Source organism: Vulpes vulpes, chromosome 1, assembly GCF_048418805.1.
Source record: "Vulpes vulpes isolate BD-2025 chromosome 1, VulVul3, whole genome shotgun sequence".
Lineage (NCBI taxonomy): Eukaryota > Metazoa > Chordata > Mammalia > Carnivora > Canidae > Vulpes > Vulpes vulpes.
Genome location: NC_132780.1, coordinates 18846702 through 18970908, shown reverse-complemented (window position 1 = coordinate 18970908; position 124207 = coordinate 18846702). Strand labels below are relative to the sequence as shown.

General features: G+C 41.0%; 1 protein-coding gene and 3 pseudogenes across 1 annotated transcript; 3 read left to right on the top strand and 1 right to left on the bottom strand.

Annotated features, from left to right (window-relative positions):
- The first annotated feature begins 7286 nt into the window (after window positions 1–7286).
- LOC140599353 (NADH dehydrogenase [ubiquinone] 1 beta subcomplex subunit 1-like) lies at window positions 7287–7459 on the top strand (annotated as a pseudogene).
- A 10268-nt stretch (window positions 7460–17727) lies between these two features.
- Window positions 17728–86655, top strand: LOC112912649 (uncharacterized). The gene is given in 6 exon segments (XM_072761496.1): window positions 17728–18154; window positions 24388–24514; window positions 25617–25712; window positions 33023–35146; window positions 84213–85833; window positions 85835–86655. Coding segments are annotated over 6 exon segments (4209 nt in total). The 5' UTR covers window positions 17728–18085; the 3' UTR covers window positions 86007–86655.
- LOC112912594 (uncharacterized) lies at window positions 35311–115290 on the top strand (annotated as a pseudogene).
- On the bottom strand, window positions 87051–87337 carry LOC112912595 (small ubiquitin-related modifier 2 pseudogene; annotated as a pseudogene).
- Window positions 115291–124207: the final 8917 nt, after the last annotated feature.

Below are 124207 nucleotides of genomic sequence, written 5' to 3'. Positions count from 1 at the left end.
TTCTCTGTGTCTCTCGTGAATAAATAAATGAAATCTTTAAAAAAAATAAAAATAAAATAAGAACATTTGTATTTCACTTCAAAATTCCCTTTTTCTTCATATGAACTAACATTAGAAATTTCAACTCTGTGTTCTCTAATTCCTAAATGGTAAAAATAATATCTATTTACATCATATTTTTTACATCATATAATTGCTAAAATATTAACGTCATAGGGGAGCTTAGAACATTGTCCAAAATATAATAAAGCATACACTGTTACCGTATTTCTTCACAACTCTCATTTTATAATTTTGGCTTGTTTATATAAAGTTGCTGTATGTCTATGTCCCAGATGTTATCCTTCTGTGATTAGTTTCTGTGAAATTTGGTTGTGATTTTAGATTCTAAAGTACTCATATACCATGTACATGTGTTTTGTAAGATGTGATTTAGGTAGTCAAAACCCATATGTCTGGTGCACCTGGGTGGCTCAGATGTTTGGGCATCAGCCTTTGGCTCAGGTCATGATCTCAGGGTCCTGGAATTGGGTCCTCGGAGCCAGCCCCATGGCTCCTGGCTCAGCAGGGAGCTTGCTTCTCCCTCTCCCTCTGTGTCTCCCCCTGCTCATGCTCTCTCTCTCTGTATCTCTCTGTTTCCATTGAATAAATAAATCTTAAAAAAAAAAAAACCCGTATGTATTAAATTGTTTTCTTCACAAACATAAATTTACTTCAGTCAAAAAGTAATCATCAGGATTTTCATCTGCTTTCCTCAGAATGTATCTGAATTGTGGTATAATTAATGTTAACCCAAATGTATACTTATGTGTTAATAATCCTGAGATTAGTTTACAACATTCATGGTGTTTCTTTAGTAAGAAATGTTTTTGTGGTTGCTTCTAAAGCATGGATCACAGTCTTCGTATCCTGTGAAAAAGTGGAAATATTAATAACAACTTTCTCTAATGTCATTTATATGGTTATTCATAAAATTTTTATTAGAACATTTTATGATTGATGGTTAATTTTCTAAGCAATATAACACATGCTAGTGCTTCAAATGTTTGCTTTCCATGAGGAACAGTCCCATTTTAAAATTACAGTTATATACAAGAATCTTTTTTTGATAAAATACCTATAATTTATTCAGAAGTTTTGGGAGTTAAAATTTCTCTTATTCTTGTTTTATAATTCCATAACAATGCTTCCTTTTGTATGATAGTTTCTACAGCCTCAATGAATTGTGTTTTTGTTTTTGTTTTTGTTTTTCTGTTCTGTTTGGATAACAATTTTCAACTTAGTACATTTTAAGACTGTGTAGGGTTCAAGTAAGAATCAGCCATATGACAATTGCCAATAAAATTACATGGGTATTTGTTTGTATAAATATTACTCATACGTTGGTTCATGACTTTCCTTGTTTGTTTCTTTTTTTGGTTAGTGAGTGGTCAGCGGTTGTTTTATCCGTTCTTGGTGAATTGTTATAATAGAATTAAGGTCATTGTCTATTTAAAGGATGAACATATATTCCCTTTGTGAAAAAAATATCTCTTTGAATTAAAGGTGATGTTTTAAAACTCATGACATTGGGGATCTCTGGGTAGCTCAGCGTTTTAGCGCCTACCTTCGACCCAGGGCGTGGTTCTGGAGTCACCGGATAGAGTCCCACATTGGGCTCCCTGCATGGAACCTGCTTCTCCCTCTGCCTGTGTCTCTGCACCCCCCACCCCCCGTCTCTCATGAGTAAATAAATAAAATCTTAAAAAATAAAACTCATAACATTATATGAATTTTAGGTTTTTATTTTTGTTTTTTTTAATTTTAAGTTTTATAGTTTACTCTTAATTGTGGTGTAGACATATGCCATCACATTTACCATTTTAACCATTTTAAACTGCAGTGTGAAATATATTTATGTTGTAAAATCAACCTCTGAGATTTCTCATCTTGCAAAATAGAAGCTCAGTACCTGTTAAACAACCACTTCCATATGTATCTCTATTCTAAGCCCCAGCAACTACATTTTCCTCCTTTTTTTATTCCTACCTTCCTCACTCTCTCCTTTCCTTCCCTACTTCCTTCTCTTATACTACATTAGGTTCCTCACATAAGTGAAAGCAGTGTATCTGTCTCTGTGACTTGTTTACTTCACTTAGCATAATGTCACTGATGTGGGAAATAAAGGCAAAAGAAAAAAACTAATTTCTTTACTGTCTACAGCCCATTAAGAGGTCCTTGAAACAGGTAGAGTGACATTCTTCTGGGAGCTCAACTGCCTCAACGTTAATGCTTTGCTAAGAGCAAAAGGACAATCTTAGCTTAACAATATCCCCAATGTCCAGGATCCTGTAAGTCTACATTAACATATAAACATTCCTTTGGAAACTTCCATTATCTTTAACCCCCCAGTTAGCAATGTTAGCAATCATCTTCCAAGAATATGGCCACTGATACACATCTGAAAGTTCTCATGACCAAACTTTATTTATTTATTTATTTATTTATTTATTTATTTATTTATATTTTTAGAGAGAGTGAAAGTGAGAAGAGGGGTGAGGGGGAAAGAGAGAGAGAGAGAATCTTAAGCAGGCTCCACAATCAGCATAGAGCCCAGTGTGGAGCTTGATCTCTCGACCCTAAGATCATGACCTGAGCTAAAATCAAGAGTGGGATGTTTATCTGACTGAGCCACCCAGGCTCTGCATTACTAAGGTTCTATTAGTAATAAATGACATTTTTTTTACATTTATTTTTATTTAAGTTCAGTATGCCAACATATAGCCATCAAACTATGAAAGGCAAATAGTTTAACCATACAATTAATGTACCCAGCTCCCCACCCCAGGTGTTATTATGTAAATTTAACAATTTTTTCTTCTATTTTATTTTATTATAAATTTATTTTTTATTGGTGTTCAATTTGCCAACATATAGAATAACACCCAGTGCTCATTCCGTCAAGTGTCCCCCTCAGTGCCCATCACCCAGTCACCCCCACCCCCATAAATGACATTTTTGTAACTCCAGCTAGTTCCCTCAAGATTCTGGAAAACTTGTTTCCAAAATTCCTTAATGGCTTATGTTATCAAAGAAAAAAAAAAGAAAAAAAAAGACTTACTTTATCCCTAAGCCCCTCCCAACTTGTAAGTACATAATTGGTCACCTGTCACAATCCCAGTACAGCTGTTTCTCCCCAGGGTTCCTGTCCCTGTGCTTTAATAAAACCACCTTGTTGCATCGAAGATGTCTCAATAATTCTTTCCCAGCTGTCAGCTCCAAACCCCAGTATTTCCTACATCATTTGGCAACTTTGAAGGGATTCAGTCTTCTCATCTGGATACTTTTTTTTTTTTTTTTAATATTTTTTGTTTTTATTCATGAAAGATGCACAGAGAGAGAGGTGGAGACATAGGAGAGGGAGAAGCAGGCTCCCTTCAAGGAGCCCGATGTGAGACTCAATCCCAGGACCTGGGGATCATGCTCTGAGCCAAAGGCAGACGCTCAACCGCTGAGCCACCCAGGCATCCCTCTCATCTGGATTCTGGGCCTCAGTGTAATCTTGATGAGTACTTTCCTCTTCCTTTACTCTCATTTCAGGGGCCCTTCAAGGAGTACGGTCTTATTGGAACACTTTCATGTTGATTGCTCAGGCTGCAGTCCTCTAGCCCATGTCTACTTTACGAGAAGGAGAAACCCTGACTTTTAGGGGGAAGTTTGTATGATGGCTAGAATGGTATTAAGATCCAGAAACTTGTCTTCTCTTTATTCTTGTCTTTATACAAACTTGTCTTCCTTGGGCACAAGAAGAGCCCACCTAAGTGACTAGCATGGCTGCCAAACTTAAGAGTCCTGTGTTCGGTTTCCTTCTCGTTCATCAAATGTGATCCTTTTTGCATCTTTGGTCTAGCAACTTTTGGCTATAAGACCTCCACTCAAAACCAGCCAAGACCAGTACCTTATTGAATTAAAACCCAACCAGGACCATTTCCTCCAGAAGTTGGCTGTAAAGACTTCATGTATTGCAGGTCACTTAGATCATGATGGATTTCTATCTTTACTGTTTTCTCACAATGTCCTCTACTAACTACTTAAACTACAAAATTGTGTAATTCTCCCTTGTAAAACTTTCCTAGTATTTATCATGGATTAGAAATGGCAGATTCAGGCAGCCCAGGTGGCTCAGTGGTTTAGCGCAGCCTTCAGCCCAGGGTGTGATCCTGGAAACCTAGGATCAAGTCCCACGCTGGGGTCCCTGCATGAGCCTGCTTCTCCCTCTGCCTGAGTCTCTGCCTCTCTCTCCCTCTGTGTGTCTCTCATGAATAAATAAATAAAATCTTTAAGAAAGAAATGGCAGGTTCTTCATGGCACAGCACAGCCTTCATGAAAGGCAACCACACAGCCTTCATGGCATGGCATGGTATTTCAGTCTGTGAACCAGGCACCTATCTGTTTTGCTGTTCTTTTTCTTGTTTTCAAGTATATGAATAAATTTAAACAGATTTCAATAAAAATTCCTACCAGGCACCTATCTGTAGCCTAAGATGCAATGGGGAAATAGGGGAGGTGATGCCAACATCCCTGATAAATAGCCATTTTGTTCGAGGATGCCTCTGGTTGGTTTTGACACAGGGAACCTCTGATGTATCCTGTGTGGGACGCCACAGAGGAGTTAGGGGGGATTTTTGATATTGGACCTTCTCTCTTCTTCAGTTCTCAAGGACTCTCCCTTGGAACACCTTTTAACCCAGGAATAATTTGGATTGCAAAATTTAAGAAAGGACTGATCTCCTGTAAAACTCCATGGCCTCAGTAGTATCTGTCAGTTATATCTCTTCTACAGGAAAAAGAGTAAATGGATAAGGACCATAAGTCCAGGCCTTCAGGGCTTTAAATCAGCCACCTGGACCTAAGCCATCTTGTAGAACATGTTTGGTCACTTCACTTCACCAGACCGTAAACTCCATCCAGACATATTGGATAATAATCATCTAGGCAGCCTCCTGGTAGAACCCACGTTGCTGGAGGAGACACAGGCCATCCACAATAAAGACGACACTGGCTCTCTCACAGTTCCTCCTTCTAATACAGTTGGAGGCTTCTCCCTCATTTCCCAGGTTAATACTATTATTGGATTCAACTGTAGTTAGTCTACTTTGAGACAAGGACTTTATTATTTATTTATTCATTCATTCATTCATTCATTCATTCATTCATTCATTCATGAGAGACACAGAGAGAGGGAGAGGCAGAGACACAGGCAGAGGGAGAAGCAGGCTCCATGCAGGGAGCCTGATGTGGGACTCAATCCCCAGTCTCCAGAATCACACCCTGGGCTGCAGGCGGCGTTAAACTGCTGCGCCACCGGGGCTGCCCCGCGACAAGCACTTTAAGGAATATTTCCAAGTAGCTGCCCAAACTCTGTTTTGCGGAAGTTCCCTGTCTTCTCTGGCCTGAGACGGACTACATATTTCTACTTTGGTGGGAAAAAAACATGGCATCTACTCATCTGTCAGAGCTGACAAGGTTTAGAACAGGAACCCTCTTTCTCTGCCTTCTGGTGACACCCCACCTCTTGTGCCTCCCCTTCCTCTCCTCCTGTTTCTGCCCCACTTTGGGGCTGACCTGCATAAGTAGCTGTTATACCATCCTCTATGCCTCCAGAACATTGGCTCCTCCTCCTCTCTTTGCTGCCAAGGAGTGAAGAGCACTTCTTCCCTGGACTTACACCACCCACATCAGATTTCCTAACTGGTGATCCAGGTAAAAAGTGACAATGGGAAGCAAATTGATCAACTTTTAAAGTGGACCCAGGTGGAACTTAATTTTGATATTTAAATCTAATTTGTTGGGGATCCCTGGGTGGCTCAGTGGTTTGGCGCCTGCCCTCGGCCCAGGGCGTGATCCTGGAGTCCTGGGGTCGAGTACCACATCAGGCTCCCTGAATGGAGCCAGCTTCTCCCTCTGCCTGTGTCTCTGCCTCTCTCTCCCTCTGTGTATCTCATGAATAAATAAATACAATCTTTAAACATAAATAAATCTAATTTGTTTGTCGGTTTAATTAAAAGACATGTCTTTAGGGATGCCTCGGTGGTTCAGCAGTTGAGTGTCTGCCTTCGGCTCTGGTTGTGATCCTGGGGTCCTGGAATCAAGTCCTGCATCAGGTTCCTTGCAAGGAGCCTGCTTCTTCTTCTGCCTATGTCTCTGCCTCTCTCTGTGTGTCTCTCATGAATAAATAAATAAAAGCTTTTAAAAAAGAGAGACATGTCTTTAGAATTATCAGCATTAAATATAAAATTTTTATTCTACCAGGGATTACTGAAGGTCAAATAGGCTTATGTTATTTCTGTTGCAGTTTGTTAGCAAAAAGGTGACTTAAAAAGATGGTTAATTTTGTCTGACTCAGTTTTCATGGGTAATTGTTAAGATACCTTTCAAAGTCTTTGGTAACCTGAAACTTGGAGGTTTTGCTTGGATGATAGATTGGATTAAATTCGTTGGACATCTAGGTCTCTTCCAAAAAAGACAAAATACTAAAGTATTGATTACTGAAGGAGGTTTATCTGCTTTTGACTTTTTATTGCTAAGAAACTAAGGATATCTGGGTGGAAATCAGGTTTTGTGCTTAAATGTATTCATAAATTTGCCATCCAACGGATTCTGGTGTAATAGTTCATGGTTGAATACTACTTAGTTTCCACTGGAGATTAAGGTTTCTAATAGTTAAAATTCACTAAGTGGAATTAAGACTGATGGAAATAAGGGAAGCAACTCTGTATGTGTAAGAAGGACACAAGGAATGGGAATACAAGGTAATTTTGTCCTAAGTGAGACTGGCTGCTTGGAGAGAAATGGCTTCAGACAAAATGTGAATGCAAAAGAAAATTGCTGAAGGTTTGTGAAGGGAAATCTTTGGAAAGGAATTTTATGGGTGGTCATGATGGACTAAGGTTGAAATGAATGGATTTTATTTATTTCTATTTTTTAGAAGATTTTATTTGTTTATTCCTGAGAGACACAGAGAGAGATGCAGAGACATAGGCAGAGGGAGAAGCAGGCTCCATGCAGGGAGCCCAACACGGGACTCGATCCTCCCCCCCACCGCCACCCAGGATCACACCCTGGACTGAAGGCCGTGCTAAACCACTGAGCCACCCAGGCTGCCCCGAGTCCCTTTTTTTTTCCTTTTTTTTTTCTGACTCCCTATTTTGATAAAGGTTCCCCAGATGCTTTTGATGTGCAGTCAAGTTTGAGAATTCCAGCTGTAGATGATAGACTAAAACATTAACCAATGACTAAACTCATTCATGATGAACTTAATTCAGATTGTTTGTGACCACTGGGTACCTATACTTGTGCCTGTGGGATTTGTCCTTGGATGTTATCTAGACAGAATGATGAAAAACTAACTGCCTTCCAGAACAAAAGTTTGTTGTTTAAAAGGAAATTAAGATCCAATGAAGAAGTCACCTGGAAGTAAAGGCAGTGACTGAATTTTTTTTAAAGATTTTATTTATTTACTCATGAAAGACAGAGAGAGAGAGGCAGAGACATAGGCAGAGGGAGAAGCAGACTCCTGACAGGGAGCCCATGCAGGACTTGATCCTAGGACCCGGGATCATGCCCTGAGCTAAAGGCAGATGCTCAACTGCTGAGCCACCCAGGTGTCCCAAGGCTGTGACTGAATTATAGAATGTTCCATTTTAAAAATTAGGAGAGAAATAAAAACAAATTCATTATATTAAAGGAATACAAGTTTGATGAATTGTTGATCTGTTCTTGATAAGAAGATGTAAACGAAGTTATTTTCTCTTTTCTTTGCCCAGAAAAATCAGTTTCTATATTTTGCTTTTATCAGGTCTTTGATGATCTATAATCCTAGTTAGGCATATGCTTTAAAATTTTCTAAGGTAATAACAAACTTCCCCAATATTTTTTTTTTTAAGATTTTATTTACTCATCACACACACACACACACACACACACACACACACACACAGAGAGAGACACAGGCAGAGGGAGAAGCAGGCTCCATGCCGGGAGCCCGATGTGGGACTCAATCCTCGGTCTCCAGGATCAGGCCCTGGGCTGCAGGAGGCGCTAGACCGCTGCGCCACCGGGGCTGCCCACTTCCCCAAGATCATACGTGAAGTGAAATTAGATCATATGTGAAATTTCTTTGACTAATTAGACTTGTTTATTTGGTATATTACATTCTGGTATAAGGTCATCACTCGATATTCCGAGTATTGAAGTGTTATATGTCACAGAAATAACCAAATTTGGGCAGCCCAGGTGGCTCAGCGGTTTAGCGCCACCTGCAGTCCAGGGCGTGATCTTGGAGACCCAGGATGGAGTCCCAAGTGGGGCTCCCTGCGTGGAGTCCGCTTCTCCTTCTGCCTGTGTCTCTGCCTCTCTCTCTCCTCTCTGTGTTTCTCATGAATGAGTAAATAAGATCTTTTAAAAAAAATTAAGAAATAATCAAATTTGCTTGTCAAATGCATCATAATGACCTCTTATCAGATCCCTAACTATGTCCATTTCTGAGTTTTTGTCATTTATGATAGCACTTATTCTCATGTAAAGTGAGTTTAATCTTCAAGGAGATTCACTAAAAGGACTTTTCGTACAAATATAGGTATTTGATATCTTTAAGATCATAAAATTGAAATGGGCACAAATTTCCAGAACTAAAACTGCATTCAAACTGAAGAATTAGTAACATGGGACTAAATGAATTGGGAAAAATGATTATAGGTTTTATGACTCTTGCTTGAAATGTTGCTGATAATCTAATGTTTGCTCTTTCAGATTAAGAAAACTTTCTTTAAAAAAAAAGAAAAAAAACTTTCTTTTAAGATAGCTATGCCTTTCAGAAATGTGATAAAGTATTCATTTGTGAACAAATTGAAGCATTTAGCTTTTCTCTGTACTGGAACCCTCAGAAATTCAAAAAGCCTTAGTGAATGTTCTGTCATGGCAATCATAGTCGTTTGCATAAGTTCAATAAGAATCTGTTCTTGGGGGATCCCTGGGTGGCGCAGCGGTTTAGCGCCTGCCTTTGGCCCAGGGCGCGATCCTGGAGACCCTGGATCGAATCCCACGTCAGGCTCCCGGTGCATGGAGCCTGCTTCTCCCTCTGTCTATGTCTCTGCCTCTCTGTGTGACTATCATAAATAAATAAATAAATAAAAATTAAAAAAAAAAAAGAATCTGTTCTTGGTGACTCAGTTGGTTAAGCATATGACTCTTGGTTTCAACTTAGGTCATGATCTCAGGGTGGTGAGATCAAGCCCTGCACTGGACTCTGCTAGGCATGGAGCCTGCTTGGGATTCTCCCTTTTGTTCTCCCTCTACCCCTCCATACTCACACTCTCTCTCTCTCTAAAAAAAGAAAGAAAGAAAGAAAGAAAGAAAGAAAGAAAGAAAAAGGAAAAGAATCTGTTCTTCTTGTAACAGGATACTATTGAAAACATTGGTTATTTTACCAAGGAATATCATATTTGAGAAGAGACATGCATAGACTCAGATATGACCAAAGAGCTTTCAGGTATTAAGACTGACATTATGAAACATGTAACCAATGGAGCCCCTTGGACATGTTGGCCTAATACCTTGCTTACAGAGTTCTCAGCAGCAAGCCTTACCAGGAGAGGCAGGTGCAAGAACCTCAGGATACTTTGGGAACCTTGTACGGAGGAATGCACCTCAATCTACAGGTATTGCAGTCATGTCTGATGGCAAGTACTTGGCTTGGTTTCTGGCCTAGAGACGCTACTAAAAGTTCAATCTAAATTCCTTATAGGAAGTTCCACCAGGGACGCCTGGGTGGCTCAGTGGTTGAATGACTGCCTTGGGCTCAGGGCAAGATCTTGGGAGTTCTGGGTTGGAGTCCCACATCAGGCTCCCAGCAGGAAGCCTGCTTCTCTCTTTGCCTAAGTCTCTGCCTCTCTCCTTCTGTGCTCTCATGAATAAATAAGTAAAATCTTAAAAAAAAAAAAAAAAAAAAAAGTTCCAGCAAACCAGATTTTAAAAGATCTATATGACTGATCACTATTCTTGATGGACTTATGTAAATAATTAGGTGAAGTTTGTTAAAATTGAACTTATTTAAAAACCAATTAGTCTTCATTTGTCCGTTTCTGGAAATAAGGGTGATTTCAGAGAGAAAAATTCTTTCAATAACCCACCTTTGTAGATGTTAAACTCTAGTTTTGATTGTCTTTGAATGTTTGCTGTTTGCCTAAGCTAGACAACTTGAGGTAAATTTCAGAGAAATCGACACAAGAGCTCATGTATAGACAATCTTCATGCTTGCTATTCTATGGGAATAATGACAGATCTCATAGGTATATGATTTTGAACAGCTGGAAAATGGGATTGATTCCCCAATCATTGTATAACCCAAGTATCAACTTGACCAGTTCTGTGTAGCTGGGATAACAAAATTGTTCCTTAAAAGCCAGAGCACAGGGGTGCCTGGGTGATTCAGTCAGTTAAGTGTCTGTCTTTGGCTCAGGTCACGATCCCAGGGTCCTGGATTTGAGCCCCATGTCAAGCTCCCTGCTCAGTGGGGATCCTGCTTCTCCCTCTTCCTCTTCTCCTCTCCCTCCTTATGCTTTCTCACTCACTCACTCACTCTCTCAAATAAATAAATAAAATCTTAAAAGAAAAATCCAGAGCACCCCCGACTCCATGATGTTAACTATAGACTTGTGGAAATAATGGATGACCCCACACTCCTTACGATTGGGTTGGATGATGCACTTGGGGATGCCCTTATCTCCTGAGACAAGTCTTCTCTTACTTGCCAGTGATTCCTCATAACTAGGATATTGTTCAGTCTAGACATCTAACAGAGGGCTTCTTGATTTATTTTTAATATTTCTTTTTAAAAACTATTTGTTTATTTGACAGAGAGAGTGGGGGTGGGGCAGAGCACAAGCAGGAGGAGCAGCAGGCAGAGGGGTAAGCAGGCTCCCCTCGAGCAGGGAGCACAATGTGGGGCTCTATCTCGGGACCCTGAGATCATGACCTGAGCCGAAGGCAGGCACTCAACCACTGAGCCACCCAGGTGCCCCTCATGACTGAGTTTTAATAAATAGTAATAAATGACCTTTTCCTAACAATAGTCTTCTGAAGGTCCTGGAGGCCTTGTTTCCATAAAACCTTGGAGGCTGGTGTTGTCCCAAACCCCATCCCGACTTGAAAGCATATTCAGTCGCCTTTTCACAACCCCAGTGCAACTCCTTCTGCCCGTGAGACTTGTCCCCGTACTTTAATAGAACCACCTTTTTGCACCGAAGGTGTCTCAATAATTTTTCTTGGCCATCGTCTCTGAAGCCCAATATTTCTATGTCATCATCACATTTTAACCATGTTGTAGAATGTGACAAGATCTGTTTCTTTTTTCAAAACTGAGTATTATTGCAGCAATTTGGAGACAGTTTTTGAAATGTTCATCTGTTGCTTTCTCTGTGGTGGCCTCCCGAAGGTAAATTCCTTTCTTGTTTTGCTACCATTCATCTCTCCTTTAACCAGCGCACGGGAAAGGGTGCAAAAGCCTGTGGCTCCTGAAGTCCCAAACAGACCAGGTCTGGCCACTCCCACTGACAAAATCCAAAGGCAGAGAGACTCGTGGTGGTGAGACAAGAAAGGAAGTTACTTCCTTTCCTTTACTCCAACCTTCCTGTTGGAGGTCAACACCAGAAAGACAGCCAACCAATATCTCAAAGCCTGCTTCCAAAGTTCTGGAAATACTTCCAAGTTCATATAAGGAAAATGTGGAGCAAAAGTGAGGGCATTCCTCCAGGCAGGCAGCCAAGGTTAAATCTGTCATCGTCTAGGAGTCTATCAGGGATGGGGTCTTTCTGGTTCAGGGCAGTCCTAGTTGCTTGAGGGGTAGTTTCAGTTCCCCTCAAGAGACGCTTAGCCCTCATCTCTTCCTCCTGAGCCAAGAGACAAGCAGGAAGGAGTCCAGCTGGAAAGTCTGAGGTCAAAATTGAGGCACCCAAAGTCCTCTCTCTTGTTTATGGATTTTATTAGCCATGAGTGGCAGAACTAGGTTTGGGACCATTGGAGCCAGGTGCTCCTGGACCCTTGGGTCCTGATTACAAAATAATTACCACAGTCAACATAATAAACACCTTCCTTCACCTGCCATAGTTAGGGATTGTGTGTGTGTGTTGATGATGTGGAAATGTTGGGGTTCTCAAAGAGCGTCTCCAAATTGCTGGAATAATATTCGGCTTTGAAAAAAAGAAACAGATCTTGTCACATCCTACAAAATGGTTAAAATGTGATGATGATGTAGAAATGCTGGGGTTTGAAGCCAATGGCCAAGAAAAATTCTCGAGACGTCTTTTTTTTTTTAAGATTTTATTTATTTATTCATGAGAGAGACACACACACACACACACACACACACACACACACACACAGAGGCAGAGACATAGGCAGAGGGAGAAGCAGGTTCCATGCAGGGAGCCTGATGCAGGACTTGATCCCAGGTCCCCAGGATCACACCCTGGGCCAAAGGCAGGCGCTAAGCCGCTGAGCCACCCAGGGATCCCCTTGAGATGTCTTTGATGCAAAAAGGTGGTTTTATTAAAGCACAAGGATGGGACTCATGGGCAGGAAGAGGTGCACTGCGATTGTGAGGAGATATTGATTGGGAGGGCATTAGGGACAGTGGAAGTCTCTAAGGAATTAGGGAGCAAATTTCCAGGACCTTGAGGGGCTAGCTGAGGTTAGTTAAAGTTCATACATTACTGTCTAGTAAGACCCTATAGATGTATGTTTCAGTGGGCCATATGCTTGGGGGATGATTTCTAACATGTGTCTTGGGGGTGGGGAGTAGAGATACAGGAAGTTTCTAAAGTGACTTTTATACGTTTAAAGGAGACTTATGGGAGGTTGGGCTAATACCAAGCTAAGGTTGACTTCTGCCATTAGCAAAGTATTAACATCGAAGCAATGTTCTTTGGGGGAGCTCACTCTGCCTGTCTCAGGTAAACTGTCAATGAGTTGTAAGTTGTAAGCAAATGTTTTCTATTGTCTTTGTTCTCCACATCAGTGAGAACACTTAAGACGCTTTCTTCCAGGGGTACCTGCGTGGCTTAGTGGTTGAGCGTATGCCTTTGGCTCAGGTCACGATCCCGGGTCCTGGGATCAAGTCCCACATCAGGCTCCCTGAGGGAGTCTGCTTCTCCCTCTGCCTCTGTCTCTGCCTCTGTCTCTGTGTGTCTGTAATGAATGAATAAATAAAATCATTAAAAAAAATAAAAGAGGGATCCCTGGGTGGCGCAGCGGTTTGGCGCCTGCCTTTGGCCCAGGGCGCGATCCTGGAGACCCGGGATCGAATCCCACGTCGGGCTCCCGGTGCATGGAGCCTGCTTCTGCCTGTGTCTCTGCCTCTCTCTCTCTCTCTCTCTGTGACTATCACAAGTAAATAAAAATTAAAAAAAAAAAAGATTAAAAAAAAAAAAAGATGTTCTCTCCTAGCAAATTTCAAGTGTATAACACACTATTACCTGTAGTCACCATGCTGTACGTTAAACATTCAGTGGTCATACGTCTTGCATAAGTGAACCTTCTTATCATTTGATCAACATCTCAACATTCCCCCCCCCATCCTCAGCCCTTGGCAACCAAAATGCTTATCTTTTATACTTTGCCGTTTTTAAGATTCCGCATATATGTGATTTCATGCAACATATTTTTTTCTATGTGTGACTTATTTAACTTAACAAAATGTTAAGTTTTATTCTGTTTTTATTCTCTGCTTTTATTCTGTTGCTGCAAACAGAAGGCTTTCCTTTGCTGAAGCTGATATACATACCAAGAATAAAATAGATGAGAAGAGAGAGGATACCAGAGGTTAACTTTTTATTTTTTATTTTATTTATTTTTTTAACTTTTTATATCATAAAGAGTTGCCTACCTCCTGGCATGGCACAGTGGTTTGACAACATGCGCTCTTTCCTTTCTCCTGTGGATAACTTCCTTTTTGAAATTCAAAATCCCTATGCACTTCTCTAAGTCACAGTGGTTTGTTAGCATCAACTACCTGTCTTTGAGCCACATATCTTTGAAGTTCCCAAAACGATTTTTTCTCTTGTGAATCTGTCTTATGACAGCTTAATTATTAGACAAGCCAGAGAATTAAGAAAAGGCAAAAAGCTTGCCTCTCCTACACATTCCTCTTGTTGTCGAAAGCTGACCTCTGTGCTTCAGACTCAAAAAATATAGTGTAAAGACACAGTTTGAGGGAAAGAAAAATAGTGGCTTTATTGCTTTGCCAGAGGAGGAGGCTGCAGCAGGTCAGGGTCTTCAAAACTGCAAGCCCACCCAGAGGAAGGGGCTGGGCTTTTGTGGCAAATACAGGATGTAGCTGGTTTTGACTGGAATTGTGTCAGGGTGGAACCAGGTTCCTGAAACAAAGGGCTGAGAAGTTTGGAGGGAAGGTTTGCAGGGGAGAGGAAAGTGGCTACTTAGTTTGAGATGCCTGGGTGGCTCAGCAGTTTTGCTCAGCAGTTGAGCATCTGCCTTTGGCTCAGGGCATGATCCTGGAGCCCTGGAGAGAGTCCCACATGAGGCTCCCTGTGAGAAGCCTGCTTCTCCCTCCACCTAGGTCTCTGCCTCTCTGTGTGTCTCTCATGAATAAACAAATAAAATCTAAAGCAAACAAACAAAAGCAGGAATCACTACTGTGGCCCTGAGACCACTAGTGTTCAGATCTTCAGCTTCGTGATCATTGGGGTGTTTATCAAAAAGGACTGCTGGCTGCTGCCCCAGTTTCCGATTCATGGAGATGGGGCCCAAGGGTTTGCATTTCTAGTAGGTTCCTAATTTGATGCTACTGGCTTGATGGCCACACTTTGAGAACCCTGTGGAGTACTTGGGGCTGACTCAATGAAGACATTCATTCCTGTCTTCCTAAGTCCTCTGTTCCTTTCTGTCAAGAGGAAAAGCCATTCCTAACTGGCTCTCTGTCCTGGCTTAACTGAACTTTGGCAGCGGGCTTGGGTGACCGTAATAGGTTGCCCCAGTTTGCCTCCTGATTTTGAATAGGCAGAGTAGCAAAAGTGGTAAAATACTCATTCTGGATCTTTAAAGAATGGCAGTGCTTGGCCTGGTACCGTCCTTAATTCCCGTTGTCAAGCTTCTAATGCTGACTCAAAAACCCTGGAGGTTCAAACACTGGGAATTCACCTCAGTCATCTGACAGCTCATGTAGTATTTCCTGAATCCCTGGTAGTGCCCACCACAAAACACAATGCCGGAGTCCCTGCCCTGCTGGAGAGGCTGTGGGATGGGTGGCTGTCAGCTCTACTTGTAGAGTTCTCCTTTTTTTTTTTTTTTTTTGAGTTCTCTTTTTTTTTAAAAAAAATTTTTATTTTTAAAGATTTTATTTATTTATTCATGAGAGACACACACACAGAGAGAGAGAGAGAGAGAGAGAGAGAGGCAGAGACACAGACAGAGGGAGAAGCAGGCTCCATGGAGGGAGCCTGACGCAGGACTCGACCCTGGGTCTCTAGGACCACACCCCGGGGCGGAAGGCTTTTTTTTTTTTTTTTTACTTGTAGAGTTCTGATGGAGAAGTCTGCTGCCCAAACTCTGGAGCTGAAGCCTATGGTGGCCCAAGCTGCCCTGTACAACACTGACTCCAAGGGGGCGTGCAGGGCTTTGCCATCCCCAGGTCACGATGGTGCTGTAACGGCCTGTAGCACCTAGTGCGCACCATCCTTTGGAATACCCAACGGGAAAAGAAATTTTAATAATTGACCAGAGATTGGGAGACAGTGTGGTAGAGTACAAACAACACTGAATTGGGAGCTGAGATTTTTTTTTTTAAATTAATAACTCTTGCTGTTCTAGAGCTCATGTTCTTTTTTTTAAAAAAAGATTTTATTTATTCATGAGACACACACACAGAGACCCAGGCAGAGGGAGAAGCAGGCTCCACACAGGGAACCTGATGTGGGACTCGATCCCGGGACTCCCGGGACTCCAGGATCACGCCCTGGGCCAAAGGCAGGCGCTAAACTGCTCAGCCACCCAGGGATCCCAGGAGCTGATATTTTAATTCTAGTTCCATACTGTTCCTACCTGGCTGTGTGTGATCACATCTATCTGTGGAAGGGGTTAAGTGGGCAGGTACTGGCTGATCATCTCCAAGGTCTTTCTAACTCTGACATCTTGAATTCTATAAAAATGCAATAAAATCCAGTTCCCAATCAGGAAGTCAAGGGGACTGGGCCTGAGGCTCTGGGCTGGGGGTGCTGGGCTGAGGAAGGCCTACCTCCTTGCTGCCTGCTTTCCCACCCACAGAGGCAGCCCTGGCCCCAGGTGCCAGGGCCCCTCTGTCTCCAGGCTCACCCACTCACCTCTACACTCTCAGGCTGTAAGGCCAAAGGAACCGGCCTGGCCATGTGAAGAGCAGACACTGGGGCCCAGAAACCAGAAGAAATGCCTGGAGAGTCACACATTAGTGTGGGATGACGTCGACCCCCCCCCCCCCCCCCCCCCAGCCTCTGTCCTCACTCCTTCCTCCTTTAGGTCCTTCCTCCCTGCTTCACAGCTTATCTCTGACACATGGATAATAAATAAGGCATTTGCACATCAGGGGGACTAACAGCTCTCCCCCGCCCCTCCCCTTTCATATCAAAGCATTAAATGCAGCTTCCAAATAACATACAGGGGATCCCTGGGTGGCGCAGCGGTTTGGCGCCTGCCTTTGGCCCAGGGCGCGATCCTGGAGACTCAGGATCGAATCCCACGTCGGGCTCCCGGTGCATGGAGCCTGCTTCTCCCTCTGCCTGTGTCTCTGCCTCTCTCTCTCTCTCTCTCTGTGACTATCATAAATAAAAATTAAAAAAAAATAAAATAAAGACTTTAAAAAAAAAAAAAAAGCAAAATAACATACAAAGAGCAGAAAAGGCCTGACGTCGGGGCCACCTGTTCTCCACAGGAGGACGAACCTACACGTCCCACTGGGGGCTGCCTGGGAGATCGCGGGACCCCTTCCGGACCCCCTGGGGCCCGGCACTGCAGCGGGGAAGACACAGGCTGAGAATGGGTGGCAGGTCCACCGTGTACAAAAGGGGACAGGCGGGGACGGGCGTAGAACGCCAAAGGCCGCGGCCTCCAATGCCCTGGGCTCGGGACCGCGGGGACGAGACTTGGGCTGGGGGCGTAGACGGAGGTCTGCGGAGCGAGGCTGGGGGCGTAGACGGAGGTCTGCGGAGCGAGGCTGGGGGCGTAGACGGAGGTCTGCGGAGCGAGGCTGGGGGCGTACACGGAGGTCTGCGGAGCGAGGCTGGGGGCGTACACGGAGGTCTGCGGAGCGAGGCAGAGAAGCGCTCGTCCGTTTTACAAACTCGGCGTCCAGGCGGGCGGGCGGGAGGGGCCGCGGGCGCCGAGGCCCGGGAGCTCGGGAGCGGGGGAGCCGGGAGCCGGGAGCCGGGAGCCGGGAGCCGGGGAGCGGGGAGCCGGGAAGCGGGGAGCCCGGGAGCCGCTCCGCCCCCGCGTCCTGCAGGCTGGGCGCGCCCCGAGCCCCGCCCTCCGCGGGGGGCCTCCCCCGTAGTCCGGGTCTCCGAGCGGCTCCGACCCGCGGGCCCCGCCTGCAGGCGCCGAAGGCAGCAGGGAGCTGGGCCTCGGTCCGGGGCCCCGGCCGGCGCGGCCTTCCTGCCCCCCGCCGGCCGCCGAGGGCGGGGCTACCAGCCCCGGTGCTCACGCTCGTCGGGCGCGGCGCGGCGCGGGGGGGGCTGGGGCTCCGGCTCCGGGGGGCGCGCATCCCGCAGCGCGCCGGCCGCCCGGGGACCCCACCGCCCAATTCCTCGCTGGCCCCGACCTGGCCCGGACCTGGCCAGGGCGGGGCAGAGCGGGGCGTCCGGGCCCGGAGCCGGCCGAGCGCGCGGCGCGGCCGCCCCTCCCACCCGCGAGCGCCCCTCCCGCGGCGCGGCGCCCGCTCTGAGGTCCGCGGCGCGGGGCCGCGCGGCCGGAAGCCCCGGTGGCCGCGTCAGCGCGGCGCCGGCGCCACCTCCTCGAAGGCCTCCAGGATGGTCCGGCGCTGCTCGGGCCTGACGTGCACGGAGAAGGGATGCGCCTGCAGGACGAGCCGCCGGACGGTGCTGGCCCCCAGCGCGGCCCCGCACCCCGTGCCCACCAGGTACTCGCCCTGCCGGCGCGGCGGGTGGTGCCCGCGGCCGCTCGCCGCTGCGGGCCGGGGGGAAGGCCGGTGGCCCGGGCTCTGGGCCGATCCGAGGCTGGGGACAGCGGGGCTTCGCCTGGAAGGGACAAAGACGGCGCTGGAGCCGGGGAGGGCCGCCCGCGTCGGGCTCCCAGCCGCCCCCCCCCCCCCCCCGCCCCCGGCGCTCCGGTCGCGTCCTCCCAAGCCTCCGCGTGCGTCCCGCTCTCGGCCCCGCTTCTCCCGAGCACTCCTGGCCCCCGGCCCCGCCCCCACTCGGCCGGCCTGTTTGTTCGTAGAGATTTTATTTATTTGGGGGGAGGGGGAGAGCGCCAAGCCCCCTCCTCGCGGCTGGTGTCCATCCCGGGGCCCGAGCCCAGGACCCTGGCCGAGGGGAGCCGCCTAACGAGCAGAGCCACCCAGGTGCCCCAGTTGTTGACACTTTGAATTAAAGCCCCGCGGGTATTAGAAAGATTCCCGGAGTGACAGTCTAGAGAGGAAGGTGTTGACTTAAGATTCCTATTGCTGATGGGGCCTGGGCCTGGGTTCTCAGCGAAGGAAACCATTTCCTGTCCAGGCCGCATCTGGTAGCTTTATCAGCTCTCGGTAGGCCAGGATTAAGAACGACAGGGACACAGGAGGACCCTGAGGCCCAGAATAACTCTGAATGTTCTGGAAAGAAAGGACTAGACTCTTCAGAACGACAAGAAGATACTCTATTTAAAAGATATTAGATGTTACAGGACCTGGAACCTATGCGATCAGAGTTTCTATAAATCAGCTATACTCTTAAGATTCGATTTATATTCTGATATCCTGTTTGGATTCGAAGCTGCGAGCCAGGAAGGAATTCTCGAGACGTCTTTTGGTGCCAAGAGGTGGTTGTATTAAAGCACGGGCTCAGGACCTGTGGGCAGAAAGAGCTGCGCTGGAGTCCTAAGGAATGGCCTATTTTTTTTTTTTAATCTTTATTTATTTATGATAGTCACAGAGAGAGAAAGAGGCAGAGACACAGGCAGAGGGAGAAGCAGGCCCCATGCACCGGGAGCCCGACGTGGGATTCGATCCCGGGTCTCCAGGATCGCGCCCTGGGCCAAAGGCAGGCGCTAAACCGCTGCACCACCCAGGGATCCGGAATGGCCTATTATATAGTTTCAAGTTGGAAGAACATTAGGGAAAGTGTAAGTCTTTAAGGAATCTTGGAAGCGAGGTTTTTATGACCTTGAGGGGCTAGATATTGTTAGGAAAAGCTCACTTATTACTGTCTAATAAAACCTCAGTTGTGAGACCCTTGAAATCTATAACCATGGGTCATGTGCTTCGGGGATGATCGCCAACGGGTATCTTAAAGGAAGTTTCTGAAGGAATTTTTGTATGTTATAGGACACTTGCAGGATCCTGGGGGTAACCTTTTGCCCTTGGTGAAGTATCCAGGTCCAGGCAGTTGAATCCTTAGAGGAATGTCACTCTGCCTGTTTCAAGGACTTATCAGTGGGCTGTAGGTAGTGAGGAAATTTAATAATCTTTCTTCTGCCTTTGTTTCCCACATCATTAGGTGCTGATAGCAATTTCTGTCCTTACAGCTGATGTTACCTTCTTTTACTGGGCTTGGTGCCCTCTGCCAGATTCCTCCGCCATATTCATATTTTCCCGTTTATCATTTGTGAGGATCTTAGGTGGATTTACTGAGCGATGTGCAGAAACCACCACATTTATTTTTATTTTTTATTTTTTTTTAATTTATTTATTTATTTATTTATTTATGATAGTCATACAGAGAGAGAGAGAGAGAGGCAGAGACATAGGCAGAGGGAGAAGTAGGCTCCCTGTGGGGAGTCAATGTGGAACTCGATCCCAGGACCCTGGGATCACAGCCTGAGCCAAAGGGAGTTGCTCAACCACTGAGCCACCCAGAAACCAGATGGTCCCAGAAACCATCACATTTAAACTGGAAACTTCTGGGATCCCTGGGTGGCTCGGCAGTTTGGCGCCTGCCTTCCACCCAGGGCCTGATCCTGGAGACGTGGGTTCGAGTCCCACGTCGGGCTCCCTGCATGGAGCCTGCTTCCCCCTCTGCCTTGTCTCTGCGTCTCTCTCTCTGTCTCTCATGAATGAATAAATAAAATCTTTTTTTTATATTTAATAAATCTAAGGTACTTTTGGATTACTCCCCATTTATTTATTTATTTATTTACTTACTTACTTACTTATTTATGATAGTCACACAGAGAGAGAGAGAGAGAGAGGCAGAGACACAGGCAGAGGGAGAAGCAGACTCCATGCACTGGGAGCCCGACATGGGATTCGATCCCGGGTCTCCAGGATCGTGCCCTGGGCCAGAGGCAGGCGCCAAACCACTGCGCCACCCGCAGTGATTCAGGGATCCCCGAATAAATAAAATCTTAAAAAAAAAAATACTGGAAACTTTTATCTCCTGCAGTTCCATGTGCTTGTAGTTTCTGAAGAGGAGAACAAAAGCAAAAGAAATGTAGATAGAATGAAATTTCCTTCCTACTTGCAGCTGGAGGCAAAAAGCAACCTTAGCTTGACAATAGCCAGCCCTCCAGTATCTTGTAAGTCCTCCGAAGCATGAAAATCCGTTTACAAACTTCCTTCATCTCTACCCCCACTTACTTACCCACTAAGCATATAATCAGTGGCGCCTCAAATCACACCACAGCTCTTTATGCCCACAGCCCTGTCATCATTTTTACTAAACACGGGTTGTTGCAGGGCACCTGCATTGCTTTAGTGGCTCAGAGGGTTAAGGTTGACTCTTAATCTCAGTTTAGCTCTTGATCTCGGGGTGGTGAATTGAAGCTCCTCTACACTGGGATCCACCCTGGGCTTAGAGCCTACTTAACAACAGTCAGATCTTGCACCGAAAATGTCTTAAGAATTCTTTCTTGACCTCTGGCTCCTGGCCCACATCACACCAGTTTCCACTGGACAATGAAGACTCTCACTTCTGTGTACTAGAATAGTGACTTCTGGGAGTGGAGGTGCTCAGTCATTCAGCCCTCCATCCCATAGGTTTTTCTTTTACTCCACACTCCTGTCGCAAACATGCTCTTCCATTTACTTCTTTGTATTTTCAGAAAAAGAAAACAAGACTCAGATCATTAACATGTTGGAGTGTCTGAAAATCCTGAAATATAAAAGAGCACATGATGATTGAAACACAAGTTTTCAATGAAATACTACCTTTGTGGGGTTATTGAGCACAACAGTCAAGAAGGAATTCTTGAGACATTTAATGGCACGAGTTAGTGATTTTATTGAAATTACTATTTCAGTATTGACAGAAAGAGCTGCCCTTTGGCTGAATGGAGCTGCTGGTTCTTTGGTTAGTGTGCAAGGGAAGGGGTGTGCAGAGAGTACAAGATCATAAGTATGTCTTTAAACTTGTAAAACTACTCTTATAAGACTTCTCAGGCACTTACTCTGGTCCATATTAACATTCAGTGAGATGTAACAACCAGCTCTTATTTGATCCTTATAGAAGTATGCAGAGGATAGGCCAGCCTTCTGAGCTAACTGAACATTCTTTGCTTCTGGCCCTCATTATAATAGACTTAAAAATAAGAATTCTTTTCTTTCTTTCTTCCTTTCTCTTTCTTTCTTTCTTTCTTTCTTTCTTTCTTTCTTTCTTTCTTTCTTTCTTTCTTTCTTTCTTTCTTCTTTCTTCTTTCTTTCTTTTTTAAAGATTTTATTTATCTGACAGACAGAGAGCACAAATAGAGCAGCAGGCAGAGGGAGAGGAAAAGGGAGAAGCAGACTTCCCGCTGAGCAGGGAGCCCAACACAAGCTCTATCCCAGGACCCTGGGATCACAACCTGAGTGGAAGGCACATGCTTAACCTACTGAGCCACCCAGGCGCCCAGCTCTTTTATTTCTTTCATTCAATGTGTATGTATTGATACTGTGAATAAAAGACAGAAGCATCATCATCTACAAAGAGATTTTCATATCATTGAAAGTTTTTCTTAAATTAGTCACCATGACAATTTGCTGCTCTATCCCTTTTAATGTGTATATAACTACTTTCTAAATGTATAGATGGGTGCGTGAAATGTAAAACAGTAGATCACTTTTGTGTGGATCTCATCTCACTTCCATCATTCTTCTCAAGTCTCCATCATACTTCTCTGCTATGAATGCTGCTTTAGAGTCCTCTCTGTATATTGCCCTGTGTGTCATTTTAGATCAACTCTAGGACCAATAGATCAGGGTTAAAACCTGATCCCTTCAATGTGCTGGATATTCTGCATGTTTGACAAAAGATTCGCAAAAACAAAATAGAAGAATAATTTGTTTACTCTCTTAGATTATTATTGTTTTATATTAATTTATTTAAAACTGTTAGATGCCACCTACTAACTATGAAATGCTTAGAAAGGTTTGTTGTTGCCTTTCTTGCTATTCTAGTAGAACCTAGAACCAATTACTATAAAACCCATTCAGTTCCAAGTCCCCCAAGAATTCTTGCCTTGGAGTTCTACCTCTAATTCAAAAATGTATCCCTTGGCAAAACTAATGCCTTGTTTAAAATGTGGACTGCCATCCCACTTCAGTACTCCTGAACAGAATCTCCATTTTCACAAGATTTGCAATGCACTGTATTAAAATTCTAATTCATGGGATCCCTGGGTGGCTCAGAGGTTTAGCTCCTGCCTTCCCTCCAGGGCGTGATCCTGGAGTCCCAGGATCAAGTCCCACATCTGGCTCCCTGCGTGGAGCCTGCTTCTCCCTCTGCCTGTGTCTCTGCCCCACCCTATCCCGTCTCTCATGAATAAATAAAATCTTAAAAATAAAATTCTAATCTTAAAATAAAATTCTAATTCACATTGGACTTTGATAAGTACATTTGTAACCCACCAAAATTTTCCACCTTAGGAGTAAACACAACTATGTGTGCCTGGGTGGTGAAGTCATTTAATCTGCCTTCAGCTCAGGTCATGATCTCAGGGTCTTGGGATCCAGCCCTACATTGGGTTCCCTGCTTAACAAGGAATCTGCTTCTCCCTCTCCCAACCTGTTTGCTCTCTCTCTCTCTCTCAAAAAAATAAATAAAATCTTGAAAAAAAAATGGATACAACCTATAACACATGATATAAATTACAGTACTCAGGAATTTGTTATGCCTCTGTTGACACATTTATTTATTTATTTATTTATTTATTTATTTATTTATTTATTTAAAAGATTTTATCTATTTATTCATGAGAGACACACAGAGAGAGAGGCAGAGACACAGGCAGAGGGAGAAGCAGGCTCCATGCAGGGAGCCCCACGTGGGACTCGATCCCGGGACCCTGGGATCATGCCTGGGCCCAAGGCAGATGCTCAACTGCCCAGCCACCCAGGTGTCCCAACACCTTTATTTTATAAATTATCTTGGATAAACATACAGTATTCATAATGGTTTTCTGAATCATATGCCATCCTCTTATGTCAAAGTTGGACAATACATTAGAGCATATTACTGTGTTAAACATCATCTTAGTGCGTAAGCAGGAAGCTGACCTAGCCAGAACCAGTTCTAGTAGAACTTCGCTAAAAGGAGTTCACTCCTTGGGGAATCACAGATAGAAACTACACCAGGTCGAGTTGTCACACAAAGGAAACTTGACTTGCAGCAAATACGGAGATCACAGAGAGTAACTTCCCAACAAGAGACTCCCAGAGCCAGAGGGAATGATTTCCTTTTATTTAGGGTTAGGGTAGATACTTAGAAATTGGAGCCTTGTCATCTTATGTAGAGCTAAGTAGAAGGTGGCATATGAAGCTGAGGATAACAGTTCTCTATGTACTTTGTTATATAAATGAGGTTTGTGCTTCTCCTTGAGTGGAGATTTTAGTATTATAATGAGTTCAAAGCAACTGTTGGTCATTCCATGGGTCACTCCTTGGTCCAACTGCATAATTGTGAGTCAGGGGTTAAGCTAAAATTGGCCCGGGCCAACCTTTTTCACAGGGGAGTTATCCTCTTTTGCTGGGTAGTTTCTGTTTCCATCACAGGAGTCTATGCCTGAAGTAAAAGATTAAGGGAGAAAGAAGAGGCTAAGAAAAATATGGGACAAAGAGGGTACAAGCCCATGAGCAGTAAGGGTCAGATCATGGGATCTAGCTGGTGACATTTAACTCCCTCTTTCGTCTTAGGTACCTTGTGAACTCTGCCTGTGGCCACTTGGTAACTGTGGTATTTATTGCAGGGACTGCTGACATTCAGGGATGTGGCCATAGAATTCTCTCAGGAGGAGTGGGGATGCCTGAACCACACTCAGCGGGAACTGTACAGGGATGTGATGTTAGAGAACTATGGAAACCTTCTCTTCTTGGGTGAGGATGACTCCTTCCAGGTTTCCCAGACCACACTCTGGGTTTTCTTCCTTCCTTTGAAGACTGACTCTTAGAAGATTCCTCTGCATGACTGGAATTCGGATCCATGCAAAAAGGGAAATAAATGGGGATTTGTAGATGTGGAGAAAAATCTTCATATTTCCTTTTCAGCTCTAGCTTCAGCTTCCTTTTTTTTAAAAAAATTTTTAAAAACATGTTATTTATTTATTTATGAGAGACAATACAGAGAGAGGCAGAGACATAGGCAGAGAGAAGCAGGCTCCATGCCGGGACCCTGATGTGGGACTTGATCCCGGAATCACAGGACAATGCCCTGAGCCAAAGGCAGAGGCTCAACCGCTGAGCCACCCAGGCATCCCTAGCTTCGCATTCCTTTTTTTTTTTTTAAGATTTTATTTATTTATTCATGAGAGGCACAGAGAGAGAGAGAGAGAGAGAGAGAGAGGGGCAGAGACACAGGCAGAGGGAAAAGCAGGCTCCATGCAGGGAGCCCCACGTGGGACTTGATCCCGGGACTCCAGGATCACGCCCTGGGCTGAAGGCAGGCACTAAACTGCTGAGCCACCAGGGGTTCCCCCCTAATTCTCCTTCCTTAAGGAGCATCATCATTTCTGTTGATGAATGTCAGTACTAAACATTGACAGGCATGAAATGGTACCGCCCAATTTTAAACTCCAGTTTTTATTTATTATTATTGTATCTAGTACTTGGAAGTAGAAGCCATGATTTGAATATTTGAAACTCCTTCTGCTTGTTCTTTTTTTTTTTTTAATATTTTATTTATTGATGAGAGACACAGAGAGAGAGAGGCAGCGACACAGGCAGCGGGAGAAGCAGGCTCCATACAGGGAACCCGATGTGGGACTCAATCCTGGGTCTCCAGAATCACACCCTGGGCTGAAGGTGGCGTAAACCACTGAGTCACCCGGTGTGCCCACCTACTGGTTCTAAAGGGGCTGTTGGTCAGTAGCATTTGGGAAGGTATTTTCTATAATTTTACACTCTCCTGTGGTCTCTACTGAGCATGATACTTGATTGAAAATCTCCAGCAATACCCATTTTCCTTTTTCCTAATAACCAGGCCTCACTGTATCAAAGCCAGACCTGGTCTCCTTTTTGGAGCAGAAGAAGGAGCCTTGGAGTGTGAAGAGAAAGAAGAGAGTAACCATCCATCCAGGTAAGTGGAAATGGATGAGGCAGATGACAGAGGTGCGGTCCACATGTGAAGGAGGAAGAGAGACCTTAAACTGTGGTGGGAGTAGTTCTCCTTGAAAGGATACACTCTTGAGAAACCTAGTTTATATTTTTCTCCCTGTCACAGAGGGACATGTGCTATCCACCATTATCAAGCTCTTAGCTTCTCTAAGGATTCTCCTTCAGCTCCACTGATGGTCCATCACTTCCACAGGGAGGGCCAGGAGACTCCCCTGGGAGTGGGAGGGTCTCCATCATCTGAGAGGTTCTCCATTGCTGTGAGGGTCCTGGGGAAGTCTCCCTGTTTCTCAGGATCCATAGTCGTAGCCCTTTGTAAGTTCTGTTTTGCATCATGTGAGAAGCATGTCGGGGTACTGGTGGGCATACTGGGGTTTGGTGCAGAAATCCTGGGAACACTGGAGACAGGTACCACGTTTTCTGGCTTATGCATTCCAATGTTATGGAGGCTTTAATCTTGATTGTACAAAATTGACACTCAGTAATTTCATCAGATAACAAAGCACCTCCCTAAAATAATAAAATCTAATCCTTTATTTCACTTTGAAAGTTAATTTTTTCTTTGTATGAACTGAAATTAGGATATAACAGTGTGTTCCATTCCTCAGTGGTGAAATAATATAACGTATCTGTTTGTATCCTAGAATTCCTACGTAAATTAATGCCATGGGGGAGCTAGAACATTTAGACCTTAGAACTTGAAGGCTATAATAAATTCTCAATTTTTACCTTCTTTCTTAATACTTGCATCATTGGATGAATTTGTCTTGTATGACAGAAATTTCTTTTTATTTTGTCAAGTGTGTTTTCACTTTATTAGTTATATATGAGATTCATCTGTTATTTATTAGATCAAAAGTTCTCATATGACATGGGCATGTGAGGTAGAGGGATGTCTGGGTGGCCAGTCAGTTGGTCCCAGGTCATGATCCTGGAGTCCTGGGGCTCAGCCCCTCCCCATTGGGCTCCCTGCTCAGTGGGGAGTCTGCTTCTCCCTGTGCCCTTCCCCTGCTGTGCTCTCTCTCTCTCTCTCTCCTTCTCTCTCAAATACATGGATAAAGTCTTAAAAAAAAAAAAGCAGTGAGGTATAATTCGTATAATTCCTGTATTTTATTTTTTTTATTTATTTTATTTTTTTTTATTTTTTATTTTTTAAATAAATACCATTCTTTTTTTTAAATTTTTATTTATTTATGATAGTCACACACGGAGAGAGAGAGAGGCAGAGACACAGGCAGAGGGAGAAGCAGGCTCCATGCACTGGGAGCCCGACGTGGGAATCGATCCCCTGTCTCCAGGATCACGCCCTGGGCCAAAGGCAGGCGCCAAACCGCTGCGCCACCCAGGGATCCCTAATTCCTGTATTTTAAAGAAAACTTTTGTTCATAAATGTAATTTTTCTTCAGTGACAATTAGTCATTGGGTTTTTCTTCTACTTTCCTTGGAATATATCTGAATTTAATCCCAAATATGTATTTTATGTATATTGGCTTTAGCATATTTTGCAACGTTCTTGGTGTTTATTTAGAAATGAAGATGTTGTTTATTTCCTTGGTTCTAAGGAGTGGGTTGTAGCCTTAAATTCTCTGTTCAAGGAGGGACATATTACTAAAATAATACATTTGTATAATGCCTTTTTAAGTGGTTGTTCATATGATTTTCACTTACATTTTAATGATTGATTTTAATGAATATTCTTTATAATACTGTGGTCGGTGAAATCCTGCCAATAATTCATGCTTGTTTTTTATGATACATAGATAGAGTTTAAAATTAGTTTTATAGGGGATCCCTGGGTGGCGCAGCGGTTTGGCGCCTGCCTTTGGCCCAGGGCGCGATCCTGGAGACCCGGGATCGAATCCCACGTCGGGCTCCTGGTGCATGGAGCCTGCTTCTCCCTCTGCCTGTGTCTCTGCCCCTCTCTCGCTTTCACTGTGAGCCTATCATAAAAAATAAAAAATATTTTTTTTAAAAAAATAAATAAAATTAGTTTTATAGAAAGTTTCCTTGAGAATAATGCATCTGTTTGGGTTTTTTTGAAAGATTTTATTTATTTCTTTATCCATGAGAGATAGAGAGAGAGGCAGAGACACAGGCAGAGGGAGAAGCAGGCTCCATGCAGGGAGCCCGACATGGGACTTGATCCCGTGTCTCCAGGATCCGGCCCTCGGCTGTAGGCAGCGCTAAACCGCTGAGCTACCTGGGCTGTCCTGTTCTTTTTTTTTTTTTTTTTTTAAGATTTAATATATTTATTTGACAGAGAGCACAAGCAAGAGGAGCAGCAGAGGGACAGTTAGAAGCCGGCGTTCCACCAAGCAGGGAGCCTGACATGGGGCTCAATCCCAGAACACTGGGATCACGACCTGAGCTAAAGCTTAACCGACTGAGCCACCCAAGTGCCCTTATGTTGTTCTTTATAATATTTCTTGTTGATGAGTGGTGAACATCTCTGCCCTAAATCCTATGTGTTTCCCAATTCTCAGCCATTTTCTTGTAATGACGCATGATTCCACTGTTTCCAGGACCTGCTCTGCCTGGGTTAGAAGTTCAAGATCTGTCATCAACTACATGTAAATTAATATGCTTCTGCACAGTTTAGGTGTTTCTTCACACATCTCCCTTGCAAGTTCACTACAGAAGTTTAAGGTAGACCTTCATGAGTACTGGGATTTGTTTACGTGGTTGAATGCAAGCCCTACAGAAACAGTGCAGAAGTGAATGGTATAAGTCACCCAATTCTTCTGCATTGTATGCTGCCAATGATGGCCTTGAAAAATATTTCCTGATGTAAACTGCTTTTTAAAAAGTTCCAAAGGCTTTATTTGTTTTACAGAGAGAGTGTATGTGGATGGGGTGGGAGGGTGAGGGAGGGAATCTCAAGTAGACTTCATGCTGAGCACCGAGTCCAGAGTCTGTTGAGGAACCTGAACCCACAACCCCTGAGATCATGACATGAGCCAAAATCAAGAGTCAGACACTGAACTGACTGAGCCATGCAGGCAACCCACATTGAATAGATTTTATCCCAGATCCTGTGTCAAGCTAATGAGTGTTTGGTGAGGTGGTGCATATCTGGGAAAATTAGTCAGGAGACATGCTGGGGTCAGACTGATGGTGGATGTTGTTGGGAAACGATTCTGTGGGTTTAAGTTACTCTGTATGTTAAGGGTAGAGGCACTGAAAGTGTTTATCCTTAATTGGCTGCCCGCTGATGCACGAATATTAAAATGCTTTGAAATATAGTGATAATATCTTACCCTTAGGTGGAGGTCAGATTTGTTAACTGTAGAGGAAAACGGATATCGTCTTCTATGGCAAAGGTTCAGTAAGATATGCTCTCTGCTCCTTCAAGATATTGGGGTTCCCTGTGCTCAGGGTCTCATCGATGTGACACAAACCCACTGCATATGCAGCATCTATATGTGTGAAATGGGGATTTGGAGCTGGCCACTGAAATTAGCGTGATCAAGAAATTTGTGCTGTTTCATGTGTCATGAACCCTAAGATCCTTGGACTTGAATCTGAGAGTCCTCTGTCTTCTCCTAGCATTGGAAAATTGGTATAGGCAACCTTGTTCCGCTATAGAATATGTGGAACATGGAACTTTTATACTTCTTGGGATTATCCATGGGTTTATTTAAAAATGAAGTTGATGGGCACCTGGGTGACTCAGTCACTGAGCCTCTCTGCCTTCGGATCAGGTTGTGATCCCAGGTTCTGGGATCGATCTCCTGCATGGAGCCTGCTTCTCCCTCACCTTTTCTCTCTGCCTCTCTCTGTGTGTCTCTCATGAATAAATAAACAAAATCTTAAAAAATAAAAACATGAAATTGATATTTATGCATCTGTTTCTCCTTTTTATTTATTTATTCACTTGTTTTTTAGCCTGCACATTTAAGTGAAATCATATGTTATTTGCTTTTATTTGCCTGACTTATCAGCACAGTACGTTCTAGGTCTATTTACAGTGTCCAGCACAATACTTCCTAGGTCTATTTTCACTGTCATCAATGGCTAGAAACCGCAAAAAAGGCGGAAACAGACCCACTCCAAAAACGAAACAGAACTGCTGCTTTCTGGAGTGGAATGGAGAGGGATGATGGGCCAACTGGGTAAAGGGGAATGGAAGGTATAGGCTTTCAGTTATAGAATCGATAAATCCTGAGGCTAAAGGATATAGCAGAGGGGATATGGTCAGTGGTATTGGAATCTGGTTCTATGGTGCTAGGTACTCACTACACTTGCATGGAAAAACATTTAAGTTGCAAATGGATGTCAAAAGAAAGCCAGAGTAGCAACACGTATATCAAACAAACTAGACTATTTTGTTCTTGTACGATGTTTATCCTGCTTTGGTACCAGGGTAATGCTGGGCCTCATAGGATGATGTTGAATATGTTCTGTCCATTCCACTATTTGTAAGATTTTGTGGATTGTCATTTATTATTATTATATTTTTAATGTTCGGTAGAACTGACCAGCGATGGTATGTGGTCCTGAGCTTTTCTGTGCTGGGAATTGTTTTTATTCTACATTCAACTTTCATTCTTGTTATTGGTCTGTGAATATCTACTTGTTGGGTTTAAGATTTATATTTCAATCTTGGTAGTTTTATATTCATAGGGGAATTATCTGGGATTTTACTAAGTTACCTCATTTGTTCGTATATAATTGTTCATGGCAATCTGTTATCACACTATGTATTTCTGTAGTTATCTGTTGTGTTTTCTGTCCCATTTCTTGTTTTAATTTTTGAGACTTCTCTCCTTTTTTCTTAGTTAATGTAGTTAAAATTTTGATTATTTTTTGGAAAATCTGGGCATTCATGTCAATGTTATGTTACTGTTTATTATGGTCCCTACCTCTAATTTTTCTTTGTTAGTTTCTTTCTCTACTTGATCACACCTAAGTTTCTTCTTTTTCTAGTTCCTTGTCTTGTAACATTCAGAAGAAAAGTTGGGGGTGTCTAGGTGGCTCAGTCGGTTTCGCATCTGACTCTTAATCTCAGCTTAGGTCTCGATCTCAGGGTCTTGGGTTCAGGACCCAGTTAGCCAGTTAGGCTTCATGTTAGGTATGGAACCTACTATAATAAATAAATGAATAGGGATCCCTGGGTGGCGCAGCGGTTTGGCGCCTGCCTTTGGCCCAGGGCGCGATCCTGGAGACCCGGGATCGAATCCCACGTCGGCTCCCAGTGCATGGAGCCTGCTTCTCCCTCTGCCTCTCTCTCTCTCTCTCTGTGACTATCATAAATAAATAAAAATTAAAAAAAAATTTAATAAATAAACGAATAAATAAAAGGAGAGGAAAAAAGTTGAAACTGCAACTTAATTCAGGCATTTATAGTGTTAAAAAAATTGAAAATGGAGTGTGTCATAGAAAAAATTACTAGAATTAAACAATACCAGTGATAACCAACAAAACAACAAAAAAATAAGGATTCTTCAGGGCTTTTTATGGATGTCATCCGTAAAGAGATAAACTTGCATTTTCTTTTCCCATTTGGATTCCTTTATGTTTTTTTTTCTCATTCAGAATAGAATATCCAGTACTGTGTTGAATAGAAGTGAAATCCCTTTGTTATGATCATACAGAAGAAGCTTACAGTTTTTTTTTACTATTGAATATATTAGATTTCAGGTTTTCATAGCTATACGGCCTTTATTAAGTTGAGGTGGTTTGCTTCTATTCCTACTTTATTGAGTGTTTTTAATAATGAAACATTGTCCAGTATGCTCATATTCTTGTTCTGCAGCAATATGATTGCCATTTTTGATCTTCATTCTGTTAATGTGGAGCCTTTAACTTATAGTTTTCCATATGTTGAAACACCCTTGAATTCCAGGAAGAATTGCCTTTAATTGTGTTGTAAAACGTGCTTTTGATTCAGTGTGCTAGTTTATTTTTTTTATTGTGGACTTTGTATAACTGAGCCTCACAGGTAGTAGTTTGTAATCTTTTTTAATTGTACAGTCTTCCTTTGCCTTTGACAACCTGGTAACACTGGAGTCACAGAGACTATTTTGATAATTTCCCTTCTCTTCACTCCCTGAAAATGTTGGAAGAGATTTGAAATACTTTTCCATGGGACTCCTGGGTGGCTCTGCGGTTGTGCATCTGCCTTTGGCTCAGGGCGTGATCCCAGAGTCTCTGGATCGAGGTCCACATCAGGCTTTGTGCATGGAGCCTGCTTCTCCTTCTGCCTGTGTCTCTGCCTCTCTCTCTCTGTGTCTCTCATGGATAAATGAATAAAATATTTAAAGAAGAAAAAAAGAAGTACTTTTAAATTAAATCTCTGAATTATCCAGTGAATTCATTTGGAATAAGACTTTTCTTTGGTGGGAAGTTTTAAATTACTTTTTCCATGTACTTAGTAGTTGTAGATCAATTGTGACTTTTTAAATATTTCTTCCGGAAATATTTAATGGAATCCTGAAATCTAGGTAGCTTACATCTTTTTTGAAATTTATACACATTTTTTGGTATCTCTTTCTTGGCATATAGTTATCCATTGTCACTTATTATTATTTGTGTTTTTATGGTATCAGTTAATACTGTCTGCTGTCACTTCACTTCTGGTTTTAATTGGCTTTTTTTTCATTCTTCCTTGATTTTGTTAAAAGTCTGTCAATTTTGTTGATCTTTCCTGAAAAACAACTCTTCCTGTTGTTGTTGATAATTTCCCCCCCGCCTTTTTTTTTTTTAGTTTTTATTTATTTATTCATGAGAGACAGAGAGAGAGAGAGGGAGGGAGAGAGAGAGAGAGAGGCAGACAGAGGCCAGGGGAGAAGCAGCCTCCATTCCATGCAGAGAGCCAGATGTGGGACTTGATACCAGGTCCAGAACCACGCCCTGGGCTATAGGCCGCGCCAAACCACTGAGCCACGTTGGCTGCCCGATATTTTCCTATTTTTGCTGTTTCCTCTTTTGTTCTTTTCTGTTTATGTTTAAATTTCCTCCCTTTTGCAAACTTTGGACTCACGGGACTTTCCTGATTTTCTGAGATATAAGAAAGTAATTTGTACTATAGCATGACAGTACTACAGTACTACTACTATAGCTATAGTACTACCGCTATCTATGAGGCTATGTGGTCAGTACATTCTGTGTTAGTTTATGTGTCCATTGAGGAACAAAGTCCTGATGATTCCTTCTGAGCCATCTTGCTGATTTTCTATGACTGGTTTTTAGGTTATCTATTAGTGGTTGTCAGCATATTCATCTGAGAGTAGTGAGTGGAATAATTTTACATTTCTCTTTCTTGATATCTTTCAGCCATATCTTCTCGTGACACGCAGAGCTTGCTGTCAAAGCCAAGCATCAAAGCTTCTTTCCAAAGAGTGTCAATGGGTAGATTAAAAAATAATGCCATTGAGAATTTACGCTTCATGACAGACTGGGACAATGATGGAGAGAGTGAAGGGCATCAAAGACATCATGAAGGCCACAACCAAACTGAGATATCTGCCCATAATAAGAATCTACCTGCCCCAAATGGTGAAGGATATAGAACATTTTCAGTAACCTCCCTTTTTAAGTCTGCTACTTCCACAAAGCAGTGTGTTTCTGAAAACAAAAGCTCAAATCAAATGTTCAAACTTACATATTTAGGGAACGACGACAGTTTGGAAAATCTGGGAAGTTATCTAGTCCATGCTGAAAATAATTATTTGAACCCTTGTGAGAAAAGAATTGGATTGACTATTCAGTCAAATATTTCTAAAAATCAGAGATTTAAAAATGAAGAACAAAGTGCTAAACAGGATCCATTTGAGAGGTGTTTCAGTAAGGAGTCAACCTTACAAAATTACCAGAGCCTGTTCAATGGAGACAGAGTTGCTCAATGCAGTGAATCTGAGAGAACATTTAACCAGGGCTCCAATGTTAGTTCATGTGTGAGGACTCAGCTTCTAGGGAACCATGATGAGGGTAGTAAATGTGGGGAAGTCCTTTATCAAAACTCTAACCTTGGTACACAAAGTGGTATGAATACAGGAGAGAATCCTCATAATGCATGTGAGAGTGCTCTTAACCAGTCCTCCAATGTTGATGATCAACAGAGAATTCATGTGGGAAAAAACCCATTCAGGTGTAATCAACCTGGGAACATGTTTTGTCAAGCATCAAGGCTAAGTATACATAAGCCAGTCCATAGTGGAGAGAAAAGTGACATTTGTAAGGAATGTGGCAAAGATTTTGACTTGGACTCAGTACTACCTCAACGTCACGGACTGCGTACTGGAGAGAAACCGTACAAATGTGAAGAATGTGGTAAAACGTTTAAGGTCTGCTCATCCCTAAATAGACATAGGCGAATCCATACTGGAGAGAAACCTTACAAATGTGAAGAATGTGGCAAGGCCTTTAACAGGCACTCAAGTCTTACTCTACATTCCAGAATTCATAATGGAGAAAAACCTTACAAATGTGAAGAATGTGGCAAGGCCTTTATCCAGTGCTCACACCTTATTAGTCATCGCAGAATTCATACTGGAGAGAAACCTTACAAATGTAAAGAATGTGGCAAGGCTTTTAACACTCATTCAGGTCTTATTCAACATCACAGAATTCATACTGCGGAGAAACCTTATAAATGTAAAGAATGTGGCAAGGCCTTTAAACATGACTCAAGCCTTACTCAGCATCACAGAATTCATACTGGAGAGAAACCTTACAAATGTAAAGAATGTGGCAAAGCCTTTAACCAGCGCTCTCACCTTTCTAAACATCACAGAATTCATATTATAGGAGAACCTTACAAATGTAAAGAATGTGGCAGGGCCTTTACACAGTACTCAAGCCTTACTCGACATCACAGAATTCATACTGGTGAGAAACCTCACAAATGTGAGGAATGTGGCAAGGCCTTTAATAGGCATTCATATCTTACTCAACATCACATAATTCACACTGGAGAGAAACCTTACAAATGTAAAGAATGTGGCAAAGCCTTTAACCAGCATTCAAGCCTTACTAACCATCACAGAATTCATACTGAAGAGAAACCTTACAAATGTAAAGAATGTGGCAAGGCCTTTAAACATGATTCTACCCTTACTCAGCATTACAGAATTCATACTGGAGAGAAACCTTACAAATGTAAAGAATGTGGCAAGGCCTTTATCCAGCACTCACAACTTATTAGTCATCATAGAATTCACACTGGAGAGAAACCTTACAAATGTAAAGAATGTGGCAAGGCCTTTAACCACCACTCAAGCCTTACTCATCATCACAGAATTCATACTGGAGAGAAACCCTATAAATGTAAAGAATGTGGCAAGGCCTTTAACCAGCACTCAAGACTTACTCGACATTACAGAATTCATACTGGAGAGAAACCTTACCAATGTAAAGAATGTGGTCGAGCTTTTATCCAGCACTCACACCTTACTAGTCATCACAGAATTCACACTAGAGAGAAACCTTAACAAATATAAAGAATGTGGTGAGGCCTTTAATCACCTTTCAACCTTTACTCATTATCAAAGAAGTCATACTAGAGCAAAGCTTCAAAGTTTTAGGATTGTGAGAAAAAATTTTTTTAAGTTCTTTTAAGCAACAAGAAACTAGACTTGAACGGAAAATGACCAAGATTCTTTTCTTTTACAGTAATTTATCCCTTCTTTAAGACAGATTGTCCTACATCTAAAACTATATACAACAAAATTATATAAACATTCCTTGATTTTACAATGATAAATGAAAAACTTAAAAATTATCCAATCTAACAAGGTATGCAATGTTCTTTTATAGTTGTTGTTGTTAAACTGTGAGAGCAAAGTAACTCATGGAATGTAAAGATAAGAGCTGAATAATAACAGCATTAATGGAAAAGATTATTTTCACAGAACCACTTTTTCCCCCTCATCCTATCTCCTCTTGATGTTGATCAAACTGTACCATTGGCCATTTAGTTTTTGTTTGTTTTTTTTTTTTTAGGTTTTTTTTTTTTTAGGTTTTTTTTTTTTTTTTTTTAAGCCATATGCTTGTGCAGAGACACAGTTATCTTATGTCCAATAAAGGAATGGGGAAGGAAAAAATGAAAGAACAGAGGAAACCCCTTCTTGGTCTGGAGGAGCAGAGTTGTAAAGTAACAGGTTCCCTTTCTAGTAGACACCTCTCTGGTGCTGGAACCCATCAGTTGTATCTTTCTCCTCCGTTTTCCAGCTGTGCAGGTGTGTCTTTTTCCTTTATTGGATGCCCATCAAATCTTGTGACCTATTGCATTGACAAACCTTACTGTTCACAATAGTTTTTCATTAGTTTATTACATGCGGTATACGCTTCTTCATCTTTAACTGTACTACAAAGCATCCTGCCCCATCACCTTTGAATTAATATGATCATTGTTCTCAGTCTTGATTCTTTCATTGGGTATTTCTTCAGCCATTGAGAGTGCCAGCATCTTCTCAGCTGCCTCTTCTCAGAACTACCAGGTCCCCAAAGACAGCACACAAATAGGAGAAGTGGCAGAAGAAGCAACTATGAGAGGATTTGTAAGTACTGCTCTCCTCTTACTCCCCATTAGGTAATTCATAACAGAGAGTAATGAAATATGTGTAAAGAATGTGGCAAGGCCTTTCAACAATGGAAAACCATGATTCCTGATCAGAAAATGTATAGCGGAGAGGATTTTACAAATACCACAGATTTGGCAAGCACACTAACCAGTACTCAAGCCTTACCATCTGAGGAAAATCATTACAACATCATTACATCTAGATAAACCTCTAGATAGAACTCTGGACTTACTCAACATCATAGCTATCATACAGGATAGAAACCTTAAAGTGTAAAAGTTGCAGTTCCTTTAACTGGATTTCAGTCCTGAATCAATATCCCAAAATGCGTACTAGATTCAAAACCTACAAAGAGATGAATGAGGAAAGACCTTGTTTTTATATATAGACTTTAGAAAATATCACAGATTACAGAAAGGAAAGTAAGTTGAAACACATAAATATTTAGAAATGTACTTATTGAACATCAAATGTCAATAAATGTCACAAATCAATAGAAAGCAGTATATAAGTTACCCTTTTTAGACAGTACTCCACATCAAATACTTACAAGGAATAGTACAAAGTTAAACGTGAGGATAATGTATTATGCTTCAAAAGATAGAAGGGATGGATTTTTGCAAAGGTATAATTTCGATGTGCTTGTTTTACACTGACCCTGTGTGAGATTGGTGACTAGTACATATTAATGCATTTTGTACTTTAGAAAATTCATGGATGCCTAGTTGGTATATGAAATTATATGGCTGACTTGCTGCATCAAAGATGAGATGCCCTTCTTCCTTAGGTGGGTCTCATGCAGACCTCATTTCCCATTGAAGATGAACAACATGACTTAGAATATATGAAGAAGATCTAAATGGAGATGCTGTTCATGGTTATAACATTAATGTAAGTTACCATGAAATAAGTTTTCAGAATATCATTCTCCATTCATTAAAACTAAAAAACTTTGTGGATAGTTTAAATAAAATGGTTTGCTAGTTGGTCTTTAAGGACAAAGAGGTGGCAGTCCTGTAAAATACTGACGAATCTTGATAATAGCCATGGTTATAAGTTGAATTCTCAACATCAGGTGGTGTGGTTCCAATGAGGAAATCAGCACAGATACCACAAAGAAAGTAGATAAGTCTTCCCTACGATGGCATAAAATGGAAATTCATATTTCTTAAGAGTTCTCTCAAGCCTGAAAAAGTTTTATATGGAAATTAAGCGGTTAACAAGTTAAAATCAACTGTTAAAAGAGGTCTTTCTTTAAGCCTCTTGGTAACCAGAAAGTAAAAACCTGTAGTCAATACATAATAGATAGGGAGAAAATAATGGAAGTATACACCCACAGAAAATCACCAAATCACAAAGATAAATAGCAAATGAAGAAGAGAGCAAATATTTCTAAAACAGGAAACGAAAGAATGACAACAGTAACTCCATACTTTAATCTCTACTTACTTTAAATATAAAGGGACTAAATTCTCCAATTGAAAGGTATACCTGAATGGAAAGAAATAGAAGAGCCAAGTATATTTTCCTTCAGCCTTAAGAACACACTCAGACAGAAACTGCAGGTGTGAAAAAAGATATACCATGCAAATAGAAACCAGATGAAATCAGGATGGGTATGCTTACATCAATCAAAGTAGACTTTAAGTCAAAGACTAGTAAGACACTCCTCGGGTCATTATAAAATAAAGGGATTACATCGTGCAGTGTTTTTAATTATGGTGCATTTGGGAAAAAAAGATTTCCCCCATTCTAGTTTTGGTAGGACTCTAACAGTGTGTTTTTAATTCATGTAATACCCCTATGAAAAACAATGTACTTTCCCATAAATTTTGGTGGTGTTTTTCCAGGTACATCAATTACAGCTTATGTAATGTTTATGAACATCTATATCTCCTGTGTCCCCTAAAGCTAGTCAATATTCAAAAACCTACTCCTGTGCTTCGAGGTTGGGAAAAAGAGAGCACTAAATGATAATTTGAGAAGGAGTTACTGCTTCCAGATTTTGATGTGTGTGGAAAAATATTGTTGCAATGATAATCTTGGTAATTACTGGAAGAAGTAGCCAATGATTCATTCACTGAAACCACCTAGTATGGGCTAATCAATCCTTTCCCCACAGTAGTCAGTTTTCTAATCTCTGGCTATTATACATTGCAGATTTTTTCACATGTAATTTAATTTACATTGTTCTCTGCCATATAAAGTCTCCAAATAACTTACTTGTCCTTTCAGGTAGGTTATCATAATACCCCTTCGTAAGATTCCTGATATTATTCCTGGGCAGCTATTCTTTATATACAATGCAAATGACGGGCTTTGTATGGGTCACCTTTATAGTGCTTCTGATCGTGACTTTAGTTCAAGTTGGATTCTTTCTGAAATGTACATTTTCACATAAGAAAAACTTACATTATGCTTTGATTTTTAGACTAACTACATTACATGTGACTAAAGGTTTTATACACTATATGTGCATTTATTGAATATAAAATATTTACTCATTTATTGTTGGCAAAAGCTGGTTAAGCACGTGTACTTACGAGTTTGTATTAAAGCTGTAGGTTTGTGTATTTATTTAGTGTCTGTGAAGAGGACATTTACTTCTGATTATTGCTTTTTGCTCCTTGAGCCATATAATACTGTTTGTGCTTATTACATTGTGGTGTGGATTTGGTCAAAGGTTGGATACATAGGAGTCACCTACTTTTAAAAACAAATTTATATGCTACGTAGTAATCTTTTACAGTTTTTCAAATCAATATAACCTACTTTCCCTGAATAAAATAAAATGGAGTTAATTTGACAAAAGGATGTAATCTTTAGAATAGTTATGTACCCAACATAAAAGTACCCAAATATATAAGCAACAATGAACAGACAAGAACAGAACAAGAGACAGCAATACAATAGCAGGGGACTTCAATTGTGCACCTTCAATATGGGACAAGATAATCAATAAGGAAGTACCAGACTTCAATGATATTTAGCAGATTGACTTACACCATTCCAGCAACAGCAAAAAACACATTGTTCTCACATGCACAAGGAACATTCTCCAATATAGATTTTATATTGGGCCACAAAACAAGTCTTAATAAATTTGATTGAAATCGTATCAGGCATCTTTTCCTACGACAGTGCCATGAAAGGAAGTCAGGTACAAGTACAAAACTAGAAAAATTATAAACATGAAAAATAAAGAACGTGCAATAGCATTACTCCTAATAGCCAGGATCTGGAAATGACTTGTGTGTCTTGTCAGATGAGTAGATAATATGGTGGATATATAAAATATATGTTGGCTATAATTAAGAATACTACATTGGATATCTGAAAATTGCTAAAAAATTCTTATTAATTCTTATAACACACACAAAATTGTAAACTGTGAGGTAATGGATGCTAAGTAAACTTACTGTGGTAAATGTTTTGCAATATATAAATATATATATATGTTTTTTATATTTATAATAGTTAAATTATACACTTTTAAACTTATATAATGTCATTTCAATAGTAGGTGAAGAAAACTGGAAAAAAGTAAGCAGATTATTGATTAGATATGAGGATAAGAAGATGAGATTGGTGACAGCTAAAGAATGTGAAGTTTCCTAGGAGGTAATGAAATGTTCTAGAATTGACAATGGTTTGCTTATACCTACATGTGACTCAGTTAAAAAGCTATCAATTGTACACATTAAGTGGATAAATTATGTGGCATGTAAGTTATACCAAATAAAGCTGTTTAAAAGGAACCCCAAATATGAAATTCTTACAAAAGATCTCGTATTAATGGCAAATATGAACAACTGCATACATTCAGGTATTAATTAAACACACACATATGTGCATACACGCACACAGAAGATTTCACCTGGAATTTGGCATTTGATTTTCTCTTTTAATTTTTGTGGTAATACAGAAAAACAATTTTTCAAAGAAGCACATCGAAAGGAAGTTTGTCAAATTAGACATAACATATATTGGGACACCTGGGTGGTTGAGTGATTGTCTACCTTTGGCTCTCTTGTGATCTGGAGTCCCAGGACGAAGTCCCACACCGGCTGGCTCCCCTTGAGGAGCCTGCTTTTCCCCCCTGCTTCTGTCTCTTCCTCTCTCTGTGTGTCTCTCATGAATAAATAAAGAAAATATTTAAAAAAAAACAAAGGAAGATAAAACATATAGTAATATCAGTTAAGTTCAGCAGGTTGATTTTGAGTGGAAAAATGTATGGACCCTAAAATCTATAGTAGGATTCTCCAAAGAATCAATAGAATGGATATGCACACATCTATGCATATTTTTAATCTATATTTGTATAGACCCAGAAATAAGATATAGGCTTACTACATACAGAAATAGATGTCTATCTACCTATATGTCTCTGCATAGATGGAGAGCGGGATAAATTTCCTGTAATGAATTGGCTAATATGATTGTGAGAGCTGGCAAGTCTGGAGTCTGCAAAGAAGGCCAGCAGGCTAGAGACCCAAGGCAGTGCAGATGGTGAAGCTTGAGAATCTGAAGACAGCCATAGGTGAGTAGGAAAAAGCACCTCTGAAATATATAGGTAATCGCTTCTTGGCTTTTTGGCTAATAACAAGTGTGAAATATACAGGTAATTATTATGTTCTCTAGAATGGACTGTCTAGTAAATGGTATGGTCTTTTGGGGTGAAACTTTAATATAAGCTAAATGGAAAAATGCAAATAGCTTCTAGAAAGAGTTACACAAAATCTTTTAAGTTAGAATATGTGACTACATGTATGAGAATGTACAGCATTTTCAAGCATGCACTAGTAGAGAAGATAGAAAATAAGAATTCTGGTAGGATGTTTAACAATGTTGCTTCATAATGTCATCAAGGACCATATTCACAATATATGCCACTGAAAGAGTAATGAGAGTGCCACTTTAGGTTGAGGAACATGGCATGAAGACAAGTAGTGATATGGGGCGGGGCGGGGCAGTAAGAATGAGTGCACAGGGATAAATGAAATGCACAGAGTCTGGGAGCTTGGGGTAACACAGCCACAAGGGAAGAGAAGACAGGACCCATGTTAGTTTCTTAGGGCTGCTGTAACAAATTATTACAACTGGATGCTAAAGAGCCCAAAAAATTATTGTGTCACATTTCTCAGGCACTTAGACATCTGAAGCCAAGCTGTTGGCAAGGCCACATTTTGTCTCAAGAATTGAGTCTTGCTTTCTAACTTCGGGGGACTGTAGCTATCCTTGATCATCTTGGGCTTAGTTGACACGTCATTGTCCCTTCATCACACAGCACCGTGTGTGTAAACTTCCCTCTTGGGATGCCTGCGTGGCTGAGTGGTTGAGCCCCTGCCTTCAGCCCAGGGAGTGATCCTGGAGTCCCAGGATTGAGTCCACATCAGGCTCCCTCCAGGGAGCCTGCTTCTCTCTCTCTCTGCCTGTGTCTCTGCCTCTGTGTGTGTGTGTTTGTGTCTCATGAATAAATAAAATCTTTTTAAAAATAATAATAAACAAACTTCCTCTTCTCAATAGGACAACAGGAATTGAATTGGGGTTTACCTGAATCCTGTATGACATACCAACTTAATTACACCTGCAAAGATCCTATTGCCCAAAATAGGTTACAGTTACAGGCACTGAGGATTAGGACTTCAACATCATGAGACAAGTTCTGTAACTTGAAACACGGCTAAAAGCACTAGGTTGTTCAATGTCACTGAGGGGTTAAAGTGCACTACACTTTTTAAGGTTGGGTGGGTGTATGCAGGGACATTAGGGTATGAGCCCTTGTGTGTTGAGGGAATGAGAAGGTAAAGGAAATCATGAGAAAGAAGGGGATCCTGAATGACAAATTAATGGGCAAAGGGAGTTCAAAGGCAAGGTTGGGTAAGAGACATATGCAAAGTTTATTGCCTGTGATGGGTTAAAGAACATATAGGTGGAAGGGTGATAGTTACTTGTGAATGCAGTCCTGGGAGTGTTCAGTGTTGCAACAAGAGATGAAGGATGGAGAGAACAGATGATACCTGGGGAACAGAGTTAATGTGGGTGGAGGGGGATCATCAGAGCTGGGAGAAGAGTGGGCATCAGTAGGCCAAAGGGTCCATGAGAAAGTCAGGGAGTGTAGGGTTGTGGGTAATGAGTGTAGGGTCATGAGGAAACTAAGGAGTCTGTTAAATGATGGGTCAGATATTGATAATGGACATAAGAGACACGATAAATGGGCTAAAATCATTGGAATTGGGTGGGGAAGGGACAAATGGCATTGGAGGAGGAGGAAAGAATACATGGAGGTTCTTGGGACAATGGAAGGAAGAGAGTTCTAGAATCAGGCAAGAAGGGTTTATTGGTATAGAGGTCTGAAACACACTTCATGGACTTAGAAGAGCAATGAAGACTAGGAGAGTCCTTTGCAGAGAAAGTTTTCACGGAAATGTAAAGGTCACAGAGGTGAAGACCTTAAGGTCACAATGGGGGATAAAGAGGAAGGAGGGGAGGTATGGAGCTGGAGGTGGTAGAAATTGTAGGGGTACATTCGGAGGTCACTAATTCATTCTCCTACTCATTAGTTGTCTTATTTGTACTTGGTTCAAAACTGTCAAGTTTGTAATTCCAGCCATGGGGCAATAACCTTACTTATATAAAATGCCTAGTAGTTCCTTCAGTTGAATTGGCAGTAAAGGACCACGGATAAAATTTTGAGTAAACAGGGAGACTCAACATCGTCTGTCTCCCTTGAGGATACCACGCACAGGTTGTGATCATGGAGGAGATCGGGTGGAAACCAGTACCTTCAATGCCTCAGGAAACCTTGATTTTAAGCTTCTAGCACCCTAAACAGAAAGCCCAGTTAAGCTCAATGAAATTCAGACTTGAAAAACAGAATTCTGTTTTTAGGACCTCCTAAATACTTGCAATTGGTTAAGATAGCGATAGCAAACATACACGTAGGCATATCATCAATTGTATAATGAGAAATATCTTTTTTTTTTTTTTTTATGAGAAATATCTAAATAAAGTTTAAAAATGCCCGTGAATCCCTGGGTGGCGCAGCGGTTTAGCGCCTGCCTTTGGCCCAGGGCGTGATCCTGGAGTCCCGGGAACGAATCCCACTTCGGGCTCCCCGTGCGTGGAGCCTGCTTCTCCCTCTGCCTATGTCTCTGCCTCTCTGTCTCTCTCTCTCTCTCTCTATGTGTGACTATCATAAATAAATAAATTAATTTAAAAAGATGCCCATGAATTTCCCCCAGTCAGTAATAGTTTCACCTTCAGACATACAGGTTGTGAGGTTGGGATGGGGCTTCCGTTCTGCAATTTCAGAGTATAAAACACATAGACACTAAAATATTTTGTACTGGGTTCAACATAAATACGTAATGGTTGGTTTACATAAATATTGTCATATCACACTCATTGTCAGTGACATTGCATTCCTTAACCAATGCTGCATGAAACTGGCATTTTCACATCAGTAGAAGTGGATCGGAGCGGCGGAATATGAAAACATATTCCACAGTGATTGTAAGCACAACACCCTTGTGCAAACACTCTTCCTTCTATGGTTACAAAATTGAATGTATCTGCCTCCTGTTACACACATCATGAAATATAGATCTTTGATTTGTACACATCTGACTTAACTGGGTGGCTCTGGGAAAGGAGATTGTTGTACCCTCATGACTTACATTCTTATACCGAATACACAATTTCTTTCTAAATGATTCTTCAAAAACAAAACAAACGGGATGCCTGGGTGGCTCAGTGCTTGAGCATCTGCCTTCGGCCCAGGGCATAATCCTGGGGTTCCGGGATCAAGTCCCACATCAGGCTCCTTTCGGGGAGCCTGATTCTCCCTCTGCCTATGTCTCTGCCTCTCTGTGTGTGTCTCTCATGAATAAATAAATAGAATCTTCTTTTTTCAAAAAGCAGAACTAGAAAAAAAAATGAAAGAAACTGTACATCATTTCATCTCTCTTTTTTTAAGATTTTTTTTTTTTTTATTTGATAGAGCGCAAGCATGTGAAGGAGCAGAGAGAGGGAGAAGCAGGCTCCCTGCTGAGGAGGGAGCCCAACTCCCAGCTCTATCCCTAGATCCCCACATCGTGACCTGAGCAGAAGGCAGATGCTTAATGTACTGAGCCAGCCACGCGCCCTCATCCTTTCACCTTTTAACACCACACCAGGCCACCTTTCCTTTGGACCGCTTTCTCACTTGGCCTAAACATCTTCCCCTGGGCAGAACCTGAGTGTGATAAGTTTCCTGCCCTGCTCTGCCCACTTTTGCACATGCGCACCACAGACCAGTAGGACTCTGCCGTCAGTACCCCAGACTTCACCCTTGGTGTTGGCTCCCCAGAGCGCCTCCCCAGGATTGCCCACCAAGCGCTGCACATGCACAGGGAATATTTGTGGTGCACACTGCCCCTCTCAGAGCCTAAACTTGTAGCTGTGTGCTCCTCTCTTCATCAGCCCTCGTCTCCACAGCAGGACACCCAAAACCCATCTCAAGCAAGCCCACACACTTGAGTTCACAGGTCAGGCAAGGTGGGACCAGAGTCTATGGACAGACCAGTCCATCCCCTAACCAGCGTTGTTATCTCACCCAGAATTTGAACACACCCTCTCACTTCCCTATTGCTAAGACTTCACACGTGCACATAAGAGAATACATGCAAAGCCCTCAAGAAGCTGGGTACAGCATCAGCCACAATGAAGAGGACCCCAGAGCAGGTGGGGATCACGGACTGGACGTTGAGGATCACCTTGTGTAATATGAATGCATAAGATGTCCATGAGCGCGGCAGATCTTCTAATGCTCCCGGATCCCTGTTTCATACTTCAGTGCTAACGTCGTGGGCACAGAGCTTCAAAAGACCCGGAATTTGCATCGGGAAGATTCCCTCTGCCTACATGCGGCTTGCACAGCCTATCAGACAATTGTCCCTTCAGATTTGGTCAAAAATGATCACTTAGACTATACACTGGCCCTCCACGGTTCTGCTGCCAGTCCCTAATCTTCGCTTCTCAGAATGGCTCAGAGAACAGAGTTCCTGGCAGCTCCAACTCCTGGGTTGCATGAACTGCCATTCACATTTTCCAGAGCTCAGACTCAGACGAAGGAGAGCAAAGGACTTACAATTTGGGGAGTCAGTTTACTTTCCGGTGAAAACAGTGCTTCCAAGGTGACATAGAGCTTGCCACCTTCCATTCCTGGGATGTCCACTCATAGTCCATACCTTTAATTTAACCAAATAGACCCATGTTTAGTGGCACTACCTTAGAGAATGCAGGCACAGCACACCTGAGAACCCTACCCCCACCATCTGATGTCAACCCCAACAACTCCTGGTGGGTTCCCAGCAAAGAGTCTACTATTTACTTTTCTCTGTCATGAGTTTCCTCTGTTGTGGATTCCCAATAAAGAACGCCAATCACCACCCTGAAGGACCACATTCTTTCTTCGCATTTTGGAGTTCACAGAAGGGAGTCTAGTCAATGTGCTGATGTCTGAGCAAGTCTCTGTTTGGAAAACAATGTGTATACGTTACTGCAATGTTGATTGAGCATGAATTTTGTTCAGAAGGAAGTTATGGTGTTCACAAGGAAGTTACGGTGCACCATGTTGGCAACTTCACATATACGATGCGATTTCGTCCCCGTTACACCATCCAAGCTGGGCATTAGGTGTCCCATAATAACGATGAAGATGTAGGTACTGGGCCCGACCTATGTGCTTCATCTTCTGTTTCCATATTGTAAAAAAAAAAAAAAAAAAAGGTTTGTAGATTATAGGTGTGAAATCAGGATAAATGGAAAACTAGAGAAAGGGTAGATTAGTTCAGAGAGCTCTCCTTGTTGTGTTTGTATTTTCTTAAAAGGATAGAAAAATGACTGTGTAAGTATATGCCTGTTTTCCTATAGTCTGTCCACTCTCGTTAGCAATATATATTCATTTTAATTCTTCCACATTGGTGTTACCTTGTATTTTCCTGTAACTTAGTTATTCTGGCAAATAGGAAGTGTCATCTCCCTGTAGTTTCTCTGCTTTCCAGGAGGAGTGGTTCAAGAGAATGTGATATAGCTATATCCCTCTCTATCTACAATAATGTAATATTGTTTACGATATAGAAATATATCAGAATCTAGTATGTGTCATACGTACTATAAAACGTCTATAATATCTATATCTATCATCTATCTATCTATCTATCTATCTATACATATCTGTATCCAAAATTCAGCCTTTAAAAAAACGACAGGCTTCCATTTGGGACAAAGGAGGCGAGCCTTGAGGATGTTATGCAATAACAATAAGCCACTCAAAATGGCAAATACTGTATTATCTCAATAATTCCTGGAATCTGCGTTGAACTCATAAGAATAGAGTACAATTAGGATGCCCATGTGGCTCAGCAGTTGAGGGTCTGCCTTTGGCTCAGGATGTGATCCTGGGGTCTAGGATCAAGTCCCACATTGGGCTCCTTCCAAGGAGCCTGCTTCTGACTATGTCTCTGCCTCTGTCTCTCATGAATAAATAAAATCTGTTTTAAAAAGGATAGAGTACAATTGTGATGGTCAGGAGATGACTGAGGACAAAATAGGAGATGTTGGTCAAATGGTACAAAATTTCAGGTATACAGGATTTACAGATTCTGGAAATCTGGAGTCTACACATAATTCTATGTCTATTATATTGAGAATTTGCTGAAAGAGTATATCTTAGGAGTTCTCAACACAAATTTATTAAAAATATGTAATAAAATATCCTAACTATAGGAGGTCAGAAGGATATTAATTAGCTTCATTGTTTTTTAATCAGGTCATAATGTATAGATATTTATATTTTGTAAGTTGAGCAACTACTGAATCTCCAGGAATGGAAAATAGGAATCTAGATGAAAGGGTCGTGACGCACAGGATTTAATGTTAAACACAGAAATGAAGGGCAGCCTGGGTGGTTCAGTGGTTTAGCAGTGCCTTGGGCCCGGGGTGTGATCCTGGAGATTTGGGACTGAGTCCCACTTCAGGTTCTCTGCATGGAGCCTGCTTCTCCCTCTGCCTGTGTGTCTGCCTCTCTCTCTCTTTCACTCTCTCTCTCTCTCTCTCTCTCTCTGTGTATTCTAATGAGTGGAATAAATAAAATCTTTCAAAAAATTAGTTAACATGTATATACTGAAAAAAAAAAAAGCACAAATGAAGTTACTAAGATCTATAGTCCTTTGTTCCCATTTATCATATTGTGGATTTGGGGAATTGTGAGCACCAGCCCTGAAGAGATGAAAGGAAGAGCCACTCAGAATCTGATCTCCTCTAATCTTTCCTGGGAAGGGAAGAGATCCCAGAGCTAGGCCAGACCTGGACACAGCCTCAGAAGGGGGTAGATCTGGTGGGCGAGGGAGGGATCTGGCGGTAGACTCTGATATCTCAGCCTCTATCATTGCTGAGCCTGTCCAAAGAAATTCACCACGCAGAGTTCATATTATTTTAGTCTGGTCTAGTCTCTTTTATTTCTATTTTATAAAATGAAAGAAAAAGCAACTTAACATAAATAGAGTTTTCTGGGACGCGTATATTAAAAGCTTTCCTTAAGAAGAATGTCAAATAAATGCTGCTGCTATGCTAATAAAAAAATCTTTGGTCCATGGATGACCCATCAGGGATGACACCAGAACTCACAGGATAACACAGACGGGGAACTGGCCCAACTGAAGCAAAGTTCCCTGTGTACCACGTCTTCCTCACAATGACTCCATAATCCTGAATTCAGGAAGGTACCCTGTCGCGCACGCTGGGGGCGACAACCGTCCAGGGATGAGGGTAAGGGATTGAGGAAAAGAAAAGAGACACAAACAGAGTGGGAGCGGGAGGGACATATGGCCGGATTCAGCCACAATGCCAACTTTATTTGTGTTACTCACTCTTTTATAGAGCAGGGTTGTATATTAAGCAGGATGTCCTAAGCTTAGTTCTTCAAACATGTCTTTTTACAACATAGAGCGATAGTATGCGCCCTAGAATAGATAGCCAAGGTATGCGCTCTTAGATAGCAATGGTAAGCGTCCTTGATTCACAAGCCTTTAACAATAAGGGTGAGACAGGTCAGCCATGGTTGGAAGAGTCACAGAGAGCCCTTGCTCAATCCATTAACCCCTTCCTGGCACGCAGGTCCCAACATTACTCACTTGCTCTAACCTAAATTTTCTGGATGTTCTTTTTTTTTTTCTTTTAGATTTTATTTTTTTTAAGATTTTATTTATTTATTCATAGACACACACACACACACACACACACACACACACAGAGGGAGAGAGAGAGAGACATAGGGAGAGGGAGAAGCAGGCTCCATGCAGGGAGCCCGATGTGGGATTTGATCCCGGGACTCCAGGATCACACCCCAGGCTGCAGGTGGCACCAAACTGCTGTGCCACCGGGGCTGCCCTGGATGTTCTGTATCATGAGTCTTCATCCCTTTTTCTTTCTTTTTAAAAAATATTTTATTTATTTATTCATGATAGACAGGTAGAGAGAGGCAGAGATATAGGAAGAGAGAGAAACAGGCTCCCTGCATGGAGCCTGATGTGGGACTCCATCCCAGGACTCTGGGATCACAATCTGAGCTGAAGGCAGACACTCAACCGCTGAGCCACCCAGGTGTCCCTTCATCTGGTTTTCTCGTGACCAGATGCCACGGAAAGAAACAGGTTCTGTTTATATCTGTACACCAGCTTGGTCAGTGTTGTTCACTTCCCTCCTCATGATCTAATGAAAAAGAAAAATTACAATGATGGCAGACAGGGGTATAAAAATTGACAAACATACTCTCAGGGACAAGAATCCTTGGAGTAGCTGTCATCTCAGAGAAGGTCTAGGTGAGATACTGTTCCTATGAAGGTGTTGGCCTTTAGGCTTGTGAGTGCACAGAATGACAACCAGAATGAGTCCTACACATGAAACATCTGAGGACCATCTGAATGCTGCATGGAGTTAGTCTATGTGTTCCATACAATGTATAGCAGAACAAGATCCAAAGCCTATAATGTTTGTGATGTATTTGTTGTGCTTCTTGCCCAATAGACCTATGGGAACTGTAGTATTTATCTGCTCATGTAGAATCTGGCACAGGATATTGGAGCAGCCAATGGAAACTATGGCTGTGACTTAAAGCTTCACCCACCTGGAATCTGGGGACTGATGGTGATGGCCTAGAAGACATCCAAGGGGCCAGAGATGCCGATGGACACACCTCTGGACACAGTGAAACTAGAAAAGAGGGATGCCTCTCTGGCTCAGTGGTTGAGCATCTGCCTTTGGGTCAGGTTGTGATCCCAAGGTCCTGGGATCGAGTCTCGCATTGGGCTTCCTGCAAGGAGCCTGCTTCTCTCTCTGCCTGTGTCTCTGCCTCTGTGTGTGTGTGTGTCTCTAGTGAATAAATAAATGAAATCTTTCAAACAAAAAGAGAAACTAGAAAAGAAGTCTCTATCCCAAACCATAGAGAAAATATTTCAAAGGCTCCCAAGGTGTGTCAGGTTCCACTTGAAAGTTATGACCAGGGGATCCCTGGGTGGCTTGGCCGTTAGCGGCGGCCTTCCGCCCAGGGCGGGATCCTGGAGTCGCGGGATCAAAGAAATCAAAGGGATCCAGTTCCACATCAGGCTCCCTGCATGGAGCCTGCTGCTCCCTCTGCCTGTGTCTCTGCCTCTCTCTCTCTCTTTCTCTCTCTGTGCGTGGATTAAATATATAAGGATATATAAGGATTAAATATATAATTTTTTAAAAACAAAAAACAAAGTATGACCAACAGGTAGCTACACTCCTATGACTGAGAAAAACCTCCTAAACTTGCCCTGGTTCTATTGCAGTACAGGAAATGAAAAGATGACATAAAAGAAGTAGAATCCTGCAAGTTTGCAGTGAAAATCTGGACCAGATTAATCTCTTCAAAGTGCTATAGGCTAGTACATTCTGCTGTGAATCTGATACTTCTGGGATTTTTTCATTACATAGATTGTCATCTTATGACATCTTTAATGTTTTAAACATATTTAATGTTTTTATGGTGTATAAACCTGTTTTTTTCTAATATGTATATATATTATTTAAAGATTTTCATTTATTCATGAGAGAGACACACAGACACACACACAGAGGCAGAAACACAGGCAGAGGGAGAAGCAGGCTTCATATCGGGAGCCCGATGTGGGACTCGATCCCGGGTCTCCAAGATCAGGCCCTGGGGTGACAGGGGCGCTAAACTGCTGAGCCACCCGTGCTGCCCGAAAAACATATATTTAAAAGAAAGATCTTTCCCTCTTCATTTCTAGGGTTTCTCTCTAGTCAGCACTCTCTGATGTTGAATAAGTGTCAGTTTCAGGGTGAAGACGTTACCACATTGTCTACGTTTGTTCCAAGTCTCTCCAGGCTGAATTCTCTAATTTATAGTAGGTGGTGGCTCTATTTAATGATTTGGCTATATTCTCTACATTTGTAGGGCTTCTCCCCTGCATGTATTGTCCTCCATCAAGGGAGACTTGAAATCCAGACAAATATTTTGCCACATTTTTTTACATTTTTAAGATTTCTCCCAGTATGAATGTACAAGGGGTCAAGTGTTTGCTTAGGTTGTAGTTCTGTTTAAAGGCTTTGCTTATATTCTCTGCATTTGTGGGGTTTCTCCCCAGGTATTTATACTGTGATATCAAGGAAAGTCTGAGCAATAATTAAAGGCTTGAGCAAACTCCTTACGTTGTAAGGTTCCTTCCCAGTTTGTATTCTCTGATGCCAAGAAAGGTTTGAGTGCTTATTAAAGGTTTTGCCATATTATTTACCTTTTTGAGGTTTCTCCCCAGTAGGAGTTCTCAGATGTCAGGTAGGCTAAACCCCGGATAGAGACTTTGCACATTCCTTTCATCTGTAAGGTTTTCTCCACTATACACTTTTGGATGTCAAAATATTTGAATACAGGTTAAGGGCCTTGCCACATTCCTTATATATGTAAAGTTCCTTCACAGTATAAAACTTTTTGTTGAGTGAGTTTTGAAGACTGTTTAAAAACTTTGCCACATTTGCTACATTTGTAAGTCTTCTCTCTGGGAGAGAATCAATGATATTTAGTAAAGTTTGAGCTTTGATAGAAGACTTCCCCACATTTATTTATTTTATACTGGTTCTGTAGAAACAGAATTCTCTGCTATTTATTTGGATTTGACCCATGGTTAACATTTTCCCCAGATTCATTGCATTGCTAAATGCCATCCCCATGGTAAATACCTTGGTAATTGTTGAAGTTAGAGTCCTCACTAAAGATCTTCCTCAGTTCACGTTGCATGATCACTGGCTCCAAATTACCTAGTATGTGATACTGCTGAATAGGGATGGGTGGATCAAGACCTTCCCATGAATATCAAAGTTGGAGACTTTGGAACAAAAGTAATTATTTGTGCGTGAAAGGATTATTAATAAACCCTCAAAACAGGACTTCTCGAATTGATATTTAGAAATTTTATCTTCAGGGACGCCTGTGTGGCTCAGCAGTGGAGCACCTGCCTTCCACCCAGGGCATTCTAGAGTCCCGGGATCGAGTTCCACGTCAGGCTCCCTGCATGGACCCTGCTTCTCTCTCTGCCTATGTCTCTGCCTCTGTCTTTGTCTCTCATGAATAAATAAATGAAATCTTAAAAAAAAAAAAAGGAGAGATTTTATCTCCATTTGTAAATTTCTAGTAATCAGAAATATTTGAATAATTAATCCAATTCTATTTTTGAAATGATTTGAACGATTATTTTCAGCATTGACTATGTGACTTTCCAGGTTTTCCAAATTTTGTTTTGGAACATACGTATGTTTAAAACATGGTTTGGGTCCTGGCATTCATAAAGACATTGTTCTGCAAGCATAGCTGTCATAAAGTAAGATTTTCCCCCAAATGTTTTAGATCCTTGATGTCTCCTGGCAGTAAGGATTTCATTATGGGTAAGTACTCCAGTTTCATTCTATCCATCATAATATTCCTTCTGCTCTTCCCATTCCCCCCTCATCTTCCCAGTCTTTCACTAACTGAATTCTCACGGCCACAGTTTCCATATCTTCCCAATATAACCCACCCCATGGAAAGAATCTTTGTCTTCTTTGTCCATAAGCCCAAAGTGTGATGAAAAGGCATAACTGAAAGAGATTAGATTATTCCACTTACTATACTTATGTGCAAATACTATAAGGTGCTAATGTAAAAAACTGATGCCCATCACAGGACATGAGCAGATTAGAGGAATAAGAAGCACCAAGACTTTGCTCCTCCATGGAGAAACAAACTGATCAGATTGCCTTTTGGAGTGCTCCAGAATCCAGCTGGGAGAACACAGTACCCCCAAGGAAACACAAAATTAAGAAGAACCATATGAAAGAGGGACAAAAAGTTTTTTATGCTTGCTCACCACTCACCTGGCACTGCATGGCAAGATTGTGAGAAAACTCTCAACTCTGCTCAGGAAAGAAGACATGAGTGACCTGTGTGGGCCGTGATCTACTTCATTGCAGCTGCCTGAGGGGACTTGATTCTGTCACACATGACAGCAAGGGCAGAACAAATGGCAGCATATCATGTTGGTGACTGCTTGGAAAGGAAGCTAAGTATTTCTGCAAACACCAGAGAGACGGCAGAACTAAAATCAAACATCAGGGAGAGAAATGTATCATATTCTAAATAGGAACCAACAAACATTTCCTTAATTGGGAAATTACAAAATCTCAGACTTTACACGTCCTCAGAATATGTTGAATAGTTTTGAGAATTTACTAGCACAACTGACTTTGTCTTCTTCTATACAAAGCAAATTCAGAAAGCCTGGGACCTGGGGCTGGTTTTTATATTCCCAAATATGGGTGGCTCAGTTGGTGGGCAACCCACTCCTGGTTTCACTCTGCTCATGATCTGGGGCTCATGGGACTCAGCCCCACCTCAGGCTCCATGCTCAGTGAGGAGTCTGCTTGAGATTCTCTCCCTCTCCCTTTGCCCCTACCCCTGCCTCTATCCCTGCTCCCCCCCCCCTCTTTGGGTGGCTCAGTTGGTTAAGTGTTGGACTCTGATTTTGACTCAAGTCATAATCTGAGGGGTGTGAGATCAAGCCCCACATCAAGCTCTGTGCTCAGCAGGGAGTCTGCTGAGGTTTCTCCCTCTCCCTTGCCTTTGTCCTTCTCCCCATGCTCACTCTCTCTGAAGTAAATAGATGGGTTTTTAAAATAAATACACAAATACGTACAAAATATTTTTAATAAAATAAATAAATCTTAAAAAAATAAATTCTCAAAACAGTGCAACACCCTAAAGGCATACAGACAAACAGAAAAACATGTCCCAGTTGAAGGAACAAGATAAAACTCCAAAACTGACCATAAATTTATATATAACTAGTCATCACCTGACAAAGAATTCAAAATAAACATCATGACAATGCTCATAAAGGAAAAAGAGAATACCAAAAAACAAAACAAACAAACAAAAAAAAAAAACAAAAAACAAGCAAACAAACAAAAAAAGAGAATACCAATAGTTTTCCTGATATCCTATAGTTACCTATGCATGACCTAAATAAAAATTCAAACTGACAGTAAGTATGCAAATAGTAAAACAAAAATTGGGAGCAAAAGTGTCCAGCAAGTGTATTTTAAAAACCTGCAAGAGATGGGTGCCTGGCTGGCTCAGTCAGTAGAGCATGTGACTCTTGATGTCATATACTCATATATTCTTTACCTTTGAGGCAACAAGATGGCATCTGATCCATAGAACACTATCAATACTGTGTGTTTCACCAATATAAATTTGTAAACTGAAGGTGTCAACAGGATACATACATGTTTAAGGACTGAATTCATATCATACTGCATAAGTTGTGTATATTTGTTACCTGGAATTTTGTGTGGGTTAGAAATGCACCTTCATATTCTAATGTGAATTAGAATTTCAGATTTGGAGTTCTTGTTAAAATGCAGGCTCCGATTCAGGAGTTAGGATGGCCACTGAGTCTACATTTCTAACAAGGAGTTAGCCTATACATAAAGGAATACACTTTTAAATAACAAAGAGGTAGAATTCCAAGGAAAGATTTATCCCAGGACATGAAATGAATGGGTTTTATTACAATTATACGTTTTACAGGTTAAAGTGAAAAAGGCAACAATACTTTCTGAGCATTACTATATACTAGATTCTAGAAGTTTCCATAGATCAACACACACACACACACACACACACACGCACACACACACACAAATAGTCTAGGAGATCAAACATATTCGTCCTCTTTTGTAAAAAAAAAAGATTTTTATGTATTTATTTGACACACAGTGAGAGCACAAGCAAAGAGAACAGCAGGCAGAGGGAGAGGAAGAGGCAGGCTCCCCACTGAGCAGGAAACTTGATGCAGAGCTTGATCTCAGGACCCTGAGATCATGACCTGAGCCCAAGTTAGATGCTTAACCGACTGAGCCACCCAACTACCTCTCTTCCTCTTTTGAGACTATTTTGTCACACATCCAGTAAATGTAAAAAAGCAGATTTTAACCTAAGATCTCTGACCTAGAATTTATCTACCAGAGATCCAAGCAATATAGAGACTGCTGTAAAATTATGTTCATGACAGTTTTCAAACCTGAGATCAGTGATGAAAACAAGAAGATATCCACAGAAAACTGATCTACCTTTTACATTGTATGCAAACACATAAACTTTTATTTACTTATTTATTTTAAGATTTTATTTATTTATTTTGGAAGTTGAAAGCACAGGGGGAGGAGCAGAGGGAGAGGGACATGCAGACTCCATGAGCACAGAGCCCAATGTGAGGCTCTATCCCATAACCCTGAGATCACAATCTGAGCTGAAATCAAAAGTTGGATGCTTAACCAACTGAGCCACCAGGTGCCGCACACACCTAAACTTTTCAAAAGTACTACACACATTAAAATTGATAGAGTAGACTATTGTCTTGATGACTTAGGACCTATTCTCAATGGCACAAAATTTATAAATCTATTTGTGGATGATTATGTCTCTGTCATTTATTCACAATCTGAACATATATTCAGAATGCTATAAAGAAAACAGCTAATATTTCTGAGTCTTTTATATCATTGAAATTTTTTTGTTTCAATCATCATTTGTGTTATATCTTAGGATTTTTTTTAAAGATTAATTGATTGATTGATTGATTGATTCATGAGAGGCACAGAGAGAGAGAGAGGCAGAGACACAGGCAGAGGGGGACCCAGACTCCATGCAGGGAGCCCGACTTGGGACTCCCTCTACCTACATCTCTGCCTCTCTCTGTGTGTCTCTCTTGAATTAATAAATGCAAACTTTAAAGAGATAATAATTAATGAAATCAAATCAAATCCAGAGTTGAGGGCTGTCTGGGTGGCTCAGAGGTTGAGCGCCTGCCTTCAGCCCAGGGTATGATCCCTGTCCAGGGACTGAGTCCCACATAGGACTCCTTGTATGGAGCCTGCTTCTCCTCCCTCGGCCTGTGTCTCTGCCTCTCTTCCTGTGTCTATCATGAATAAATAAACAAAATCTTGAAAAAAAAATATGGGATGCCTGGGTGGCTCAAGGGTTGAGCATCTGCTTTAGGCCCAGGCCTGATCCCGCGATCCTGGGATCGAATCCCATGTCTAGCTCCCCGTGGGGAACCCGCTTCTCCTTCTGCTTCTCTCTCTCTCTGTGTCTCTCATGAATAAATAAGTCTTTAACAACAACAACAAAAATCCAGAGTTGGTTAGTAGCTCAGTAAGAGAGAAACTTTGAGAAATCTGCACCTTCTTAACCTTCAGAAATGTGCACCGAATCATAATGAGGCTTTTTCCAAAAAGGTCATAAATAAAAGAGGTTTCTGCCTCCTGCAAGACATTGGGAAGTATATGTCGAGGGCACTTTCCTTCCACAATAGAGTTAGAAGAAGCCCCAGTGAGAAAATGATGTGCCTGTATATCCAGGGAAATCTGTGTCTCCAGATATTGTCTGCTTCAATTCAGGGAAACCTTTACCCTCAGATCACCAGATGGTGTGCAGGTCCAGTCAGGGTTTGGTTCTTCCCTTCTTCCTCTCTTTCTTCCTCTTCTTTTTTTCAGATTTTATGTATAAATTTGCAACAGAGAAAGAGAGAACATGAGCAGGGGGAGAAGCAGACGGAGAGGGAGAAGCAGACTCCCCACTGAGCAGGGAGCAGGTTGAGGATCTTGATCCTAGGACCCTGAGATCAGGACGTGAGCCAGAAGGCAGGCACGTAGCCATCAGAGCCACCAAGGCACCCTGGTGCTTTCTTTAGGCATGTCACTTGGATACAAGAGTTTATTCCCTGCAGTTTGGGAGCACTGTAGGTTGTTCAAGGGGACCCTGTGACTATTTCTTCAGTGGTCTTACCTAAAAGACAGTAGCAGAAATGGCTCTGAGGCCAGGGGGATATCACCAAGCCACATGGTCCAGTTGATGGCTATAATACCCTGTGGGCAATATTTTTGTCCCCATGTTTCTGAGTGAGCACTCCAAGGTCATTTCCTTCCCCCTTATATCCAAAGAAAGAAAAGGGAAGTTGATAATTAGGATATCTGAAGGTAGGGACTCTTTTAGACTTTTTTTTTTTAAGTAAAACATATAGAGAGTGAGACCTGAAAGAGAAGTTTGAAATCCAACTTTGACAATAACTAGCAAAGTCCAAGAAATCCTCAAAGTTGCTGCTTAGTTTTAAGTTTGGGGAAATTCAGGATGCCTTGAAGTCTGCCTAAATCTAAATCTAGTCCCTATTCTGAGAGCAGGTACCTTAAATATCTAAGCTAAGTGTGAGCAACCTGTAGGGTATTTTGGGGGGGGAGTGAAGGGGGACTTTAAGTCTCTTTAAGGGAAAGATAATGTCTTCATGTAAAGTAGCTTGAGAAGGGAGCAAAGAAGCAAATGACCTACACATCATAACAAAGAGGAGCTTGCAGAAAACTTTATGTCATTCTTATTAGCCTTTGAGATTTGTGACAAACAGGAAGGACCTACTATGTAACCTGGAGGCATTATTGACCAGGTGTATTGCCTTCCTCCCAAGTGAAGGCAAAAAGAAACTGGCTACCCTTATCAACTGGAATACTTAGAAATGAACTGCATACATGTGTTTCAGTGAAAAATTTGCTTTCAATGGGAATGGATGTCACTAGTACATGAGGATTAGGAATAACAGGATGCAGACAGATAACAATTTTACTTGTTTCTCAGAAATACTGGGAAAACCTCCATCCTCAGAATTTGAGTTTTCTCACAGGTAAAATAGGGATGTTATAGGAAGTGACTTAGGACAGAAGGAGGCCCTGATCCTTGTTCCTGTTATGTGCTTGACGCCGTGAAAGGTTATTTTAAGTGTAGGGTATTGATTAATTCTAGACAGGTATTTTGAGGATCTAGTTGGATCTTGATGGGAAGGGCACTGTGGATTGGGCAATACCGGTTGAACATTTTCCTCATAAAGAGGATGGTAGTGGGCACCTGGGTTGCTCAGTGGTTGAGCATTTGCCTTTGGCCAGGTCATGATCTGGGGATCCTGAGATCAAATCCCACATCAGACTCCCCTCATGGAGCCAGCCTCTCCCACTGCCTCTGCCTCTGCCTCTTTCTATGTGTGTGTCTCATGAATGAATAAACAAAAAAGTGGCTGCCTTCGGCCCAGGGTGTAATCGTGGAGACCTGGGATCGAGTCCCATGCTGGACTCCGTGCATGGACCCTGCTTCTCCCTCTGCCTGTGTCTCTGCCTCTCTGTCTCCCTTTGTCTCTCATGATTAAATAAATAAAATTAAAAAAATAAGTTCCTTTGGAAAGATCAAAGAAGGCAGTTGTGGCCATTGAAGTTCTTGATTACTTCCAGTTAAGTCAGTCCATTTCTGTTCAAATGCCCATGAGGAGGGAAAGTATTTTTCAAACATAAGTGTCTCTTCCTTCAGGTGGAATAGAGGAGTAGTATCTATAAGTAAGATCAAGGCCATTTAAGATCAAGCCCATCTCTTCCTGCTGGGTTTGCAATGGACTACCTGAAGTAGGGCAGAAAAGCTCCTTGCCAACTCCATTTTAGTGAGGCATTCCATTACTCATTTTCACAGTTGGAAGGGAAATTTTGCTTTGTTCAGGAGGTTGGCAGATGGAGACCATGGTGGATTTATGTCCAAAGACACTATTAATCAGACTAAGCAGGAAGTCCTTCAGGGGAAGGCACATAGGAGTAGTGAGCATTGACATGCAGGGGAAGCAGTGCTGCAGTGCTTAATCGTTCTTGGTATGATCTCAAGGAGACCTGCTGGCATCAGGGAAGGTCACTTTCTAGTATGGTCAAACTTGATCTTCCAGGAACATCGGGTTCCTTGTTTCCTCCACATCAGAGGTCTGTTGAAATCTCAAGAAGCTACAGTGAGTCAAGCCTTCAGCTAGAGAGCATAGCGGAGTGAGTTAGACTTATGTAGTCAGGAGTGCTCGGCAAAGCTAGAGTCTGAGAAACTCTACATCTGGAAAATAGCATAGATATTTTATTAATGCATATATTGAGCTTTTACTCTGCACACTCATGATATTTTGCTGGGACCTTAGGAACATGTAAGTGAGTTAATCCTCATAATACTTTAGTTATTTCTCATAATACTCACAGTTGGTACTAAGTGTTTCATATTTTCCCTGAGAATGTAGATACTGGGCACCGCCTTTCTGTTTCTTTTTCTTCCTTAACATTGGTTGTATAAAATAGGAACTAAATATTGATTGGAGGGGATCCCTGGGTGGCGCAGCAGTTTGGCACCTGCCTTTGGCCCAGGGCGTGATCCTGGAGATCCGGGATCGAATCCCACGTCGGGCTCCCAGTGCATGGAGCCTGCTTCTCCCTCTGCCTATGTCTCTGCCTCTCTCTCTCTCTCTCTCTGTGTGACTATCATAAAAAAATTAAAAAATTAAAAAATAAATAAATACTGATTGGGGAAATAGACAAAAGCATAAACAGGAGCATCTGAAGAAGTTCTCATTATTGACTAAGAATCAAATTGGCATAAGATAAATAGGAAAATCAAATTTAAACCATATATATGGATACTCTCCACAGAATGGAGTGTGCAAAGACTGGCAAAGTAATGGATATATGTCTTTGAGACGAAGAAGGTTGAAGTCTGGGAACTCCAAGGGAAGAAATTCAACTCACAGGGAAGAAGGAAACGAGGAAATATTTGATAAACAAATATTATCGAGGCCACTCAAAAACAATAGGCCATAGAGAACTTTTCTCAAACAGGCCTAACTATGGTCCTCCCTGTTTCTCAAACTTAGTTTATATAATAATGTAGTTACATATGGTGATAGCTTTCAGCCTGGGATAGGTTCTCTCTCTAAATTCTTTTTAGTAAGTGAAGGGGGTGAAAAAGACATTTCCTGAATCTGATGGATTTTGATTGCTTTTTAAATCAAAATCATCTTTCTGCCAAAGTGGTCCATCATGGAGCAGTCTGGGCTTGGCCCACACTAAATGGAGGATATTTTGTTGACATAAATAAACCACACACAGAAAAAAAAAATTTGGTATGAAATCACATGGAATCTAAAAAAAGGTCAACATCATCAAAGTGAGGATGAGAATGTTTGCTGCCCTCTACTGAGAGTGAAGGAAATGTTGAGATATTGATCAAATGTTGATTGAAAGTTAGTAATTGGAACCCTCACTAAAATGGAGTCAGGAGGTTTTCAGCAGAGGGAGATCTTAAGCCCTATCGCTCATAGTCAATGGCAGTTCCAACAGGAAGGGAAGATCTTGACCTTACACAAGCTTGACCTTGGAAGCGGTTTATACCTACTATTGCAACCAAAGGAAGAGATGCTTTTCTTATCCTTCCCAGGCAACAGCCTCACCAGTGAAAACCCACCGTCCTTCAAACCATTTTCCCAGAAATAATTTTTATTCTGTAACAGACTTCTCAACTTAAGGCTTGTCTCCTCAAACCAAGCCCGCCTCTCTTTGTTCCCTGGACTTGCCTATGGTTTTGCCACAGCTTGTATGTTCCTAATTGCAATTCTCTGTATTCCTGAATGAACCCACCTTTGAAGGGGATCCCTGGGTGGCTCAGCAGCTGAGCGCCTGCCTTGGGCCAGAGCAAGAATCTGGATCACCAGGATCGAGTCCTACATCAGGCCTCCCTGCATGGAGCCTGCTTCTCTCTTGGGCTGCGTCTCCGACTCTGTGTGTGTGTGTGTGAGTGATAAATTAATAAAATCTTTTAACAAAATAAATAAACCCATCGTTTGGTGAAAAAGTTATAGGCAGTTTTTATTTTTTAAGAAGAATTTATTTATTTATTTATTTGTTTGTTTGTTTGTTTATTTATTTATTTATTTATTTATTCATGAGAGACAGAGGGAGAGAGAGAGAGAGAGAGAGAGAGAGGCAGAGATACAGGCAGAGGGAGAAGCAGGGTCCTGGGATTCAGTGCCGGGTCAGCCTCCCTAGTAAAGGAGGAGCCTGCTTCTCCCTCTGCCTGTCTCTGCCTCTCTGTGTCTCTCATGAAGTAAATAAAATCTCAAAAAAAAAAAAAAAAAGTTCTTCCCCCTCTGATTCTGTCAATTGATGGTGGAAACAACAGCGTTAAGTCGGTGCTCCAGGTGATTCTCAGGGAGGCCACAGTTAAGGAGAAAGGCTTCCTGTTAATTTCTGAGAATTGAGAGCAGGCTGCGCCTTAGGAGAGGTAATGGTCTCCACGAAGAGTCAGGGAGGATTAGGGCCACAGCACACGGGACCTATGCTGTAGCTGAATCTGTGAGCATCTGGGGGAGGGGAGGGCCCCTGGAAGCAGAGAAGGAAAATCAGTTCCTGAGTTCCAGCTGGGAGGTCACAGCTTCTCAACAGCTCCAGGCCCAAAGGACTAGGAAGTTGGGCTTTTTGTGCATTTCAAAGTCCTGCCTGCAGGGGAGCAGTTCATAGGTGGAGAGACTGTGGCTGGCTTTAAAGGTGTATTCTCCTGATCTCCAGGAAGATCTTGTGAGAGGGCAGCCAGAGGACCAGGTGAAGGGAGCAGAAATGGCGCGGTCTCAGGTAAGCCTTGTGTCCCAGGTGAGAGGCCGCATTGCCTTTTTTGCCTGAAATTCCCTGCATTTGGAGATTGCAAATGTTGATTCCTCTAGCGCTGATATTTCTGCCTCGTGGTTTCACTTATTTTTAAAAACCTTTTCAAATACAATACTCAAGGTTCGATCTTGGAACACTTCTCCCCATCACCGTCTTTCCCTTCTCTCCAACGGGGCTTCCAATAAGCCACCGAAACTGTATTTATTTATTATTTTGAATATTGCGTTTGGGGGATGCCGGGGAGGCTCGGCGGTTTGGCGCCCGCCTGGGCGCCGCGCGTCATCCCGGAGACCCGGATTGCTGTGGACTCGCACATCCGGCTCCGGGCTGCAGCCCGCTTCGCCGCGTCTCCGCCTCTGTGTGTGTGTGTCTCAAGAATAAAGGAATAAAAATCTTTTTTTTTTTTTTTTTAAAAGAGACTCCTTTAAAAATACATTAGGTAGGGCCGCCTGGGCGGCTCAGCGGTGGCGCGTCCGTCTCCGGCTCAGGGCCTGGTCCCGGGGTCCCGGGATCGCGTCCCACACCGGCTCCCCCTAGGAGCCTGCTTCTCCCTCTGCCTGTGTCTCTGCCTCTCTGTGTGTCTCTGGTGAATAAGTAAATAAAATCTGTAAAAATATGTAAATATGGGGATCCCTGAGTGGCTCAGAGGAGGCGCTGCCTTTGGCTCAGGTCGTGATCCTGGAAACCGAGGACTGAGTCCCACGTTGGACTCCAGTACGGAGCCTGCTTCTCCCTCTGCCTCTGTCTTTCATGATTAAATAAATAAAATCGTAAAAAAAAAAAAATATATATATATATATATATATACACACTAGGTATTACAAGACAGTGAAAGTATATGTGACTGAAATTTGTATAAATCCGCTGTGCTCTCAGAATTCAATTAATATTCTGGTTTTATATTTGAGGAGGACAAAAACATATCAGTAACAACAGTCTGATGAAGTTGATGGATGAAGCTGATGAAGTTTTGGAATATAGGTGAGGTCCAGAGCCAACAACCAGGAAAGAATTCTTGAGACGTCCTTTGGTGCTAATTGGTGGTTCTATTAAAGCACAAGGACAGGGCCTGCGGGCAGGAAGAGTCCCTGCCCTGGGCCTGTGAGGGGTGGCTGATTATACACCTGGGAGTTGGGAGGGGTTTGAGGATAGCATACTCTCTAAGGAATTTTGGAAGCAAGGTTTCCAGGACCTTGAAGGGACTGGCAATTATTGGGAAAAGGCCACGTATTACCGTCTAATAAAACCTGAGTCATGAGACCCTTCACAAGGATATATCTGTGGGTCACGTGCTGGGGGGATGATCGCCAACATCTACCTTGGGGGTGTAGAAATAAAGGACATTTCTAAAAGAAATTTCAAAGGTTAAAGTAGACTTACAGGCTCCTGGGGGTCAGGCAAAGATTGCCTTTTGCTCTACGCAAAGTGTGACCATCGAGACAGTTGAGTCCGGAGAGGAATGTCCCTCTGCCTGTTTCAAGGACTTGTCAATGTGCTGGCCCTGGCTCATCATTTGTCCTCAGCTAGCCCTCTGTTCCCCCATCTCTTTAGGCACTGATACTAGTTTGTTTCCTACAGCTAATGTTACCTTCCTTTCCTTGGCTTGCTCCTCTCTGCCAGACTTCTCCCTATAAAATTCATACTTTCCTTCTTATCTTTCCTAAAGATCTTAGACAGGCTTACTGAAGGATGTGCAGAAACTATCACATTTAAACAGGAAACTTATGAATTTCTCTGGCTTGTAGTTTGAAATGAGAACAAAAGCAAAAGAAATATTCCCTGATAAATACTTGAGATGGGCAGAGTCTGAGAGGACTGAAGGAATTCACAACTGCCTTAACGTTAATGCTTTGTTAGAGGCCAAAAACAACTTTTGTTTGGCAATAGCCAGACCTCTAGGATCCTGTAAGTCTTCGTTAATATATGAAAGTCTCTTTAGAAACTCACCTTATCTTTGCCCCCACCTTAAAAGTATATAATGATTGGCTTTTCTTTCTTTCTTTCTCTTTCTTTCTTTCTTTCTTTCTTTCTTTCTTTCTTTCTTTCTTTCTTTCTTCTTTCTTTCTTTCTTGGCTTTTCAAAAGGATACTACAGGTCTTTCTGCCCTCCTGTGGTCCTGTCCTTATATCTTAACAGAAACAGCTTTTTGCAACAAAAATTTATCCGCATACCTTTTTGATCCTTAGCTCCAGGCCCACATCATATTAAGCTTCCAATGGACAGTGAAGGCTCTCACCTTCCTGTAGTGAGATATTTACTTCCGGGAGTGGAGGTTCTCAATCAGACCTCCATCTGGTGGGTTTCAACGTTACTCCACACTTAGTGTCATAGTTACCCTTCTTCTTCTTCCTCTTCTTCTTTTTTTTTTTTTTTATTTTATTTTATATATTTATTCCTCAGAGGCACAGAGAGAGAGGCAGAGACATAGGGAGAGGGAGAAGCAGGCTGCCTATGGGTAGCCCGATGCTGGACTCCCCCTGGGATCAGGACCTGAGCCAAAGGCTGATGCTCAATCACCTATCCACCCTAGCACCCCTAGAGTTAGTTTCTAATTACTTCTTTGTAATAAAACACACACACATAGAGACACAGGAATCATATAATTTACATATTTCACTGTCTTAAAATCCTGAAAGATTATAGAACTACAGACAGAAACTATACCCGTGTGTGGATGTCACAGAAAGGAAACTAGATTTGCTGCCTCACATATCACTGAGAATAACTTCCTAAGCAGAGACTCACAGAGCAAGGGGGAAAGGTTTCCTGTTGTTTAGGGTTAGGCTGGATATTTAGAAAGAGGGGCCTTGTCATCGTCTGTAGAACTGGGCAGAAACCCCACATGCACCTGAAGGCAGCATTTCTACACACACTTGGGTTATATAACTGCAGTTTGTGCTCCTCCTTGCTGGAGACTTTGGTGATAAAATGAGGTAAGAGACATATTTGGTTACTCCACAGGTTACTGTTTGTTTCAAGTGTAGAGGGTGAGTCAGGGGTTTAGCTCAAATTGGGCTGGTTCAGGCTGTTCCTCAAGGGGATGTAGTTTTGGAATGTTGCTGAGGTCCAGAACCTTGAGGTCAAGAACTCTTGAGAGGTCTTTGGCGCAAAAACATGTTTGTATTAAAGATGAGGACAGGACCTATCAGTAGAAAGAGCTGCAGCTGCCGCCACAGGCTGCTTCTGACTGGCTCCAGTTGCCCAGGGATTGTGAGGAGCAACTGATTACACATTCTGGTGTTGGGGGAATTGCAGGTGAAGGGAGTTCCAAATGGCTTTTCATATGCTAAAAAACACTCAACGGGATACAATGGCCCTGTTACTGTCAAACTAAGGTTGTTTTCCCCTTTAGGAAGGTATTCACCTTTAGAAAGTTGAGGACTTCCTCCAGGAGCTTTATACTCTAACTGACTCAAGTATTTGTCAACGGACTGCATTTTACAGGGCCATTTAATGTCATATAGTTTTCTTTCTGCCTTCTGTTCCCACGTGGAGATCGGTCCTTACCTTTTGGTGGATAGTTTCTGTTTCCATCACAGGAGACTCTGCCCATGGGGTGTTTTTTTTTTTTTTAATTTTTTATTTATTTATGATAGTCACACACACAGAGAGAGAGAGAGGCAGAGGGAGAAGCAGGCTCCATGCACCGGGAGCCCAACGTGGGATTCGATCCCGGGTCTCCAGGATCGCGCCCTGGGCCAAAGGCAGGCGCTAAACCGCTGCGCCACCCAGGGTTCCCCCTTGGGGTGTTTTGCCTCAAGTAAAAGATGTGGTGGAAAGAGAGGTTAGTAACTATGGGACCAATGTTGGAGGGTACAAGCTGGTAAACACCTGAAGGTCAGGTCTTGGGGTCTAGCTGGTGACACTAACTCCCTCCTTCATCACTAGGGCCGTAATGAACTCTGCCTGTGGCCACTTGATAACTGTGGTATTTATTGCAGGGACTGCTGACATTCAGGGATGTGGCCATAGAATTCTCTCAGGAGGAGTGGACATGCCTGAACCACGCTCAGCGGAAACTCTACAGGGATGTGATGTTAGAGAACTACGGACACCTCCTCTTCTTGGGTGAGGACCACTCCTTCCAGATTTTCCATACCCCGCTCAGGTTTCCTTCCTTCCTTTGAAGACTGTCTGTCTCTTGGAAGATGCCTCTTTGAATGACTGGAATGTGGATCTGGGCAGTAAAGGGAAAAAGTAATGTTTTATAGATGTAGACAAAAGTCTTCAATTGCTTCCGTTCAGCTTTAATTTCCTCTTCCTTAAGGTAACATCATCACTTCTGTAGATGCGTGGTAATTCTGTACAGTGAGTGGCAGAAAATAGTACACTCCGTAACTTAAACTCCAACTTACACCTCTTATTCTTGTGTCTAGTACTTGGCTGTGGAGGACAATTCTGAACATTGGACATCTCTCCTGTGTGTTCTAAAGGGGCAGCTGGGCAACAGCCTTCAGGAAATCATTTTCTTGAATCTATAGTGTATTTTTCTCTTCTCTACTGAGCACAAGAGTGGATTGAAAGTTAGAATCACCAACAATACTCATCCCTTTTTTCTAATAAACAGGTCTCATTGTGTCAAAGCCAGACCTGGTCTCCTTTTTGGAGCAAAACACAGAGACTTGGAGTGTGAAGAGAAAGAAGAGAGTAACCATCCATCCAGGTAAGTGGAAATGAATGAGGCAGATGACAGAGGTGCGGTCCACATGTGAAGGGGGAAGAGAGACCTTAAACTGTGGTGGGAGTAGTTCTCCTTGAAAGGATACACTCTTGAGAAACCTAGTTTATATTTTTCTCCCTGTCACAGAGGGACATGTGCTATCCACCATTATCAAGCTCTTAGCTTCTCTAAGGATTCTCCTTCAGCTCCACTGATGGTCCATCACTTCCACAGGGAGGGCCAGGAGACTCCCCTGGGAGTGGGAGGGTCTCCATCATCTGAGAGGTTCTCCATTGCTGTGAGGGTCCTGGGGAAGTCTCCCTGTTTCTCAGGATCCATAGACGTAGCCCTTTGTAAGTTTTGTTTTGCCTCATGTGAGAAGCATGTGAGGGTAGTGGTGGGCATACTGGGGTTTGGTGCAGAAATCCTGGGAACACACGGAGACAGATACCACGTTTTCTGGCTTATGCATTCCAACGTTATGGAGGCTTTAATCTTGATTGTACAAAATTGACACTCAGTAATTTCATCAGATAACAAAGCACCTCCCTAAAATAAGAAAATCTAATCCTTTATTTCACTTTGAAAGTTAATTTTTTCTTTGTATGAACTGAAATTAGGATATAACAGTGTGTTCCATTCCTCAGTGGTGAAATAATATAACGTATCTGTTTGTATCCTAGAATTCCTACGTAAATTAATGTCATGGAGAAGCTAGAACATTTAGACCTTAGAACCTGAAGCCTATAATAAATTCTCAATTTTTACCTTCTTTCTTAATACTTGCATCATTATGAATTTATCTTGTATGACAGGAATTTCTTTTTATTTTGTCAAGTGTGTTTTCACTTTCTTATTAGTTATATATGAGATTCATCTGTTATTTATTAGATCAAAAGTTTTGATACGACATGGGCATGTGAGGTAGAGGGATGTCCGGGTGGCCAGTCAGTTGGTCCCAGGTCACGATCCTGGAGTTCTGGGGCTCAGCCCCCCCACCCCCCCCAATTGGGCCCCTGCTCAGTGGGGAGTCTGCTTCTCCCTGTACCCTTCCCCTCTGTGCTCTCTCTCTCTCTCTCAAATACATGGATAAATTCTTAAAAAAAAAAAAAAAAAAAAAGCAGTGAGGTATAATTCGTATAATTCCTGTAGTTTAAAGAAAGTTTTGTTCATAAATGTAATTTTACTTCAGTGACAAATAGTCATTGGGTTTTTCTTCTACTTTCCTTGGATTATATCTGAATTTAATCCCAAATATGTATTTTATGTATAGTGGCCTTTAGCATATTTTGCAACGTTCTTGGTGTTTATTTAGAAATGAAGATGTTGTTTATTTCCTTGGTTCTAAGGAGTGGGTTGTAGCCTTAAATTCTCTGTTCAAGGAGGGATATATTAATAAAATAATACATTTGTATATGCCTTTTTAAGTGGTTGTTCATATGATTTTCACTTACAGCTTTTAATGATTGATTTAATTTTTTATTTTTTTTTTAAAGATTTTATTTATTTATCCATGAGAGACAGAGAGAGAGAGAGAGAGAGAGGTAGAGATACAGGCAGAGGGAGAAGCAGGCTCCATGCAGGGAGCCTGACGTGGGACTCGATCCGGGGTCTCCAGGATCACACCCTGGGCTGAAGGCAGGTTCTAAACTGCTGAGCCACCAGGGCTGCCCCTAATGATTGATTTTAATGAATATTCTTTATAATACTGTAGTCAGTGAAAACCTGCCAATAATTCATGCTTATTTTTTATGATACATACATAGAGTTTAAAATTAGTTTTATAGGGGATCCCTGGGTGGCGCAGCGGTTTGGCGCCTGCCTTTGGCCCGGGGCGCGATCCTGGAGACCCGGGATAGAATCCCACGTCGGGCTCCCCGCATGGAGCCTGCTTCTCCTCTGCCTGTGTCTGTGTCTCTGCCTCTCTGCCTCTCTCTGTGTGACTATCATGAATAAATAAAATCTTTAAAAAAAAAAAATAAATAAATAAATAAAATAAAATTAGTTTTATAGAAAGTTTCCTTGAGAATAATGCATCTGGGGCAGCCCAGGTGGCTCAGCGGTTTAGCGCCGCCTTCAGCCCAGGGCCTGATCCTGGAGACCCGGGATCGAGTGCCAAATCGAGCTCCCTAATGGAGCCTGCTTCTCCCTCTGCCTGTGTCTCTGCCTCTCTCTGTGTGTCTCTCATGAATAAATAAATATAATATTTTATTTTTTTTTCCTGCTCTTTTTTCATAGAAAAAATTTTTTTTAACTTTTATTTATTTATGATAGTCACAGAGAGAGAGAGAGAGAGAGGCAGAGACATAGGCAGAGGGAGAAGCAGGCTCCATGCACTGGGAGCCCGACGTGGGATTCGATCCCGGGTATCCAGGATCGTGCCCTGGGCCAAAGGCAGGCGCTAAACCGCTGCGCCACCCAGGGATCCCTAAATAGAATATTTAAAAAAAAAAAAAAAAACAGAATAATGCATCTCTTTGTTTGTTTGTTTGTTTTGAAAGATTTTATTTATTTATTTATTCATGGGAGATGGAGAGAGAGGCAGAGACACAGGCAAAAGAGAAGCAGGCTCCATGCAGGGAGCCCCATGTGGGGATGTGGACAGGATTCCAGGACTCCAGGATTACACCCTGGCCTGAACGTGGTCGCCAAACTGCTGAGCCACCCAGGAATCCTGTATTTTAATGCATCTATTTAATGTAGCTTTTCTATGGTTAAATTTTGTCTTATTCTAGCTTTGTAATTCCATAACAATGTGCTTCCTTTTGTCTGGGACTTTCCACTACATTAGTTAGTTGTGGTTTTGGTTTTACTTGTGTATTTAGTTACACCATGACCATTTTCTTTTTCTTTTAATTTTTCCATAATATTTTTTATCTATTCATTTGAGAGAGACAGAAAGAGCAAATGAGAGCATAGCACAGGGGAGGACCAGAGGGAAAGGGAGAAGGAGAGTCCTTGCTGAGCAGGGAGCCTGACCTGGGTCAATCCCAGGCCCCTGGGATCAGGATGTGAGCTGAAAGCAGATGCAGAACCGACTGAGCCATCCAGGTGCCCCAAGGATGACAGTTTTCAAGTACAGAGTTCAGATCCATCTGAAGGATCATGTCCATGATCTGACCCGAAATTAAGAGTCCGATGTCTAACATGATTCCTTCCTCTGCTTCACCTCTGTAGTCTCTTTCTTGTTTGAACACTCACCCTCTGTCTGAGCAGCCACCACAATGCATCCAGAGGGTGCTGTGGCTCCCTCTGCCTCCATGTCATGCGTGACAGAAACAAGTCCCTCAGGCAGTAGCCAAGAATCCAGATCGCTGAACCTACAGGTCAGTCGTTTCTTTCTCTCCTGAGGAGAAGTAAGAGTTTTTTCACAGGGTGGCCTTCAAGTGTCAGGGAGGGTGAGCTGCTGCTGTTGTGTGCAAGTGTCACAAACTTTCTTAGTCTCTTTGATGTGGCTCTTTTTCATCTGTACCTGCCTGGGGGTGCTGTGTTTCCCTAACTGGCTTCTGGAGCACTGAAAACGGTAATTTGGTCCATTTTTGTTGTCATGGAAGAGCAAATCCTGGTGGTTCCTATGTCTCCAGATTCATCTGAAGTGCTATACTGGGTATTCAGTTTACACATTAGAATTTTAACATATATGCATGTGTGTTCACTAAGTGGGATGTCTTATTTTAAATCTTTTAGTTGTGGAAATGCCTGGGTGGCTCAGCGGTTGAGTGCCTGCCTTCTGCCCAGGGCATGATCCTGAATCCCGGGATCGAGTCCCACATTTTGTTTATTTATTCATTATTTTTTTAAATTTTTATTTATTTATGATAGTCACGCAGAGAGAGAGAGAGAGAGAGAGAGAGAGGCAGAGACACAGGCAGAGGGAGAAGCAGGCTCCAAGCACCGGGAGCCCAACGTGCGATTCGATCCCAGGTCTTCAGGATCGGGCCCTGGGCCAAAGGCAGGCGCCAAACCCCTGCGCCACCCAGGGATCCCTATTTTTTTATTTATTTATTATTTTTTTAAATTTTTATTTACGAGTCCCACATTTTGCTCTCTGAATGGAGCCTGCTTCTCCCTCTGCCTGTGTCTCTGCCTCTCTCTCTCTCTCTGTATCATTCATGAGTAAATAAGTAAATCTTAAAAAAATGAATAATCAATCTTTTAATTGTGTCTTTCCATAACACACAGGGTTGTTGGCCAAGACAGGCAAAGAAGATTCATTCCATAGAGTGATAGGGGAGGATGTGGAATCTGTAGTCCTAAGTTCTTATACTTAATGAATGACTGGGAAGGATGGGGTCGTGGAGGGCAGGAGGGATGTGATGATGGATATAAGCATACTGGGACAGTAGCCCATAATGGAGTCTTTACTGCCAGAAGAGATCAGAGATATAAAACAATTGTTGGAGAATCCCACTTTAATTCAGTTATATTTCAAGAATGATGTCTTTGAGTGCAAGGACCCACATCCACTTTTAAACCTACATATTTTCTGAAAGGACATTCGGGAATTTTGGAAAGTCACCTAGACCAAAGTAATGAAATTACCTTTAATGAAAGTAATCATTCAAACCATTTGAAATATAAAGTTGGATAACTCATGCACTGAAATATTTCTGAAAGTCAAACACTTAAAAATTAAGATAAAAATTCTAAATGTGATTGATTTGAGAAGTCCTTTTCACTGGATTCATTGTTCTCCCACCAGCATGTAATCCCTCCTTATTCCAAAGTCTCTAATTTTGATAAACACAGAATGGTCTTTATCCAAATATCACTGTACAGTAGTTGCCACATAATACCTAATTTGATACAAGTATTCATGTGTTCAGAACTTTGGAAGATCTTCAGTGAGGACTTTATCTTCCATAATTACAGAGGTATTTATTTTATTTTATTTATTTTATTTTATTTTATTTTTTATTTTTTTTACAGAGGTATTTATTTTTTAAAAAGACGTTATTTATTTGAGACAGAGAACACAGGCAGGTATAGCAGGTGGGACGGGGGGCAGACAGAGAGGAAGAAGGAGACTCCCTGCAGAGCAGGGAGCCTGGTGGCAGGTCTTGATTTCAGGACCCCGGGATCATGACCCTAGCTGAAGGCAGATGCTTAACCAACTGAGCCACCCCGGTGCCCATACACAGAACCAGTATAAAAGTAATAAAGGTGGGAAAGTCTAATAAGGCTCAAATCTCATTGTATATCCTGTACCCTCGCTGGAGAAAAGACTTCCAAATATAGCAACTAGAGCAAGGCTTTTAGGTTGTGTTCAGCACTCAATAGCAGAGATTTTATAATAGAAGAAACCTTACTAATGTATAAAATGTGGCAAAGCCTTTAACTACCACCCTAAGGTTAACAACCTATAGTAAGACATAATGAGGGGACGGCTGCCAAATGTACAATAAAATTTGACAAAAACTCTTGAGAAACTACAAACTTTGTGAACAGAGAGGTACATAGTGGAGAGATGTGCATAGTGGAACAGAGGGTGCATAGTGAGGGGAAGCCCTTAAATGTGAAGAATGTTCAAGGCATTTAACTCATAACCAGAACTATTCAACATGAGATAATGCATCCTGTGGAGTAACTTAGAGTTGTTAAGAATAGTGTCCACATCTATGCCTGGAACTGCACTCTTATTGAACATCAGTAAGATAACAAAGCATACTGGGCAGAAACCATAGAAAAATGGGATCCCTGGGTGGCTGAGCAGTTTAGCACCTGCCTTTGGCCCAGGACATGATCCTGGAGTCCTGGGATCAAGTTCCACATCAGGCTCCCTGAATGGAGCCTGCTTTTCCCTCTGCCTGTGCATCTACCTCTCTCTGTGTATCTCTCATGAATAAATAAATAAAATCTTAAAAAAAAAATGTAAAATTGATGCAAGACCTTTGGTTTTACTACATACTTGAGAAAAGAAACATCTTATAAAGGATAAAAACATTAAGGACATAAATAATTGGTAAGTTGTGAAATGGAAAGGAAATTTTTTTTAAAATTTTTATTTATTTATGATAGTCACAGAGAGAGAGAGAGAGAGAGAGGCAGAGACACAGGCAGAGGGAGAAGCAGGCTCCATGCACCGGGAGCCCGATGTGGGACCCGATCCCGGGTCTCCAGGATCGCGCCCTGGGCCAAAGGCAGGCGCCAAACCGCTGCGCCACCCAGGGATCCCTGGAAAGGAAATTTAAATGACATCAGAATTCACAGAAGAAAGCAGTAAGTCAATATCACTTTTCAGGCATGATCTGAAATCAAAGTATTTATTATAGAGAAAAATCCAAAGTTAAAACACACAGATCACTCACATCTTAGCTTTGGACAATGAAAGTGTTAGGGGCACCACCTCTTTACAATTGAAAACCTGTGTGGGGCAGCCCTGGTGGTGCAGTGTTTTAGCGCCGCCTGCAGCAAGGGTGTGATCCTGGAGACCCTGGATCCAGTCCCACGTCAGGCTCTCTGTATGGAGCCTGCTTCTCCCTCTGCCTGTGTCTCTGCCTCTCTCTCTGCATCTCTATGAATAAATAAAGAATTCTTAAAAAAAAAAAAAAAAAAGAAAAGAAAACCTGTGTGTATCTTTTGAGTGCCCAAGATTGAAAACCATACCTGTTTTCTCATGGAAATAACCTGTTGTTGACCTCAGAAGCCTCACCTGGAACATAAACAGTCAATCATCGCAGTTTTTGGTATTTATTCCTGTATTATATATGGTATTTTTTATAATAATGTTAGCGTGAGAATCGAAAATCTTAAGGTGAAGAGAAAACACATTTATAGTAGTGTCCTGTATTCATATATTGTTACATATATATGGACCTCCGCTGTTGAAACCCATGATACTCAGCGGTCATCTGTATCTGTTAATATCCCTGTCCGGATGGAGGAGGAGATGGTTGTCTGAAGAGAGATTATTATTTTCGGTGTGTCTCTCGTTTTCTTTTGACCATATTTGACATTTTTTGCATGGCAGATGTTATTTTACTCTGAAATCATCTCATCCCAAGGCTTTATCGTTTGTACATGTAAGATGATTTGGTTGCTGCTGTCTCACAGACATGCAGGGCTCTTGTATGAGGGGCACTTCATTCCTACCTACTTTAACATGGAAGATTAAGGACATTATAATGTACAATTAATGAAAAAAGTCCACATGGAGATGCTGCTTGTGGCTGACCTATAAGCGTGATAGAAGTCCCGAGGAAGTAAGTGTTCAGGGCACCTTTCCTTGCATTAAAGTACTACAGAGAAACACTCTGAATTTTAAATAGTTTTTCCATTTGCTTTTTGAGGAGAATACAGTGGCAGTTTATTAAAAGCTGGATGTATCTTCAGGATAGCAATTGATCCAAGTCAAGAATATTAGTTATGCAGTTGAAATAATGAGATTTTCACAGGTACCTGAGGGATGTGTAACTAACTCTTCCGTAACTTGTATTTTATTAAAGATTTTATTTACTTATACATGAAAGACACACAGAGAGAGGCAGAGGGAGAAGGAGGCTGCATGCAGGGATCAAGTCCTGAGCCCGAGGCAAAGGCACAACTGCTGAGCCACCCAGGTGCCTCCCATTACCTGTATTAATGTCTTGTATGAATTTCATAACTTACTTGAAAAAATATTTAAATAAGTTCCAATTCACTTTCATCTGGATTCATTTCATTGTACAATGTGGTTTTTTTTTTTTTTAATTTTTATTTATTTATGATAGTCACAGAGAGAGAGAGGCAGAGACAAAGGCGGAGGGAGAAGCAGGCTCCATGCACTGGGAGCCTGATACGGAATTCGATCCCGGGTCTCCAGGATCGCGCCCCGGGCCAAAGGCAGGCGCCAAACCGCTGCGCCACCCAGGGATCCCTCATTGTACAATGTGAACAGAGTGTATTTGGGGAGATCTGAGGAAGCTCAAGGAGAGTATTGAGAGAAGGCAGAGACAGAACTGCGGGAAGCCGCGAAAGACTGTTAGAGTCAAATTCATTATGAATAAAGAAGATTTGTGTTATTCACATTGTGTGTGTGTGTATGTGTATATCTGTCACTATATTGACATGACTGTAAGCATAGAGCATTTTAAAAAAATTTTTTAATTAATTAATTTGAGAGTGTGACAGAGAACATGAACAGGGAGGAGAGGGAGAAGCAGACTCCTCACTGAGCAGAGAGCCCAAGGTGAGGCTCCATCCGAGGACTCTGAGACCATGACCTGAGCCTAAGGCAGACCCTTTACTGACTGAGCCATCAAGGAACCCCAAATAGAGCATTTCTAGGAATGACTTACCTGTGGATAACTCAGGGATGAGCTGTGACTTCGTTCCTGCAGAGGTTGTCCAATTTAGCCCATATCAGAATCACCAGGAGCACTTGTAAATCTTAGATTGCTGTGTCTATCTCCACATTGCCATGTTAGGACTTCTGGGGTGCACTCCCCAAATTTCCTTTCTTACACTTTTCAGGGACCTGTCCAGGGAACCCACTGTGAGAACCAATGACTAGAAGCAGATGTCTATAAGATCCCAGATTCCTCCAGGGATCCCCTTGAGACCAGACCATATGGACACCCAAGAATCTTGACATTTGGGGAATGCTGGGTGCCCACCATGGGCTCTCTCTCTCATGGTGGAACAATTGTAGTTCCAGCTGGCCCCTCCTGGTGGAGCACTGTGCTGGCCCCAGGGAAGGTGCATTGTGGTCAGACTGAAATTGTTCCTCTTGCCCTTCTAATGTCCCCCTTGTCTCTGTGGTCCAAGGGGTGCTTCAGTCTCACTCTTGAGTACTGAGAGTTGCCTAGTGATGTCTATCTCAGAAGTACTGAGGTGGAACTACCTGCTTCACCATGTTGATGATGTCATCCCTCTGTGATAAGTATTTTTTTTAATGTCTCCTGAGCTAAAATAAATGTTTCCCTATATACATGTATGTATACCTGTGTATGTTTATATATGTGTATAAATAGGCACACAAATATAGATTATGCTTATTTTCCATGAAATAGATTATTGAAATCCTGTACATCTAGATCTTGAAAAATAAAACTACTAATAGTGACCAAGTCCTTTGGCGTTAAAGGTTATTCAATAGGATTTTTATTTTGCCATGCCACTTGTTTGGTTGGTTATCACTACACCCGTTTTGTTCTGTTTTCTTTTTTTCAATTTTACCGTGATGTTTTAGTTCTCTCTCCAGAAAATTCCAGTGGAATATATTCGAGCAAAGTTTATTGTCACCAGGAACATTTGGTTTATTTGTGTTTAATATCTTTTTTTTTTTTAATTTTATTTATTTATTTTTGTGTTTAATATCTTAATGAAGATATTGGGGTTTGGCTATACTACATTTTTTGTCTTTCCTAATATGCTCCCTGTTTTTTTATTCCTTTCTTGTGTTCGTATATGCATTTTCAGAAAATAATTCTACATTTTCTTTTTTTTTTCTGTGAACAATGTATATCAGTACCATATTGCTTGAGCTAGAAACTAAAGCATTCTTTGAAAATCTCGTCCTTCCTACATTTTATTTCACCTTGTCAATATATCTATTTTATGACACTTCTCTTTTTACATTTATCTTTTTTGCTTTTTAGAACTTTTAAGTTTTTAACTATTTTCATTTATTTTTAATATTAGCAGGTCAACATTTTTAGGACCCCATTTCTGAACAATTTCTGCCCCTAACACAAGGCTCAAACTCCCAAATCAAGAGTTGCATGTTTCACAAACTAAGCCAGAGAGTTTCTCCATGTTGAATATTTTTTTGAAGTAAAATCACAATACAGAACATATGTTAACAGCTCAATTGAATTTCACAAACTAAGCACGTCTCTATAAACTGTTGAGGTCAAGAAACAATATTATTTGACCTCAAAAATATATTACTTGACCTCTGCAATTCCTTTTATTTCCTTGGTACCTTTCCACAAGGCTCAGCCCTAACGCGGAAAGCCGTAGATCGCTGTCTTGATTTTTGTACTTTATATAAATGTAATCAGGCAGTGGGAACTCTTGTATTTGGCTTTTTTTCTATCTATACTTGTGAATTGATCTGTATTCCTTCATGTTATTGTGCATCATTCTTTAGAATGGATCCATCCGATTCCATTGTGTGAATATCAATTGATTACATCATTTTATGGCTAATGGAGGGGAATGATTTTCAGTGTAGGACTGTCATGATAGTACTGGCATGTAAAATCTTTTTTTTTTTTTTTTATGATAGTCATACAGAGAGAGAGAGAGAGGCAGAGACACAGGCAGAGGGAGGAGCAGGCTCCATGCACCGGGAGACCGACGTGCGACTCGATCCCGGGTCTCCAGGATCGTGCCCTGGGCCAAAGGCAGGCGCCAAACCACTGCGCCACCCAGGGATCCCTGGCATGTAAAATCTATAATTTATCTTTTAGGGGAACGTGCACACATATCTGCTGGTTATATATGTGAGATCAAATTGTTGGTAAATATGTTTAATCATACTCAGCTTTAATAGATATTCCCAAATACTTCAGATTTTATTTATTTATTCATGGAGACATAGAGAGAGGGGCAGAGACACAGGTAGAGGGAGAAGCAGGTTTCCCCCGGGGAGCCTGATGCAGGAATTGATCCCAGGACCCCGGGATCACAACCTGAGCCAAAGGCAGAACCTCAACCGCTGATCCACCCAGGCGTCCCCATCCACACACTCTCTAAACCTTAGTAGTTTGTCATTTTCTCTATCTCTGTTTTTTAAAGATTTTATTTTTTTATTCATGAGAGACAGAGAGAGAGGCAGAGACACTGGCAGGGGGAGGAGCAGGTTCCATGCAGGGACCCCAATGCAGGACTCTCTCCCCAGACCCTGGGATCCTGCCAGGAGCCAAAGGCAGGCACTCAACCACTGAGCCACCCAGGCGTCCCCCAAGTGGTGATTTTATTTGCTTTTTTGTTGCTCTTACTATGGAGTTGGGCATTAACCTTTTGATAATCTCTTTTTCAAAGTATCTGCTGGGTTATTGTGGCTATTTTTTCTGTTTTGGTACTTTTTTCTTTAGGCTTTATAGATCTATATATAAATATATTATGAGAATGAGTCCTTTTTTCTTTCTCTCACTCTATTTCTGTCTCTTGAGTTTCTGATGCAGAGAAGTTCTTAATGTAATCCAATTTGTCGTTTCAACCTTTATGGTTGGTGGTTTTTATCATTTTTAGAAATTTTCTCATGTACTAAGACCACACAGAATCCTTTGTGTTTTTCTAAAAACATCATAATGATCTATATAATATCAATCAGAAATGTATTAAGAGTCATTGTTCTCTAGTTTGTGTAGTGACTGAGGTTTTCTATTTTTTCTTTTTTTCTCAACATGGCTAACAAATTGAAGTGTATTCTGAAAGTGTTTTATTGTGGTTTCTTTTCATTTACTTTAATTAGTCATTTCTTCACATGAATTAATAGCACCACAGTCTTGGAGTACACTTCCACTGTACTCTTTCTCCATCTTGTCCTGGATTTGGGGATGTTTAGGAATCTCAGAGAACCACACAACCAATGTCAGTTTTTTTAAAAATATTTATTTATTCATGAGAGGCACAGAGAGAGCGAGACAGAGGCAGAGGGAGAAGCAGTATCCATGCAGGGAGCCGGATGTGGGACCTGATCCCGGGATTCTAGGATTACCCCCTGGGCAGAAGGGAGGTGCTAAACCACTGAGCCACCCAGGGATCCCCCCATTCCCACTTTAGATGTCAAAGCCTTCAGTACACCTCTCTGCTCTGATGAATAATTATTCCTATATCGCAAAGCAGAATGGCCTCTAGAGGCTTTTTTTAAAGATTTTATTTATTTATTTATTTATTTATTTATTTATTTATTTTGGTTTTTTGTTTTCACTGTTTTTATTCATTAATTTTAGAGGCTTGACAGTTGCAATAATTTACTTGTTATAGATTGTAGCTGGAATTTTGGCAAATCAAAGCCGTTTTACCATTATCTCTCTCCTTACCTCACTGGAGATAGGTTAAGTTCTATAGATATTATTGTCCAACATATGAGTATAGTCAACTCATGGGACATTGTCTTTAAAGGGGTTCCACCCACAGGTGACAGCCTCTGGGTGAAAATATTTCTGCCAGGACTTTGCATGCACACCTTTGGTATGTGGCAGTACTGTGTCCATTATTGTACCATGTGGGTCTTCCTTATCTTCCAGATCATTAATGTTAACCCTATGGAGTCTTTTTGGAGGGGGGTTAAAGTAAGAGCTTCCAGGTACATTGACTTTTTAATTTTCTTCTGTATGTCACTGCCAAATGTACACCCGAGGCTGCAGGCGGCGCCAAACCGCTGCTCCACCAGGGCTGCCCATTTTTTAAAGGTTTAATATATTTATTTGACAGGGAGCACAAGCAAGGTCTGCAATAGAGCGACAGATAGAAGCCAGCTCTCCACCAAGCAGGGACCCTGACATGGGGCTAAGTCCGAGAACACTGGTTTCACGACCCGAACTAAAGCTTAACCACCTGAGCCACCCAAGCGCCCTTATGTTGTTCTTTATGATATTTCTTGTTGATGGGTGGTGAACATCTCTGCCCTAAATCCTATGTGTTTCCCAATTCTCAGCCATTTTCTTGTAATGAGGCATGATTGCACTGTTTCCAGGACCTGCTCTGCCTAGGTTAGAAGTAAAAGATCTGTCATCAACTACATGTAAATTAATATGCTTCTGCACAGTTTAGGTGTTTCTTCACACATCTCCCTTGCAAGTTCACTACAGAAGTTTAAGGTAGACCTTCATGAGTACTGGGATTTGTCTACGTGGTTGAATGCAAGCCCCACAGGAACAGTGCAGAAGTGAATGTTATAAGTCACCCAATTCTTCTGCGTTGTATCCTGCCAATGATAGCCTTGGAAAATATTTCCTGATGTAAACTGCTTTTTTCAAGTTTTAAAGACTTTATTTATTTTACAGAGAGAGTGTATGTGGATGGGGTGGGAGGGTGAGGGAGGGAATCTCAAGTAGACTTCATGCTGAGCACCGAGTCCAGAGTCTGTTGAGGAACCTGAACCCACAACCCCTGAGATCATGACATGAGCCAAAATCAAGAGTCAGACACTGAATTGACTGAGCCACGCAGGCAACCCACATTGAATAGATTTTATCCCAGATCCTGTGTCAGGCTAATGAGTGTTTGATGAGGTGGTGCACACCTGGGATAATTAGGAGACATGCTGGGGTCAGACTGAGTGGTGGATATAGTTGGGAAACGATTCTGTGGGTTTAAGTTACTCTGTATGTTAAGGGTAGAGGCACTGAAAGTGTTTATCCTTAATTGGCTTTCCGCTGATGCGCGAATATTAAAATGCTTTGAAATATAGTGATAATATCTTACCCTTAGATGGAGGTCAGATTTGTTAACTGTAGAGGAAAACGGATATCATCTTCTATGGCAAAGGATCAGGAAGATATGCTCTCTGCTCCTTCAAGATATTGGGGTTCCCTGTGCTCAGGGTCTCACAGATGTGACACAAACCCACTGCATATGCAGCATCTACATGTGTGAAATGGGGATTTGGAGCTGGCCAGTGAAATTAGCGTGATCAAGAAATTTGTGCTGTTTCATGTGTCATGAACCCTAATATCTTTGGACTTGAATCTGAGAGTCCTCTGTCTTCTGCTAGCATTGGAAAATTGTTATAGGCAAGCTTGTTCCACTATAGAATATGTGGAACATGGAACTTTTATACTTCTTGGGATTATCCATGGGTTTTTTAAAAATGAAATTGATGGGGACCTGGGTGGCTCAGTCACTGGGCCTCTGCCTTCGGCTCAGGTTGTGATCCCAGGTTCTGGGATCGATACCCTGCAGGGAGCCTGCTTCTCCCTCAGCCTTTCTCTCTGTCTCTCTCTGTGTGTCTCTCATGAATAAATAAACAAAATCTAAAAAAATAAAAACATGAAATTGATATTTATGCGTCTGTTTCTCCTTTTTATTTATTTGTTCACTTGTTTTTTTAGCCTGCACATTTAAGTGAAATCATATGTTATTTGCTTTTATTTCCCTGACTTATCAGCACAGTACTTTCTAGGTCTATTTACAGTGTCCAGCACAATACTTCCTAGGTCTATTTTCATTGTCATCAATGGCAAGAAACCACAAAAAAGGCAGAAACAGACCCACTCCAAAAACAAAACAGAACTGGTGCTTTCTGGAATGGAATGGAGAGGGATGATGGGCCAACTGGGTAAAGGGGAATGGAAGGTATAGGCTTTCAGTTATAGAATAGATAAATCCTGAGGCTAAAGGATATAGCAGAGGGGATATGGTCAGTGGTATTGGAATCTGGTGCTATGGTGCTAGGTACTCGCTACACTTGCATGGAAAAACATTTAAATTGCAAATGGATGTCAAAAGAAAGCCAGAGGAGCAACACGTATATCAAACAAGCTTGGACTATTTTGTTCTTGTACGATGTTTATCCTGCTTTGGTACCAGGGTATTGCTAGGCCTCATAGGATGATGTTGAATATGATCTGTCCATTCCACTATTTGTAAGATTTTGTGGATTGTCATTAATTATTATTATTTTTTTAATGTTCGGTAGAACTGACCAGTGAAGGTATGTGGTCCTGGGCTTTTCTGTGCTGGGAATTGTTTTTATTCTACATTCAACTTTCATTCTTGTTATTGGTCTGTGAATATCTACTTGTTGGGTTTAAGATTTCTATTTCAATCTTGTCTGTTTTATATATATAGGGGAATTATCTGGGATTTTTCTAAGTTACCTCATTTGTTCATATATAATTGTTCATGGCAATCTGTTATCACACTATGTATTTCTGTAGTTATCTGTTGTGTTTTCTGTCCCATTTCTTGTTTTAATTTTTGAGGCTTCTCTCCTTTTTTCTTAGTTAATGTAGTTAAAATTTTGTTTATTTTTTGGAAAATCTGGGAATTTGTGTCAATGTAATGTTACTGTTTATTATGCTCTATCTCTGATTTTTCTTTTTTAGTTCCTTTCTCTACTTGATCACAGCTAAGTTTCTTCTTTTTCTAGTTCCTTGTCTTGTAACGTTCAGAAGAAAAGTTGAGGGTGTCTAGGTGGCTCAGTCGGTTATGAATCTGACTCTTAATCTCAGCTTAGGTCTCGATCTCAGGGTCTTGGGTTCAGGACCCAGTTAGCCAGTTAGGCTTCATGTTAGGTATGGAACCTACTATAATGAAGAAATGAATAAATAATAGAAAAGGAAAAAAGTTGAAACTGCAACTTAATTCAGGCATTTATAGCATTAAAAAAATTGAAAATGGAGTGTGTCGTAGAAAAAATTACTAGAAATAAACAATACCAGTGATAACCAACAAAACAACAAAAAAATAAGGAATTTTTTAGGGTTTTTTATGGATGTCATCCGTAAAGAGATAAATTTGCATTTTCTTTTCCCATTTGGATTCATTTAAGGTTTTTTTTTTCCCCATTCAGACTAGAATATCCAGTACTGTTTTGAATAGAAGTGAAATCCCTTTGTTATGATCAAACACAAGAAGCTTACAGTTTTTTTACTATTGAATGTACTGGATTTCAGGTTTTCATACCTATATGGCCTTTATTAAGTTGAGGTGGTTTGCTTCTATTCCTACTTTCTTGAGTGTTTTTAATAGTGAAACATTGTCCAGTATGCTCATATTCTTGTTCTGCAGCAATATGATTGCCATTTTTGATCTTCATTCTGTTAATGTGGAGCCTTTAACTTATAGTTTTCCATATGTCAAAACACCCTTGAATTCCAGGAAGAATTTCCTTTAATTGTGTTGTAAAACGTGCTTTTGATTCAGTGTGCTAGTTTGCTTTTTTTATTGTGGACTTTGTATAACTGAGCCTCACAGGTAGTAGTTTGTAATCTTCTTTACTTGTACAGTCTTCCTTTGCTTTGACAAGCTGGTAACACTGGAGTCATAGAGACTATTTTAATAATTTCCCTTCTCATCACTCCCTGAAAATGTTGGAAGAGACTTGAAATACTTTTCCATGGGGCTCCTGGGTGGCTCAGCAGTTGCATGTCTGCCTTTGGCTCAGGGCGTGATCCCAGAGTCTCTGGATCGAGTCCCACATCAGGCTTTGTGCATGGAGCCTGCTTCTCCCTCTGCCTGTGTTTCTGCCTCTCTCTCTGTGTGTGTCTCTCATGAATAAATGAATAAAATCTTTAAAGAAAGAAAAAGAAGTACTTTTCCATTATATCTCTGAATTAGGGGAGCCCAGGTGGCTCAGCAGTTTAGCGCCGCCTTCGGCCCAATGTGTGATCTTGGAGACCCGGGATCGAGTCCCGCGTTGGGCTTCCTGCATGGAGCCTTCTTCTCCCTCTACCTGTGTCTCTGTGTCTCTCATGAATAAACAAATAAAATCTTCAGAAAAAATAAACAAATCTCTGAATTATGCAGTGAATTCATCTGGAACAAGACTTTTCTTTGTTGGGAAGTTTTAAATTTTTCCATCTACTTAGTATTTGTAGAACAATTGTGACTTTTTAAATATTTCTTCAGGAATTATTGAATCCTGAAATCTAGGTATCTTACGTCTACTTTGAAATTTATACACATTTTTGTATCTCTTTCTTGACATGTACTTATCACTTGTCACTTCTTATTATTTGTGTTTTTATGGTATCAGTTAATACAGTCTGCTGTCACTTCCCTTCTGATATTAGTTGGCCTTTTTTTCATTCTAACTTGATTTTGTTAAAAGTCTGTCAATTTTGTTGATCTTTCCTCAAAACCAACTCTTCCTGTTCTTGTTGAAAATTTCCTTTTATTTTTTTAGTATTTATTTATTTCTTCATGAGAGAGAGAGAGAGAGAGAGAGAGAGATGCAGAGACACAGGCAGAGGGAGAAGCCCGCTCCATTCCATGCAGGGAGCCGGAGGTGGGACTTGATCTGGGTCCAGGACCACACCCTGGGCTGAAGGTGACACCAAACCACTGAGCCACATGGGCTGCCCGATATTTTCCTATTTTTGCTGTTTCGTCTTCTGTCCTTTTCAGTTAATCTGTAAATTTCCTCCCTTTTGCAAACTTTGGACTCGCGGTACTTTCCTGATTTTTTTGAGATATAAAAAAGTGATTTGTACTATAAAATGAAAGTACTACACCTATCTATTAGGCTATGTGGTCAGTACATTCTGTGTACGTTTATGTGTCCATTGAGAACAAATTCCTGAGGATTCCTTCTGAGCCATCTTCCTGATTTTCTATGACTGGTTTTTAGGTTATCTATTAGTGGTTGTCAGCATATTCATCTGAGAGTAGTGAGTGGAATAATTTTACATTTCTCTTTCTTGATTTCTTTCAGCCGTATCTTCACGTGACACGCAGAGCATGCTGTCAAAGCCAAGCATCAAAGCTTCTTTCCAAAGAGTGTCAATGGGTAGATTAAAAAATAATGCCATTGAGAATTTACACTTCATGACAGACTGGGACAATGATGGAGAGAGTGAAGGGCATCAAAGGCATCATGAAGGACACAACCAAACTGAAACATCTGCCCATAATAAGAATCTCCCTGCCCAAAATGGTCAAGGATATAAAACATTTTCAGTAACTTCCCTTTTTAACTCCGCTACTTCCACAAAGCAGTGCGTTTCTGAAAACAAAAGCTCAAATCAAATCTTCAAACTTACATATTTAGGGAACGACGACAGTTTGGAAAATCTGGGAAGTTATCTAGTCCATGCTGAAAATAATTATTTGAACCCTTGTGAAAAAGGAATTGGATTGACTATTCAGTCAAATATTTCTAAACATCAGAGATTTAAAAATGAAGAACAAAGTGCTAAACAGAATCCATTTGAGAGGTGTTTCACTAAAGAGTCGACCCTACAAAATTACCAGAGCCTGTTCAATGGAGACAGAGTTGCTCAATGCAGTGAATCTGAGAAAACATTTAACCAGGGCTCCAATGTTAGTTCATGTGTGAGGACTCAGCTTCTAGGGAACCATGATGAGGGTAGTAAATGTGGGGAAGTCGTTTATCAAAACTCTAACCTTAGTACACAAAGTAGTATGAATACAGGAGAGAATCCTCATAATGCATGTGAGAGTGCTCTTAACCAGTCCTCCAATGTTGATGATCAACAGAGAATTCAAGTGGGAAAAAACCCATTTAGGTGTAATCAACCTGGGAACATGTTTTGTCAAGCATCAAGGCTAAGTATACATAAGACAGTCCATAGTGGGGAGAAAAGTGACATTTGTAAGGAATGTGGCAAAGATTTTGACTTGGACTCAGTACTACCTCAACGTCACGGACTGCGTACTGGAGAGAAACCGTACAAATGTGAAGAATGTGGTAAAACCTTTAAAGTCTGCTTAACCCTAAATAGACATAGGCGAATCCATACTGGAGACAAACTTTACAAATGTGAAGAATGTGGCAAGGCCTTTACACAGCACTCAACCCTTAGTCAACATCACACAATTCATACTGGCGAGAAACCTCACAAATGTGAGGAATGTGGCAAGACCTTTACAAGGCGTTCATATCTTACTCAACATCACAGAATTCACACTGGAGAGAAACCTTTCAAATGTAAAGAATGTGGCAGGGCCTTTAACACTCGTTCAGTTCTCATTCTACATCATAGAATTCATACTGGAGAGAAACCTTACAAATGTAGAACATGTAGCAAAGCCTTTCACCAGCGCTCACTCCTTTCTAAACATTTGAGAATTCATATTACAGGAGAACGTTACAAATGTAAAGAATGTGGCACGGCCTTTACACAGCACTGGAGCCTTATTCAACATCACAGGATGCATACTGGCGGAAAACCTCACAAATGTGCAGAATGTGGCAAGACCTTTACTAGGCATTCATATCTTACTCAACATCACAGAATTCACACTGGAGAGAAACCTTACAAATGTAAAGAATGTGGCAAAGCCTTTTATACTCATTCATGTCTTATTCAACATCACAGAATTCATACTGGAGAGAAACCTTACAAATGTAAGGAATGTGGCAAGGCGTTTCACCATCATTCAAGCCTTACTAAACATCACAGAATTCATTCTGAAGAGAAACCTTACAAATGTAAAGAATGTGGCAGGTCCTTTACACAGTACTCGACTCTTACTCAACATCACAGAATTCATACTGGCGAGAAACCTTACAAATGTGAGGAATGTGGGAAGACCTTTAATAGGCCTTCATATCTTACTCAACATCACAGAATTCACACTGGAGAGAAGCCTTACAAATGTAAGGAATGTACCAAGGCCTTTCACCATCATTCAAGCCTTACTAAACATAACAGAATTCATACTGAAGAGAAACCTTACAAATGTGAAGAATGTGGCAGGGCCTTTACACAGTACTCGACTCTTACTCAACATCACAGAATTCATACTGGCGAGAAACCTTACAAATGTGAGGAATGTGGCAAGACCTTTACTAGGCATTCACATCTTACTCAACATCACAGAATTCATACTGGCGAGAAACCTCATAAATGTGAAGAATGTGGCAAGACCTTTGCTAGGCATTCACATCTTACTCAACATCACAGAATTCATACTGGCGAGAAACCTCACAAATGTGAGGAGTGTGGCAAGACCTTTACTAGGCATTCATATCTTACTCAACATCACAGAATTCACACTGGAGAGAAACCTCACAAATGTGATATATGTGGCAAGACCTTTACTAGGCATTCATATCTTACCCAACATCATAGAATTCATACTAAAGAGAAAACTTACAAATGTAAAGAATGTGGGATGGTCTTTAGCCACCACTCAAGCCTTAGTCATCATCACAGAATTCATACTGGAGAGAAACTATAAATGTAAAGAATGTGGCACGGCCTTTAACCAGCACTCAAGTCTTACTTGACATCATAGAATTCATACTGGAGAGAAACCTTACTAATAAAAAGAATGTGGTCAAGCCTTTATCCAGCACTCACACCTTACTTGCCATCACAGAATTCACACTAGAGAAAAACCTTAACAAATGTAAAGAATGTGGTGAGGCTGTTTAATCACTGTTCAACCTTTACTCATTATCAAAGAAGTCCTACTAGAGCAAGGCTGCAAGATTTTTGGATTGTGAGAGACTTTTTTTTTAAGTTCTTTTAAGCAACAAGAAACGTGAGTTCAACGGAAAATGATCAATATTTATCCCTACTGTAAGACAGATTGTCCTATATCTAAAACTGTATACAACGAAATTATATAAAGTATTCCTTGATTTTACAATGATTAATGAAAAACTTAAAAATTCTCCAATCCTACTGTGGAGGCCGAGAAAATTAAGGCCATTCCAACTTAAGTTCAACGTTAGCACAAGTACAGCCATCTCAGGCCCCTGTGAATAAGAGCTGAATTTTACCTTACTTTAGTTACAGTTAAAAACAGCTTACAGCTTAACGCCCTAGAAAGTCCCATATCAGAATGAGAACAGAGCTTAATGCCTTTGAAAGGCACATATCAGAATGTAAACAGAACTTGAGAAATTCCTCCACCCCTTCTGGAGGTTGCCTAGACCAGTCCATAAAACTAAGCTGGAACCCACCTCAGGGTCCAAGTCCCAGCGCCACTGTCGAGTACACTTGAACCCAAGCTCAACCTTGTAAATAAACCTGCGTGTGTTTGGTTAAGTGTCGGCTCCTTGGTGGTTTCTCGGATACGTAATCTTGGGCACAATATTAACAAGGTATGCATGGATTTTTATGTTCTTTTATTGTTGTTGTCAAACTGTGAGAGCAAAATAAGTCATGGAATGTAACAATAAGAGCTGAATAATCACAACATTAATGGAAAAGAGTAGTTTCACAGAACCACTTCTTCCCCTCATCCCATCTCCTCTTGATGTTGATCAAACTGTACCATTGGCCATTTCTTTTTGTTTCTTTTTTTTTTTTTAAGCATATTCTTGTGCAGAGACACAGTTATCTTATGTCCAATAAAGGAATGGGGAAGGAAATAATAAAAGAACAGAGGAAACCCCTTCTTGGTCAGGAGGAGCAGAGTTGTAAAGTAGCAGGTTCCCTTTCTAGTAGACACCTCCTGTCTAGTGCTGGAACCCATCACTTGTATCTTTCTTCTCCGTTTCCAGCTGTGCAGGTGTGTCTTTCTCCTTTATTGGATGCCCATCAAATCATGTGACCTATTGCATTGACAAACCTTACTGTTCACAATAGTTTTTCATTAGTTTATTACATGTGGTATACGCTTCTTCATCTTTAACTGTACTACAAAGCAAACCTGCCTCATCACCTTCAAATTAATATGATCATTGTTCTCAGTCTTGATTCCCTCTTTGGGTTTTTCTTTGGCCATTGAGAGTGCCAGAATCTCCTCGGCTGCCTCTTCTCAAAAGTACCAGCTCCCCAACGACAGCACACAAGTAGCACCAGGAGTGTCAGAAGAAGCAACTATGAGAGGATTTGTAAGTACTGCTCAACTCTTACTCCACATTAGGTAATTCATAACAGAGAGTAATGAAATAAGTGTAAAGAATGTGGCAAGGCCTTTCAACAACGGAAAACCGTGATTCCTGATCAGAAAATGTATTGTGGAGAGGATTTTACAAATACCACAGATTTGGCAAGCACACTAACCAGTACTCAAGCCTTACCATCTGAGGAAAATCATTACAACATCATTACATCTAGATAAACCTCTAGATAGAACTCTGGACTTACTCAACATCATAGCTATCATACAGGATAGAAACCATAAAGTGTAAAAGTTGCAGTTCCTTTAACTGGAATTCAGTCCTGAATCAATATCCCAAAATGCGTACTAGATTCAAAACCTACAAAGAGATGAATGAGGAAAGACCTTGTTTTTATATATAGACTTTAGAAAACATCAGAGATTACAGAAAGTAAGTTGAAACACATAAATATTTAGAAATGTACTTATTGAACATCAAATGTCAATAAATGTCACAAATCAATAGAAAGCAGTATATAACTTACCCTTTTTAGACAGTACTCCACATCAAATACTTACAAGGAATAGTACAAAGTTAAACGTGAGGATAATGTATTATGCTTCAAAAGATAGAAGGGATGGATTTTTGCAAAGGTATAATTTCGATGTGCTTGTTTTACACTGACCCTGTGTGAGATTGGTGACTAGTACATATTAATGCATTTTGTACTTTAGAAAATTCATGGATGCCTAGTTGGTATATGAAATTATATGGCTGACTTGCTGCATCAAAGATGAGATGCCCTTCTTCCTTAGGTGGGTCTTATGCCGACCTCATTTCCCATTGAAGATGAACAACAACATGAATTAGAATATATGAAGAAGATCTAAATGGAGATGCTGTTCATGGTTATAACATTAATGTAAGTTACCATGAAATAAGTTTTCAGAATATCATTCTCCATTCATTAAAATTAAAAAACTTTGTGGATAGTTTAAATAAAATGGTTTGCTAGTTGGTCTTTAAGGACAAAGAGGTGGCAGTCCTGTAAAATACTGACGAATCTTGATAATAGCCATGGTTATAAGTTGAATTCTCAACATCAGGTGGTGTGGTTCCAATGAGGAAATCAGCACAGATACCACAAAGAGAGTAGATAAGTTTTCCCTACGATGGCATACAAATGGAAATTCATATTTCTTAAGAGTTCTCTCAAGCCTGAAAAAGTTTTATATGGAAATTAAGCGGTTAACAAGTTAAAATCAACTGTTAAAAGAGGTCTTTCTTTAAGCCTCTTGGTAACCAGAAAGTAAAAACCTGTAGTCAATACATAATAGATAGGGAGAAAATAATGAAAGTATACACCCACAGAAAATCACCAAATCACAAAGATAAATAGCAAATGAAGAAGAGAGCAAATATTTCTAAAACAGGAAACGAAAGAATGACAACAGTAACTCCATACTTTAATCTCTACTTACTTTAAATATAAAGGGACTAAATTCTCCAATTGAAAGGTATACCTGAATGGAAAGAAATAGAAGAGCCAAGTATGTTTTCCTTCAGCCTTAAGAACACACTCAGACAGAAAGTGCAGGTGTGAAAAAAAGATATAGCAGGCAAATAGAAACCAGATGAAATCAGGATGGGTATGCTTACATCAATCAAAGTAGACTTTAAGTCAAAGACTAGTAAGACACTGCATGGGTCATTATAAAATAAAGGGGTTACATCGTGCAGTGTTTTTAATTATGGTACATTTGGGAAAAAAGATTTCCCCCATTCTTTGGTAGGACTCTAACCGTGTGTTTATAACTCATGTAATGCCACTATGAAAAACAATGTACTTTCCCATAAATTTTGGTGGTGTTTTTCCAGGTACATCAATTATAGCTTATGTAATGTTTATGAACATCTATATCTCCTGTGTCCCCTAAGTGGCTAGTCAATAGTAAAAACCTACTCCTGTGCCTCGAGGTTGGGAAAAAGAGAACACTGAATGACAATTTGAGAAGGAGTTACTGCTTCCAGATTTTGATGTGTGTGGAAAAATATTGTTGCAATGATAATCTTGGTAATTACTGGAAGAAGTAGCCAATGATTCATTGAAACCAACTAGTATGTGTTAATCGATCTTTTCCCCACAGTATTCAATTTTCTAATCTCTGGCTATTATACATTGCAGATTTTTTCACATGTAATTTAATTTACATTATTCTCTGCCATTTAAAGTCTCCAAATAACTGATTTGTCCTTTCAGGTAGGTTATCATAATACCCCTTCATAAGATTCCTGATATTATTCCTGGGCAGCTCTTCTCTGTATACAATGCAAATGACAGGCTTTGTATGAGTCACCTTTCCAGTGCTTCTGATTGTGATTTTAGTTCAAGTTAGATTCTTTCTGAAATGTACGTCTTCACTTAAGAAAACCTTACATTATGCTTTGATTTTTAGACTAACTACATGACATGTGACTAAAGGTTTTATACACTCTTTGTGCATTTATTGAATATTAAACATTTACTCATTTATTGTTGGCAGAAGCTGGCTAAGCACATGTACCTACGAGTTTGTATTAAAGCTGTAGGTTTGTGTATTTTTTAGTGTCTGTATTAAGAGGACATTTACTTCTGATTATTGCTTTTTTGCTCCTTGAGCTACATAATACTTTTGTGCGTACATTGTGGTGTCGATTTGGTGAAAGGTTGGATACGTAGGAGTCACCTACTTTTAAAAATGAATTTTATTTGATACGTAGTAATCTTTCACAGTTTTTCAAATCAATATAACCTACTTTCCCTGAATAAAATAAAATGAAGGAGTTAATTCGACAAAAGGATGTAATCTTTAGAATAGTTATGTACCCAACATAAAAGTACCCAAATATATAAGCAACAATGAACAGACAAGAACAGAACAAGAGACAGCAATACAATAGCAGGGGACTTCAATTGTGCACCTTCAATATGGGACAAGATAATCAATAAGGAAGTACCAGACTTCAATGATACTTAGCAGATTGACTTACAATGTTCCACCAACAGCAAAAAACTCATTGTTCTCACATGCACAAGGAACATTCTCCAATATAGATTTTATATTGGGTCACAAAACAAGTCTTAATAAATTTGATTGAAATCGTATCAGGCATCTTTTCCTACGCCAGTGCCATGAAAGTGGAAGTCAGGTACAAGTACAAAACTAGAAAAATTATAAACATATGAAAAATAGAGACCATGCAATAGCATTACTCCTAATAGCCAGGACCTGGAAATAACTTGTGTCTCTTGTCAGATGAGTAGATAATCTGGTGTATATATTTAATATACGTTGGCTATAATTAACAATATATAATAGTTAAATTGTACACTTTTAAACGTATATAATGTCATTGTCAGTGAAGAAAATTGGAAAAAGTAAGCAGATTACTAATTAGATATGAGGAAAACAATATGAGAGTGGTGACAGCTAAAGAGTTTGAAGTTTCTTATGAGGTAATGAGATGTTCTAGGATTGACAATGGTTTGCTTATACCTACATGTGACTTGGTTAAAAAGCTATCAAGTGTACACATTAGGTGGATAAATTATGTGGCATGTAAGTTTTTTTGGTTTTTATCTTTAGAGATTATTTATTTATTTTTGAGAGAGAGAGAGAGAGAGGCAGAGACACAGGAGGAGGGAGAAGCAGGCTCCATGCCGGGAGCCCAACGCGGGACTCGATCCCAGAACTCCAGGATCGTGTCCTGGGTCAAAGGCAGACGCTAAACTGCTGAGCTACCCAGCTATCCCCTGTGGGCATTTAAGTTATACCAAATAAGGCTGTTTAAAAGGAACCTCAAATACGAAATTCTTAAAAAATATCTCATATTAATGGCAAATATGAAAAACTGCATACATTCAGGTATTAATTAAACACACACATATGTGCATACACGCACACAGAAGATTTCACCTGGAATTTGGCATTTGACTTTTAATTTTTGTGGTAATACAGAAAAACAATTTTTCAAAGAAGCACATCGAAAGGAAGTTCTGTCAAATTAGACATAACATATAGTGGGACACCTGGGTGGTTGAGTGGTTGAGTGTCTGCCTTCGGCTCCCTTGTGATTGGGAGTCCCAGGACAAAGTCTATGTCTGGCTCCCCTTGAGGAGCCTGCTTTTCCCCCTGCTTGTGTCTCTCCCTCTCTCTGTGTGTCTCTCATGAATAAATAAAGAAAATATTTTAAAAAAATAATAAAGGAAGATAAAAGATAATGGTAATTAACATCAATTAAGTTCAGCAGGTTGATTTTGAGTGGAAAAAATGTATGGACACTACAATCTATGGTAGGATTCTCCAAGGAATCAATGGAATGGATATGCACACATTTATGCATATTTTTAATCTATATTTGTATAGAACCAGAGATCAGATATAGGCTTACTACATATAGAAATAGATATGTATCTATCTATATGTCTCTATAGAGATAGAGAGTGAGATAAATTTCCTGTAATGAATTGGCTAATATGATTGTGAGAGCTGGCAAGTCTGGAGTCTGCAAAGAAGGCCAGCAGGCTAGAGACCCAAGGCAGTGCAGAAGGTGAAGCTTGAGAATCTGAAGACAGTAATAGGTGAGTAGGAAAAAGCACCTCTGAGATATATAGGTAATCGCTTCTTGGCTTTTTGGCTAATATCAAGTGTGAAATATACAGGTAATTATTATGTTCTCTAGAATGGACTGTCTGATAAATCGTATGGTCTTTTGGGGTAAAACTTTAATATAAGCTAAATGGAAAAATGCAAACAGCTTCTAAAAAGAGTTACACAAAACTTTTAAGTTAGAATATGTGACTACATGTATGAGAATATACAACATTTTCAAGCATGCACTAGTACAGAAGATAGAAAATAAGAATTCTGGTAGGATGTTTAACAATGTTGCTTCATAATGTCCACCTCACCTTTGGACACAGTGAAACTAGAAAAGAGGGATGCCTCTCTGGCTCAGTGGTTGAGCATCCGCCTTTGGGTCAGGTTGTGATCCCAAGGTCCTGGGATCAAGTGTCATATCAGGCTTCCTGCATGGAGCCTGCTTCTCCCTCTACCTGTGTGTCTGCCTCTCTCTGTGTTTGTCTATAGTGAATAAATAAATAAAATCTTTCAAACAAAAAGAGAAACTAGAAAAGAAGTCTCTATCCCAAACCATAGAGAAAATATTTCAAAGGCTCCCAAGGTGGGTCAGGTTCCACTTGAAAGTTATGACCAGGGGATCCCTGGGTGGCTTGGCCATTAGTGGCTGCCTTTGGCCCAGGGCGGGATCCTGGAGTTCTGGGATCAAAGAATTCAAAGGGATCCAGTTCCACATTAGGCTCCCTGCATGGAGCCTGCTTCTCCCTCTGCCTGTGTCTCTGCCTCTCTCTCTCTCTTTCTCTCTCTGTCCGTGTGCATCTAAGAATTAAATATATAATTTTTTAAAAACAAAAAACAAAGTGTTTCTAACAGGTAGCTACACTCCTATGACTGAGAAAAACCTTCTAAACTTGCCCTCGTTCTATTGGAATACAGAAAAGAAAGGATGACATAAAAGATGTAGAATCCTGCAAGTTTGCAGTGAAAATCTAGACCAGATTAATCTCTTAAAACTGCTATAGGCTTCGTACATTCTGTTCTGAATCTGACACTTACTGGGATTTTTTTTTTCATTACATAGTTTGTCATCTTATGACATCTTTAATGTTTTGAACATATTTAATGTTTTTATGGTGTATAAACCTGTTTTTTTCTAATGTGTATATATATTATTTAAATATTTTTATTTATTCATGAATGAGACACACAGACACATACAGAGGCAGAAACACAGGCAGAGGGAGAAGCAGGCTTCATATAGGGAGCCCGATGTGGGACTCTATCCATGGTCTCCAGGATCAGACCCTGGGCTGAAGGGGGCGCTAAACTGCTGAGCCACCCGTGCTGCCCCAAAAATACATATTTAAAATAAAGATCTTTCCCTCTTCATTTCTAGGGTTTCTATCTAGTCAGCACTCTCTGATGTTGAATAAGTGTCAATTTCAGGGTGAAGACGTTACCACATTCTTTACGTTTGTTCCAGGTGTCTCCAGGCTGAATTCTCTAATTTATAGTAGGTGGTGGCTCTAGTTAATGATTTGGCTATATTCTCTACATTTGTGGGGCTTCTCCCCTGCATGTATTATCCTCCATCAAGGGAAACTTGAAACCAGACAAACATTTTGCCACATTTTTTTACATTTTTAGGATTTCTCCCAGTATGAATGTACAAGGGGTCAAGTGTTTGCTTAGGTTGTAGTTCTGTTTAAAGGCTTTGCTTATATTCTCTGCATTTGTGGGGTTTCTCCCCTGGTATTTATACTGTGATATCAAGGAAAGTCTGAGCAATAATTAAAGGCTTGAGCAAACTCCTTACGTTGTAAGGTTCCTTCCCAGTTTGTATTCTCTGATGCCAAGAAAGGTTTGAGTGCTTATGAAAGGTTTTGCCATATTATTTACCTTTTTGAGGTTTCTCCCCAGTAGGAGTTCTCAGATGTCAGGTAGGCTAAACCCCGGATAGAGACTTTGCACATTCCTTTCATCTGTAAGGTTTTCTCCACTATACACTTTTGGATGTCAAAATATTTGAATACAGGTTAAGGGCCTTGCCACATTCCTTATATATGTAAAGTTCCTTCACAGTATAAAAACTTTTTGTTGGGATCCCTGGGTGGCGCAGCGGTTTGGCGCCTGCCTTTGGCTCAGGGTGTGATCCTGGAGACCCGGGATCGAATCCCACATCAGGCTCCTGGTGCATGGAGCCTGCTTCTCCCTCTGCCTATGTCTCTGCCTCTCTCTCTCTCTCTGTGACTATCATAAATAAAAAAAATAAAAAATAATAAAAAAAAATAAAAACTTTTTGTTGAGTGACTTTTGAAGACTGTTTAAAAACTTTGCCACATTTGCTACATTTGTAAGTCTTCTCTCTGGGAGAGAATCAATGATATTTAGTAAAGTTTGAGCTTTGATAGAAGACTTCCCCACATTTATTTATTTTTTACTGGTTCTGAATTTTTACTAGAAACTGAATTCCCTGCTATTTATTTGGATTTGACCCATGGTTAACATTTTCCCCAGATTCATTGCATTGCTAAATGCCATCCCCATGGTAAATACCTTGGTAATTGTTGAGGTTAGAGTCCTCACTAAAGATCTTCCTCAGTTCACGATGCATGAACACTGGCTCCAAATTACCCAGTATGTGATACTATTGAATAGGGATCGGTGGATCAAGACCTTCCCATGAATATCAAAGTTAGAGACTTTGGAACAAAGAGGAATTATTTGTGGATGAAAGGATAATTAATAAACCCTCAAAACAGGACTTCTCAAATTGATAATTAGAAAATTTATCTTCAGGGTCTCCTGGGTGGCTCAGCGGTGGAGCACCTGCCTTCCACCCAGGGCATGATCCTAGACTCCCATGATCGAGTTCCACATCAGCTTCCTGCATGGAGCCTGCTCCTTCCCTCCCTATGTCTCTGCCTCTGTCTTTGTCTGTTATGAATAAATAAATGAAATCCTTTTTAAATTATTTATTTATTTTTTCATGAGTGACAGAGAGAGAGAGAGGCAGAGACACTGGCAGAGGGAGAAGCAGGCTACAAGCAGGGAGCCTGACATTGGACTTGATCCTGGGACTTCAGGATCACACCCTGGGCTGAAGGGAGGCACTAAAACACTGAGGCAACCGAGGGATCCCCCAGAAAATGAAATCTTTGAAAAAAGAAAATATTTTTTCTTCATTTGTAAATATCCAGTAATCAGAAATATTTGAATAATCCAATTCTATTTTTGAAATGGTTTAAACGATTAGTTTCCTGTTGGTGACTGGAAAAGAAGCTAAGTGTTTCTGCAAACACCAGAGAGACTGCAGAGCTAAAATCAAACATCAGGGAGAGAAATGTATCGTATTCTATATAAGAACCAACAAACATTTCCTTAACTGGGAAATTATAAAATCTCAGAATTTATATGTCCTCAGAATATGTTGAATAGGATTCAGAATTTACTGGCACAACTGACTTTCTCTTCTTCTATAAAGCAAATTCATAAAGCCTGGGACCTGGGCTGATTTTTATATTCCCAAATATGGGACATCTGGGTGGTTCAGTTGGTTGGGCAACCCACTCCTGGTTTCACTCTGCTCATGATCTGGGGCTCATGGGACTCAGCCCCACCTCAGGCTCCATGCTCAGTGAGGAGTCTGCTTGAGATTCTCTCCCTCTCTCTTTGCCCCTACCCCTGCCTCTATCCCTGCTCCTCTCTCCCTCTCTCTCTCTCCCCCTCTCATTCGGTGGCTCAGTTGGTTAAGTGTTGGACTCTGATTTCGGCTCAAGTCATAATCTGAGGGGTGTGAGATCAAGCCCCACATTAAGCTCTGTGCTCAGCTGGAGTCTACTGAGGTTTCTCTCTCTCCCTTGCCTTTGTCCTTCTCCCCATGCTCACTCTCTCTGATGTAAATAGATGGGTTTTTAAAATAAATACACAAAGACGTCTAAAATATTTTTAATAAATAAATCTTAAAAAAATAAATTCTCAAAACACAGTGCAACACCCTAAAGGCATACAAACAAACAGAAAATCATGTTCCAGTTGAAGGAACAGGATAAAACTCCAAAACTGACCATCAACTTATATATAACTAGTCATCACCTGACAAAGAATTCAAAATAAACAGCATGACAATGCTCATTCTCAGAAAAAGAGAATACCAATAGTTTTCCTGATATCCTATAGTTACCTATGCATGACCTAAATAAAAATTCAAACTGACAGTAAGTATGCAAATAGTAAAACAAAAATTGGGAGCAAAAGTGTCCAGCAAGTGTATTTTAAAAACCTGCAAGAGATGGGTGCCTGGCTGGCTCAGTCAGTAGAGCATGTGACTCTTGATGTCATATACTCATATATTCTTTACCTTTGAGGCAACAAGATGGCATCTGATCCATAGAACACTATCAATACTGTGTGTTTCACCAATATAAATTGTAAACTGAAGGTGTCAACAGGATACATACATGTTTAAGGACTGAATTCATATCATACTGCATAAGTTGTGTATATTTGTTACCTGGAATGTTGGTGGGTTAGAAATGCACCTTCATATTCTAATGTGAATTAGAATTTCAGAACAGTGATTTGGAGTTCTTGTTAAAATGCAGGCTCCAATTCAGGAGTTAGGATGGGCACTGAGTCTACATTTCTAACAAGGATTAGCCTATACATAAAGGAATACACTTTTAAATAACAAAGAGGTAGAATTCCAAGGAAAGATTTATCCCAGAACATGAAATGAATGGGTTTTATTACAATTATGGGTTTTACAGGTTAAAGTGAGAAAGGCAACAACAATACTTTCTGAGCACTACTAATTACTAGATTCTAGAAGTTCCATAGATCAACACACACACACACACACACACACACACACACACACAAATAGTCTAGGAGATCAAACATATTCGTCCTCTTTTGTAAAAAAAAAAAAAAGATTTTTATGTATTTATTTGACAGAGAGAGAGCACAGCAAGGGGAGCAGCAGACAGAGGGAGAGGGAGAAGCAGGCTCCCCACTGAGCACGAAGCTTGATGCAGAGCTTGATCTCAGGACCCTGAGATCATGACCTGAGCCCAAGTTAGATGCTTAACCGACTGAGCCACCCAACTACCTCTCCCTCTTTTGAGACAATTTTGTCACATATCCAGTAAATGTAAAAAAGCAGATTTTAACCTAAGATCTCTGACCTAGAATTTATCTACCAGAGATCCAAGCAATATAGAGACTGCTGTAAAATTATGTTCATGACAGTTTTCAAACCTGAGAACAGTGACAAAAACAAGAAGATATCCACAGAAAACTGATCTACCTTTTACATTTTATGCACACACATAAACTTTTATTTATTTATTTTAAGATTTTATTTATTTATTTTGGAAGTTGAAAGCACAGGGGGAGGAGCAGAGGGAGAGGAACATGCAGACTCCATGAACACAGAGCCCAATATGAGGCTCTATCCCATTACCCTGAGATCACAATCTGAGCTGAAATCAAAAGTTGGATGCTTAACCAACAGAGCCACCAGGTGCCGCACACAGCTAAACTTTTCAAAACACTACACACATTAAAATTGATAGAGTAGACTATTGTCTTGATGACTTAAGACCTATTCTCAATGGCACAAAATTTATAAATCTATTTGTGGATGATTATGTCTCTGTCATTTATTCACACTCTGAACATATATTCAGAATGCTATAAAGAAAATAGCTAATATTTCTGAGTCTTTCATTTCATTTAATTTTTTTTGTTTCTATCATCATTTGTGTTATATCTTAGGATTCTTTTTTAAAGATTGACTGATTGATTCATGAGAGGCACAGAGAGAGAGAGAGAGAGGCAGGGACATCGGAAGAGGGGGATGCAGACTCCATGCAGGGAGCCCGACGTGGGACTCGATGCCAGGTATCCAGGTTCACGCCCTGGGCCAAAGTCAGGTGCTAAGCCACTGAGCCATCTGGGCTGCCCATATCTTAGGATTTTAAGACACTCCAGCATGTTAACTCTGTGATTCATGTTTTCTTTTTCTAAAAATACAAAAAAGTAAAGTATGTGTCTCTAACATGAGTGTGAAATACAAAGAAAACTTAGAAGTTGGGGACCTCACTGAGAACCGCCACTCCCAAAAGTGAGTATCTCAACTACACAGAAGAGAGTGCCTTCATTTTTAGTGGAAACTCCATGCAAAGACAAACTCAAAAGAAAAGTTTCCAGTTTGAGTGTGAAGGCTTCTGCATATCTTTCAGTAAATCCAACCAACCCTTATGAATGACTAAGAAACATATTCATATTATACAGGAGGAATGTGGCAGAGTGCTCCAAGCCAAGTAAAAAAAGTTAATATCACCTGTAATAAAGCAAATAGGTATCAGAGGCACACTGGAGGATACATTATCATGCCTATGTTCTTGTGGGCACCCCAAAGGAAATCAGAATAGGAACCAAAGTAAAAGAAAACAGTGGATTCATACAAACTTCAAGTCCTAGGGTGCTTGGGTAGCTTAGAAGGTTAAGCATCTAACTCTTGGTTTCAGCTCAGGTCATGTTTTCAGGGGTTGTGGTATCAAGCCCTGCATTGGGCTCTGCATTCAGCACGGAGTCTTTTTTTTTTTTTTTTTTTTTTTGAGGTAATTTTTTTTTTTTTTTTTTAATGATAGTCACAGAGAGAGAGAGGCAGAGACACAGGTAGAGGGAGAAGCAGGCTCCATGCACCGGGAGCCCGATGTGGGATTCGATCCCGGGTCTCCAGGATCGCGCCCTGGGCCAAAGGCAGGGATGCCTGGGTGTCTCAGGTTGAGCATCTGCTTTAGGCCTAGGCCTGATCCCGTGATCCTGGGATCAAATCCACATCTAGTTCCCCGTTGGGAACCCGCTTCTCCTTCTGCCTCTCTCTCTCTCTCTGTGTCCTGCCTGAATAAATAAATAAAATCTTTAACAACAACCACAAAAATCCAGAGTTGGTTAGTAGCTCATTAAGAGAAAAATTTTGCGAAATCTGCACCTTCTTAACCTTCAGAAATGTGCACCGAATCATAATGAGGCTTTTTCCAAAAAGGTCATAAATAAAAGAGGTTTCCGCCTCCTGCAAGACATTGGGAAGTATCTGTCGAGGGCACTTTCCTTCCACAATAGAGTTAGAAGAAGCCCCAGTGAGAAAATGATGTGCCTGTACATCCAGGGAAATCTGTGTCTCCAGATATTGTCTGCTTCAATTCAGGGAAACTTTTACCCTCAGATCACCAGATGGTTTGCAGGTCCAGTCAGGGTTTGGTTCTTCCCTTCTTCCTCTCTTTCTTCCTCTTCTTTTTTTCAGATTTTATGTATAAATTTGCAACAGAGAAAGAGAGAACATGAGCAGGGGGAGAAGCAGATGGAGAGGGAGAAGCAGACTCCCCACTGAGCAGGGAGCAGGTTGAGGGTCTTGATCCTAGGACCCTGGGATCAGGACGTGAGCCAGAAGGCAGGCACGTAGCCATCAGAGCCACCAAGGCACCCTGGTGCTTTCTTTAGACCTGTCACTTGGATACAAGAGTTTATTCCCTGCAGTTTGGGAGCACTGCAGGTTGTTCAAGGGGACCCTGTGACTATTTCTTCAGTGGTCTTACCTAAAAGACAGTAGCAGAAATGGCTCTGAGGCCAGGGGGATATCACCAAGCCACATGGTCCAGTTGATGGCTATAATACCCTGTGGGCAATATTTTTGTCCCCATGTTTCTGAGTGAGCACTCCAAGGTCATTTCCTTCCCCCTTACATCCAAAGAAGAAAAAGAGAAGTTGGTAATTAAGATATCTGAAGGTAGGGACTCTTTTAGACTTTGTTTTTTTTTTTTTTTTATAGTCTCAAAGGCTATGTCTTCCTCTCCTTTCTAAATCATAGGGTTAGGTTAGTCTTTTTTTTTTTTCTTCTTTTTTTAAGTAAAACATATAGACTGAGACCTGAAAGAGAAGTTTGAAATCCAACTTTGACAATAACTAGCAAAGTCCAAGAAATCCTCAAAGTTGCTGCTTAGTTTTAAGTTTGGGGTAATTCAGGATGCCTTGAAGTCTGCCCAAATCCAAATCTAGTCCCTATTCTGAGAACAGGTACCTTAAATATCTAAGCTAAGGGTGAGCAACCTGTAGAGTATTTTGGGGGGAGTGAGGGGGGACTTTATGTCTCCTTTGGGCAAAAGTTTGAAGGGATAGATAAAGTCTTCATGTAAAGTAGCTTGAGAAGGGAGCAAAGAACCAAATCACCATCACATCATAACAAAGAAGGGCTTACAGAAAACTTTGTCATTCTTATTAGCCTTTAGATTTGTGACAAACAGGAAGGACCTACTATGTAACCTGGAGGCATTATTGACCAGGTGTATTGCCATCCTTCCGAGGTGAAGGCAAAAAGAAACTGGCTACCCTTTTCAACTGGAATACTTAGACATGAACTGCATAGGGCAGCCCCAGTGGGGCAGGGGTTTGGCGCCGCCTGCAGCCCAGGGTGTGATCCTGGAGACCCTGCATGGAGTCCCACCTCAGGCTCTCTGTATAATGCCTGCTTCTCCCTCTGCCTGTGTCTCTGCCTCTCTCTCTGTCTCTCTGTGTCTCTCATGAATAAATAAATAAAACCTTCAAAGAAAAAAAGAAAGAAAGAAATGAACTGCATAGATGAGTTTCAGTGAAAAATTTGCTTTCAATGGGAATGGATGTCACTAGTACATGAGGGTTAGGAACAACCGGATGCAGACAGATAATAATGTTATTTGTTTCTCGAAAATACTGGGAAAACCTCCATCCTCAGATTTTGGGTTTTCTCACAGGTAAAATAGGGATGTTATAGGAAGTGACTTAGGACAGAAGGGGGCCCTGGGCCTTGTAATCCTGTTATGTGCTTGATGCCCTGAAGGGCTGCATTAGGTGTAGGGTATTGATTAAATCTAGACAGGTATTTTGAGGATCTATTTGAATCTTGATGGGAGGGGCACTGTGGATTGGGCCAATATCGGTGAACATTTTCCTCATAAAAAGGGTGGTAGTGGGGACTCCTGGGTGGCTCAGCGGTTGAGCATCTGCTTTTGGCTCAGGGTATGATCCCAGGATCTGAGATCAAGTCCCACTTTGAGCTCCCTGCGATGATCCTACTTCTCCCTCTGTCTATGTCTCTGCCTCTCTCTCTTTCTGTGTCTCTCTTGAATACATATTTAAAAAAAAAAAAAGAGGATGATAGTGGGCACTCGGGTTGCTCAGTGGTTGAGCATCTACCTTCTGCCTAGGTCATGATCTGGGGGCCCTGGGATCAAATCCCACCTCAGAATCTCCTCAGGGAGCCTGCCTCTCCCTCTGCCTATGTCTATGCCTCTATGTGTGTGTCTCTCATGAATGAATAAACAAAATCTTTTTTAAAAAATGAGGATGGTAGTTGATCCAATAGAAGTGATTGCTACCCCTAACCTCAGCTATAATTGCTATCAGAGACAGAGCATAGGAAACATATTAAAGTGTCATTTATTTACCCTAGTTCCCAGTTGTGGTTACTACTGTGAGATTTTAGAATCATGTTCCTCTTTTGGGAGGAAGAAATTCTAGTATGACATTTTTTAAAGAAATCTCAGGCCGGTAAGTAAATATTTGGGGTAGATGAACTAAGGAGAAAAGACTGTCTAATGCTCAAAGGGTCTAGACACAGGAAGTGGGTTCAGACACAGGCACCCAGGGGGATTTGTTAGAGACCCATAATATTTTAACTGTTTTAGTATTCTGAGGCAGGGGCTGCTTGATAGCAGTGGGATTGAGCACTGAGAGGTGTAGCTCAGGGGTCAATAAGAACAGAGACAGATTTATTCCCAACGTGGAGAGTAGTTTCACAAAGCCAATTGAGAGGGAGGGTTGGGAAAAGCCCGGAGAGTTCCTTGGAGCCCTGCCACTGAGAATCAGGAGGACATTGAAAAAGTTGGCTAAAGAGCTGAAGGTGCCTAAAGCTCTTAAATGTGTAATACTGTTCTTCTCCAATGTCCTGGTTTCTTGAAGGAATTGCAGAAGCAAGGCTTCCCTTGTTGTTTAGGGGCATTCATTTGCTGGAGTTGAATAATGAAAATTTTTAGTGGTCTTTCCTCTAGATGACTTCTCGAGGGTGTGAGCAATCTGGTTTGTCTAGTTAATTAAATCCGAGGTGGACATGATGTCCCATTTCATCTTGATGCTTTTAATTAAAAGGGAAAGATCCTGGATCACTCCACTAACAAACATAGAGTTAAGGGGCAACTGGGGGGCTCAGTCAGTTAAGCATCTGACTTTGGCTCAGGTCCTGATCCCAGCATCCTTGAATTCAACCTTCCCTTGGGCTCCCTGCTCAGCAGGGAGTCTGCTTGTCCTTCTCTCTCTCTGCCCCTCCCCCTCCCCCTGCTTGCTCTCTCTCTCTCTCTCTGTCAAATATATAAATAGAAACTTTTTAAAAATTAAGAAATAAATATAGAGTTAAAAGGTACACAAGTAGATTCAATGTATAAAGGCTAGAAAATTCTTAAAGACAATTGAACTTGGGATCCCTGGGTGGCGCAGTGGTTTGGCGCTTGCCTTTGGCCCAGGGCGCGATCCTGGAGTCCTGGGATCGAATCCCACATCGGGCTCCCGGTGCATGGAGCCTGCTTCTCCCTCTGCCTATGTCTCTGCGCCTCTCTCTCTCTCTCTCTGTGACTATCATAAATAAATAAAATTAAAAAAAAAAAAGACAATTGAACTTGATCATAATCATCATAAAGGGAATAACTGGTCTTCTGTACAAGTCTGAATTTTGTTTCAATCCACAGGATTGAGAAAACCCATCATAATTGATTAGTGGGGCCTTTAGCAAGTTTTGTAGCATCTTGCCAAAAGTTAGAGGTTTGTTGCTTTGGATTCTGCTCATGATGTTCCCACTGAGCTAGTTTCATGCAGTGTTTGACCTGGCCCTCACCAACAAGCATGTAGACCAATTGATATAAATCTGAGAAACCCTTTGGGGAGTTTGAATAACTATGTTACATTCTTGAGCAAACCTATTGGGATCCTCAGTCACTATAGGGAACTTGAGGGAACTTCAGCTCAACGTACAGCCTTACTCCAGGAAAAATAAGAGACATTGGGTCCACTGAGGTCCTCAAGAGACTCAAGGAAGGCAGATTCTTAATAGATTCAGGGGACGAGGTAGCAGAAGGAGCTTCAAAGGAAAAGGGAGGTGTAACTAAAGGATAGAATGAGAGTGGAGATTAGGATGGAAGAGAAGAAAGGAAGATTGCACTGGAGGCAGGGGCTGAGCATTAGCAACTGCCTAGAGGCAGTTGACAAAGAAGGTAGGGGAGAGGAAGAACAGTTCCCAGAGTTTCATTTTTGTAATTATCTGCTTACCTCATTTATTTGAAAAAGTGAGGTTGTCATGAGGCGATATTACATTCCTGATAGCGTTTGAAACCTTCAAAATACCAATTAAAATAGGAAACCCGTTTAATTTTGTCAATTTTAGAACCATGGTTGTCCAACTTATCTTTGATAAAAGTTCCTTTGAATGGGGCATCACGGGTGCCTCAGTGGTTTAGCGCCTTTTTTGGCCCAGAGTGTGATCCTGGAGACCCAGGATCGAGTCCCATGCCGGGCTCCCTGCATGGAGCCTTCTTCTCCCTCTGCCTGCCTGTGTCTCTGCCTCTCTGTTTCTCTCTGTCTCTCCCTGTCTCTCATGCTTAGATAAATAAAATTTTTAAAAAATAAGTTCCTTTGGAAAGATCAAAGAAGGCAATGTGGCCATTGAAGTTCTTGATGACTTCCAGTTAAGTCAGTCCATTTCTGTTCAAATGCCCATGAGGAGGGAAAGTATTTTTCAAACATAAGTGTCTCTTCCTTCAGGTGGAATAGAGGAGTAGTATCTATAAGTAAGATCAAGGCCATATAAGATCAAGCCCATCTCTTCCTGCTGGGTTTGCAATGGACTACCTGTAGTAGGGCAGAAAAGCTCCTTGCCAACTCCATTTTAGTGAGGCATTGCATTACTCATTTTCACAGTTGGAAGGGAAAATTTGCTTTGTTCAGGAGGTTGGCAGATGGAGACCATGGTGGATTTATGTCCAAAGACACTCTATTAATCAGACTAAGCAGGAAGTCTTTCAGGGGAAGGCACATAGGATTAGTGAGCATTGACATGCAGGGGAAGCAGTGCTGCAGTGCTTAATCGTTCTTGGTATGATCTCAAGGAGACCTGCTGGCACCAGGGAAGGCCACTTTCTAGTACCGTCAAACTTGATCTTCCAGGAACATCGGGTTCCTTGTTTCCCCCACATCAGAGGACTGTTGAAATCTCAAGAAGCTACAATGAGTCAAGCCTTCAGCTAGAGAGCATAGCGGAGTGAGTTAGACTTTATGTAGTCAGGAGTGCTCGGCAAGGCTAGAGTCTGAGAAAGTCTACATCTGGAAAATAACATAGATATTTTATTAATGCAGTATATATTGAGCTTTTACTCTGTGCACACTCATGATATTTTGCTGGGACCTTAGGAACATGTAAGTGAGTTAATCCTCATAATACTTTAGTCATTTCTCATAATACTCACAGTTGGTACTAAGTGTTTCATATTTTCCCTGAGAATGTAGATACCAGGCACCGCCTTTCTGTTTCTTTTTCTTCCTTAACATTGGTTGTATAAAATAGGAGCTAAATATTGATTGGAGAAATATTCAAAAGCATAAACCAGAACATCTGAAGAAGTTCTCATTATTGACTAAGAATCAAATTGGCATAAGATAAACAGGAAAATCAAATTTAAACCATACATATGGATACTCCCCACAGATCGGAGTGTTGCAAAGACTGGAAAGTAAAGGATATATGTCTTTGAGAAGAAGAAGGTTGAAGTCTGGGAACTCCAAGGGAAGAAATTCAACTCACAGGGAAGAAGAAAACGAGGAAATATTTGGTAAGCAAATATTATCGAGGCCACTCAAAAACAATGGGCCATAGAGAACTTTTCTCAAACAGGCCTAACTGTGTTCCTCCCTGTTTCTCAAACTTAGTTTATATAATAATGTAGTTACATATGGTGATAGCTTTCAGCCTGGGATAGGTTCTCTCTCTAAATTCGTTTTAGTCTGTGAAGGGCGTGAAAAAGACATTTCCTGAATCTGCCCCATTTGATTGCTTTTTAAATAAAAATCATCTTTCTGCCAAGGTGGTCCATCATGGAAGCAGTCTGGGCTTGGCCCACACTAAATGGAGGATATTTTGTTGACATAAATAAACCACACACAGAAAAAAAAAAATTGGCATGGAACCTAAAAAATGGTCAACATCATCAAAGTGAGGATGAGAATGTTTGCTGCCCTCTACTGAGAGTGAAGGAAATGTTGAGATATTGATCAAATGTTGATTGAAAGTTAGTAATTGGAACCCTCACTAAAATGGAGTCAGGAGGTTTTCAGCAGAGGGAGATCTTAAGCCCTATCGCTCATAGTCAATGGCAGTTCCAACAGGAAGGGAAGATCTTGACCTTACACAAGCTTGACCTTGGAAGCGGTTTATACCTACTATTGCAACCAAAGGAAGAGATGCTTTTCTTATCCTTCCCAGGCAACAGCCTCACCAGTGAAAACCCACCGTCCTTCAAACCATTTTCCCAGAAATAATTTTTATTCTGTAACAGACTTCTCAACTTAAGGCTTGTCTCCTCAAACCAAGCCCGCCTCTCTTTGTTCCCTGGACTTGCCTATGGTTTTGCCACAGCTTGTATGTTCCTAATTGCAATTCTCTGTATTCCTGAATGAACCCACCTTTGAAGGGGATCCCTGGGTGGCTCAGCAGCTGAGCGCCTGCCTTGGGCCAGAGCAAGAATCTGGATCACCAGGATCGAGTCCTACATCAGGCCTCCCTGCATGGAGCCTGCTTCTCTCTTGGGCTGCGTCTCCGACTCTGTGTGTGTGTGTGTGAGTGATAAATTAATAAAATCTTTTAAAAAAATAAATAAACCCATCTTTTGGTGAAAAAATTATAGGCAGTTTTTATTTTTCAAGAAAAATTTGTTTATTTATTTACTCATGAGAGACAGAGAGAGAGGAGAGAGAGAAAGGCAGAGACAGAGGCAGAGGGAGAAGCAGGGTCCTGGGATTCAGTCCTGGGTTGGGCTCCCTGGTAAAGGAGGAGCCTGCTTCTGACCCTCTGCCTCTCTGCCTGCTTGTGCTCTGTCTTTGCATTCTCTCTCTCTCTCTCAAATAAATAAATAAAATGTTGAAAAAGAAAAAGCAACAGAAGACACAGGAAAAGGTGTGACACCCAAAGTATCTGTAAGTAAGAGATATTTGCATTTGTAAGGGAAAGGTCCTTTCCTAATAGTATCTCCCTTCGTGTAGCTGGAAGAGTGAGAAAGTGTAAATCTTGAGAAACTCCTGCCTTTGGCCCAGGGTGTGATCCTGGAGTCCCGGGATTGAATCCCACATCGGGCTACCTGCATGGAGCCTTCTTCTCCCTCTGCCTGTGTCTCTGCCTCTTTCTCTCTCTGCGTCTCTCAGGAATAATAAATAAAATCTTAAAAAAAAAAAAACCTGAGTCATGAGCCCCTTCAGATGGATAACTGTGGGTCATGTGCTGGGGGGATGATCGCCAACACCTACCTTGGGGGTGTAGAAATAAAGGACATTTCTAAAAGAAATTTCAAAGGTTAAAGTAGACTTACTGGCTCCTGGGGGTCAGGCAAAGATTGCCTTTTGCCCTACGCAAAGTGTGACCATCGAGACAGTTGAGTCTGGAGAGGAATGTCCCTCTGCCTGTTTCAAGGACTTGTCAATGTGCTGGCCCTGGCTCATCATTTGTCCTCAGCTAGCCCTCTGTTCCCCCATCTCTTTAGGCACTGATACTAGTTTGTTTCCTACAGCTAATGTTACCTTCCTTTCCTTGGCTTGCTCCTCTCTGCCAGACTTCTCCCTATAAAATTCATACTTTCCTTCTTATCTTTCCTAAGGATCTTAGACAGGTTTACTGAAGGATGTGCAGAAACTATCACATTTAAACAGGAAACTTCTGAATTTCTCTGGCTTGTAGTTTCTAATGAGAACAAAAGCAAAAGAATGTCCCCTGATTAATAATTGAGATGGGCAGAGTCTGAGAGGACTGAAGGAATTCACAACTGCCTTAACCTTAATGCTTTGTTAGAGGCCAAAAGCAACCTTTGTTTGGCAATAGCCAGACCTCCAGGATCCTGTAAGTCTTCGTTAATATATGAAAGTCTCTTTAGAAACTCACCTTATCTTTGCCCCCATCTTAAAGTATATGATGATTGGCTTTTCAAACGGATACCTCAGTTCTTTCTGCCCTATGCCCTATGTGTTAATAGAAACAGCTTTTTGCAACAAACATTTATCCGCATACCTTTTTGATCCTTAGCTCCAGGCCCACATCACATTAGCTTCCAATGGACAGTGAAGGCTCTCACCTTCCTGTAGTGAGATATTTACTTCCGGCAATGGAGGCTCTCAATCAGACCTCCATCTGGTGGGTTTCATGTTACCCCACACTTAGTGTCATAGATAGCCTTCTTTTTTTTTTTAATTTTATTTTATATATTTATTCCTCAGAGAGAGGCAGAGACATAGAGAGAGGGAGAAGCAGACCTCCTATGGGTAGCCCGATGCTGGACTCCCCCTGGGATCAGGACCTGAGCCAAAGGCTCACTCACCTATCCACTTGAGCACCCCTAGAGTTACTTTCTATTTACTTCTTTGTAATAAAACACACACACAGAGAGAGACACACGAATCACATAATTGACCTATTTCAATGTCTTAAAATTCTGAAAGATTATAGAACTACAGATAGAAACTATACCCGTGTGTGGATGTCACAGAAAGGAAACTTGATTTGCTGCCTCACATATCACTGAGAATAACTTCCTAAGCAGAGACTCACAGAGCAAGGGGGAAAGGTTTCCTGTTGTTTAGGGTCAGGCTGGATATTTAGAAAGAGGGGCCTTGTCATCATCTGTAGAACTGGGCAGAAACCCCACATGCACCTGAAGGCAGCATTTCTACACATACTTGGGTTATATAACTGCGGTTTGTGCTCCTCCTTGCTGGAGACTTTGGTGATAAAATGAGGTAAGAGACATTTTTGGTTACTCCACAGATTACTGTTTGTTTCAACTGTAGAGGGTGAGTCACGTTTGTCCTTGTGATTACCTGTCTCATTTTACCCTGTCTCATCCATCTTTTATGTCTATATTGTTCGTTTTTTTTTTATTTAATTTTTTTATTTTTAAATATTTGATTTATTTATTCATGACAGACACAGTTTCTTAGAGGGAGAGAGAGAGAGGCAGAGACAGAGGCAGAGGGAGAAGCAGGCTCCAGCAGGGAGCCTGACATGAGACTTCATCCTGTGTCTCCAGGATCCAGCCCTCGGCTGTAGGCAGCGCTAAACTGCTGAGCTACCCGGGCTGCCCTGTTCTTTTTTTTTTTTTTTTAAGATTTAATATATTTATTTGACAGAGAGCACAAGCAAGAGGAGCAGCAGAGGGACAGTTAGAAGCCGGCTCTCCACCAAGTAGGGAGCCTGACATGGGGCTAAATCCCAGAACACTGGGATCACGACCTCAGCTAAGGCTTAACCGACTGAGCCACCCAAGCGCCCTTATGTTGTTCTTTATGATATTTCTTGTTGATGGGTGGTGAACATCTCTGCCCTAAATCCTATGTGTTTCCCAATTCTCAGCCATTTTCTTGCAATGAGGCATGATTCCACTGTTTCCAGGACCTGCTCTGCCTGGGTTAGAAGTACAATTTTGTCATCAACTACATGTAAATTAATATGCTTCTGCACAGTTTAGGGGTTTCTTCATACATCTCCCTTGCAAGTTCACTATAGAAGTTTAAAGTAGACCTTCATGAGTACTGGGATTTATTACGTGGTTGAATGCAAGCCCAACAGGAACAGTGCAGAAGTGAATGTTGTAAGTCACCCAATCCTTCTGCATTGTATCCTGCCAGTGATGGCCTTGGAAAATATTTCCTGATGTAAACTGCTTTCAAGTTTTAAAGACTTTCTTTATTTTACAGAGAGGGTGTATGTGGATGGGGTGGGAGGGAGAGGGAGAGAATCTCAAGTAGACTTCATGCTGAGCACGGAGTCCAAAGTCTGTTGAGGATCCTGAACCCACAACCCCTGAGATCATGACATGAGCCAAAATCAAGAGTCAGACACTGAACTGACTGAGCCACGCAGGCAACCCACATTGAATAGATTTTATCCCAGATCCTGTGTCAGGCTAATGAGTGTTTGGTGAGGTGGTGCATATCTGGGAAAATTAGTCAGGAAACATGCTGGGGTCAGACTGAGTGGTGGATATTGTTGGGAAACGATTCTGTGGGTTTAAGTTACTCTGTATGTTAACGATAGAGGCACTGAAAGTGTTTATCCTTAATTGGCTTTCCGCTGATGTGCGAATATTAAAATGCTTTGAAATATAGTGATAATATCTTACCCTTAGGTGGAGGACAGATTTGTTAACTGTAGAGGAACACGGATATTGTCTTCTATGGCAAAGGTTCAGGAAGATATGCTCTCTGCTCCTTCAAGATATTGGGGTTCCCTGTGCTCAGGGTCTCATTGATGTGACACAAACCCACTGCACATGCAGCATCTACATGTGTGAAATGGGGATTTGGAGCTGGCAAGTGAAATTAGCGTGATCAAGAAATTTGTGCTGTTTCATGTGTCATGAACCCTAAGATCCTTGGACTTGAATCTGAGAGTCCTCTGTCTTCTGACAGCATTGGAAAATTGTTGTAGGCAAGCGTGTTCCACTATAGAATATGTGGAACATGGAACTTTTATACTTCTTGGGATTATCCATGGGTTTATTTAAATATGAAATTGATGGGCACCTGGGTGGCTCAGTCACTGGGCCTCTGCCTTCGGCTCAGGTTGTGATCCCAGGTTCTGGGATTGATACCCTGTAGGGAGCCTGCTTCTCCCTCAGCCTTTCTCTCTGTCTCTCTCTGTGTGTCTCTCATGAATAAATAAACAAAATCTTAAAAAATAAAAACATGAAATTGATATTTATGCATCTGTTTCTCCTTTTTATTTATTTGTTCACTTGTTTTTTAGCCTGCACATTTAAGTGAAATCATGTGTTATTTGCTTTTATTTGCCTGACTTATCAGCACAGTACTTTCTAGGTCTATTTACAGTGTCCAGCACAATACTTCCTAGGTCTATTTTCATTGTCATCAATGGCAAGAAACCGCAATAAAGGCAGAAACAGACCCACTCCAAAAACAAAACAGAACTGCTGCTTTCTGGAGTGGAATGGAGAGGGATGATGGGCCAACTGGGTAAAGGGGAATGGAAGTTATAGGCTTTCAGTTATAGAATAGATAAATCATGAGGCTAAAGGATATAGCAGAGGGGATATGGTCAGTGGTATTGGAATCTGGTTCTATGGTGCTAGGTACTCGCTACACTTGCATGGAAAAACATTTAAGTTGCAAATGGATGTCAAAAGAAAGCCAGAGTAGCAACACGTATATCAAACAAACTAGACTATTTTGTTCTTATACGATGTTTATCCTGCTTTGGTAACAGGGTAATGCTGGGCCTCATAGGATGATGTTGAATATGTTCTGTCCATTCCACTATTTGTAAGATTTTGATGAAGATTGTCATTAATTATTATTATTTTAATGTTCGGTAGAAATGACCAGCAAAGGTATGTGGTCCTCGGCTTTTCTGTACTGGGAATTGTTTTTATTCTACATTCAGCTTTCATTCTTGTTATTGGTCTCTGAAGATCTACTTGTTGGTTTTTTTTTTTAATTCTTATTTATTTATGATAGTCACACAGAGAGAGAGAGAGTCAGACACACAGGCAGAGGGAGAAGCAGGCTCCATGCACCAGGAGCCCGACATGGGATTTGACCCCGAGTCTCCAGGATTGCAACCTGGGCCAAAGGCAGGCACTAAACTGCTGTGCCACCCAGGGATCCCTACTTGTTGGGTTTAAGATTTATATTTCAATCTTGGTAGTTTTATATACATAGGGGAATTATCTGGGATTTTTCTAAGTTATCTGATTTGTTCGTATATAATTATTCATGGCAATCTGTTATCACACTATGTATTTCTGTAGTTATCTGTTGTGTTTTCTGTCCCATTTCTTGTTTTAATTTTTGAGACTTCTCTCCTTTTTTCTTAGTTAATGTAGTTAAAATTTTGATTATTTCTTGGAAAATCTGGGCATTGATGTCAATGTTATGTTACTGTTTATTATGGTCCCTACCTCTAATTTTTCTTTGTTAGTTCCTTTCTCTACTTGATCACAGCTAAATTTCTTCTTTCTCTAGTTCCTTGTCTTGTAACAGTCAGAAGAAAAATTGGGGGTGTCTAGGTGGCTCAGTCAATTTCGCATCTGACTCTTAATCTCAGCTTAGGTCTCGATCTCGGTCTTGGGTTCAGGACCCAGTTAGCCATTTAGGCTTCATGTTAGGTATGGAACGTACTATAATAAAGAAATGAATAAAGAAAAGAAAAGAAAAGAAAATGTTGAAACTGCAACTTAATTCAGACATTTATAGCATTAAAAAAATTGAAAATGGAGTGTGTCGTAGAAAAAATTACTAGAAATAAACAATACCAGTGATAACCAACAAAACAACAAAAAAGTAAGGATTCTTTAGGGTTTTTCATGGATGCCATCTGCAAAGAGATAAACTTGCATTTTCTTTTCCCATTTGGATTTATGTTTCCCATTTATGTTTTTTTGTTTGTTTGTTTGTTTTTGTTTTGTTTTGTTTTCCCATTCAGACTAGAATATCCAGTGTGTTGAATAGAAGTGAAATCCCTTTGTTATGATCATATAGAAGAAGTTTACAGTTTTTTTTACTATTGAATATATTAGAATTTAGGTTTTCATAGCTATGTGGCCTTTATTAAATTGAGGTATTTTGCTTCTTTTCCTACTTTATTGAGTGTTTTTAATAATGAAACATTGTCCAATATGCTCTTATTCTTGTTCTGCAGCAATATGATTGCCATTTCTGATCTTCATTCTGTTAATGTGGAGCCTTAAACTTATAGTTTTCCATATGTGGAAACACCCTTGAATTCCAGGAATAATTGCCTTTAATTGTGTTGTAAAACATGCTTTTGATTCAGTGTGCTAGTTTGCTTTTTTTATTGCGGACCTTGTATAACTGCGCCTCACAGGTAGTAGTTTGTAATCTTCTTTACTTGTACAGTCTTCCTTTGCCTTTGACAACCTGGTAACAACACTGGAGTCACAGAGACTATTTTGATAATTTCCCTTCTCTTCACTCCCTGAAAATGTTGGAAGAGATTTGTAATACTTTTCCATGGGACTCATGGTTGGCTCTGCAGTTGCGTGTCTTTCTATGGCTCAGGGCATGAACCCAGAGTCTCTGGATCGAGTCCCACATCAGGCTTTGTGCATGGAGCCTGCTTCTCCCTCTGCCTGTGTCTCTGCCTCTCCCTCTGTGTGTCTCTCTCATGAATAAAATCTTTTTTTTTAAAGATTTTTTTAATTTATTCATGATAGAGAGAGAGAGAGAGAGAGAGAGAGACAGGCAGAGACACAGGCAGAGGGAGAAGCAGGCTCCATGCCGAGAGCCCGATGCAGAACTCGATCCTGGGACTCCAGGATTACGCCCTGGGCCAAAGGCAGGCGCTAAACCCCTAAGCCACCCAGGGATCCCCAAATAAAATCTTTAAAGAAAGAAAAAGTCCTTTACATTAAATCTCTGAATTATCCAGTGAATTCATTTGGAATAAGACTTTTCTTTTCTTTTCTTTTCTTCTTTCTTTCTTTCTTTCTTTCTTTTTTTTTTTTTTTGAATAAGACTTTTCTTTGGGATGTTTTAAATTACTTTTTCCATCTACTTAGTAGTTGTAGATCAATTGTGACTTTTTAAATATTTCTTCAGGAAATATTTATTGGAATCCTGAAATCTAGGTAGCTTACATCTTTTTTGAAATTTATACACATTTTTCATATGTCTTTCTTGGCATATAGTTATCCACTGTCACTTCTTATTGTTTGTGTTTTTATGGTATCAGTTAATACTGTCTGCTGTCACTTCACTTCTGATTTTAATTGGCCTTTTTTTTTCATTCTTACTTGATTTTGTTAAAAGTCTGTCAATTTTTTTTATTTTTCCTGAAAACCAACTCTTCATGTTGTCGTTGATAATTTCCCCTTTTTTAAAAATTTTTAATTATTTATTCATGAGAGAGAGAGAGAGAGAGAGAGGCAGACAGAGGCCAAGGGAGAAGTAGCCTCCATTCCTTGCAGAGAGCCAGAGATGGAACTCGATTCCTAGTCCAGGACCACACCCGGGGCTGAAGGCGGCGCCAAACCACTGAGCCACACAGGCTGCCCGATATTTTCCTATTTTTGCTGTTTCCTCTTTGGTTCTTTTCTGTTTATGTTTAAATTTCCTCCCTATTGCAAACTTTGGACTCGCAGGACATTCCTGATTTTTTGAAATATAAGAAAGTATTTTGTACTATATCATGACAGTACTATAGTACTACTACTATAGCTGTAGCAGTACAGCTATCTATTAGGCTATTGGTCAGTACATTCTGTGTAAGTTTATGTGTCCACTGAGGAACAAAGTCCTGATGATTCCTTCCAAGCCATCTTGCTGATGTTCTCTGTCTGATTTTCAGGTTATCTCTTAGTGGTTGTCAGCATATTCATCTGAGAGTAGTAAGTGGAATAATTTTACATTTCTCTTTCTTGATTTCTTTCAGCCATATCTTCTCGTGACACCCAGAGCTTGCTGTCAAAGCCAAGCATCGAAGCTTCTTTCCAAAGAGTGTCAATGGGTAGATTAAAAAATAATGCCATTGAGAATTTACACTTCATGACAGACTGGGACAATGATGGAGAGAGTGAAGGGCATCAAAGGCATCATGAAGGACACAACCAAACTGAGATATCTGCCCATAATAAGAATCTACCTGCCCCAAATGGTGAAGGATATAAAACATTTTCAGTAACCTCCCTTTTTAACTCTGCTACTTCCACAAAGCAGTGCCTTTCTGAAAACAAAAGCTCAAATCAAATCTTCAAACTTACATATTTAGGGAACGACAATAGTTTGGAAAATCTGGGAAGTTACCTAGTCCATGCTGAAAATAATTATTTGGACCCTTGTGAAAAAAGAATTGGATTCACTATTCAGTCAAATATTTCTAAACATCAGAGATTTGAAAATGAAGAACAAAGTGCTAAACAGGATCCATTTGAGAGGTGTTTCACTAAAGATACGACCCTACAAAATTACAAGAACCTGTTCAATGGAGACAGAGTTGCTCAATGCAGTGTATCTGAGAAAACATTTAACCAGGGCTCCAATGTTAGTCGATGTGTGAGGACTCAGTTTCTAGGGAACCATGTTGAGGGTAGTAAATGTGGGGAAGTCCTTTATCAAAACTCTAACCTTAGTACACATAATAGTATGAATACAGGAGAGAATCCTCATAATTAATGTGTGAGTGCTCTTAACCAGTCCTCCAATATTGATCATCAACAGAGAATTCATGTGGGAAAAAACCCATTCAGATGTAATCAACCTGGGAACATGTTTTGTCAAGCATCAAGGCTAAGTATACATAAGACAGTCCAGAGTGGGGAGAAAAGTGACATTTGTAAGGAATGTGGCAAAGATTTTGACTTGGACTCAGTATTACCTCAACATCATGGAATGCGTACTGGAGAGAAACCGTACAAATGTGAAGAATATGGTGAAACCTTTAAAGTCTGCTTATCCCTAAATAGACATAGGCGAATCCATACTGGAGACAAACTTTACAAATGTGAAGAATGTGGCAAGGCCTTACACAGCACTCAACCCTTAGTCAACATCACACAATTCATACTGGCGAGAAACCACACAAAGTTGAGGAATATGGCAAGACCTTTAAGAGGTGTTCATATCTTACTCAACATCACAGAATTCACACTGGTGAGAAACGTCACAAATGTGAGGAATGTGGCAAGAGCTTTACTAGGCATTCATATCTTAAACAACATCATAGAATTCATACTGGAGAGAAACCTTTCAAATGCGAGGAATGTGGCAAGGCCTTTAACCAGAACTCAAGTCTTACTTGACATCATAGACTTCATACTGGAGAGCAACCTTACCAGTGTGAAGAATGAGGTCAAGCCTTTACCCAGCACTCACACCTTACTAGTCATCACAGAATTCACACTAGAGAAAAACCTTAACAAATGTAAAGAATTTGGTTAGGCTTTTAATCACTGTTCAGCCTTTACTCATTATCAAAGAAGTCCCACTAGAGCAAGGCTTCAACGTTTTAGGATTGTGAGAGAATGTTTAAGTTCTTTTATGCAACAAGAAACTTGACTTGAATGGAAAATGATCAATATTCTTTTCTTTTAGAGCAATTTATCCCTACCTTAAGACAGATTGTCCTACATCTAAAACTTTATACAATGAAATTATATAAAATATTCCTTGATTTTACAATGATAAATGAAAAACTTAAACATTCTCCAATGTAACTATGGAGGCCGAGAAAATTAGTCCATTCCACCTTAACTTCAGCATTAGGCCAAGTACAGTCATCTCAGGCCCCTGTGATAAGAGCTGAACTTTACCTTACTTCAGTTACAGGAAAAAACAGCTTACAGCTTAACGCCCTAGAAAGTACCATATCAGAATCAGAACAGAGCTTATGCCCTTGAAAGCCCCATATCAGAATGTAAACAGAACTTGAGAAATTCCTCCATCCCTTCTGGAGGTCACCTAGACCAGCCCATAAAACTAATCTGGAACCCACCTCGGGGTCCAAGTCAGTCCTCCGCTGTTTCGGGTACACTTGGACCCAAGCTCAAGCTTGTAAATAAACCCTCATGTGTTTGCATCAGACTCGGCTCCTTGGTGGTTTCTCAGATACGTAATCTAGGGCACAACACTAACAAGGATGGAAGGATTTTTATGTTCTTTTATTGTTGTTGTCAACTCTGAGAGCAAAATAACTCATGCAGTTATTTTGAATTTAACAATAAGAGCTGAATAATCACAGCATTAATGGAAAAGATTAGCTTCACAACACTACTTTTTCCCGTCATTCTATCTCCTCTTGATGTTGATCAAACTGTACCATTGGCCATTTAGTTTAGTTTTGTTTTTTAAAGCCATATGCTTGTGCAGAGATACAGTTATTTGGTGTCCAATAAAGAATGGGGAAGAGAAAAGTGAAAGAACAATGGAAACCCCTTCTTGGTCTGGAGGAGCAAAGTTGTAACGTAGAAGGTTCCCTTTCTAGTAGACACCTCCTGTCTGGTGCTGGAACCCATCAGTTGTATCTTTCTCCTCCATTTCCAGCTGTGCAAGTGTGTGTCCTTTTCCTTTATCAGATGCCCATCAATCATGTAACCTATTGCATTGACAAACCTTATTGTTCACAATAGTTTTTCATTAGTTTATTAAACTAATATGCAGTATATGCTTCTTCATCTTTAAGTGCACTACAAAGCAATCCTGCCCCATCACCTTGGAATTAATATGATCATTGTTCTCAGTCTTGACTTCTATCTTTATTTTATATTTTTTTTATTGGATGCCAACATATAGCATTAACACCCAGTGCTCATCCCATCAAGTGGTCCCCTGAGTGCCCATCCCCCTGTCAGCCCTCAGTTTTGACTCATTTGGGTTTTCCTTTGGCCATTGAGAGTACCCATATCTCCTAGCTACCTCTTCTCAGAGGTACCAGGTCCCCAACGACAGTACACAAGTAGCACCAAGAGTCTCAGTAGAAGCAACTATGACAGGATTTGTAAGTACTGCTCAACTCTTCCTCCACATTAGGTAATTCATATCAGAGAAATGAAATATGTGTAAAGAATGTGGCAAGGCCTTTCAACAACATAAAACCGTGATTCCTGATCCGAAAATGTATAGTGGAGAGGATTTTACAAATACGAAAGACTTGGCAAGCCCACTAACCAGTACTCAAGCCTTACCATCTTAGCTAAATCATTACAAGATCATCTAGACATCTAGATAAACCTCTAGACTTACTCAACATCATAGCTATCATACAGAATAGAAACCATAAAGTGTAAAAGATGCAGTTCTCTTAACTGGAAATCAGTCCTGAATCAGTATCCTAAAATGTGTACTAGATTCAAAACCTACAAACAAATGAATGAGGAAAGACCTTGTTTTTCTATAAGGACTTTAGAAAACATCAGAGATTACAGAAAGGAGGGATCCCTGGGTGGCGCAGCGGTTTGGCGCCTGCCTTTGGCCCAGGGCGTGATCCTGGAGACCCCGGGATCGAATCCCACATCAGGCTCCCGGTGCATGGAGCCTGCTTCTTCCTCCACCTGTGTCTCTGCCTCTCTCTCTCTCTGTGTGACTATCATAAATAAATAAAAATTTAAAAAAAAAATTTTTTAAAAAAAGAGATTACAGAAAGGAAAGTAAGTTGAAAGACATAAATATTTAGAAATGTACTTATTGAACATAAAATGTCAATAAATGTCACAAATCAATACAAAGCAGTATATCAGTTACCCTCTTTAGACAGTACTCTATATCAAATACTTAAAGTAGGGCAGCCCCGGTGGCATAGCGGTTTAGCATCGCCTGCACCTGGGGTGTGATCCTGGAGATCGGTATCGAGTCCCACGTCAGGCTTCCTGCATGGAGCCTGCTTCTTCCTCTGCCTGGGTCTCTGCCTCTCACTCGCTCTCTCTGAATAAATAAATAAATAAATAAATAAATAAATAAATAAATATTTATCAAAAAATACAAGGAATAGTACAAAGTTAAACATGAAAATGATATATTGTGCTTCAAAAGATACAAGGGATGGATTTTTGCAAAGGTATAATTTCAATGTGCTTGTTTTACACTGACCTTATGTGAGATTGGTGACTAGTACATATTAATGCTTTTTTTTTTTTGAAAATTCACGGATGCCTAATTGGTATATGAAATTATATGGCTGACTTGCTGCATCAAAGATGAGATGCCCTTCTTCCTTAGGTGGGTCTCATGCAGACCTCATTTCCCATTGAAATGAACAACAACATGATTTAGAATATATGAAGAAGATCTAAATGGAGATGCTGTTCATGGTTATAACATTAACTTACCATTAAATAGGTTTTCAGAATATCATTCTCCATTCATTAAGACTAAAAAACTTTGTGGATAGTTTAAATAAAATGGTTTGCTAGTTGGTCTTTAAGGAAAAAGAGGGGGCAGTCCTGTAAAATACTGATGAATCTTGATAATAGCCATGGTTATAAGTTGAATTCTCACCATCAGGTGATGTGGTTCCAATGAGGAAATCAGTACAGATACCACAAAGAGAAAAGATAAGTCTTCCTTATGATGGCATACAACTCCTCATTCATATTTCTTAAGAGTTCTCTCAAGCCTGAAAAAGTTTTATATGGAAATTAAGCGGTTACAGGTTAAAATCAACTGTTAAAAGAGGTCTTTCTTTAAGCCTCTTGGTAACCAGAAAGTAAAAACCTGTAGTCAATACATAACAGATAGGGAGAAAATAATGGAAGTATACAACCACAGAAAATCACCAAATCACAAAGATAAATGGCAAATGAAGAAGAGGGCAAATATTTCTGAAACAGACAGGAAACAATGAAAAGAATGACGACAGTAACTCCATACCTTAATCAGTGCTTACTTTAAATATAAAGGGACTAAATTCTCCAATTAAAAGGTATAGACTAAAAAAATAAAAAAATAAAAAAATAAAAAAAGGTATAGACTGGCTGAATGGAAAGAAATAGAAGAGCCAAGTATGTTTTCCTTCAGCCTTAAGAACACACTCAGAGCAAAAGTGCAGTGTGAAAAAAGATACACCATGCAAATAGAAACCAGATGAAATGAGGATGGGTATGCTTACATCAATCAAAGTAGACTTTAAGTCAAAGACTAGTAAGACACTGCTCGAGTCATTATAAAATAAAGGGGTTACATCGTGCAGTGTTTTTAATTATGGTGCATTTGGGAAAAAAAGATTTCCCCCATTCTAGTTTTGGTAGGACTCTAACAGTGTGTTTATAACTCATGTAATACCCCTATGAAAAACAATGTACTTTCCCATAAATTTTGGTGGTGTTTTTCCAGGTACATCAATTATAGCTTATGTAATGTTTATGAACATGTGTATCTCCTGTGTCCCCTAAATGGCTTGTCAATATTCAAATACCTACTTCTGTGCTTTGAGGTTGGTAAAAAGACAACACTAAATGACAATTTGAGGAGTTACTGCTTCCAGATTTTGATGTGTGTGGAAAAATATTGTTGCAATGATAATCTTGGTAATTACTGTAAGAAGTAGTCAATGGAAAAAAAAAAAGAAGTAGTCAATGGTTTATTGAAACCAACTAGTATGGGCTAATCAATCTTTTCCCCACAGTATTCAGTTTTCTAATCTCTGCCTATTATACATTGCAGATTTTTTCACATGTAATTTAATTTACATTGTTCTCTGCTATTTAAAGTCTCCAAATAACTGATTTGTCCTTTCAGGTAGGTTATCATAATACCCCTTTGTAAAATAAAATGAAGGAGTTAATTCGACAAAAGGATGTAATCTTTAGAATAGTTATGTACCCAACATAAAAGTACCCAAATATATAAGCAACAATGAACAGACAAGAACAGAAAAAGAGACAGCAATACAATAGCAGGGGACTTCAATTGTGCACCTTCAATATGGGACAAGATAATCAATAAGGAAGTACCAGACTTCAATGATATTTAGCAGACTGACTTATAACATTCCACCAACAGCAGAAAACACATTCTTCTCACATGCACAAGGAACATTCTCCAATATAGATTTTATATTGGGTCACAAAACAAGTCTTAATAAATTTGATTGAAATCGTATCAGGCATCTTTTCCTATGACAGTGCCATGATAGTGGAAGTCAGGTACAAGTACAAAACTAGAAAAATTATAAACATGTGGAAAATAGAGACCATGCAGTAGCATTACTCCTAATAGCCAGGACCTGGAAATAACTTGTGTCTCTTGTCAGTGAGTAGATTATCTGGTGTATATATTCAATATATGTTGGCTATAATTAAGAATATATAATAGTTAATTGTACACTATTAAACTTATATAATGTCATGTCAGTAGTAGGTGAAGAAAACTGGAAAAGTAAGCAGATTATTGATTAGATATGAGAATAAGAAGATGAGAGTGGTGACAGCTAAAGAGTGTGAAGTTTCTTAGGAGGTAATGAAATGTTCTAGAATTGACAATGGTTTGCTTATACCTACATGTGACTTGGTTAAGAAGCTATCAATTGTACACGTTAGGTGGATAAATTATGTGGCATGTAAGTTATACCAAATAAAGCTGTTTAAAAGGAACCCCAAATACAATATTCCTACAAAAGATCTCGTATTAATGGCAAATATGAACAACTGCATACACTCAGGTATTAATTAAACACACACATATGTGCATACATGCACACAGAAGATTTCAACTGGAATTTGGCATTTGACTTTCTCTTTTAATTTTTGTGATAATACAGAAAAACAATTTTTCAGAGAAGCACATGGAAAGGAAGTTCTGTCAAATTAAACATAATATATACTCGGATACCTGGGTGGCTGCGTGGTTGAGTGTATGCCCTCGGATCCGTTGTGATCTGGAGTCCCAGGACGAAGTCCCACATCGGCTGGCTCCCCTTGAGGAGCCTGCTTTTCCCTCTGCTTGTGTCTTTGCCTCTCTCTGTGTGTCTCTCATGAATAAATAAATAAAATCTTTTCTAAAAAAATAAAGGAAGATAATACATAGTAATAATATCAATTAAGTTCAGTAGGTTGATTTTGAGTGGAAAAAATGTATGGACACTAAAATCTAAAGTAGGTTTCTTCAAAGAATCAATTGAATGGATATGCACACATCTATGTATATTTTAAATCTATATTTGTATAGACCCAGAGTCCACCTTTTGTCTCAAGAATTGAGTCTTGCTTTCTAACTTCAGGGGACTGTAGCTATCCTTGATAAATATTGTCATATCACACTCATTGTCAGTGACATTGCATTCCTTAACCAATGCTGCATGAAACTGGCATTTTCACATCAGTAGACGTGTATCGGAGTGGCAGAACATGAAAACATATTCCACAGTGATTGTAAGCACAACACTCTTGTGCAAACGCTCTTCCTTCTACGGTTACAAAATTGAATGTATCTGCCTCCTGTTACACACATCATGAAATATAGATCTTTGATTTGTACACATGTGACTTAACTGGGTGGCTCTGGGGAAGGAGATTGTTGTACCATCATGACTTAGGTTCTTACACCGAATACACAATTTCTAAATGATTCCTCAAAAACGAAACAAACGGGACGCCGGGGTGGCTCAGTGCTTGATCATCTGCCTTTGACCCAGGGTGTAATCCTGGGGTTCCGGGATCAAGTCCCACATCAGGCTCCTTTCAGGGAGCCTGCTTCTCCCTCTGCCTATGTCTCTGCCTCTCTGTGTGTGTCTCTCATGAATAAATAAATAGAATCTTCTTTTTTCAAAAAGCAGAACTAGAAAAAAAAAAAGAAAATGAAAGAATCTGTACATCATTTCAGCTGTCTTTTTTTAAGATTTTATTTTTTTTTTATGTGATAGAGTGCAAGCATGTGAAGGAGCAGAGAGAGGGAGAAGCAGGCTCCCTGCTGAGGAGGGAGCCCAACTCCCAGCTCTATCCCTGGATCCCCACATCGTGACCTGAGCAGAAGGCAGATGCTTAATGTACTGAGCCAGCCACGCGCCCTCATCCTTTCACCTTTTAACACCACACCAGGCCACCTTTCCTTTGGACCGCTTTCTCACTTGGCCTAAACATCTTCCCCTGGGCAGAACCTGAGTATGATACGTTTCCTGCCCGGCTCTGCCCACTTTTGCACATGCGCACCACAGACCAGTAGGACTCTGCCGTCAGTACCCCAGACTTCACCCTTGGTGTTGGCTCCCCAGAGCGCCTCCCCAGGATTGCCACCAAGCGCTGCACATGCACAGGGAATATTTGTGGTGCACACTGCCCCTCTCAGAGCCTAAACTTGTAGCTGTGTGCTCCTCTCTTCATCAGCCCTCGTCTCCAGAGCAGGACACCCAAAACCCATCTCAAGCAAGCCCACACACTTGAGTTCACAGGTCAGGCAAGGTGGGACCAGAGTCTATGGACAGACCAGTCCATCCCCTAACCAGCGTTGTTATCTCACCCAGAATTTGAACACACCCTCTCACTTCCCTATTGCTAAGACTTCACACATGCACATAAGAGAATACATGCAAAGCCCTCAAGAAGCTGGGTACAGCATCAGCCACAATGAAGAGGACCCCAGAGCGGGTGGGGATCACGGACTGGACATAGAGGATCACCTTGTGTAATATGAATGCATAAGGTGTCCATGAGCGCGGCAGATCTTCTAATGCTCCCGGATCCCTGTTTCATACTTCAGTGCTAACGTCGTGGGCACAGAGCTTCAAAAGACCCGGAATTTGCATCGGGAAGACTCCCTCTGCCTACATGCGGCTTGCACAGCCTATCAGACAATTGTCCCTTCAGATTTGGTCAAAAATGATCACTTAGACTATACACTGGCCCTCCACAGTTCTGCTGCCAGTCCCTAATCTTTGCTTCTCAGAATGGCTCAGAGAACAGAGTTCCTGGCAGCTCCAACTCCTGGGTTGCATGAACTGCCATTCACATTTTCCAGAGCTCAGACTCAGACGAAGGAGAGCAAAGGACTTACAATTTGGGGAGTCAGTTTACTTTCCGGTGAAAACAGTGCTTCCAAGGTGACATAGAGCTTGCCACCTTCCATTCCTGGGATGTCCACTCATAGTCCATACCTTTAATTTAACCAAATAGACCCATGTTTAGTGGCACTACGCTAGAGAACCCAGGCACAGCACACCTGAGAACCCTACCCCCACCATCTGATGTCAACCCCAACAACTCCTGGTGAGTTCCCAGCAAAGAGTCTACTATTTACTTTTCTCTGTCGTGAGTTTCCTCTGTGTGGATTCCCAATAAAGAACGCCAATCACCACCCTGAACGACCACATTCTTTCTTCGCATTGGAGTTCACAGAAGGGAGTCTAGTCAATGTGCTGATGTCTGAGCAAGTCTCTGTTTGGAAAACAACGTGTATACATTACTGCAATGTTGATTGAGCATGAAGTTTGTTCAGAAGGAAATTATGGTGTTCACAAGGAAGTTACGGTGCACCATGTTGGCAACTTCACATATATGATGCGATTTCGTCCCCGTTACACCATCCAAGCTGGGCATTAGGTGTCCCATAATAACGATGAAGATGTAGGTCCTGGGCCGACCTATGTGCTTCATCTTCTGTTTCCCTATTGTAAAAAAAAAAAAAAAAAAAAAAAAAAAAAGGTTTGTAGATTATAGGTGTGAAATCAGGATAAATGGAAAACTAGAGAAAGGGTAGATTAGTTCAGAGAGCTCTCCTTGTTGTGTTTGTATTTTCTTAACAGGATAGAAAAATGACTGTGTAAGTATATGCCTGTTTTCCTGTAGTCTGTCCACTCTCGTTAGCAATATATATTCATTTTAATTCTTCCACATTGGTATTATCTTGTATTTTCCTGAAACTTAGTTTTCTAGCAAATAGGAAGTGTCATCTCCCTGTAGTTTCTCTGCTTTCCAGGAGGAGTGGTTCAAGAGAATGTGATATAGCTATATCCCTCTCTATCTACAATAATGTAATATTGTTTACGATATAGAAATATATCAGAATCTATTGTGTCATACGTACTATATAACATCTATAATATCTATATCTATCTATATATAGATATTCGTATCCAAAATTCAGCCTTTAAACAAAGGACAGGCTTCCATTTAGAACAAAGTAGGTGAGCCTTGAGGATGTTATGCAATAACAATAAGCCACACAAAATGGCAAATACTGTATTATCTCAACAATACCTGGAATCTGCGTTGAACTCCTAAGAATAGAGTACAATTAGGATACCCGTGTGGCTCAGCAGTTGAGTGTCTGCCTTTTCTCAGGATGTGATCCTGGGGTCCAGGATCAAGCCCCACATTGGGCTCCTTCCAAGGAGCCTGCTTCTGTCTATGT